Source organism: Oncorhynchus keta, unplaced genomic scaffold (assembly GCF_023373465.1).
Source record: "Oncorhynchus keta strain PuntledgeMale-10-30-2019 unplaced genomic scaffold, Oket_V2 Un_contig_1770_pilon_pilon, whole genome shotgun sequence".
Classification (NCBI taxonomy): Eukaryota; Metazoa; Chordata; class Actinopteri; order Salmoniformes; family Salmonidae; genus Oncorhynchus; species Oncorhynchus keta.
Genome location: NW_026280537.1, coordinates 639 through 144,817, shown reverse-complemented (window position 1 = coordinate 144,817; position 144,179 = coordinate 639). Strand labels below are relative to the sequence as shown.

The window sequence follows — 144,179 nt, the reverse complement described above, 5'->3', positions numbered from 1 at the left end:
CACCCTAATACAGTCCTTCACCCTAATACTGTTGTAGACAGGACTGGGTTATAGACAGGACTGGGTTGTAGACACTACTAGGTTATAGACAGGACTGGGTTATAGACAGGACTGGGTTAAATATATATAAATATATATGCCATTTAGCAGACGCTTTTATCCAAAGTGACTTACAGTCATGTGTGCATACATTCTACGTATGGGTGGTCCCGGGAATCGAACCCACTACCCTGGCGTTACAAGCGCCATGCTCTACCAACTGTGCTACAGAAGGACCAGGGTTGTAGACAGGACTGGGTTGTAGACACTACTGGGTTGTAGACACTACTGGGTTGTAGACACTACTAGGTTATAGACACTAGGTTATAGACAGGACTGGGTTATAGACAGGACTGGGTTATAGACAGGACTGGGTTGTAGACAGGACTGGGTTATAGACACTACTAGGTTATAGACAGGACTGGGTTATAGACAGGACTGGGTTATAGACACTACTAGGTTATAGACAGGACTGGGTTATACACACTACTAGGTTATAGACAGGACTGGGTTATAGACAGGACTGGGTTATAGACAGGACTGGGTTATAGACAGGACTGGGTTATAGACACTACTAGGTTATAGACAGGACTGGGTTATAGACAGGACTGGGTTATAGACAGGACTGGGTTATAGACAGGACTGGGTTATAGACAGGACTGGGTTATAGACAGGACTGGGTTATAGACACTACTAGGTTATAGACAGGACTGGGTTATAGACAGGACTAGGTTATAGACAGGACTGGGTTATAGACACTACTGATAGACACTACTAGGTTATAGACAGGACTGGGTTATAGACACTACACTACTGGGTTATAGACACTACTAGGTTATAGACAGGACTGGGTTATAGACAGGACTAGGTTATAGACACTACTGGGTTATAGACACTACTGGGTTATAGACACTACTGGGTTATAGACACTACTAGGTTATAGACAGGACTGGGTTATAGACAGGACTAGGTTATAGACACTACTGGGTTATAGACAGGACTGGGTTATAGACACTACTAGGTTATAGACAGGACTGGGTTATAGACACTACTAGGTTATAGACAGGACTGGGTTATAGACAGGACTAGGTTATAGACAGGACTGGTTATAGACAGGACTGTGTTATAGACAGGACTGGGTTATAGACAGGACTGGGTTATAGACACTACTGGTTATAGACAGGACTGGGTTATAGACACTACTAGGTTATAGACAGGACTGGGTTATAGACACTACTGGGTTATAGACAGGACTGGGTTATAGACACTACTGGGTTATAGACAGGACTGGGTTATAGACACTACTAGGTTATAGACAGGACTGGGTTATAGACACTACTGGGTTATAGACAGGACTGGGTTATAGACACTACTAGGTTATAGACAGGACTGGGTTATAGACACTACTGGGTTATAGACAGGACTGGGTTATAGACAGGACTAGGTTATAGACAGGACTGGGTTATAGACACAGTGCATTATTTCCACTCTGCACACTTCTTCATACACTAGCTTCATACTTCATACATTCCCAGTCACAGACATACTGTTCCTCACACACTTCCTAAGATATTGACTGATATTGATGTTGATATTGTACTGAGATGAATACCTGGCCAGTTTCTTTAACCTGTTTCTCAGTGATGATCTCATATCAGAGAAGCCAACCTCTGTGTCCCGTGTAGGGTTGCCCCCGACGACACCCCTGTCTCTTCCTGTCCAGATCATGTTGCTTCCTCTGAGCAAGAGGTTTCGATACCACTTCACTGGAAACCGTCAGACCAATTCACTCAACAAGGTTTGAGCAACACACACACACACACACACACACACACACACACACACACACACACACACACACAGAGAGAGACAAAAATAATCACACACACACACACACACACACACACACACACACACACACACACACACACACACAGAGAGAGCATGTCACACACACACACACACACACAGAGAGAGAGAGAGCATGTCACACACACACACACACACACACACACACACAGAGCGCGTCTCAAACACAGACAGACAATGACAATAATAATAACCTCCATCTCTGTCTCCATGCAGCCTGAGTGGTTCCTGACCCAGGTCCTGATGTGGATGGGTAACAGCTCCAACTTCATGGAGGAGAAGATCCAGCCCATTCTGGACAGAAATGGAGCTAACGTCAACGCCAAGGTTAGAGGATCAGCCGCTATATAATCATCTAGAATCCTGAGTTCATGTGCCATTGAAGTATTTGTTCACCCCCAAGATTCAAATCTGAAAGTCAAGCTGAGTCCATTGCAGTCATCTGTCAATCGTAGCAGCTCTTGATGTTCCACAGTCATATGAGAGGATATAAGCATATATATATGAATATAATAAAATATAATGGTTATAGCTATTGAAGTATCTCATGTCATCCCTCACGTCCCCACCAGGTGGAGCTGTGTCGCGGTCTACTCACCCTGGCCCAGGAGAAGCTAGCGTTGGATGCTCCACGGCTGCTCTACGACGACTCTCTCTTCTGCCACCTGGTGGATGAGATCCTGCAGTTTGAGAGGGAGCTGCGCACCACCCACTCCTACCCCAGCACCCTGCCCGGAGTGCTGCATGTACTGCTGGAGGAGGTCGTGCTGCAGAAGTGGCTCACTGTGGAGAGGAAGAGTGAGTGAGAGAGGCAGCAGTGGAGCATCTCTCATCGTTCCCTACTCTTTCCCCTTGGCCCTAACCCTCCAATTTCCGCAGATCTGAAGGGGCTGGATAGGTATAAGCAGTGTACTGGCAGAGCTTCCGCCATATCGCTTCTACCTTACAGATCTGCAAACATTGAAGGGTTTGGGTGAAGTGAAGGGGTAGGAAGCCATTTGGGACTGACTAAAGAGATTTAAGAGACTAAAGAGACTTCTCTGTTAGACTCCGTTTATGTCAGTGTATGTGATTTAGTGAATGTGTGATGTGTGCTCATCCCAACTGTGTGTCTCTCTGTAGTGGCGATAGAGAAGGTGGATGCCATGCTGTCTGCTGAGGGGGCTTGGAGCTCCCAGTACAAAGACATCAGTGACATGGACGAACTCAAGGCTCCAGACTGCGCTGAGACCTTCATGACCTTACTGCTGGTCATCACTGGTAGGATTATTAACTACTTTATCACTCTCTCTCTCTGCCTCTCAATTCAATTCAATTCAATTCAAGGGTTTATTGGCATGGGAAACATGTGTTAACATTGCCAAAGCAAGTGAGGTAGACAACATACAAAGTGAATATATAAAGTGAAAAACAACAAAAATTAACAGTAAACATTACACATACAACAGTTTCAAAACAGTAAAGACATTACAAATGTATATATATATACATATATATATATATATATATACACATACACTGTACAAATAATTAAAGGACACAAGATAAAATAAATAAGCATAAATATGGGTTGTATTTACAATGGTGTTTGTTCTTCACTGGTTGCCCTTTTCTCGTGGCAACAGGTCACAAATCTTGCTGCTGTGATGGCACCTGTGGAATTTCACCCAGTAGGTATGGGAGTTTTTCAAAATTGGATATGTTTTCGAATTCTTTGTGGATCTGTGTGATCTGGGGGAAATCTCTCTAATATGGTCACATTGGGCAGGAGGTTAGGAAGTGCAGCTATTAATTTTGTGGGCAGTACACATAGCCTTCTTCTCTTGATCTGCCTACTCTCTCTCTCACTGAGTCTCTCAAAGCTCCTTAATTTTTGGGTCAGTCACAGTGGTCAGGTATTCTGCCGCTGTCTCTCTGTGTAGGGCCAAATAGCATCTAGTTTGCTCTGTTTTTTGTTAATTCTTTCCAATGTGTTAAGTAATTATCTTTTTTGTTTTCTCTGATTTGGTTGGGTCTAATTGTGCTGTTGTCCTCTCTGTAGGGTGTGTTTGTGTTTGTGAACAGAGCCCCAGGACCAGTCTCTCTGCCTCTCTGTTTGTGATGGCTCTCTCTGCCTCTGCTCTGCTGCATTATTTGGTGTTTTACGTTGCTCTCTCTCTCTCTCTCTCTCTCTCTCTCTCTGCCTCTCTCTCTCTGCCTCTCTCTCTCTGCCTCTCTCTCTCTCTCTGCCTCTCTCTGCCTCTCTCTCTCTCTCTGCCTCTCTCTCTCTGCCTCTCTCTCTCTATCTCTATCTCTCTCTCTCTGCCTCTCTCTCTCTGCCTCTCTCTCTCTCTGCCTCTCTCTCTCTCTCTGCCTCTCTCTCTCTGCCTCTCTCTCTCTGCCTCTCTCTCTGCCTCTGCCTCTCTCTCTCTGCCTCTCTCTCTGCCTCTGTCTCACTGTCTCACTCTGTCTGTCTTGTCCCTCTGTTTGTCGTAGAGGGACAACCTGCTGTTGGGGCAGCCTCTGACTAACTGCACTCTATCTCTCTCTCCTCCACCTCCCTCTATCCTCTCTCTCCCCTCAATCTCTAATACTCCCCCTACCAGACCGCTACCGTGCCCTCCCCTGCCCTCGTGCCCAGCTGCGTTTCCTGGCGCTACAGAGAGAGTTGGTGGACGACTTCCGTATCCGCCTCACCCAGGTGATGAAGGAAGAGTCCCGTAACCGCTGGGCGCTAGATACTGTGCTATTCTGAACGCTGCCAACTACATCTCCACCGTGCTGGGGGACTGGGGAGACAACGTGGTACGTGGCCCCTCGGAGTCATCACGCTGTTGCTATACAAAACATATTGATGCAGAAGTAGCTAAGATGGGGAGAAGTCTGTCTATAATAAACAAGGCAGGTCCTACAGGCCCTCTACCTTCTTAACAACACTATCAACAAGGCAGGTCCTACAGGCCCTAGTTTCTACCTTCTTAACAACACTATCAACAAGGCAGGTCCTACAGGCCCTAGTTTCTACCTACCTATCTAGTTTCTAAACAACACTATCAACAAGGCAGGTCCTACAGGCCCTAGTTTCTACCTTCTTAACAACACTATCAACAAGGCAGGTAGTTTCTACCTTCTATCAACAAGGCAGGTCCTACAGGCCCTAGTTTTGTCATACCTTGACTACTGTTCAGTCGTGTGCTCAGGTGCCACAAAAAGGACTTAGGAAAATTGCATTTGTCTCAGAACAGGGCAACACGGCTGGACCTTGGATGTACACAGAGAGCTAACATTAATAATATGCAGGTCAATCTCTCCTGGCTGAAAGTGGAGAAGAGATTGACTTCATCACTACTTTTATTTATGAGAGTATTGACATGTTGAATGCACCGAGCTGTCTGTCTAAACTACTGGCACACAGCTCGGACACCCATACATACCCCACAAGACAAGCCACAAGAGGTCTCTTCACAGTCCCCAAGTCCAGAACAGACTATGGGAGGCACACAGTACTACATAGAGTCATGACTACATGGAACTCTATTCCACAGTACTACATAGAGTCATGACTACATGGAACTCTATTCCACAGTACTACATACAGTCATGACTACATGGAACTCTATTCCACAGTACTACATAGAGTCATGACTACATGGAACTCTATTCCACAGTACTACATACAGTCATGACTACATGGAACTCTATTCCACAGTCCACAGTACTACATACAGTCATGACGACATGGAACTCTATTCCACAGTACTACATAGAGTCATGACGACATGGAACTCTATTCCACAGTACTACATAGAGTCATGACTACATGGAACTCTATTCCACAGTACTACATACAGTCATGACTACATGGAACTCTATTCCACAGTACTACATAGAGCCATGACTACATGGAACTCTATTCCATAGTACTACATACAGCCATGACTACATGGAACTCTATTCCATAGTACTACATAGAGCCATGACTACATGGAACTCTATTCCACAGTACTACATACAGCCATGACTACATGGAACTCTATTCCATAGTACCACATACAGCCATGACTACATGGAACTCTATTCCATAGTACTACATAGAGCCATGACTACATGGAACTCTATTCCACAGTACCACATAGAGCCATGACTACATGGAACTCTATTCCACAGTACCACATACAGCCATGACTACATGGAACTCTATTCCATAGTACTACATAGAGCCATGACTACATGGAACTCTATTCCATAGTACTACATAGAGCCATGACTACATGGAACTCTATTCCACAGTACTACATAGAGCCATGACTACATGGAACTCTATTCCACAGTACCACATACAGCCATGACTACATGGAACTCTATTCCACAGTACCACATACAGCCATGACTACATGGAACTCTATTCCACAGTACTACATACAGCCATGACGACATGGAACTCTATTCCATAGTACTACATAGAGCCATGACTACATGGAACTCTATTCCACAGTACTACATAGAGCCATGACTACATGGAACTCTATTCCACAGTACTACATAGTCATGACTACATGGAACTCTATTCCACATCAAGTATCTGACGCAAGCAGTAAAATTAGGTTTAAAAATAGATAAAAAAAACACCTTATGGAACAGCGGGGACTGTGAAGCAACACAAACATTGGCACAGACACACACACACACACACACACACACACACACACACACACACACACACACACACACACACACACACACACACACACACACACACACACACACACACACACACACACACACTATATATACATATGGATTTAGTACTGTAGATATGTGGTAGTGGTGGAGTAGGGGCCTGAGGGAACACAGTGTGTTGTGAAATCTGTGAATGTATTGTAATGTATTACAGTTGTATAAACTGCCTTCATTTCACTGGACCCCAGGAAGAGTAGCTGCTGCTTTGGCACATGCTGCCCGCCTGTCTGTCAATCTGTCTGTCTGCCTGCCTGTCTGTCAATCTGTCAGTCTGCCTGACTGTCTGCCAATCTGTCAGTCTGCCTGCCTGTCTGTCAATCTGTCAGTCTGCCTGACTGTCTGCCAATCTGTCTGTCTGCCTGCCTGTCTGTCAATCTGTCAGTCTGCCTGACTGTCTGCCAATCTGTCTGTCTGCCTGCCTGTCTGTCAATCTGTCAGTCTGCCTGACTGTCTGTCTGCCTGCCTGCCTGTCTGTCAGTCTGCCTGCCTGTCTGTCAATCTGTCTGCCTGCCTGTCTGTCAATCTGTCAGTCTGCCTGACTGTGTCTGCCTGCCTGTCTGTCAGTCTGCCTGTCTGTCTGTCAGTCTGCCTGACTGTCTGCCTGCCTGTCTGTCAATCTGTCAGTCTGCCTGACTGTCTGTCTGCCTGCCTGCCTGTCTGTCAGTCTGCCTGTCTGTCAGTCTGCCTGCCTGTCTGTCAGTCTGCCTGCCTGTCTGTCAATCTGTCAGTCTGTCTGAATGTACATGTGTTGTCCGTTCAGAAGTAGTTAAGGGGACAGAAAAAGCCACATATTAACACCTTCACTCTGCTGTATGTTCCCTCCTTTTACTGCACTGCTCCAGAGGGCTTCTTCAAGGCTGTTCAATGTTCTTTTCTCTGTCCTCTGTTCTTCCTCAGTTCTTCCTGCAGCTGCAGCAGTCTGCTGTGGCCCTGGGGGAGGAGGAGCTGTTGGGGCCACTGGGGGTCACTGAGTCCGGCCGTCTGGCCTCTCTGGAGGGGTCTCTGTTTGAGGGGCTCCTGGGGCTGCTGGAGAGGCTGAGAGGAGACATGCTGGGCAGGTTACTGGAGGCTGTCATGAGGGACGTACAGAAGAAGGCTCAGCCCTACTCCAGGGACAGGTCAATGGAGACACTCTTCTCTTAGAGGAAGGGTTCTTTCTGTTCAATCTAGTTCCTCTCAAGATGTAGTCCTATCTTTGGAGTTTTAAACACTAGACACCCACTGTCACCTTGCTTTGCTTGGTGTTTAGGCCCAGGCTGATTGTAAGCACTTTGTGACAAATATCTTTGTCCTGTAACACGCCTGGACAGTAGGAATGAAATGTGATTTCTTGAGCTCAGATCATCACCTACAGCCGCCATATAACCAATTGAACAACAAAATGTTGAAAACTAGAATGACACCAACGTGTATCCTTCTCCTCCCAGGTGGTTGTCTCTGCCGTCCCAGTGTGACCAGGCCACCATGTCCCTGTCCAGTCTAGCCTGTCCTCTGATGCTCTGTCTCAGGGACCACCTGCTCCAGCTGCAGCAGATGCTGTGTCTGCCTCTCTTCCAGATGGGCTGGCAGGACCTGGCTGAGAGGCTGGACCTCTTCCTCTACCAGAATGTGAGTCACACTGCTGACCTGCTACAATGGGAATGAATCAGATAGTTGACTTCATTAAATATTTGAACTTTTAGTGATTTCTCAGATACTACTGTCTGGAGAGACTTAAAAGAAGATAATCAGATTGTCACACATCATTAGACACATCTGTTCTCAAATACATTAAAACTACATTGGCTACTGACTAATTCTAATGATAAAATACAGACGTAAGAAAATAGGATGAAGCAATAGAGAATGTTTTTTTGGGGGTAATCACATCTCTATTAACTTATGGATCTGCTACCTGTCTCCCTTAGGTGATTCTGTATAACCACTTCAACGAGGGGGTGCAGCCCAGCTCCACCCGACATGACAAGAAACCTCTTCCCTCTGTTTGGACACTACTGCAAGAGGCCTGAGAACTTCTTCAAACAGTGAGTGGGCCATTACATACAATGGCAATTCTGCTGACAATATCACCTGAAAACATTGTCCATTGGACCATAATCTTTAGAAGAGACCGACAGTTTGTAGTTCCTTAGGTTATTAAATGTCCTGCTTGAATTTCTTGTCAAATCATTTCTAGGTAAAAAATGATTGGTCATGTCTCCCTCTCTCAGTGTGAAGGAGGCCTGCGTCATCCTGTGTCTGAATGTGGGCTCGGCTCTTCTTCTACGAGACGTCCTGAGGCAGGCTGAGGAAGACGAGGAGCAACCAGGGACCCCGGACGGCAAGCCCAGCCCTACGTCAGCCCTCAACGAGCTGGGGGTCTACCGCCTGGCCCCTGCGACGTCCTCATCCTGCTCAACCTCAGGGCCTCCTGGCCGGGAAAGTGAGGGGAGATGGGAGGAAGAACAGTAGCATGGTCCCAGATGTGTTTTTGACAACTCCTATGGTCTTTGTGATGCCGATTGGCCGTAGGAGTTGAGCAAGGCAGCACTAACAGATCTGTGACCAGGCTAGGACGGGCTATAGCTGGCAAAGAGCAACCACTACCAATGAACTACACCGTATCCCAGAAACCTGGAATAGACCGCTGTCATTCCTGAATACTCCTGTCCCATCCCGTTTAATCCCAGTTTTGTTTACTTTGCCGATCCTCTGTCTACAAGCTCAGCACCTGTTCCATATCAACTCACCACTCCTGGTCTAAACGCAGGGAGAGACCTCGACTGGAGCCTGAAGGATGTGTTTAAATGAACTGCTCATGTAGAGGACATTATTTGTCTATTGACTGACAGCACAGACTTCTGTCTTCTTGTGGAGGAGATCTAGTAGTACCACATGGTGTGGATGGGTATATCAGGAGGCTCCCCTCTCACTTCCTGACAGGGACTGTTGTCTTTAACCACATGAGATATAGGAGACCTTAACACTGCTGTTTTAAGCAGTCCAGTGCATTTGATAACAACAACAGCCCTGTCTGTCACATTACCTTATTTAATGTCATATACATTTGTAATGAAGTGAGAAATAAAAACGTTTAAATCCCGAAAATGTTATTTATGTCAAGTAACTGCCGTTTTGACAACCAATCATGTACGTTCATGCTAATGTATTTCAGAGAGAAAGATTCTAATGAAGTCACTCCAGTGAGCCTCAGCAGCCTGCCTAGGTGCAGTATGGGTCTCAGCAGCCTGCCCAGGTGCAGTATGGGTCTCAGCAGCCTGCCCAGGTGCAGTATGGGTCTCAGCAGCCTGCCCAGGTGCAGTATGAGTCTCAGCAGCCTGCCCAGGTGCAGTATGGGTCTCAGCAGCCTGCCCAGGTGCAGTATGGGTCTCAGCAGCCTGCCCAGGTGCAGTATGGGTCTCAGCAGCCTGCCCAGGTGCAGTATGGGTCTCAGCAGCCTGCCCAGGTGCAGTATGGGTCTCAGCAGCCTGCCCAGGTGCAGTATGGGTCTCAGCAGCCTGCCCAGGTGCAGTATGGGTCTCAGCAGCCTGCCCAGGTGCAGTATGGGTCTCAGCAGCCTGCCCAGGTGCAGTATGGGTCTCAGCAGCCTGCCCATGTGCAGTATGGGTCTCAGCAGCCTGCCCAGGTGCAGTATGGGTCTCAGCAGCCTGCCCAGGTGCAGTATGGGTCTCAGCAGCCTGCCCAGGTGCAGTATGGGTCTCAGCAGCCTGCCCAGGTGCAGTATGGGTCTCAGCAGCCTGCCCAGGTGCAGTATGGGTCTCAGCAGCCTGCCCAGGTGCAGTATGGGACTCAGCAGCCTGCAGTCTGCCCAGGTGCAGTATGGGTCTCAGCAGCCTGCCCAGGTGCAGTATGGGTCTCAGCAGCCTGCCCAGGTGCAGTATGGGTCTCAGCAGCCTGCCCAGGTGCAGTATGGGTCTCAGCAGCCTGCCCAGGTGCAGTATGGGTCTCAGCAGCCTGCCCAGGTGCAGTATGGGTCTCAGCAGCCTGCCCAGGTGCAGTATGGGTCTCAGCAGTCCCAGGTGCAGTATGGGTCCAGGTGCCCAGGTGCAGTATGGGTCTCAGCAGCCTGCCCAGGTGCAGTATGGGTCTCAGCAGTCTGACCAGGTGCAGTATGGGTCCAGCAGTCTGACCAGGTGCAGTATGGGTCTCAGCAGCCTGCCCAGGTGCAGTATGGGTCTCAGCAGCCTGCCCAGGTGCAGTATGGGTCTCAGCAGCCTGCCCAGGTGCAGTATGGGTCTCAGCAGCCTGCCCAGGTGCAGTATGGGTCTCAGCAGCCTGCCCAGGTGCAGTATGGGTCTCAGCAGCCTGCCCAGGTGGGGGTCTCAGCAGCCTGCCCAGGTGCAGTATGGGTCTCAGCAGCCTGCCCAGGTGCAGTATGGGTCTCAGCAGCCTGACCAGGTGCAGTATGGGTCTCAGCAGCCTGCCCAGGTGCAGTATGGGTCTCAGCAGCCTGCCCAGGTGCAGTATGGGTCTCAGCAGCCCCAGGTGCAGTATGGGTCCAGGCCTGCCCAGGTGCAGTATGGGTCTCAGCAGCCTGCCCAGGTGCAGTATGGGTCTCAGCAGCCTGCCCAGGTGCAGTATGGGTCTCAGCAGCCTGCCCAGGTGCAGTATGGGTCTCAGCAGCCTGCCCAGGTGCAATATGGGTCTCAGCAGCCTGCCCAGGTGCAGTATGCCATAGAAACAGAAGCGGTGTTGGAGACACTGAGGTATAATGAGCGCTAGAGACTGCATCCATATGACCAGGTTGTATGCGGTTTATACAGACCAACATCACATGTGCACTAGTACTCAATATGCAAAAGGAGTAGCGATTACATCATCCGAAAACAGCAGACATTGGATGAATATTAACATGTTAATGGACTTGTTTGATATTGCAGGTGACTGCTGCCTGACTGATCTACAAATCACCTTGCATCATAAATAACGACTCATTATTTGTAGATCAGTCAGTCACAATTGACCAATGATACATTATGTTAATGCTCTCCAACAGGACAACTGTCTTCAACTGTGAGCACTGGGGGAAAATCATTCAAATAATGAAATGGCTGTTTTGTGCACAAAGTTTATGACTAAAGTGTCTTATTAATACATTTTCTAATCTGACTTTTTTTTCTGTGCCGGGTGTCAGTTAAACTGCAGTACCGAAACAAAACTGTAGGAGCAGTTGAAACCATGCTTCAAGACCAGAACCCTGGTCCCTTTGGCTGGAGAACATCAAATCCATGATGCATTGTGGGTAAATGGTGACTGACTGATCTACAAATAATAATCAGTAATTAATTATGATCCAAGGTCGAACAAGCCTATTATCTCTAGAAAGGGCGGTCTGGTAAACTCATGGATCGGTAGGGCGACACCACTGAGGGGTATAAAGAACGGCGCGACACTCATTTTCTGTGGATTCGGCGCCATCTTCTGGACACCAAAATCATTAGTGGGTCTGCAATCATCTAGTCTGGTCTGATGCTGTTTCCGGTTTGTGCCTGCACGCCGATTTTGTGATCTACGGTGGAGCTACGTTTGTGTTTTCCAAATAAACCCGGCGGATTTGAACGAGTTTTTTGTTGTCACCATGTCGACTGCCCTCGAGAGCTACATCAACCGTATCCTTTGAACTAAAGTCATCCTGGTACAGTCACTGAATGGGACTTTTGCTGATGAATCGCGTGATTATTGATGCGTGGGTGCTTTGGCCTGCTAGATTGAGCTTTGCTAGCAATAGCATCGCATATGGCTTTTTAGTAGAATGACATGTAACTGTGCGCTAGTTAGATAAAATATAATACAAATTATTTTGGAAGCCAAACATGGGTACATGTTCATCCAAATGTGTTATTTAAGCAATAAGGCCCGAGGTGTGGTATATGGCCAATATACCACGGCTATGGTATATTTAGCACGACTCAAAGCTGAGTGCCTGAATACAGCCCTTAGTTGTGGTATATTGGCAATATACCACAAACCCCCGAGGTGCCTTATTGCTATTATAAACTGTTTACAAATGTAATTAGAACAGTAAAAATACATGTTTTGTCATACCAGTGGTATACTCTCTGATATACAACGGCTTTCAGCCAATCAGCATTCAGGGCTTGAACCACCAAGTTTATAATAGCAAGCTAACTACGGATTTGGCTCAACAGTATTGCTGCATGTGCAGCTTCTCATGAAATAGCAGCCTGGTCTCATATGCCTCGATTGGGGCGTCAGGTAGCCTAGTGGTTAGAGCGTCAGGTAGCCTAGTGGTTAGAGCGTCAGGTAGCCTAGTGGTTAGAGCGTCAGGTAGCCTAGTGGTTAGAGCGTCAGGTAGCCTAGTGGTTAGAGCGTCAGGTAGCCTAGTGGTTAGAGCCAGGCAGCCTAGTGGTTAGAGCGTCAGGTAGCCTAGTGGTTAGTTAGAGTGTTGGACTAGAAAGGTTGCAAGATCGAATCCCCGAGCTGACAAGGTTCAAATCTGTCGTTCTGCCCCTGAACAAGGCAGTTAACCCACTGTTCCTAGGCCGTCTTTGAAAATAAGAATTTGTGCCTAACTGACTTGCCTAGTTCAATAAAGATCAAATAAAATGCTCAATGGGTGACATGCCTGAGAATGTAGGCCATTTTCAGCTTCCAGGAATTGTGTACAGGTCCTTGTGACATGGGGCCGTGCATTATCATGCTAAAACAAGATGAGTGGCACACCAATGGGCCTCAGGATTTTGTCACGGTATCTCTATGCATTCAAATTGCCATCGATAAAATGCAGTTGTGTTCGTTGGCCGTAGCTTATTCCTGCCCATACCATAACCCCACCGCCACCGTGGGGGGGGCCCTCTGTTCACAACGTTGACATCAGCAAACCACTCACCCACACAACGCCATACACATGGTCTGTGGTTAGAAGTACTGCCAAATTCTCTAAAACGACATTATGGTAGAGAAATGAACATTAAGTTCTCTGGCAACAGCCCCATTGGACATTCCTGCAGTCAGCATGCCAATTACACACTCCCTCTACTTGAGAAATCTGTGGCATTGTTCTGACAAAACTGCACATTTTTGTGACCTTTTAGGGTCACCCGTGTAATGATCGTGGTGTTTAATCAGCTTCTTGATATGCCTATCCTGTACAGTGGATGGATTGTCTTGACAAAAGAGACATTCTCACTATTTTACATTTACATTTAAGTCTTTTATTTAGCAAAACATGGGACCAACACTTTATCCAGAGCCACTGCTATTCTCACTAACGGGGATGTAAACAAACTTGTGCAAAACATTTGAGGGAAATAGGCTTTTTTTAGTGTGTATGGAACATTTCTGGGATCTTTTATTTCAGCTCGTAAAACATGGGACCAACACTTTACATGTTGCGTTTTTGTTCAGCGCATATGAACCACTGCTACGGAATGTTGCAAGGCAAGCGCAGCGTTTACTTTTAAAATGAATGCACCAAAACGCATTGACGCTGTGGGTCTGAACGAGGTGATAGACTAGACGGAATATAGTAAACGTAAATCCTGGCCACTCAAATGTTACGTTTAGTATGGTTACATAAGAGAGAACGTTACTCAATAAGTAGAAAGTAAAGTAGGGTGGTTGGGCGTCTACCCCTGAGACCAGGTTGGAAATAGTGTCCCAAATGTCTTCCTTAGCTGCTGTGTTTCAGGTACAGTGGCCATCGTTACATCTGACGGACGGATGATAGTGGTATGTCTCTAGCTACTTCACTGCCGTACTTGGCTCCAGATCTGTGCGTCTGAATGGTTTTGACTGGACCATAAACCTGATTTTGTGTGTGTGCTGGTTTGATTGGACCGTTGATCTGTGTGTACTGGTTTGATTGGACCGTTGATCTGTGTGTGCTGGTTTGATTGGACCGTTGATCTGTGTGTACTGTTTTGATTGGACCGTTGATCTGACTGCGAGTACTGTTTTGATTGGACCGTTGATCTGTGTGTACTGTTTTGATTGGACCGTTGATCTGTGTGTACTGTTTTGATTGGACCGTTGATCTGATTGTGTGTGTACTGTTTTGATTGGACCGTGTGATCTGTGTGTACTGTTTTGATTGGACCGTTGATCTGTGTGTACTGTTTTGATTGGACCGTTGATCTGTGTGTACTGTTTTGATTGGACCGTTGATCTGTGTGTACTGTTTTGATTGGACCGACTTGATCTGTGTGTGTGTGTACTGTTTTGATTGGACCGTTGATCTGACTGTGTACTGTTTTGATTGGACCGTTGATCTGTGTGTACTGTTTTGATTGGACCGTTGATCTGTGTGTACTGTTTTGATTGGACCGTTGATCTTTGTGTACTGTTTTGATTGGACCGTTGATCTGACTGTGTACTGTTTTGATTGGACCGTTGATCTGTGTGTACTGTTTTGATTGGACTGTTGATCTGATTGTGTACTGTTTTGATTGGACTGTTGATCTGTGTGTACTGTTTTGATTGGACCGTTGATCTGTGTGTACTGTTTTGATTGGACCGTTGATCTGTGTGTACTGTTTTGATTGGACCGTTGATCTGATTGTGTGTGTACTGTTTTGATTGGACCGTTGATCTGATTGTGTGTGTACTGTTTTGATTGGACCGTTGAACTGACTGTGTGTGTTCAGGGCACCCTGAAGGGCTTTGACCAGACCATCAACCTGATTCTGGATGAGAGTCATGAGCGTGTGTTCAGTTCCTCTCAGGGTGTGGAGCAGGTGGTCCTGGGACTATACATCGTCAGAGGAGACAACGTGTAAGTATCATGTCGACCTCTGGCGGAACTCTCACCTTTCACCCAAACGACCCCTTATGACCTCTCACTGCGCCCGTTCACTCCCCATCATGCACTTGGATTGGTGAAGAGACTGAGTGTCGACAACATTTCTGAAACCGTGAGGGGAATGAGCACTTTAACTGGCCACTTTGGGGGGGGGGGTCAGACTTCAACACACAGTAATACACCCAGGCCCAACTGCTCTCCTCTATTTTGCAGAGCTGTGATTGGGGAGATTGACGAGGACACAGATTCTTCGCTGGACCTGGGGAACATCCGCGCTGAACCCCTTAACTCTATAGTCCACTGACCTCTCACCCTGACCCCCCAACTCGGATGTGCTGACCCCTACACCTGAGTGATTGTGTGTGTGAGAGAGAGTGTGAAAGAGAAAGCTAGAAATAGAGTAGTGTTTCAATTTTCACCACCTACTCAGCAATAGCTGATGTCCCTGTCTGAAGAGCACAGTTTATCTCCCCATGAAGGACCCAGGGACTAATAATAGGATGTTGATGAATGTGGTGATATTTTTTAATAAAGTGTGTTTCGTTTAACATGAAGTGTGTGTTATTACTCCACAACAACAGTGTGAGTAAAGGGCTATAATAAACTGGGTGGATCGAGCCCTGAATGCTGATTGGCTGACAGCCGTGGTATATCAGACCATATACCATGGGTATGACAAAACAATACTTTTTACTACTACGTTGGTAACCAGTTTATAATAGCAATTGCGTCTTGACGGAACAGCCCGTAGCCGTGGTAACATATACCACACCCCCTCGTGCACATATACCATACCCCCTCGTGGACATATACCACACCCCCTCATGTATACCACACCCCTCGGTATATTGGTGCACATATACCACCCCCTCGTGCACATATACCATACCCCTCGTGTGGACACATATACCACACACCCCTCGTGCACATATACATATACATATACCATACCCCCTCGTGCACATATACCATACCCCTCGTGGACATATACCACACCCCCCGTGGACATGCACATATGCACATATACCACACCCATATACCACACCCCCTCGTGGACATATACCACGTGCACATATACCATACATATACCCACCCCCGTGCACATATACCACACCCCCCGTGCACATATACCACACCCCTTGTGGCACATATACCACACCCCCGTGCACATATACACACCCCCTCGTGCACATATACCACACCCCCGTGCACATATACCCGTGGACACATATACCACACCCCCCGTGCACATATACCACACCCCCTTGTGCACATATACCACACCCCCCGTACCCACACCCCCTTGTGCACATATACCACACCCCTGGACATATACACCCCCTCGTGCACCACCCCTTGTGCACATATACCACACCCACTTGTGCACATATACCACACCCCTCGTGCACCCCACCCCTTGTGCACATATACCACACCCCCTTGTGCACATATACCACACCCCTATACCACACCCCCTCGTGCACATATACCACACCCCCTTGTGGACATATTATGGACACCACCCCCCTCGTGCACATATACCACACCCCCTTGTGTGCACATATACCACACCGCCACATATACCCCCCCGTCGTGCACATATACCACACCCCTTGTGCACATATACCACACCCCCCTGGTGTGCACATATACCACACCCCCCGTGCACATATACCACACCCCCTGGTGCACATATACCACACCCCCTGTGCACATATACCACACCCAATGACCACTCTGGCAGAACTAAAGAGTTCCTTGGCTAAGCTGGGAGAACCTGCCAGAAGGACAAGTCTCTACAGGACTTCACCCATCTGTAAACCACTTTGTTTGATAAAGGTCTGATGAGACAAAAATCACCTGAATGCACATTAAAAGTAAATCTGGGACAACTCAAATTAGTATAATATGTTATGTTTGGTATGGTTAAAAAGACTTACTCAAAAACAAAAGTATGGGTGGGTGTATAACAGTCTTGAATATCACGACAATTTTAGCAATTAGCAACTTTGTAACTATTTTTAGTAGTTTTATGCTAACCCTTGCTTTAACCCCTAGAGCTTTGCGTTAGCCACCTAGCTGTTAGCAACAACAAATTGTAATTCGTGACATTTCAAAAATGTCAGAGTAGTCATGAGTAGAACAAATCTAACAATTGCTTTCAATTTGGGTCTGTCAAGGTTTTCAAAATGTCAGAGTTTCCAACCTGTACCAGAAAGCTGCTCCTGAACACTGTCATGTCTTCCAACCTTGAGGATACACACTGGTCAAATACCCCTCTCTGTCTGTCTGTATGGAAGGACTAGTGACCAATGGGTGTGAGTGGTGGAGCGGGTCAGTTAGTCATTAACTACTACAGTAGTCACAACCCATCACGAGTCAGAAAGGGAAACAGTCATTTTGACCTAAATAAATATGACCCTAAATCCCCTCATCCCAATATCACCCTTCTTCACCCCCACCCCCCTCATCCCTCCCCTTACCCTCACCCCCCACATCAAACCTATAATCCAGTGTATTAACTCTATCCATTATCATCAATCTGTACCTGTCTTCTCTACCTGAACCCTCCCTGACCCTGGTCTGTACCTGTCTTCCTCTACCTGAACCCTCCCTCCCTGACCCTGGTCTGTACCTGTCTTCCTCTACCTGAACCCTCCCTGACCCTGGTCTGTACATGTCTTCCTCTACCTGTCTGGTCTGTACCTGTCTTCCTCTACCTGAACCCTGCCTGATCTCTACATCTGACCCTGGTCTGTACCTGTTTTCCTCTACCTGAACCCTCCCTGACCCTGGTCTGTACCTGTCTTCCTCTACCTGAACCCTCCCTGACCCTGGTCTGTACCTGTCTTCCTCTACCTGAACCCTCCCTGATCTCTACATCTGACCCTGGTCTGTACCTGTCTTCCTCTACCTGAACCCTCCCTGACCCTGGTCTGTACCTGTCTTCCTCTACCTGAACCCTGCCTGATCTCTACATCTGACCCTGGTCTGTACCTGTCTTCCTCTACCTGAACCCTCCCTGACCCTGGTCTGTACCTGTCTTCCTCTACCTGAACCCTCCCTGACCCTGGTCTGTACCTGTCTTCCTCTACCTGAACCCTCCCTGAACCCTCCCTGACCCTGGTCTGACCCTACCTGTCTTCCTCTACCTGAACCCTCCCTGATCCTGATCTCCTACATCTGACCCTGGTCTGTACCTGTCTTCCTCTACCTGAACCCTCCCTGACCCTGGTCTGTACCTGTCTTCCTCTACCTGAACCCTCCCTGATCTCTACATCTGACCCTGGTACCTGTCTTCCTCTACATGTCTGTCCTCTTCCTCTACCTGAACCCTCCCTCTAAATCTGACCCTGGTCTGTCCCTGACCCTGGTCTTCTTCTCTACCTGAACCCTCCCTCCCTGACCCTGGTCTGTACCTGTCTTCCTCTACCAGAACCCTGAACCCTGCCTGTCTTCCTCTCTCCCTGATCCTTTCATCTGACCCTGGTCTGTACCTGTCTTCCTCTACCTGAACCCTCCCTGACCCTGGTCTGTACCTGTCTTCCTCTACCTGAACCCTGCCTGATCCTACATCTGACCTGGTCTGTACCTGTCTTCTCTACATCCTGAACCCTCCTCCTGAACCCTGCCTCCCCTGGTCTGTACCTGTCTTCCTCTACACCCTCCCTGACCCTGGTCTGTACCTGTCTTCCTCTACCTGAACCCTGCCTGATCTCTACTGACATCTCTGTACCTGTCTTCCTCTACCTGAACCCTCCCTGACCCTGGTCTGTACCTGTCTTCCTCTACCTGAACCCTGCCTGATCTCTGACACTGGTCTGTACCTGTCTTCCTCTACCTGAACCCTCCCTGACCCTGGTCTGTACCTGTCTTCCTCTACCTGAACCCTCCCTGACCCTGGTCTGTACCTGTCTTCCTCTACCTGAACCCTCCCTGACCCTGGTCTGTACCTGTCTTCCTCTACCAGAACCCTCCCTGACCCTGGTCTGTACCTGTCTTCCTCTACCAGAACCCTCCCTGATCCTTTCATCTGACCCTGGTCTGTACCTGTCTTCCTCTACCTGAACCCTCCCTGACCCTGGTCTGTACCTGTCTTCCTCTACCTGAACCTTTCTCTGACCCTGGTCTGTATCTCTTCCTCTACATCTGACCCATCTGACCCTGGTCTGTACATGTCTTCCTGTACCCTCCCTAGTCCATACCTAACATCTGACCTGGTCCTGTCTTCCTCCTACCTGACCCTGGTCTGTACCTGTCCCTCTTCCCCCTCCCTAGTCCGTTCCTAACATCTGACCTGTCTTCCTCTACCTGTGAACCCTCCCTAGTCCGTACCTAACATCTGACCTGTCTTCCTCTACCTGTACCCTCCCTAGTCCGTACCTAACATCTGACCTGTCTTCCTCTACCTGTACCCTCCCTAGTCTGACCCTGTCTTCCTCCTGTACCTCCATCCAACCTGTCTGACCTGTCTTCCTCTACCTGACCCTCCCTAGTCCTAACATCTGACCTGTCTTCCTCTACCTGTCCCTTCCTGTACCTGTCCCTAGTCCATACCTAACATCTGACCTGTCTACCTCTACCTGTACCCTCCCTAGTCCGTACCTAACATCTGACCTGTCTTCCTGTACCCTCCCTCCCTAGTCCAAACCTAACATCTGACCTGTCTTCCTCTACCTGTACCCTCCCTAGTCCGTACCTAACATCTGACCTGTCTTCCTCTACCTGTACCCTCCCTCCATACCTAACATCTGACCTGTCTTCGTACCCTCCCTAGTCCACCTAACATCTGACCTGTCTTCCTCTACCTGAACCTGACACTGGTCTGTACCCTCCCTAGTCCTCCCTACCTAACATCTGACCTGTCTTCCTCTACCTGTACCCTCCCTAGTCCGTCCTGTACCTAACATCTAACCTGTCTTCCTCCCTAGTCTACCTGTACCCTCCTCTACCTCCCTGTACCTAACATCTGACCTGTCTTCCTGTCTTCCTCTACCTGTACCCTCCCTAGTCCGTACCTGAACATCTGACCTGTCTTCCTCTACCTGTACCCTCCCTAGTCCGTACCTAACATCTGACCTGTCTTCCTCTACCTGTACCCTCCCTAGTCCGTACCTAACATCTGACCTGTCTTCCTCTACCTGTACCCTCCCTAGTCCGTACCTAACATCTGACCTGTCTTCCTCTACCTGTACCCTCCCTAGTCCAAACCTAACATCTGACCTGTCTTCCTCTACCTGTACCCCCTAGTCCGTACCTAACATCTGACCTGTCTTCCTGTCCGTACCCTCCTGTAGTCCATCCACCTAACATCTGACCTGTCTTCCTCCCTGTACCCTCCCTAGTCCGTACCTAACATCTGACCTGTCTTCCTCTACCTGTACCCTCCCATAGTCCGTACCTAACATCTGACCTGTCTTCCTCTACCCTTCCTGTACCCTCCCTAGTCCGTAACCTAACATCTGACCTGTCTTCCTCTACCTGTACCCTCCCTAGTCCGAACCTAACATCTGACCTGTCTTCCTCTACCTGTACCCTCCCTAGTCCGTACCTAACATCTGACCTGTCTTCCTCTACCTGTACCCTCCCTAGTCCGTACCTAACATCTGACCTGTCTTCCTCTACCTGTACCCTCCTAGTCCGAACCCTAGTCTTCGTACCCTCCCTAGTCCGTACATCTGACCTGTCTTCCTCTACCTGTACCCTCCCTATAGTCCCAACCTAACATCTGACCTGTCTTCCTCTACCTGTACCCTCCCTAGTCCGTACCTAACATCTGACCTGTCTTCCTCTACCTGTACCCTCCCTAGTCCGTACCTAACATCTGACCTGTCCTCCTCTACCTGTACCCTCCCTAGTCCGAACCCAACATCTGACCTGTCTTCCCTAATGCCTTAATAGATGTGTTTTTCCATCAAATATGAAAGACACATAATGGATCTTAATCAAAGCATTTCATAGGCCTATACCCATAACATCACTTACGCCACATCTCACAAACAGAATGCTACTCTGTATATATAAAACTTACCTGTGTCACTCAAGATAACCAGAGGAGGGTGCCATTGTGAAGAATCAAATCTAATTCAGAATGCCTAATTTACAGACAATCAATTGACTTATCACCAATGTCAGGCATCACACAATGATAGCACTATGAAACTCAATTAAATATTTAAAGGCAGGGTATCTTAAGGATCGTACCCTTTTTTTCAATTTTCACCTAAATTGACATACCCAAATCTAACTGCCTGTAGTTCAGGACCTGAAGCAAAGATCTGCATATTCATAATACCATTTGAAAGGAAACACTGGGAAATTTGTGGAAAAGTTAAATTAATGTAGGAGAATATAACACATTGGAAATGGTAAAAAATAATACAACCCCCAAAAAAGTTTTTACAGTCTAGCTGTACTTTAGATTTTGGCCACCAGATGGCAGCAGTCTGTGTGCAAATTTTCAGACTTATCCAGTGAAATATGACATTACTGCACAGTATTTTGTATCAATTCAGCAAGGTTTGTATGTGAGTAGGCCTGGTTTGGTTCAGGATAGCCATGGTTTTGATCAGGATAGTCAGGGTCATCAAGGTAGTCAGAGTTTGATTCGCAATGGTCCTCAGAGAGAATCAGTTGACTAACGTATCTCAGCTTGACTTTCTGACCAACAGTCTGGTAAAGATACACAGTCACTATAAACTGAAGGACCTGTTTAACATCAACAACAACAACAAACTAACTGAAAAACATGTCAATCAAGACAAATGTGAACAGCTGAGTAGTGTGTATGTGTGTGTGCGCGTGTGCGCAAGTGTGTGCGCGTGTGCGCAAGTGTGTGTGCATGTGCGCAAGTGTGTGTGCATGTGTCGGTGTGTTTGTGTGCGTGTCTGTGTGTGTTTCTGTGTCTGTGTGTTACCTGAATGTTAAGCAGGACATTCTAACCAAGAGAGACTTTGTAATTTCTTCAAATGATAATCTTTATTTAGTAAGAATTGCAATAATGAAGCTGGTCGACCCCACACTCTTGAGTGTAAGGCCGAGAGCTCAAAGGTACAGAAAAAACAGAGGTCCTATATAGCAGACCTAGAAATGCTTCGTCATGGCTGGTTCCACCCCTCCCATGCAGATCGGGGCATCATAAGCTACCTTGGGTTCATCTTGTGGTTATGTTCACCTGGTGTTGTTTCCTGTACCCTGGCTTCGTTTCTCAGAAGCATAGATGATTAGAAACAAATAGGGGTTTGTTCTATTTCTCATCTCGATCTCGGCTCACACCATGTCCTTGACTATACCCACAGACCAGCTGCAGGGAGCTAGAGGGGAGCCATCCCTTTACAGAAGCACAGCATTTGTAGTTATGAAAATCTCTTACTATTGTTCAGCATATAATTCAACAATCAATATTCAACAAAGCAGGTAAATACGTAATATTTCTCTTACAGTTTTCACACATCAAAGTTCCTGTAGATTGTTAAAACAGGATCTCACATACTGCAGTTGCACCCAAGCGGCTCTTATCTGTACGCCCAGACCCATGACTAAGTCACACAAGACAAGCCTATACTAAAATATAACCATGGATAATTCTCCAAGTAAAAACAGCATAGTATGTTTAATTAATTTACATAGGTAATTCAATCATTTCCTCCATAATGGTTACATAAAACAGGTTTCTTAAGGCAAAAACAATAGTAGGGTGATTAGTCGGGGTGGATGTGGGTGTATAACACAAACTTCTAGCAACCTCAAGGTTGAGTGTTTGAATCTCATCACGGAAAACTTTAGCATTTTAGCTAATTAGCAACATTGAAACAAATGTTTAGCTACGTTGGAACTACTTATCAAGTTCGCTAACCCTTCCCCTAACCCTTATAGCTAACCCTTCCCCTAACCCGTTTAGCTAACCCTTCCCCTAACCTTAACCCCTATAGCTAGTTAGCGTTAGACACCTAGCTGTTAGCAACAACAAATTGTAATTTGTGACATGTCATACATTTAACAAATTCAAAACATATTGTAGGAATTGTATTATGAATTGTAATTCATAACATATCATACAAAATGGATAATGGACATCCACAAAATAAGATACCATACGAAACGTAACATATCACAGTAAATGGAGTGTTTTGGATTATATACGCACAAAATAATACGAAATGCTCTGAGACCATGTTGAGAAAATCAGGCACAGCTCATCACCCGTCTAACACCATCCCTACAGTGAAGCGTGGTGGCAGCATCATACTATGGCGACACTTTTCAGCGGCATGGACTGGGAGACTGGCAAGGACAGAGGGAACAATGAATGGATCCAAATACAGGCAAATCCTTGATGATGACCTGCTTCAGAGCGCAAACAACTTTAGACTGAGGCAAAGACTTACGTTCCAACAGAACAATGACCCCAAACAAACGGCCAAAGCAATACTGGAATGACTTCAGAACAAGAATGTGAAAGTCCTTGAGTGGCCCAGCCAAAGCCCAGACTTGAACCCATTGAAAATCTGTGGATTGAAGGACTTGAAGATTGCTGTTTTTCGCCGCTCCCCGTCTTATTTAACAGAGCTTGAGAACAGAACAGAGCGTGAGAAAAGGAAGAATGGGAGAAAACCCCCTAATCCAGATGTACAAAGCCGATACAAACAAAACCAAGACAAAGCAAATCTGTCATCGCTGCCAAATGTTCAAATTTTGATTTCTGTATATAATTTTCAATACATTTGCAAAACATTTTTCTATTGATTGATATGTAGTCTACATTGGGCCTTTATGATGTCCTTTACAAATCAAATCAAACTACATTTTATTGGTCACGTACACATATTTATCAGATGTATGTGAGTGAGTAGTGAAATGCTTGTGTTCCAGCTCCAACAGTGCAGTAATATCTCCTTTCTTTCTGTAATGTTCCCTTTCTTTCTGTGTCACCAAACGTTTGCATAATATTAAAGTTACCAGGTTGTTAGGGCCATACTGGCCAAACATTTTGTTCTTATATTTATATTATAATAGAGATGTGTGGACGTGTGTTTTCATATTTAGAATATTTAGAAGCAACGTGGAAAGCAGTATCGTTGTTGTTTTGGAAGAATCTGTTGAGTTCATGCTGAGACAAACCAAAAAGGAAAATCCCTACATACACACGAATGAAACTGTCAGTGAAACTGATATAACACAGTCAGCTGTCGATCGGCATTTGTCTCGGCTTACTGTGTGTGTTTCTGGATAACAGTCAGGAAGTCACGCCTGACATACTTCCGACCATAACTCTACAGTGCCTTACGAAAGTATTCGTAAAGTAAAGGGGCTGAATAATTTTGCACGCCCAATTTTTCAGTTTTTGATTTGTTAAAAAAGTTTGAAATATCCAATAAATGTCGTTCCACTTCATGATTGTGTCCCACTTGTTGTTGATTCTTCACAAAAAAATACAGTTTTATATCTTTATGTTTGAAGCCTGAAATGTGGCAAAAGGTCGCAAAGTTCAATGGGGCCGAATACTTTCGCAAGGCACTGTATCTTCCTGATTCCTGCTTACAAGCAAAAATTAAAGCAGGAAGCACCAGTGACTCGGTCTATAAAAAAGTGGTCAGATGAATCAGATGCTAAACCACAAGACTGTTTTGCTATCCTCGTTGAGGATGTCATCCCCACAGAAGCCTAGGATTATAGGCAACATTCGCACTAAGCTAAAGGGTAGAGCTGCCACTTTCAAGGTGCGGGACTCTAACCCGGAAGCTTATAAGAAATCCTGCCCTGCCCTGCGATGAACCATCAAACAGGCAAAGTGTCAATACAGGGCTAAGATTGAATCATACTACACCGGCTCCGACGCTCGTCTTATGTGGCAGGGCTTGCAAACTATTACAGACTACAAAGGGAAGCACGGCCGCAAAGCTGCCCTGTGACACGAGCCTACCAGACAAGCTAAATCACTTCTATGCTCGCTTCGAGGCAAGCAACACTGAGGCATGCATGAGAGCATCAGCTGTTCCCGACGACTGTGTGATCACGCTCTCCGTAGCCTACGTGAGTAAGTCCTTTAAACACGTCAACATTCACAAGGCTGCGGGGCCAGACGGATTACCAGGACGTATGCTCCGGGCATGTGCTGACCAACTGACAGGTGTCTTCACTGACATTTGCATTGAGACTGTAATACAAACATGTTTCAAGCAGACCACCATATTTCCTGTGCCCAAGAACACAAAGGCAACCTGCCTCTCAAATTACCACAGACCTGTAGCACTCACGTCCGTAGCCATGAAGTGCTTTGAAAGGCTGGTAATGGCTCACATCAACACTATTACCCCAGAAACCCTAGACGCCCAATTTGCATACCGCCCAAACAGATCCACAGATTATGCAATCTCTATTGCACTCCATACAGCCCTTTCCCACCTGAACAAAAGGAACACCTATGTGAGAATGCTATTCATTGACTGCAGTTCAGCGTTCAACACCATAGTACCCTCAAAGCTCATCACTAAGTTAAGGATTCAGGTACTAAACACCTCTCTCTGCAACTGGATCCTGGACTTCCTGACAGGCCACCCCCAGGTGATGAGGGTAGATAGCAACACATCTGCCACACTGATCCTCAGCACTGGAGCCCCCAAGGGGTGCGTGCTCAGTCCCCTCCTGTACTCCCTGTTCACCCACGACTGCATGCCCAGGCACGACTCCAACACCATCATCTTGCCGGGTGGTGCCAGAATAACAACCTATACCTCAAAGTAACCAAGACTAAGGAGATGATTGTGGACTACAGGAAAAAGAGGACCGCGCATGCCCCCATTTTCATCCGGGGCTGTAGTGGAGTAGGCCGAGAGCTTCAACTTCCTTGGTGTCCACATCACCAACAAACTAGAACGGTCCAAACACACCAAGACAGTCGTGAAGAGGGCACGACAAAGCCTATTCCCTCTCAGGAAACTAAAAACATTTGGCATGGGTCCTGAGATCCTCAAAACGTTCTACAGCTGCAACATTGAGAGCATCCTGACCAGGCGGTGTCAGAGGATGGCCCTAAAAATGGTCAAAGACCCAGCCACACCAGTCATACGCTACTGCTACTCTCTGTTCATCATATATGCATCATCACTTTAACCATATCTAAATGTACAAACAACCTCAATCAGCCCGATTAACCGGAGTCTGTATATAGCCTCACTACTGTATATAGCCTCGCTACTGTATATAGCCTCTCTACTGTATATAGCCTCTCTACTGTATATAGCCTCTCTACTGTATATAGCCTTGCTACTGTATATAGCCTCTCTACTGTATATAGCCTCTCTACTGTATATAGCCTCACTACTGTATATAGCCTCTCTACTGTATATAGCCTCACTACTGTATATATATAGCCTCTCTACTGTATATAGCCTCACTACTGTATATAGCCTCCTCTACTGTATATAGCCTCTCGGTACTCTATAGCCTCTCTACTGTATATAGCCTCTCTGTACTGTATCACTACTGTATATAGCCTCTCTACTGTATGGTAGCCTCACTACTGTATATAGCCTCTACTGTATATAGCCTCACTACTGTATATAGCCTCTACTGTATATAGCCTCACTACTGTATATAGCCTCTCTACTGTATATAGCCTCACTACTGTATATAGCCTCACTACTGTATATAGCCTCTCTACTGTATATAGCCTCTCGACTGTATATAGCCTCTCTACTGTATATAGCCTCTCTACTGTATATAGCCTCTACTGTATATAGCCTCTACTGTATATAGCCTCTACTGTATATAGCCTCACTACTGTATATAGCCTCTCGTGTATATAGCCTCACTACTGTATATTGCCTCACTACTGTATATAGCCTCTACTGTATATAGCCTCTACTGTATATAGCCTCTCTACTGTATATAGCCTCACTACTGTATATAGCCTCTACTGTATATAGCCTGTCTACTGTATATAGCCTCACTACTGTATATAGCCTCTCGTGTATATAGCCTCACTACTGTATATAGCCTCTACTGTATATAGCCTCTACTGTATATAGCCTCTCTACTGTATATAGCCTCACTACTGTATATAGCCTCACTACTGTATATAGCCTCACTACTGTATATAGCCTCACTACTGTATATAGCCTCTCTACTGTATATAGCCTCTACTGTATATAGCCTCTACTGTATATAGCCTCTACTGTATATAGCCTCACTACTGTATATAGCCTCTCTACTGTATATAGCCTCTACTGTATATAGCCTCACTACTGTATATAGCCTGTACTGTATATATCCTCTCTACTGTATATAGCCTCTACTGTATATAGCCTCTCTACTGTATATAGCCTCACTGTATATAGCCTCTCTACTGTATATAGCCTCGCTACTGTATATAGCCTCACTACTGTATATAGCCTCTCTACTCTATATAGCCTCTCTACTGTATATAGCCTCACTACTGTATATAGCCTCTCTACTGTATATAGCCTCTCTACTGTATATAGCCTCTCTACTGTATATAGCCTCTCTACTGTTATTTTTCAGTGTCTTTTTACTGTTGTTTTTAATTCTTTACTTACCTATTGTTCACCTAATACCTTTTTTGCACTATTGCTTAGAGCCTGTAAGTAAGTATTTCACTGTAATCAACTGTTGTATTCCACGCACGTGACAAATACACTTTGATTTGATTTGAGTAGCTTAACGGTTCCCCAAGTTGGGCATGCTAGTGCCTTTGACTGTCAGCCCAGATGATGTATGGTCGTACTGGTCACACACACACACACAAAACATGAATATTTTGCCCAGAAACAGGCTCCAGACAGAACAATAGTTCAATCATTGGTGTGCAGGATAAAACCTTTACTCTGTCTCCAGTTAACTTAAGAGGAACCAGTCAGTTCCTGTCAAGTATTGGCTGAGCTCCCAGACATCCTGGGGTCATTCTACACACCCAGAACAGTTACAACATGCCTCTATTAATGTGCACACACACTTTTATATCTTATGTGAGTTTCTTGAACCATCTCAAGCCCAATGCCGAGGCTTAAAGAAGGATATGTTAGTACACAAGCATTAGTAACGTTTAACAGAAATTGCCTTCACACAGTTCCTGGAAACGGTAAACATCTATTTAGTCTCCACAGAATCTTATGACTTTATATGAGTGAATCAGAGAGGACTTTGAGAGTGAAGAGCAGGAGACAGAGGCTTTAGTTCTGAACTATACATCCTTTAAAAATGAAACACTGAGATTCCCAAAGGCAGGTCATCTCCCAATCAAGCTTTAACATAGAGTGGATTTGTGTCACTATGGCAGTATGATTTCTGCCACTAGTGGCTGTGTGTGTAGCTGGTCGACGGGCCCCAGTGTCAGCGCCCCTGTAGACTGAGTCTCTGCTCTGCACTCAGCGCCGGAGTCTCGTAGTGGACACGCAGCCATGGCTGCCCTGGGGTCAGAGGGCAAAGGTCGAGTCAGATCAGGGTGACACCGACCATACACACACACACACACACACACACACACACACACACACACACACACACACACACACACACACACACACACACACACACACACACACACACACACAGTCAGAGAGTTCTCACCTTCCTCCACCTTCTGTCCCAAAGACACCAGAAGCTCCGCCCCCACGCTGTGATTGACAGGGTCTCCGGCCTTCGAACGTCCCGCCCCCAACCTGTGCAGCACCTGAGCAATGACCATGCCGTCAATGTCCAGCACTGTTCCTGCAGACACCAAAAGACAAAGTCATGCAGTGTATACGTGTGTGTGTGTGTGTGTGTGTGTGTGTGTGTGTGTGTGTGTGTGTGTGTGTGTGTGTGTGTGTGTGTGTGTGTGTGTGTGTGTGTGTGTGTGTGTGTGTGTGTGTATGCGCATTTGTGTATCTGTACCTGTGTGTGTGTGTGTGTTTGTGTATGTGTGTGTGTGTGTGTGTGTGTGTGTGTGTGTGTGTGTGTGTGTGTGTGTGTGTGTGTGTGTGTTACCGTGGCTCTGTGTCTCCAGTTCTGTCTGGTAGTGTGCCTGTCTCAGGATGCTGTAGTAGTCTGCGTTGGTTGAACAGAGTGATGCAGCGATCTGACTGGCTACTCCCTGACCAATCATCATGTTCTGGAACTTTTCCAGGGCTGCACCATTCTGCAGGGTTGTAGAGATCACCTTTTTACCCTCCTCCAGGCTCCCTGCACGGCCAATCATCCACAACAGCAGCCCACCTACACACACGCACACACACACAGAATATTGACTTGAGTTTGAAGATAATGAACGTCCACAGCTTCTGTGTCGAGACTGTAGCTAAGCCCGAGCAGCACTGACATTCTAACTAGGTCTTGGTCTGCTTGGTTTTGGTCCAAAGGAACCAATTCACTGAGTGTGTGTGTTTGTGTGTGTGTGTATTCCTCACCCAGACTTGTGACCAGCTCCAGTATGTCGTCTGGGCCCCTCCCCTTTAGACACTCCAGGGACTCCATCACTTCCAGAGTGTTCCCCACACAGCGACCAATAGGACAGTTCATACGACTAAGCACCGCCCCCGTACGGATCCCCAAACTGTTCCCAACTGTCACCTGCAGGAGAGAATGGTAAGGGTGAGGGGTCTGGTAAGGGTCAGGGGTCATGGTAAGGGTCAGGGGTCATGGTAAGGGTCAGGGGTCATGGTAAGGGTCAGGGCTCTGGTAAGGGTCAGGGGTCATGGTAAGGGTCAGGGGTCTGGTAAGGGTCAGGGGTCATGATAAAGGGTCAGGGCTCTGGTAAGGGTCAGGGGTCTGGTAAGGGTCAGGGGTCTGGTAAGGGTCAGGGGTCATGGTAAGGGTCAGGGGTCATGGTAAGGGTCAGGGGTCATGGTAAGGGTCAGGGGTCTGCTTTGTGTTATGTCCTTTCTATTCCAGAATTGACAACCAGTTGAGTTCCTAACTAAATCAATAACCTTATTTGATCAATCAAGTACAAGGCAGGAGTTGAAAACATGGCCCTCCAGACATTCAAACAAGAATGGGGTAAAGGTCAGGTGTCAGTGTTAGGGTTACCATGGACTGGGCCAGTGACTTGGCACTGCCCAGGTCTTTGTAGAGAGCTGCATTCCCAAACTTCACATCCAGAACCAAGGCACTCAGAGATTCAGCACCCTTCTTAGAGATGATAGAGCCTGGAGAGAACACACACACTATTCACATGTTCATTTCTCTACTTTGAAAGGTAGTCCAGTTTGCTGTTGTTGTTGTTGACAGACCTGTGATGAGTGGGAGGCTGTCGACTGTAGACGTAACGTCTCTCAGAGCGTACATGACCTTGTCAGCAGGCACCAGGTTATCTGTCTGTCCTACAATGCAACAGCCAACCTCCTCCAGGATTCGATGCAGCTGATGATGGTGCCACAATATCACACGTTAATAACTTGTAAATGAGAGAGAGAGAGAGAGAGAGAGAGAGAGAGAAACAGAGAGAGAGAGAGAGAAACACAGAGAGAGAGAGAGAAACAGAGAGAGAGAGAGAGAAACAGAGAGAGAAACAGAGAGAGAGAGAGAAACAGAGAGAGAGAGAGAAACAGAGAGAGAGAGCAAGAAATCACTGCAAGAAACCTCCAGTTTGCCCTCTAGGTTACAGAGAGCTGGTGTCCCATCCACCAAACTACCAGGTGAAACAGGGAAGGGACTATGCTAATTTGGTGAGCAGACCTGCCAGGCTAGAAATTCAAAAGGAAATTATCCTAACAGAGAAAAAATGTCCTCCTGTGTGCTACCTTATCCCCACACTGAATCCCCATATTTTAATGAAGACAGCTACCTGATCAATCATTTCCAGGCCCAGGGACACAGCTTCTGATAAATGCCAGAACCGGAACAGGTACACCTATAGCATCAGTAGTACAGACTACACACACCTCAACAGAATCTCTCACACAGTCAGTCCACTATCAGACCACAGCAAATCACAGTCTACTTGATCAGAGCAATACTCAATCACATCAAAGCAAAGGAACTGAGTAACATTAAGAAATGCTATAGGTGGAAGGAATGCAGTTTGTACCAAAACAATTAGGCAACAACAAATTCAATCCCTTTAGACAATTTCCTGCCCACTGTAATAGTGAAGGTGTAAACAGGTATATTTGACCTCTCAGCTTCCCTATCAAATCTAAAAATCTCAAATAGAAAACCGCAATAATGACAAATGGTTTGATGAAGAATGCAAAATCTAAGAAAGAAATTGAGAAACCTTTCCAACCAAAACATAGAGACCCACCTGAGTCTACGCCTTCACTATGGTGAATCACTTAAAACAATACAGAAATACACCAAAAGAAGGAACAGCATGTCAGATATCAGCTCAATGTAATTGAAGAATCCATAGACCTAACCACTTCTGGGAAAATTGGAAAACACTCAAACTTATCTATCCAAAATGAGATGTATGGGTAAACCACTCAATCTCCTTAATGCTTTGTTGATTTCAAAAAAGCCTGCTAATCTGATGAGGGTCTGCCAAACTCATATGACATTATAAAATCCATGTACCAAACAACAAGTGCAAATTGGCAAAAACAGAAACATTTCTTCACACAGGGTCAGCAGGGATGCAGCTCCCCACCCTACATACAACAAATTGGCGCGGGCACAGAAAAGTCTGCACAGACACATGCACGTCGCCTGGATAAGAACGCCTGCTAAATGACTTAAATGTAAATGTAAATGTCTGCTGTTTGCTGATGATCTGGTGCTTCTGTCACAACCGAGGAGGGCACAGCAGCACCTAGATCTTATGCACAGATTCTGTCAGACCTGGACCCTGACAGTAAATCTCAGTAAGACCAAAATAATGGTGTTCCAAAAAGGTCCAGTCACCAGACCACAAATTCAAATTCCATCTAGACACTGTTGCCCTAGAGCACACAAAAACTATACATACCTTTGGCCTAAACATCAGCGCCACAGGTAACTTCCACAAAGCTGTGAACGATCTGAGAGACAAGGCAAGAAGGGCATTCTATGCCATCAAAAGAAACATAAATTCAACATACCAATTAGGGATTTGGCTAAAATACTTGAATCAGTCATAGAGCCCATTGCATGGTTTTGGCCTGAGACTTTGGGACAAACACCAAATTGAGACTCACGTCTAATATCCTCCGTGTACAACGTAATGCATGCAGAGCAGAATTAGTACCCACTAATTATCAAAATCCAGAAAAGAGCCATTAAATTCTACAACCACCTAAAAGGAAGCGATTCACAAACCTTCCATAACAAAGCCATCACCTACAGAGAGATGAACCTGGAGAAGAGTCCCCTAAGCCTTATCCTGGGGCATCAGAGCCCCAGGACAACAGCACTGACCTGAGAAAACAAAAAGATAATTACTGTTAACAAAGAAACAGAGCAAACTAGAATGCTACTGCACGAGAGTCACTGGATGGAAAGCTTTGACTGTACAGACTGTGAGCATGCCTGTTATTGAGAAAGGCCGCGTAGGCAGACATGGCTCTCAAGAGAAGACAGGCTATGTGCTCACTGCCCACAAATGAGGTGGAAACTGAGCTGCACTTCCTAACCTCCTGCCCAATGTATGACCATATGAGAGATACATATTTCCCCAGATCACACAGTCCACAAAGAATGTCCAATTTTGTGTTGTCCAATGAACTTTGTATGTTGTCTACCTCACTGCTTTGGCAATGTGTGCCAATAAAGTGTTGAATTGAATTGAATTGAATTGAATTGAATGAATTGAGAGAGAGAGAGAGAGAGAGAGAGAGAGAGAGAGAGAGAGAGAGAGAGAGAGAGAGAGAGAGAGAGAGAGTACCTGTGTACTGACTGTGTGCCAGGGATGGACTGTGTCCAGCGTGTGTGTAGACCCTGCCACTTATCATGGGTACCTATGGACACAGCTTCTGATAGTCAGATGGTCTTGTCACACACACACACACACACACACACACACACACACACCCTGTATGAAGTCTCGGCAGGCTCCCCAGCCAGCACCAGCTGTTCACCGTGTCGAGTGTTTATCCACCATTAGCCCTCCCACTCTGCCGGCCATGACATCACTTCTGGGAAATCTCCTTCGTGGCTGTGTCTCCTCTGCTACGTGGTGCGCATGGCTCATCCCACACACACACACAAGAACACTGACACACAGCGGACTGAAACACAGCACATACACACATCAGACAACTGTAGACAAGGTTTTGGGCCTGAGGAGAGGAAAATAACACATCCCAGTGACTTGTGACCTTTAAATCACTAAACTATTGTGTGTGTGTGTGTGTGTGTGTGTGTGTGGTGCGCCATCCCTGTGACACAGCGGGACTGAAACACAGCAGCATGTGTGTGTGTGTGTGTGTGTGTGTGTGTGTGTGTGTGTGTGTGTGTGTGTGTGTGTACAAGTGTGATTGTGTCACTAAACTATTGTGTGTGTGTGTGTGTGTGTGTGTGTGTGTGTGTGTGTGTGTGTGTGTGTGTGTGTGTGTGTGTGTGTGTGTGTGTGTGTGTGTGTGTGTGTGTGTGTGTTTCAACAGAATCGGCGGAATGAATACACCCCTGATCAGCGTAAATACAGTTCACTCTCATAACTGCCACGTTGCGTTCCTTCTCTCCCCTTTGCTTGTGGACTTCAATGTACAACACATGTGACCAGGCTAAGAAACATTTCAAACCTCTACAAACAATAAAAGATGATTGTGACTTTGCCATTGTAATTGTGTAAACTTGTATAGTCAAATTAATCTATGATCGTATGCTAACCATTTGTTTGTATGCTGTTCTTTGTATGACATTTTAATATTTGATTATTAACCAATGATATTAGGCCACTCTGGCCATGATTACAGACACCTGTGTCTTTTGACACTATATAAACGAGTCATCCCGCAGTGTTTGTGATTATACCCTGATGAAGGCTTGGCTGTTGAAACGTTAGTATTTACATTTTTGCATCTGAGCTCCTAGAGTGTCTCTTTATTTTCAAACCTCTACAAACAACATACATCTTTGTTACCATATTATCTCAAATAACGGCATACATTGTCAGCATAGTTAATAGAACTAACTTGTTAGTAAACCTGCTACAATCATATAGTAACGTCAGTGTAACAGTCAGTTAATAGTTACACAAGGGGGCCCCAGTGGCAATAAATGAGTAAAACCAAAATCTTACCTTGACTTGGAAGAGTTCTAGTGTTGTGTTGGAAAGTCTGTTTGAGCAGCGCGTTTCTGTTGGCTGAACTAGTCGGCTGAATTTACTAGATAAACGATAATGAAAGTGAAAAAAATGCTTAATCATCTCTCTCTCTTGCTCTATTTCTCTCTTGCTTCTACTTCATTTTGGAAGAAATGAATTTGTTCAAAACTGTTCAACTAATGTCTTTCTCTCTTATTTGATGACCAATTTACCCCTTTTACCAAAGAGCATCTTCTGTCTACCAAGTCTACTATTGTGTACCTCAGCAATGCTTCCATTCCTCCTCTTCTTTCTGTGTCTATTAAGGTTTTCAGAACTTCAGAGTTTCCTACCTGTACCGGAACGCTGCTCCTGAACACTGTCATGTCTTCCAACCTTGAGGACACACACCGATCAAATACCCCGTCTGTCTGTCTGTATGGAAGGACTAGTGACCAATGGGTGTGAGTGGTGGAGTGGGTCAGTTAATCATTAACTACTACAGTAGTCAATACCCATCACGAATCAGAAGGGGAAACAGTCATTTTGACCTAAATAAATATGACCCTACCACATCCCCTCATCCCAATACCCTCACCCTTCTTCTTACCCTCACCCTCACGCTCCCCTTACCCTCACCCCTCCCTTACCCTCACCTGTCCTCCTCTACCTGTACCCTCCCTATAGTCCCAACCTAACATCTGACCTGTCCTCCTCTACCTGTACCCTCCCTATAGTCCCAACCTAACATCTGACCTGTCTTCCCTCACGCCTCCCCTTACCCTCACCCCCCTCCCCTTACCCTCACCTGTCCTCCTACCTGTACCCTCCCTATAGTCCCAACCTAACATCTGACCTGTCTTCCCTCACGCCTCCCCTTACCCTCACCCCTCCCTTACCCTCACCTGTCCTCCTCTACCTGTACCCTCCCTATAGTCCCAACCTAACATCTGACCTGTCTTCCCTCACGCCTCCCCTTACCCTCACCCTCCCTTACCCTCACCTGTCCTCCTCTACCTGTACCCTCCCTATAGTCCCAACCTAACATCTGACCTGTGTTCCTCATGCCTCCCTTACCCTCACCCCTCCCTTACCCTCACCTGTCCTCCTCTACCTGTACCCTCCCTATAGTCCCAACCTAACATCTGACCTGTCTTCCCTCACCCTCCCTTACCCTCACCTGTCCTCCTCTACCTGTACCCTCCCTATAGTCCCAACCTAACATCTGACCTGTCTTCCCTCACCCCTCCCTTACCCTCACCTGTCCTCCTCTACCTGTACCCTCCCTATAGTCCCAACCTAACATCTGACCTGTCTTCCTCACGCCTCCCCTTACCCCTCACCCCTCCCTTACCCTCACCTGTCCTCCTCTACCTGTACCCTACCTATAGTCCCAACCTAACATCTGACCTGTGTTCCCTCATGCCTCCCCATACCCTCACCCCTCCCTTACCCTCACCTGTCCTCCTCTACCTGTACCCTCCCTATAGTCCCAACCTAACATCTGACCTGTCTTCCTCACCCCTCCCCTTACCCTCACCCCCTCCCTTACCCTCACCTGTCCTCCTCTACCTGTACCCTCCCTATAGTCCCAACCTAACATCTGACCTGTCTTCCCTCACACCTCCTCCTTACCCTCACCCTCCCTTACCCTCACCTGTCCTCCTCTACCTGTACCCTCCCTATAGTCCCAACCTAACATCTGACCTGTCTTCCCTCATGCCTCCCTCACCTTACCCTCACCCCTCCCTTACCCTCACCTGTCCTCCTCTACCTGTACCCTCCCTATAGTCCCAACCTAACATCTGACCTGTCTTCCCTCACCCCTCCCTTACCCTCACCTGTCCTCCTCTACCTGTACCCTCCCTATAGTCCCAACCCAACATCTGACCTGTCCTCCTCTACCTGTACCTCCCTATAGTCCCAACCTAACATCTGACCTGTCCTCCTCTACCTGTACCCTCCCTATAGTCCCAACCTAACATCTGACCTGTCTTCCCTCACGCCCCCCTTACCCTCACCCCTCCCTTACCCTCACCTGTCCTCCCTCTACCTGTACCCTCCCTATAGTCCCAACCTAACATCTGACCTGTCCCTCCTCTACCTATGAAAGACCATCCCTATAGTCCCAACCTAACATCTGACCTGTCTTCCCTCACGCCTGCCCCTTGTGAAGAATCCCTCACCCCTCCCTTACCCTCACCTGTCCTCCTCTACCTGTACCCTCCCTATAGTCCCAACCTAACATCTGACCTGTCTTCACTATCAGTCTAATGCCTTAATACATGGGTTTCACTCAAATATGAAAGACATCAGTCAATGGATCTTAATCAAAGCATTTCATAGGCCTATACCATAACATCACTTACGCCTCACAAACAGAATGCAATGACAGCTGTATATATAAAACTTACCTGTGAAACCAGTCAATGACAGCACTGTGAAACTCAGACATCAGTCAAGATGACAGCACTGTGAAACTTACAGACAGTCAATCATCACAAACTCAGACATCAGTCAATGACAGCAGTTTGAAACTGACATCAATGACAGCACTGTCAAACACATCAGTCACCAGCACTGTGAGGCATCAGTCAATGACAGCAGTGTGAAACTCAGACATCAGTCAATGACAGCACTGTGAAACTCAGACATCAGTCAATGACAGCACTGTGAAACTCAGACATCAGTCAGACATGACAGCACTGTGAAACTCAGACATCAGTCAATGACAGCACTGTGAAACTCAGACATCAGTCAATGACAGCACTGTGAAACTCAGACATCAGTCAATGACAGCACTGTGAAACTGAAACTCAGACATCAGACATCAGTCAATGACAGCACTGTGAAACTCAGACATCAGTCAATGACAGCACTGTGAAACTCAGACATCAGTCAATGACAGCACTGTGAAACTCAGACATCAGTCAATGACAGCACTGTGAAACTCAGGCATCAGTCAATGACAGCACTGTGAAACTCAGGCATCAGTCAGTCATGACAGCACTGTGAAACTCAGACATCAGTCAATGACAGCACTGTGAAACTCAGACATCAGTCAATGACAGCACTGACAGCACTGTGATCAGTCAATGACAGCACTCAGTCAATGACAGCACTGTGAAACTCAGACATCAGTCAATGACAGCACTGTGAAACTCAGACATCAGTCAATGACAGCACTGTGAAACTCAGACATCAGTCAATGACAGCACTGTGAAACTCAGACATCAGTCAATGACAGCACTGTGAAACTCAGTGAAACACCTCAAGGCAGCGCTCTTCACGCTGTCCGTCTGCAGACATAACAACAGTCTTGTGGAATAAAAAGGGGTTCAAAAGTTGTTTGTATTAGTCAATGGAGGAGTCGGCTTGCAGTTTCAAAATGGTGGTACCTTTCTTTCCAAGTAACTGTTCAGGCTGACCAGTACCATACACAACTATTCACACAAGGTGAGGCTGACCAGTACCCTACACAACTATTCACACAAGGTGAGGCTGACCAGTACCCTACACAACTATTCACACAAGGTGAGGCTGACCAGTACCATACACAACTATTCACACAAGGTGAGGCTGACCAGTCAGGGCTGATCGGGTCATTAAGCCATAAACAGTAAAAAACAATGGAAACTAATGAACTAAGATTATTCTCATTGTTCAGCATAAAACCCTCTTTAGTAGAAGGCCTGTGTGGCTGAAAGCACTGAACTGAGCTTTTAGAATTTGAGCAATTCCAGTGGCGGCTGGTGGGGGAGCTACAGGAGGACGGGCTCATTGTTATGGCTGGAATGGAATTGATGGAATGGTATCAAACACATGGAAAGCACGTTTGACTCCATTCAAATCATTCCATTCCAGCCATTACAATGAGCCTATCCTCCTATATGTCCTCTCACCAGCCTCCACTGAGCAATTCAATGTTAGCACCCAAAGTGTCTTCAGTCATACAGCAACACTCTGGTCCTGGTTAGCGGCGGTAGAAATGGTTTGGTCCGGAGTAGGCCGGGTGTTGGTCATCAGGGTAGGCAAGGATTTCTTCAGGGTAGGCAAGGTTTCTTCAGGGTGTGCGTAGGCCTGGTTTGGTTCAGGATAGGCATGGTTTTGGTCAGAGTAGTCAGGGTCATCAAGGTAGTCAGGGTTTGGTTCACAATGGTCCTCAGAGAGAATCAGTTGACTAACATTTCTCAGCTTGACTTTCTGACCAACAGTCTGGTACAGATACACAGCCACTATAAACTGGAGGACCTGTCACAAGAAAACAACTTGTTTAACATCATCAACAACAACAACAAACTGGAAAGCCTGTCGATTCAGACAAATATGAACAGCTGAGTAGTGGGTGTGTGTGTGTCTTTGTGTGTGTCTTTGTGTGTGTCTTTGTGTGTGTCTTTGTGTGTCTGTGTGTGTCTTTGTGTGCCTGTGTGTCTGTGTGTGTGTGTCTGTGTGTGTGTCTTTGTGCATGTGGCTGTGTCTGTGTGTGTCTGTGTGTGTGTCTTTGTGCATGTGGCTGTGTCTGTGTGTGTCTGTGTGTGTGTCTTTGTGTGTCTGTGTGTGTGTCTTTGTGTGCCTGTGTGTCTGTGTGTCTGTGTGTGTCTGTGTGTCTGTGTTTGTGCTTTGTGCATGTGTCTGTGTCTGTGTGTGTCTGTGTGTGTGTCTTTGTGTGCCTGTGTGTCTGTGTGTGTGTGTGTCTGTGTGTGTGTCTTTGTGTGCCTGTGTGTCTGTGTGTGTGTGTGTGTGCGTGTGTGTGCATGTGTCTGTGTGTCTGTGTGTCTGTGTGTGTGTCTTTGTGTGCCTGTGTGTCTGTGTGTGTGCGTGTGTGTGCATGTGTCTGCGTGTTACCTGACTGATTAGCAGGCCCACTTCCATTCCCACTATTGTCAAAGTGTTCTCCTTCAGCCAGTTGGTGATTATGTCTACACATCTCTGTAAAAAAACACACACTTGAAAATGTGCGAGAGAGAGAGTGCGAGAGAGAGTGCGAGAGTGCGAGAGAGAGAGTGCGAGAGAGAGAGAGTGCGAGAGAGAGAGTGCGAGAGAGAGTGCGAGAGAGAGAGTGCGAGAGAGAGAGAGAGAGAGAGAGATATATATATATATAGAGAGATATATATATATAGAGAGATATATATATATATAGAGAGAGAGATAGATAGATAGATAGATAGATAGATAGATAGATAGATAGATAGATAGATAGTGTGAGAGTGCAAGAGAGAGAGTGACAGAGTGAGATATATATACCTGTGGATGGATCTGTGTTTCACTTCCATTTCCAAACAGCAGTGTGCTGAATCCTGAGATGGCAGGACAGTCCGTGGTGTTGAAACAGGAACAGGGATACACCTCTATCAGACTGTTGTTCTTAATGAACATGTTGCTCTGCCAGTCATTAGGACTCTGCATACCACAGCAGTGCCCCTACACACACACACACACACACACACACACACACACACACACACACACACACACACACACACACACACACACACACACACACACACACACACACACACACACACACACACACACACACAACTGGTCAGTTTGGTCTCGCCTCATCTTCGCTTTTGATGTGGACCATATTTCACAATTGCTGTCATACATACATACATACATACATACATACATACATACATACATACATACATACATACATACATGCATATGCATACATACATACATACATAAGCTTCATACATACATGTCAGGGTACATCCATATTCATGATGATCTTATCCACTACTATTTTCATCTTAGATATCTGTCATACAAAACACATGTCTGTCTGTCTGTCTGTACATACATACATAGAAACAAACAGTTACATACATACATCTGTCATACATACATACATACATACATACATACATACGTGTCTGTCTACATACATACATACATACATACATACATACATACATACATACATGCATGCATACATACATAGCGCTGTACATTATCCAGAAGCTTCCAATGTCGTTGATTGTCAGGGTTTGTTCCATATTCAAAATGATGATCAAACAGCTGACCATCCACTTCTATTTTCATCTTAGATGTGATCTGTCAGCACAAAACACATGTCTGTCTGTCTGTCTGTCTGTCTGTCTGTCTGTCTGTCTGTCTGTCTGTCTGTCTGTCTGTCTGTCTGTCTGTCTGTCTGTCTGTCTGTCTGTCTGTCTGTCTGTCTGTCTGTCTGTCTGTCTGTCTGTCTGTCTTTCTGTCTATCTGTCTGTCTGTCTGTCTGTCTGTCTGATCCTGTCTGTCTGTCAACTATCTGTCTGTCTGTCTGTCTGTCTGTGTGTAGAAACAAAGCAGTTATCATAGTACTGTCTGTCTGTCTGTGTGTAGAAACAAAGCAGTTATCATAGTACTGTGGTGTCTGTCTGTGTGTAGAAACAAAGCAGTTATCATAGTACTGTCTGTCTGTCTGTGTGTAGAAACAAAGCAGTTATCATAGTACTGTCTGTCTGTGGTTAGAAACAAAGTAGTGGTATCAGAAACAAGAGCAGTTATCATAGTACTGTCTGTCTGTCTGTGTGTAGAAACAAAGCAGTTATCATAGTACTGTCTGTCTGTCTGTGTGTAGAAACAAAGCAGTTATCATAGTACTGTCTGTCTGTCTGTCTGTGTGTAGAAACAAAGCAGTTATCATAGTACTGTCTGTCTGTGTGTAGAAACAAAGCAGTTATCATAGTACTGTCTGTCTGTCTGTGTGTAGTGGTAGAACAAAGCAGTTATCATAGTACTGTCTGTCTGTGTGTGTAGAAACAAAGCAGTTATCATAGTACTGTCTGTCTGTCTGTGTGTAGAAACAAAGCAGTTATCATAGTACTGTCTGTCTGTCTGTGTGTAGAAACAAAGCAGTTATCATAGTACTGTCTGTCTGTCTGTCTGTGTGTAGAAACAAAGCAGTTATCATAGTACTGTCTGTCTGTCTGTGTGTAGAAACAAAGCAGTTATCATAGTACTGTCTGTCTGTCTGTGGTGAAACAAAGCAGTCTGTCTGTCTGTCTGTCTGTCTGTCTGTCTGTCTGTCTGTCTGTCTAGTCTGTCTGTCTGTCTGTCTGTGTAGAAACAAAGCAGTTATCATAGTACTGTCTGTCTGTCTGTGTGTAGAAACAAAGCAGTTATCATAGTACTATGCAACAACATGTTAATACAGCCCATTTTCTCTGAGATGCTGCTTGGTCCTGGTACAAACTGTCTTGCCCCATGATTTAACAAAATGATGAAGGTGACAAACAGCTGACCAAAGGTTTAAATATGCAGAAATAAATACAGTAGCAGGCCATATCATCTGAGTGGAGAAGACAATTGGTTGACTAAAATACTGTTAGGTCACCACAAACAGTACAATCTAGGCCTAGCTTAACTGTCTGAAATGAAAATACCTTGTCAGTTCTCTTTCTCTGTCTGTTTATGTGTGATAGAAACAAACTGTTATGATTTATAGTTTGTCTGTTTTCAACTGTGTGTTCATGTATTTAATGTAAAACAAACCAGTTACCTGTATAACCGTTATGTCAACCTACGAGTCATAGTGTGTGTGTGTGTGTGTGTGTGTGTGTGTGTGTGTGTGTGTGTGTGTGTGTGTGTGTGTGTGTGTGTGTGTGTGTGTGTGTGTGTGTGTCTGTGTGTGTGTGTGTCTGTGTGTGTTCCAACAAGCTCTCACAGCAGAATCATACGTTTGTCCATAAACATCACATTTCAAAGGTTATACTATACAGTGGGTCAAAAAAGTATTTAGTCGGCCACCAATTGTGCAAGTTCTCCCACTTAAAATGATGAGAGAGGCCTGTAATTTATCATAGGTACACTTCAACTATGACAGACAAATGAGAAGAAGAAAAAAACCATAAAATCACATTGTAGGATTTTTAATGAATTTATTTGCAAATTATGGTGGAAAATAAGTATTTGGTCAATAACAAAAGTTTATCTCAATACTTTGAGATGTCATAGTTGGGGCGGCAGGGTAGCCTAGTGGTTAGAGCCTAGAGTGGTTAGAGCCTAGTGGTTAGAGTGTAGAGCCTAGTGGTTAGAGTGTAGAGCCTAGTGGTTAGAGCCTAGTGGTTAGAGTGTAGAGCCTAGTGGTTAGAGAGCCTAGTGGTTAGAGTGTAGAGCCTAGTGGTTAGAGTGTAGAGCCTAGTGGTTAGAGTGTAGAGCCTAGTGGTGGTTAGAGCCTAGTGGTTAGAGCGTAGAGCCTAGTGGTTAGAGCCTAGTGGTTAGAGTGTAGAGCCTAGTGGTTAGAGTGTAGAGCCTAGTGGTTAGAGCCTAGTGGTTAGGCGTAGAGCCTAGTGGTTAGAGTGTAGAGCCTAGTGGTTAGAGTGTAGAGCCTAGTGGTTAGAGCGTAGAGCCTAGTGGTTAGAGTGTAGAGCCTAGTGGTTAGAGCCTAGTGGTTGAGTGTAGAGCCTAGTGGTTGTCTGCGTTAGAGTGTAGAGCCTAGTGGTTAGAGTGTAGAGCCTAGTGGTTAGAGTGTAGAGCCTAGTGGTTAGAGTGTAGAGCCTAGTGGTTAGAGTGTAGCCCTAGTGGTTAGAGTGTAGAGCCTAGCCTGGTTAGAGTGTAGAGCCTAGTGGTTAGAGTGTAGAGGTGGCAGGGTAGCCTAGTGGTTAGAGTGTAGAGCCTAGTGGTTAGAGTGTAGAGCCTAGTGGTTAGAGTAAAGCCTAGTGAGCCTGTGGTTAGAGCGTAGAGCCTAGTGGTTGTAGAGCCTGTGGTTAGAGCCTAGTGGTTAGAGTGTAGAGCCTAGTGGTTAGAGTGTAGAGCCTAGTGGTTAGAGCGTAGAGCCTAGTGGTTAGAGTGTAGAGCCTAGTGGTTAGAGTGTAGAGCCTAGTGGTTAGAGTGTAGAGCCTAGTGGTTAGAGTGTAGAGCCTAGTGGTTAGAGCGTAGAGCCTAGTGGTTAGAGTGTAGAGCCTAGTGGTTAGAGTGTAGAGCCTAGTGGTTAGAGCGTAGAGCCTAGTGGTTAGAGTGTAGAGCCTAGTGGTTAGGTGTGAGCCTAGTGGTAGAGCCTAGTGGTTAGAGAGAAGCCTAGTGGTTAGAGTGTAGAGCCTAGTGGTTAGAGCGTAGAGCCTAGTGGTTAGAGCGTAGAGCCTAGTGGTTAGAGTGTAGAGCCTAGTGGTTAGCCTAGTGGTTAGAGCCTAGTGGTTAGAGTGTAGAGCCTAGTGGTTAGAGTGTAGAGCCTAGTGGTTAGAGTGTAGAGCCTAGTGGTTAGAGTGTAGAGCCTAGTGGTTAGAGTGTAGAGGTGGCAGCCTAGTGGTTAGAGTGTAGAGCCTAGTGGTTAGAGTGTAGAGCCTAGTGGTTAGAGTGTAGAGCCTAGTGGTTAGAGTGTAGAGGTGGTTAGAGCAGGGTAGCCTAGTGGTTAGAGTGTAGAGCCTAGTGGTTAGAGTGTGGTTAGAGCCTAGTGGTTAGAGTGTAGAGCCTAGTGGTTAGAGTGTAGAGCCTAGTGGTTAGAGTGTAGAGCCTAGTGGTTAGAGTGTAGAGCCTAGTGGTTAGAGTGTAGAGCCTAGTGGTTAGAGCCTAGTGGTTAGAGTGTAGAGCCTAGTGGTTAGAGTGTAGAGCCTAGTGGTTAGAGCGTAGAGCCTAGTGGTTAGAGTGTAGAGCCTAGTGGTTAGAGTGTAGAGCCTAGTGGTTAGAGCGTTGGACTAGTAACCGGAAGGTTGCAAGTTCAAACCCCCGAGCTGACAAGGTACAAATCTGTCGTTCTGCCCCTGAACAGGCAGTTAACCTGTTCCCAGGCCGTCATTGAAAATAAGAATGTGTTCTTAACTGACTTGCCTGGTTAAATAAAGCTTAAAAAAAAAAAAATAAATAAATAAATAAATAGTTGAAGTGATGAATGAAAAGTGATGATGAAAATTACAGGCCTATCATCTTTTTAAGTGGGAGAACTTGCACAATTGGTGGCTGACTAAATACTGTTTTGCCCCACTGTATGTGATAAAGTGAAAATCTGAGGCCTACACCCGACCTTAACCTGCAAATATAGAAAATACCTTGTACAGTTCTCTTTCTTCTCTTGTACATTTATTTACTGATAGACATGAACTGCACAATAATGATACATTTATGGTTTTCTCTATTTTCAACCCACCTGCCACCAACCCGCCCTTTCATCCACACAATATTTAATGACCCTAAACCCACCCTGGATATAACCGTTATGAGTCAACCCACGAGTCACTAGTGTGTGTGTGTGTGTGTGTGTGTGTGTGTGTGTGTGTGTGTGTGTGTGTGTGTGTGTGTGTGTGTGTGTGTGTGTGTGGTGAGTGTGTGTGTGTGTGTGTGTGTTATTATGACCGTAACATGACCACTCACCAGTAGTAGGAAGCACCTGTTCTCCAGTTGGGCTCCCATACACCCCAGGATAGTGACACCAACCACCACTAGACCAATGATGAACAGTCCCCCAGCTACAGTCTTCACCTCAACTACACACACACACACACGCACGCACACATCACTGTGTGTGTGTGTGTGCACGCACGCGCACGCACACACACACACACACACACACACGCACGCACGCACGCACGCACGCCAGTTGGCACGCACATACGCACGCACGCAGTGACACAACCACACACTAGACACACACACACACACACACACACACACACACACACACACACACACACACACACACACACACACACACACACACACACACACACACACACACACACACACACACACACACACACACACACACACACAAAAAAAAACACAGGTGTGTTTTCAGAGGAACAATCACACCCTTGTCTCTCTCATAACATTTGAGTTAATATAGAAACTCTGAAATGTGACAATGGCAATTCTCTGTCCAGTTACAACTTACCAGAGCTGAGAATGGCAATGAAATTGTCCTTGTCAAACAATATCCATACCGCACATCCAAAGATACAGAGCCCCAGAATCTGTGTAGAGGATTCAGAATGCTGCATGTCACTTCATATGTAGTACATGAAACCCCCATGTCGAGAGGCGAAGCCTCATCTCTGCATCGTTTTTAGAAGATTCAGATGAGGAACGCTAGCTGGTTAAGATTAGGGAGGGTTAGGTTGAATTCTCCATCTTTTTTTTGTTCTTACCAAGAAAACAGAGTTGAAAACTGCTGCGAAGAATTTCAGAATTTGAAACTTGTCGTCCACCTTCATGATGTCTTCCTGATATTTGATCTGTGGTTTCTTCTCACTGACACGGCGACAAGGGCAACACCAATGGCAGACAAACTATTTTTCTCTCTACCTCCCTATCTGCCTGACTACTGTCTGCCTGACTACTGTCTGCCTGACTACTGTCTGCCTGACTACTGTCTGCCTGACTACTGTCTGCCTGACTACTATCTGCCTGACTACTGTCTGCCTGACTACTGTCTGCCTGACCTGACTACTGTCTGCCTGACTACTGTTAAGGTAATGCTTTATTTGGTAGGTGCCATTTCCTGGTTCCATCACCTTGGGAACAGAGTCCAGCTCCTCGTTGTTCTTAATAATTAACTACTCCCACGCATGAAGGTATCACACACACACACACACACACACACACACACACACACACACACACACACACACACACACACACACACACACACACACACACACACACACACACACACACACACACACACACACACACACACACACACACACACACACACACACACACACACCCCTACCTACCTACCCACCTACCTACCTACCTACCTACCTACCTACCTACCTACTTACCTTACTGATACTTGAAGTGCTGTGGTCAAAGCAGCCTGTGCTGCCTACAAAACCACATGGCTGTGAATAATTCAGGAGAAGGAAAACACAGGTAGTTACTGATTTACGCACACACACACACACACGCACACACACACACACTACCTATCTACCTACCTACCTAACAAACTGCAGTGTTCCTCACCGGGCTTACTGTAAAAACACATCACTTACTGCAGTGTTCCTCACCGGGCAAACTGTGTTCCTCAAAAAACATCACTGCAGTGTTCCTCACCGGGCTTACTGTAAAACATCACTGCAGTGTTCCTCAAACATCACTGCAGGTTCCTCACCGCTTACTGTAAAACATCACTGCAGTGTTCCTCACCGGGCTTACTGTAAAACATCACTGCAGTGTTCCTCACCGGGCTTACTGTAAAACATCACTGCAGTGTTCCTCACCGGGCTTACTGTAAAACATCACTGCAGTGTTCCTCACCGGGCTTACTGTAAAACATCACAGTTTACAGAGAATGGTGCGAAAAACAAAACACATTCAGTGAGCGGCATTTCTATGGGCAAGAACACCTTGTTAATGAGAGAGGTTAGAGGTGAATGTCCAGACTCTTTCAAGCTAACAGAAAGGCCACAAAACAGTTGTTTAAAACAGTGTGCAGAATGGCATCTCTTAATGTACAACACCGTGAATAATTCAGGCTGTTGTGGAAGCAAAAGGGGGTCCTACCCAGTACTCGATAGGTGTACCTAATAAAGTGGCTGGTGAGTGTACAGTAATGTCAGATCTGAAAACATGGTCTGGAAAAGTGGTACATGGGACCATAGAAACAGTGTCTGATAAATAATGATGATGAAATATTACATCCATAGATAATGTAGCACAATTAGTTCATGTTCCACGGTAATTGGTGTCAATGGATCTCATTATCCCGAAACTTTCATGATCTAAACATGGAATATTGTTTGTCAGTTTCCATAAAACTCTGCATTAAGAGTAATGCAACTGTTACTCATCATTTTGAGCAGTTGTATCAATTGATAGTTAGATCATTGTAATGAAATGAATAGACAGTCATCTCAGATGTAATGTGTGAATTGATAGTTAGATCATTGTAATGAAATGAATAGACAGTCATCTCAGATGTAATGTGTGAATTGCATTTTGAAATGGTAATACTTTGATGTCAAGTTGTCTCATTTTGAACAGGTGATTTTAGTTCAATGAACAAATGCTCTTAGCTTTATGTGTATTGTATCCAAGCAATTGGAAAAAGTGTTTTGAAAAGTTTGCATTTTGATCATTAGTTGTGTGTTTTGTGTATAGAGTTTTGAAAAATGACATCAAGGTTCCGAAATTAGTGCTAAAGTGATTGTAAAAACTGTAATCTAAATGCAGAATGGCAGTTCCACCGCCAAGCGCTAGAGGGCAGTGTCATTTGGACACTGAGCCACAACTTACGTGCCGCAGCAACTCTCTTCTCTGCCGCAGCCATACAGTAGAGGAAGACAGAAAGACTTCCGCGTACAGACGTTTAATGTATTTTCAGGTGAAATATGCCCCGTTACTGTGCTGTAAAACTTTGCAAAAATCGTGGAGGAACACCCTCTAAAGAAAACAAGAGAATAAGCTTTTACCCGTACGGTATCTATTATTTTCCCATCACGTTTCTATGTGCAGATACAGTCCTACTCCTAGCTAGCTTAACGAGCATGCTCATATTGGTTGATGGCTAGCGTTGTGTATCCAGCAGTGCCCTCAGAACAAATAGTTAGCTGTCATAGAAAAACACAAAGCCTCCTTTCTTTACCATTGTGTATAACAATTGACGAATGACTGGTGCTGCATTTGTTAATATTGTGTTTCTTGGTCTTCAGCCTAGGCTGAAACACTAGTAACGTTACAGAAGCAATGCTTTGTATGTAATCTTGAGAATTTGGATGGGGCTGACAAATTGAATTAGGGCATGTCAACAAATGTAGCTGTCTTAACAACATGTTTGTATTGTCTCCTCCCACAGGTTCCCTTTGCAAGATGAGGTCAGGCTGCAGATATGGGTAGACAACATGAAGCGAGAGGAGTGGACCCCAGCAGACACCAGTACCTGTGTAGTGAACATTTCACTGAGGACTGCTTTGACCTGCGATGGGGGATCCGGTACCTGAAACACACGGCCTTCCCTACCATCTTCCCTCACACACACGATGTAAGTAGACAGACACCCCTTCTGTGACACACAACAAAATTAGCAGAAAAGTGACAGCTATTAAGAGTTTCACATTAGTTTGATCATGCATTTTACACGGATCGTCATTGCAGTGTACAAAGCATTGTGTCGGGATATTTTCTTTGGGATTCATCGGGGCTGGGGTCAATTCAATTTGAAGGCAGTCGATTCAGGAATTTATTTTAATGAAAAATTCAAAATGGAAAAAAAAGTTTTGAAATGAATAGCTTCTACTCCTCAGTTTATTGAGAAGTCATTGAAAATAGATGCTGTTTTTTCACATTTTTAATAGTTTTTTAAGTTGACTGCCTTGATTTTGAATTGTACCATCCCTGGAATTGATTAAAGTTCAACATCAAATTGTATTGGTCGTACAACATATTTTGCAGTGAAACGCTTTAATTTCTAGATCCAACAATGCAGTAACCTAATAATACAAAATAATACACACAAATCCCCCCAAATAAAAATACATAAATTACAGCACTATACATGTCTATATTATGACAGCATGATTTCTGCTTGTGTTTAATCATCACTCTTTCCCCTCAGGATGCAGATAAAACCGTTTCCACCAGTAAGAACACCACCAAGCCCAAAACCAGGATATGCGACGCCAACATTGAACTCATCCGCTCCCCCTCCCCTCCTGGCAAGAATACACCTCTGATTCTGAAAAGGACAGTCAGAGTGGAACCAGTCGTGGTGAGTGTCACTCCTGTCCTTAACCCTGAGGATGCCAGTGAATCTACGGTCACTACACTGTTATATGAAAGAACGCTTGTTTCAGACACAGAGGCCTCTACTCCTAGTGAAATGGTCCTGGGGGAGGTGATGCTCTCAGAGACCCAGGCTGCAGTGTGTGAGGTGAACAGAGAACTATCTGGAGACAGTGGTGGGATACTGACAGCCTCATGCTTGAACCTGTCTGGTGAGACACAGACACTGCAGCAGCTGGATACACTGGACTCCACTGTGACTGTGCTCTGCTGTGAATCCCTCGTCCCTGTCGGCCATTTGTCTGAATGTGAAGCCACGGTGGACGCCCTCGGTCAGACATTTAGGATCTTCCCTCTGGAGCTGCGGAGGGAGGAGTGGGTGGAGGAGGGGGGACACATCTCTGTGTACGAGCACTCCTACTCCAAACAGGACACGGACCAGGAACAGCTGTGGAGGAAGACAGCCAGCCTCCACACCAAGATCATGGAGCTGGATAGGAGAGAGGAAAGCACCGTGGCTAAAATACGATCGCTTGAGATCGAGATGGCACATCTGAAGAAGATCAACATTGTTTTAAAAGACAAGCAGAAATTACTGGAGGACTATATTACTTCTGCGTTGCTCTGATGTCTTAACCGTAGTGCTTTGTTTCCATTAACAACAGTCTTTCTAATGAGATGTATTTTGTATAGTTATTACAGTCTCAATCACTTGTACTTATTTCTTATCTGTTTACATGTTTCACCAGAGTTATATTACTTACTAGTAGTGAGGCCCTTCTCAAAGAGCGTTGACAAGGCTAGAATCTGTTCTCCAGCTCGTTCTAGTCCTTCCGTTTGTCTCCACTAGGTGGCACTGTGTCTTTAGGACAGGCCCTGGCACGATGCACTACTGTTTCATGTTTCGACATCACTGACTGACATATTGTCAATATTAGTCGTGTAATTTGGAGCGTTTTAAGGGAAGTGATATTCCCTATTCTTGTGCTACAGATGGCTGCTTGTTTTATTCAATGGTATAGTATTCAGATATCATATCAAATCTACTGTGCTACAGTTGGCTGCTTGTTTTATTCAATGGTATAGTATTTGTATCTCATATCAAATCTACTGTGCTACAGTTGGCTGCTTGTTTTATTGAATGGTATAGTATTCAGATATCATATCAAATCTACTGTCTACAGTTGGCTGCTTGTTTTATTCAATGGTATAGTATTTGTATCTCATATCAAATCTACTGTGCTACAGTTGGCTGCTTGTTTTATTGAATGGTATAGTATTCAGATATCATATCAAATCTATATCATTGAATGGTATAGTATTCTATCTATCAAATCTACTGTGCGGTCATACGGATCCTTACTTTGCTGGTTATTAATGTATGAAAAGGCATGTGTTTTTCACTAATGTTTTATATTTATTAGGATAATAACAAGCAGCCTGCAGTAAGTATCTGAGTGACTGAGACGACTACACCGTTTTAGGTGCATCTTCTTGGTTCTAATTCAATAGTTGAATAGGAAAAGGTGCAATGCTTTGTTCACTATTCAAAAGACAAAATGTATTCAAGCAACTATTAAAAGTTTGACGTTTCGGGCCTTCATCGATTGCCTTAAATAGACAGGTTCTGATAAATGAACCGGTTCTGGTGAAGACCATTGAACGCCGAAACGTCAAGCTTTTAATGCTTTCTCAAATAAAATAATATATTTGAATGTTAACCAAGCTTTGCACCTTTTTGATGATGTAACTGGTTGCTCCTTGACTCCCATTGGTTGGACGTCCTCTACTTCTTTCCATAAAGAAATTAAATGGTCAACTGATTTCTCATCAATGAAAATGCAACACTGCGGTCCTCTTTCTTGATGGAGATGGCTTACATTACCTGCAACCCTTTTATCAAAGCACTGGCAATGACATCACACGTGTCATGATGAAACTGATGGTGCTTTCAAGACAACTGGTCAAATCATGACGTCAGTGATCTTCATGTTGGAGCTTTATGCAGCTGGGGGTTCTAGCTCCGACTCCTTCTGGAGCTCCCACCTTCCTACCTGTGGATCTGACATCATGATTTGACCTTATATTTTATGGAGTCCCCGGGGCTTCAGAGGCCTGAGTCCCCGGGCTTCCCTGGCTTCAGAGGCCTGAGTCCCCGGGCTTCAGAGGCCTGAGTCCCCGGGCTTCAGAGGCCTGAGTCCCCGGGCTTCAGAGGCCTGAGTCCCCGGGCTTCAGAGGCCTGAGTCCCCGGGCTTCAGAGGCCTGAGTCCCCGGGCTTCAGAGGCCTGAGTCCCCGGGCTTCAGAGACCTGAGTCCCCGGCTTCAGACTTCCCCGGGCTTCAGAGGCCTGAGTCCCCGACTTGGAATTCGAAACGACCGTTCAAAGCTATTTTTCCCAGAGCTCGGAGCTCGTTTTAATCTGAATTCACAGATGTTTTGAACGCACTGAAGTCTGAGATTTCCAAGTTGACAGTTGTTATGAACGTGGCGTAACCTCGAACCAGAACTGACCGTTTCATTTCACATCACTTGTAGTGAAACATAATGTGAGCAAACCACGAGCATTCCATAGGAGCAACAGTAGAGAGATATAGCAGATACATGTAGCAGAATAGAATAGAAGGGCTGCTTGTAGGAAGGGCTGCTTGTAGGCTATTGTGAGATGAAGGGAGCTCTAATCACAGTGTAGACGACACGCTGTTATTTTGACCTGAGATCTATAAGAGAAACGTCACACGCCTCACAGAGCCACTCTGAAGACACACGACATTGTCACTTCCCCAGTTTATTGATCTCGGGTAAAAAGAACAGCATGTACACTGAGATGACTGATTGATTACTAGTCTGCAATGCTACAAAGTCAACTTCACAGCAATGTTATTGATATCCGAGAAGAACTTTTGAGCAGTAATGAAGAAGCTGGGGACTTCACTGACGGTTTAAAATCATATAGGTTGACTTTGATCATGTAAAGATTGGCCTATAGGTCCTGTCCTTGGCTCTAGATGATTGGCCCACGCCCTTGTTCTGTGTCTGTCCAATAGAATGTAGCAGCAGCACAAATACAAGGACACAACAACCAATCATGTCGGTCATAGGAAAACAATATTTATTCAATTCCAGATGTTAATTGCTGTGCTTGTGTGTTTCAATGCAGTACCTTTGTGTTCGTAAACACATCTAATGAACTTTATATTACATTAGAACATGGCCCTCAAAATGGCAATCTGATTTTGCTCCTCACTCTTCTGCCTTTAGGCTCTCTCCTGGTCATCTGACTGCAGCTCTGTCTGTTGCCAAGTGATAGTCTCATCCTGTTTGTATCCTAGATCCTATGCAGAATGCAAACTGCCATCGGGCAGCTGTTATGTCTGCACTGCACCAACCCAGAGGGATATTTCAGAAAGCAGGATGATTAACTTAGACAGCTAACTTTGATTAGCAGCCACATGTAACTGTTGATGTTCTGGTTGATTAAGAAAGCTATTTTTTTATTGGTTGTTTTTATTGGAAATATTGTTTTTATTGGAAACTTCAGAACTGTGAAGTTATTTCAGGCTGTGTTGGACAGTTAGCTGCTAACTCATTGATCCAGGTTTCTGGAGCAGCAGCCGATTCACAGGGTTTGTGTGGATACAGGAAGAACTCCAGGTATGTTTGAACTGAACATCTAAGCACTGACTTTTTGCCTTAGAAAAGCACTTACTTTAATTGTAGCCACAGTCATAACAAAAGACAAGTGGTTTGTCAGGTCCATTTTTATCAATGATAATTATATGCTGATGCACTCGTCATAGCCGACCTTTCTAAAGGCTCATTAGATGCCAAATGTTCACTTAGTCTCCCGTTGACTTCGCTGCACGACTACGTCAACATTCGTTAGATTCACCCCTGCATCTTTCTGCCTCCATCCCCTGAGACAAACGCCTTCCATCCCTGCGACCCGAGTCCTGGTCTGCTTCCCTAAGGGGCTGTATAACACACTACTATGGCCCATTTGGAACACGCTCCCTGACTGCACTTGCCTGAACGACTCGTGTGAATAAATGAGGTGCATTTTTCCAACGCATTAGTCAAGACTCTAAACAAACAGACTTAATGGGGCCATTGTTTGTTCTGTACTTAGAGTCTAATTTCATTTCAGAGTGATAAGTCTCTTGATGGTATTATTATTGTTGTTTGTGAAAGGCTAATGCTAAATGAAGCATCCATCCACTGTGTTATGTCCATTCAAACATAGAGTATACTTCTAGTAGTTGAAGGCAAGCTACTAATCACCTCGAGTGTAAAGTATAAACATGCATTATGCATGGTGTTGTCAGAACAGGTCAGTCGTTTTTGATTTTCATTTGAGACAAATGACTCCAGAAAAAAATAAGTGTTTTCTGGAAGTATTTACACGATCATTATTGGTTCAATTGAGTCATGGCGCTGTTCCACGTGTTTCATGCACATACGTAACCTGACGCAGCGGGCGTTTCTCTCTGGTCCTGATGAGAAGAATGTACTGTCGGGGGAGGTTCTCTTCTGCACTGTTGAACCAATCCAATAAATGTGGAGGAGGAGTCAAGATGGAGCCTTGTTGACGTCCTAAAGCGGAAGTCCCGTCACAGACTCTTCCTATTTCCCCTGAAAACCAGATGCATCCGGTTGTTACCGACCCGCCGAGGGTGGAGGAGATGAGACACGAAGACATCCAATTTATTCACCATGGTTATGTCCCAAATGGCACCCTCTTCCCTTTATAGTGCCCTACTTATGACCAGAACCCTATGTGGGGAATAGGGAGCCATTTGGGATGCACACATGAAGACATCCAATCTATCTCTGAGACTGTGCTTTTAATGTATGTGAAGGGATTAGATGGACATACCAGGGCATTCTTTAATGATCACTCAAGCTTCATGTTAAGCCTGACTGTTGATCTCTCCTGGAGATGGAGGATGACATGTCTGATCACAGAGCTGTTGGTCTCCTGGAGATAGAGGATGACATGTCTGAACACAGAGCTGTTGGTCTCCTGGAGATGGAGGATGACATGTCTGATCACAGAGCTGCTGGTCTCTCCTGGAGATAGAGGATGACATGTCTGATCACAGAGCTGTTGGTCTCTCCTGGAGATGGAGGATGACATATCTGATCACAGAGCTGTTGGTCTCTCCTGGAGATGGAGGATGACATGTCCGATAACAGAGCTGTTGGTCTCTCCTGGAGATAGAGGATGACATGTCTGATCACAGAGCTGTTGGTCTCTCCTGGAGATGGAGGATGACATGTCTGATCACAGAGCTGTTGGTCTCTCCTGGAGATGGAGGATGACATGTCCGATAACAGAGCTGTTGGTCTCCTGGAGATAGAGGATGACATGTCTGAACACAGAGCTGTTGGTCTCCTGGAGATAGAGGATGACATGTCTGATCACAGAGCTGTTGGTCTCCTGGAGATAGAGTATGACATGTCTGATCACAGAGCTGTTGGTCACCTGGAGATAGAGGATGACATGTCTGATCACAGAGCTGTTGGTCTCTCCTGGAGATAGAGGATGACATGTCTGAACACAGAGCTGTTGGTCTCTCCTGGAGATAGAGGATGACATGTCTGAACACAGAGCTGTTGGTCTCCTGGAGATGGAGGATGACATGTCTGAACACAGAGCTGTTGGTCTCCTGGAGATAGAGGATGACATGTCTGAACACAGAGCTGTTGGTCTCCTGGAGATAGAGGATGACATGTCTGAACACAGAGCTGTTGGTCTCTCCTGGAGATAGAGGATGACATGTCTGATCACAGAGCTGTTGGTCTCTCCTGGAGATAGAGGATGACATGTCTGATCACAGAGCTGTTGGTCTCTCCTGGAGATGGAGGATGACATGTCTGATCACAGAGCTGTTGGTCTCTCCTGGAGATAGAGGATGACATGTCTGAACACAGAGCTGTTGATCTCTCCTGGAGATGGAGGATGACATGTCTGATCACAGAGCTGTTGATCTCTCCTGGAGATGGAGGATGACATGTTTGATCACAGAGCTGTTGATCTCTCCTGGAGATGGAGGATGACATGTCTGAACACAGAGCTGTTGGTCTCTCCTGGAGATGGAGGATGACATGTCTGATCACAGAGCTGTTGGTCTCCTGGAGATGGAGGATGACATGTCTGATCACAGAGCTGTTGGTCTCCTGGAGATGGAGGATGACATGTCTGATCACAGAGCTGTTGATCTCTCCTGGAGATGGAGAATGACATGTCTGAACACAGAGCTGTTGGTCTCTCCTGGAGATGGAGGATGACATGTCTGATCACAGAGCTGTTGGTCTCTCCTGGAGATGGAGGATGACATGTCTGAACACAGAGCTGTTGGTCTCTCCTGGAGATGGAGGATGACATGTCTGATCACAGAGCTGTTGGTCTCTCCTGGAGATGGAGGATGACATGTCTGAACACAGAGCTGTTGGTCTCTCCTGGAGATGGAGGATGACATGTCTGATCACAGAGCTGTTGGTCTCTCCTGGAGATGGAGGATGACATGTCTGATCACAGAGCTGTTGGTCTCTCCTGGAGATAGAGGATGACATGTCTGATCACAGAGCTGTTGGTCTCTCCTGGAGATGGAGGATGACATGTCTGATCACAGAGCTGTTGGTCTCTCCTGGAGATGGAGGATGACATGTCTGATCACAGAGCTGTTGGTCTCTCCTGGAGATGGAGGATGACATGTCTGATCACAGAGCTGTTGGTCTCTCCTGGAGATGGAGGATGACATGTCTGATCACAGAGCTGTTGGTCTCCTGGAGATGGAGGATGACATGTCTGATCACAGAGCTGTTGGTCTCCTGGAGATAGAGGATGACATGTCTGAACACAGAGCTGTTGGTCTCTCCTGGAGATGGAGGATGACATGTCTGATCACAGAGCTGTTGGTCTCTCCTGGAGATAGAGGATGACATGTCTGAACACAGAGCTGTTGGTCTCTCCTGGAGATAGAGGATGACATGTCTGAACACAGAGCTGTTGGTCTCCTGGAGATGGAGGATGACATGTCTGAACACAGAGCTGTTGGTCTCCTGGAGATAGAGGATGACATGTCTGAACACAGAGCTGTTGGTCTCCTGGAGATAGAGGATGACATGTCTGAACACAGAGCTGTTGGTCTCTCCTGGAGATAGAGGATGACATGTCTGATCACAGAGCTGTTGGTCTCTCCTGGAGATAGAGGATGACATGTCTGAACACAGAGCTGTTGGTCTCCTGGAGATGGAGGATGACATGTCTGAACACAGAGCTGTTGGTCTCCTGGAGATAGAGGATGACATGTCTGAACACAGAGCTGTTGGTCTCCTGGAGATAGAGGATGACATGTCTGAACACAGAGCTGTTGGTCTCTCCTGGAGATAGAGGATGACATGTCTGATCACAGAGCTGTTGGTCTCTCCTGGAGATAGAGGATGACATGTCTGATCACAGAGCTGTTGGTCTCTCCTGGAGATGGAGGATGACATGTCTGATCACAGAGCTGTTGGTCTCTCCTGGAGATAGAGGATGACATGTCTGAACACAGTGCTGTTGATCTCTCCTGGAGATGGAGGATGACATGTCTGATCACAGAGCTGTTGATCTCTCCTGGAGATGGAGGATGACATGTTTGATCACAGAGCTGTTGATCTCTCCTGGAGATGGAGGATGACATGTCTGAACACAGAGCTGTTGGTCTCTCCTGGAGATGGAGGATGACATGTCTGATCACAGAGCTGTTGGTCTCCTGGAGATGGAGGATGACATGTCTGATCACAGAGCTGTTGGTCTCCTGGAGATGGAGGAAGACATGTCTGATCACAGAGCTGTTGATCTCTCCTGGAGATGGAGAATGACATGTCTGAACACAGAGCTGTTGGTCTCTCCTGGAGATGGAGGATGACATGTCTGATCACAGAGCTGTTGGTCTCTCCTGGAGATGGAGGATGACATGTCTGAACACAGAGCTGTTGGTCTCTCCTGGAGATGGAGGATGACATGTCTGATCACAGAGCTGTTGGTCTCTCCTGGAGATGGAGGATGACATGTCTGAACACAGAGCTGTTGGTCTCTCCTGGAGATGGAGGATGACATGTCTGATCACAGAGCTGTTGGTCTCTCCTGGAGATGGAGGATGACATGTCTGATCACAGAGCTGTTGGTCTCTCCTGGAGATAGAGGATGACATGTCTGATCACAGAGCTGTTGGTCTCTCCTGGAGATGGAGGATGACATGTCTGATCACAGAGCTGTTGGTCTCTCCTGGAGATGGAGGATGACATGTCTGATCACAGAGCTGTTGGTCTCTCCTGGAGATGGAGGATGACATGTCTGATCACAGAGCTGTTGGTCTCTCCTGGAGATGGAGGATGACATGTCTGATCACAGAGCTGTTGGTCTCCTGGAGATGGAGGATGACATGTCTGATCACAGAGCTGTTGGTCTCCTGGAGATAGAGGATGACATGTCTGAACACAGAGCTGTTGGTCTCTCCTGGAGATGGAGGATGACATGTCTGATCACAGAGTTTTGGTCTCTCCTGGAGATAGAGGATGACATGTCTGAACACAGAGCTGTTGGTCTCCTGGAGATAGAGGATGACATGTCTGATCACAGAGCTGTTGGTCTCTCCTGGAGATGGAGGATGACATATCTGATCACAGAGCTGTTGGTCTCTCCTGGAGATGGAGGATGACATGTCCGATAACAGAGCTGTTGGTCTCTCCTGGAGATAGAGGATGACATGTCTGATCACAGAGCTGTTGGTCTCTCCTGGAGATGGAGGATGACATGTCTGATCACAGAGCTGTTGGTCTCTCCTGGAGATGGAGGATGACATGTCCGATAACAGAGCTGTTGGTCTCCTGGAGATAGAGGATGACATGTCTGAACACAGAGCTGTTGGTCTCTCCTGGAGATAGAGGATGACATGTCTGAACACAGAGCTGTTGGTCTCTCCTGGAGATAGAGGATGACATGTCTGAACACAGAGCTGTTGGTCTCCTGGAGATGGAGGATGACATGTCTGAACACAGAGCTGTTGGTCTCCTGGAGATAGAGGATGACATGTCTGAACACAGAGCTGTTGGTCTCCTGGAGATAGAGGATGACATGTCTGAACACAGAGCTGTTGGTCTCTCCTGGAGATAGAGGATGACATGTCTGATCACAGAGCTGTTGGTCTCTCCTGGAGATAGAGGATGACATGTCTGATCACAGAGCTGTTGGTCTCTCCTGGAGATGGAGGATGACATGTCTGATCACAGAGCTGTTGGTCTCTCCTGGAGATAGAGGATGACATGTCTGAACACAGTGCTGTTGATCTCTCCTGGAGATGGAGGATGACATGTCTGATCACAGAGCTGTTGATCTCTCCTGGAGATGGAGGATGACATGTTTGATCACAGAGCTGTTGATCTCTCCTGGAGATGGAGGATGACATGTCTGAACACAGAGCTGTTGGTCTCTCCTGGAGATGGAGGATGACATGTCTGATCACAGAGCTGTTGGTCTCCTGGAGATGGAGGATGACATGTCTGATCACAGAGCTGTTGGTCTCCTGGAGATGGAGGATGACATGTCTGATCACAGAGCTGTTGATCTCTCCTGGAGATGGAGAATGACATGTCTGAACACAGAGCTGTTGGTCTCTCCTGGAGATGGAGGATGACATGTCTGATCACAGAGCTGTTGGTCTCTCCTGGAGATGGAGGATGACATGTCTGAACACAGAGCTGTTGGTCTCTCCTGGAGATGGAGGATGACATGTCTGATCACAGAGCTGTTGGTCTCTCCTGGAGATGGAGGATGACATGTCTGAACACAGAGCTGTTGGTCTCTCCTGGAGATGGAGGATGACATGTCTGATCACAGAGCTGTTGGTCTCTCCTGGAGATGGAGGATGACATGTCTGATCACAGAGCTGTTGGTCTCTCCTGGAGATAGAGGATGACATGTCTGATCACAGAGCTGTTGGTCTCTCCTGGAGATGGAGGATGACATGTCTGATCACAGAGCTGTTGGTCTCTCCTGGAGATGGAGGATGACATGTCTGATCACAGAGCTGTTGGTCTCTCCTGGAGATGGAGGATGACATGTCTGATCACAGAGCTGTTGGTCTCTCCTGGAGATGGAGGATGACATGTCTGATCACAGAGCTGTTGGTCTCCTGGAGATGGAGGATGACATGTCTGATCACAGAGCTGTTGGTCTCCTGGAGATAGAGGATGACATGTCTGAACACAGAGCTGTTGGTCTCTCCTGGAGATGGAGGATGACATGTCTGATCACAGAGCTGTTGGTCTCTCCTGGAGATAGAGGATGACATGTCTGAACACAGAGCTGTTGGTCTCTCCTGGAGATAGAGGATGACATGTCTGAACACAGAGCTGTTGGTCTCCTGGAGATGGAGGATGACATGTCTGAACACAGAGCTGTTGGTCTCCTGGAGATAGAGGATGACATGTCTGAACACAGAGCTGTTGGTCTCCTGGAGATAGAGGATGACATGTCTGAACACAGAGCTGTTGGTCTCTCCTGGAGATAGAGGATGACATGTCTGATCACAGAGCTGTTGGTCTCTCCTGGAGATAGAGGATGACATGTCTGATCACAGAGCTGTTGGTCTCTCCTGGAGATGGAGGATGACATGTCTGATCACAGAGCTGTTGGTCTCTCCTGGAGATAGAGGATGACATGTCTGAACACAGTGCTGTTGATCTCTCCTGGAGATGGAGGATGACATGTCTGATCACAGAGCTGTTGATCTCTCCTGGAGATGGAGGATGACATGTTTGATCACAGAGCTGTTGATCTCTCCTGGAGATGGAGGATGACATGTCTGAACACAGAGCTGTTGGTCTCTCCTGGAGATGGAGGATGACATGTCTGATCACAGAGCTGTTGGTCTCCTGGAGATGGAGGATGACATGTCTGATCACAGAGCTGTTGGTCTCCTGGAGATGGAGGATGACATGTCTGATCACAGAGCTGTTGATCTCTCCTGGAGATGGAGAATGACATGTCTGAACACAGAGCTGTTGGTCTCTCCTGGAGATGGAGGATGACATGTCTGATCACAGAGCTGTTGGTCTCTCCTGGAGATGGAGGATGACATGTCTGAACACAGAGCTGTTGGTCTCTCCTGGAGATGGAGGATGACATGTCTGATCACAGAGCTGTTGGTCTCTCCTGGAGATGGAGGATGACATGTCTGAACACAGAGCTGTTGGTCTCTCCTGGAGATGGAGGATGACATGTCTGATCACAGAGCTGTTGGTCTCTCCTGGAGATGGAGGATGACATGTCTGATCACAGAGCTGTTGGTCTCTCCTGGAGATAGAGGATGACATGTCTGATCACAGAGCTGTTGGTCTCTCCTGGAGATGGAGGATGACATGTCTGATCACAGAGCTGTTGGTCTCTCCTGGAGATGGAGGATGACATGTCTGATCACAGAGCTGTTGGTCTCTCCTGGAGATGGAGGATGACATGTCTGATCACAGAGCTGTTGGTCTCTCCTGGAGATGGAGGATGACATGTCTGATCACAGAGCTGTTGGTCTCCTGGAGATGGAGGATGACATGTCTGATCACAGAGCTGTTGGTCTCCTGGAGATAGAGGATGACATGTCTGAACACAGAGCTGTTGGTCTCTCCTGGAGATGGAGGATGACATGTCTGATCACAGAGCTGTTGGTCTCTCCTGGAGATAGAGGATGACATGTCTGAACACAGAGCTGTTGGTCTCCTGGAGATAGAGGATGACATGTCTGATCACAGAGCTGTTGGTCTCCTGGAGATAGAGGATGACATGTCTGAACACAGAGCTGTTGGTCTCCTGGAGATGGAGGATGACATGTCTGATCACAGAGCTGCTGGTCTCTCCTGGAGATAGAGGATGACATGTCTGATCACAGAGCTGTTGGTCTCTCCTGGAGATGGAGGATGACATGTCTGATCACAGAGCTGTTGGTCTCTCCTGGAGATGGAGGATGACATGTCCGATAACAGAGCTGTTGGTCTCTCCTGGAGATAGAGGATGACATGTCTGAACACAGAGCTGTTGGTCTCTCCTGGAGATAGAGGATGACATGTCTGATCACAGAGCTGTTGGTCTCTCCTGGAGATAGAGGATGACATGTCTGATCACAGAGCTGTTGGTCTCTCCTGGAGATGGAGGATGACATGTCTGATCACAGAGCTGTTGGTCTCTCCTGGAGATAGAGGATGACATGTCTGAACACAGTGCTGTTGATCTCTCCTGGAGATGGAGGATGACATGTCTGATCACAGAGCTGTTGATCTCTCCTGGAGATGGAGGATGACATGTTTGATCACAGAGCTGTTGATCTCTCCTGGAGATGGAGGATGACATGTCTGAACACAGAGCTGTTGGTCTCTCCTGGAGATGGAGGATGACATGTCTGATCACAGAGCTGTTGGTCTCCTGGAGATGGAGGATGACATGTCTGATCACAGAGCTGTTGGTCTCCTGGAGATGGAGGATGACATGTCTGATCACAGAGCTGTTGATCTCTCCTGGAGATGGAGGATGACATGTCTGAACACAGAGCTGTTGGTCTCTCCTGGAGATGGAGGATGACATGTCTGATCACAGAGCTGTTGGTCTCTCCTGGAGATGGAGGATGACATGTCTGAACACAGAGCTGTTGGTCTCTCCTGGAGATGGAGGATGACATGTCTGATCACAGAGCTGTTGGTCTCTCCTGGAGATGGAGGATGACATGTCTGAACACAGAGCTGTTGGTCTCTCCTGGAGATGGAGGATGACATGTCTGATCACAGAGCTGTTGGTCTCTCCTGGAGATGGAGGATGACATGTCTGATCACAGAGCTGTTGGTCTCTCCTGGAGATAGAGGATGACATGTCTGATCACAGAGCTGTTGGTCTCTCCTGGAGATGGAGGATGACATGTCTGATCACAGAGCTGTTGGTCTCTCCTGGAGATGGAGGATGACATGTCTGATCACAGAGCTGTTGGTCTCTCCTGGAGATGGAGGATGACATGTCTGATCACAGAGCTGTTGGTCTCTCCTGGAGATGGAGGATGACATGTCTGATCACAGAGCTGTTGGTCTCCTGGAGATGGAGGATGACATGTCTGATCACAGAGCTGTTGGTCTCCTGGAGATAGAGGATGACATGTCTGAACACAGAGCTGTTGGTCTCTCCTGGAGATGGAGGATGACATGTCTGATCACAGAGCTGTTGGTCTCTCCTGGAGATAGAGGATGACATGTCTGAACACAGAGCTGTTGGTCTCCTGGAGATAGAGGATGACATGTCTGATCACAGAGCTGTTGGTCTCCTGGAGATAGAGGATGACATGTCTGAACACAGAGCTGTTGGTCTCCTGGAGATGGAGGATGACATGTCTGATCACAGAGCTGCTGGTCTCTCCTGGAGATAGAGGATGACATGTCTGATCACAGAGCTGTTGGTCTCTCCTGGAGATGGAGGATGACATGTCTGATCACAGAGCTGTTGGTCTCTCCTGGAGATGGAGGATGACATGTCCGATAACAGAGCTGTTGGTCTCTCCTGGAGATAGAGGATGACATGTCTGATCACAGAGCTGTTGGTCTCTCCTGGAGATGGAGGATGACATGTCTGATCACAGAGCTGTTGGTCTCTCTTGGAGATGGAGGATGACATGTCCGATAACAGAGCTGTTGGTCTCCTGGAGATAGAGGATGACATGTCTGAACACAGAGCTGTTGGTCTCCTGGAGATAGAGGATGACATGTCTGATCACAGAGCTGTTGGTCTCCTGGAGATAGAGTATGACATGTCTGATCACAGAGCTGTTGGTCTCCTGGAGATAGAGGATGACATGTCTGATCACAGAGCTGTTGGTCTCTCCTGGAGATAGAGGATGACATGTCTGAACACAGAGCTGTTGATCTCTCCTGGAGATAGAGGATGACATGTCTGAACACAGAGCTGTTGGTCTCCTGGAGATGGAGGATGACATGTCTGAACACAGAGCTGTTGGTCTCCTGGAGATAGAGGATGACATGTCTGAACACAGAGCTGTTGGTCTCCTGGAGATAGAGGATGACATGTCTGAACACAGAGCTGTTGGTCTCTCCTGGAGATAGAGGATGACATGTCTGATCACAGAGCTGTTGGTCTCTCCTGGAGATAGAGGATGACATGTCTGATCACAGAGCTGTTGGTCTCTCCTGGAGATGGAGGATGACATGTCTGATCACAGAGCTGTTGGTCTCTCCTGGAGATAGAGGATGACATGTCTGAACACAGTGCTGTTGATCTCTCCTGGAGATGGAGGATGACATGTCTGATCACAGAGCTGTTGATCTCTCCTGGAGATGGAGGATGACATGTCTGATCACAGAGCTGTTGATCTCTCCTGGAGATGGAGGATGACATGTCTGAACACAGAGCTGTTGGTCTCTCCTGGAGATGGAGGATGACATGTCTGATCACAGAGCTGTTGGTCTCCTGGAGATGGAGGATGACATGTCTGATCACAGAGCTGTTGGTCTCCTGGAGATGGAGGATGACATGTCTGATCACAGAGCTGTTGATCTCTCCTGGAGATGGAGGATGACATGTCTGAACACAGAGCTGCTGGTCTCTCCTGGAGATGGAGGATGACATGTCTGATCACAGAGCTGTTGGTCTCTCCTGGAGATGGAGGATGACATGTCTGATCACAGAGCTGTTGGTCTCTCCTGGAGATGGAGGATGACATGTCTGATCACAGAGCTGTTGGTCTCCTGGAGATGGAGGATGACATGTCTGATCACAGAGCTGTTGGTCTCCTGGAGATGGAGGATGACATGTCTGATCACAGAGCTGTTGATCTCTCCTGGAGATGGAGGATGACATGTCTGAACACAGAGCTGTTGGTCTCTCCTGGAGATGGAGGATGACATGTCTGATCACAGAGCTGTTGGTCTCTCCTGGAGATGGAGGATGACATGTCTGAACACAGAGCTGTTGGTCTCTCCTGGAGATGGAGGATGACATGTCTGATCACAGAGCTGTTGGTCTCTCCTGGAGATGGAGGATGACATGTCTGAACACAGAGCTGTTGGTCTCTCCTGGAGATGGAGGATGACATGTCTGATCACAGAGCTGTTGGTCTCCTGGAGATAGAGGATGACATGTCTGATCACAGAGCTGTTGATCTCCTGGAGATGGAGGATGACATGTCTGATCACAGAGCTGTTGGTCTCCTGGAGATAGAGGATGACATGTCTGATCACAGAGCTGTTGGTCTCCTGGAGATAGAGGATGACATGTCTGAACACAGAGGGACTAAAGAAGGGTCTGAGGACCACTACAGTCTCTCTCTCTCTCTCTCTCTCTCTCTCTCTCTCTCTCTCTCTCTCTCTCTCTCTCTCTCTCTCTCTCTCTCTCTGTCTGTCTCCCTCACTCTTGCTAACTCACAAGCACACTTAGAACCACTACAGTGTCAACAGGGAGGAGTGGCCATAACCACTCCCAAGACATACTGTGGTCCTTCTGTGGCTCAGTTGGTAGAGCATGGCGCTTGTAACGCCAGGGTAGTGGGTTCGATTCCCGGGACCACCCATACGTAGAATGTATGCACACATGACTGTAAGTCGCTTTGGATAAAAGCGTCAGCTAAATGGCATATATTATACTAATATAGCTTAGCCTAAAATTGCCATGGAGACACAAAAGCCCCACAGTAACCACTCTGAACCACAGAAGCCAACGAAGAGTCCAAATTGAATGTTTGTTTGCAGTACAAGACGAGCCAAGTAAACAAACCTGTGGTTACTGACAGGTGTTCCCATCATTGTTCATTAGAAATCATCTGTAATTGGGACTGATTGGCTGGGAGAGAAGTCTCTTAATTGATTTTGTATTGAATGCTCAGTAGGTGTCCATCAAGGCTAATTGAGGCTTGTTCATCAAGTAAATTAACAACATGGTTCTTCAGTTAATTCTATAAAGGCAGGTGAGGTAATCTAACTTCAGTTAATTCTATAAAGGCAGGTGAGGTAATCTAACTTCAGTTAATTCTATAAAGGCAGGTGAGGTAATCTAACTTCAGTTAATTCTATAAAGGCAGGTGAATGACAGGCACGGTAATCTAACTTCAGTTAATTCTATAAAGGCAGGTGAGGTAATCTAACTTCAGTTAATTCTATAAAGGCAGGTGAATGACAGGCACGGTAATCTAACTGTAACATGTAGAATAATAAACCCTACAGTACAGCACATACAGTAACATGTAGGAGTCCTGTCTTAGGAACAGTGGGTCTTTATAAACTATATTAAAGCAGCACCCCACCACTGTTTTGGTAAAAAGCTGAGGGAGAACTATATGTTTAACCATGTTTTAAGGCTATACACTGTTTACAATTGCAGAGCTGTCATCAAGGCAAAGGGTGACTACCTCATGAAGCTGGTTGAGAGAATGCCAATAGTGTGCAGAGCTGTCATCAAGACAAAGGGTGACTACCTCATGAAGCTGGTTTAGAGAATGCCAAGAGTGTGCAGAGCTGTCATCAAGACAAAGGGTGACTACCTCATCAAATCAAATCAAATCAAATCAAATTTATTTATATAGCCCTTCGTACATCAGCTGATATCTCAAAGTGCTGTACAGAAACCCAGCCTAAAACCCCAAACAGCAAACAATGCAGGTGTAAAAGCACGGTGGCTAGGAAAAACTCCCTAGAAAGGCCAAAACCTAGGAAGAAACCTAGAGAGGAACCGGGCTATGTGGGGTGGCCAGTCCTCTTCTGGCTGTGCCGGGTAGAGATTATAACAGAACATGACCAAGATGTTCAAATGTTCATAAATGACCAGCATGGTCGAATAATAATAAGGCAGAACAGTTGAAACTGGAGCAGCAGCACAGTCAGGTGGACTGGGGACAGCAAGGAGCCTTCATGTCAGGTAGTCCTGGGGCACGGTCCTAGGGCTCAGGTCAGTTGAAACTGGAGCAGGAGCATGGCCAGGTGGACTGGGGACAGCAAGGAGTCCTCATGTCAGGTAGTCCTGGGACATGGTCCTAGGGCTCAGGTCCTCCGAGAGAGAGAAAGAAAGAGAGAAGGAGAGAATTAGAGAACGCACACTTAGATTCACACAGGACACCGAATAGGACAGGAGAAGTACTCCAGATATAACAAACTGACCCTAGCCCCCCGACACATAAACTACTGCAGCATAAATACTGGAGGCTGAGACAGGAGGGGTCAGGAGACACTGTGGCCCCATCCGAGGACACCCCGGACAGGGCCAAACAGGAAGGATATAACCCCACCCACTTTGCCAAAGCACATCCCCCACACCACTAGAGGGATATCTTCAACCACCAACTTACCATCCTGAGACAAGGCCGAGTATAGCCCACAAAGATCTCCGCCACGGTACAACCCAAGGGGGGCAACCCAGACAGGCCGACCACAACAGTGAATCAACCCACCCAGGTGACGCACCCCCCCAGGGACGGCACGAGAGAGCCCCAGCAAGCCAGTGACTCAGCCCCGTAACAGGGTTAGAGGCAGAGAATCCCAGTGGAAAGAGGGGAACCGGCCAGGCAGAGACAGCAAGGGCGGTTCGTTGCTCCAGAGCCTTTCCGTTCACCTTCCCACTCCTGGGCCAGACTACACTCAATCATATGACCCACTGAAGAGATGAGTCTTCAGTAAAGACTTAAAGGTTGAGACCGAGTTTGCGTCTCTGACATGGGTAGGCAGACCGTTCCATAAAAATGGAGCTCTATAGGAGAAAGCCCTGCCTCCAGCTGTTTGCTTAGAAATTCTAGGGACAATTAGGAGGCCTGCGTCTTGTGACCGTAGCGTACGTGTAGGTATGTACGGCAGGACCAAATCAGAGAGGTAGGTAGGAGCAAGCCCATGTAATGCTTTGTAGGTTAGCAGTAAAACCTTGAAATCAGCCCTTGCTTTGACAGGAAGCCAGTGTAGAGAGGCTAGCACTGGAGTAATATGATCAAATTTTTTGGTTCTAGTCAGGATTCTAGCAGCCGTATTTAGCACTAACTGAAGTTTATTTAGTGCTTTATCCGGGTAGCCGGAAAATAGAGCATTGCAGTAGTCTAACCTAGAAGTGACAAAAGCATGGATTAATTTTTCTGCATCATTTTTGGACAGAAAGTTTCTGATTTTTGCAATGTTACGTAGATGGAAAAAAGCTGTCCTCGAAATGGTCTTGATATGTTCTTCAAAAGAGAGATCAGGGTCCAGAGTAACGCCGAGGTCCTTCACAGTTTTATTTGAGACGACTGTACAACCATTAAGATTAATTGTCAGATTCAACAGAAGATCTCTTTGTTTCTTGGGACCTAGAACAAGCATCTCTGTTTTGTCCGAGTTTAATAGTAGAAAGTTTGCAGCCATCCACTTCCTTATGTCTGAAACACATGCTTCTAGCGAGGGCAATTTTGGGGCTTCACCATGTTTCATTGAAATGTACAGCTGTGTGTCATCCGCATAGCAGTGAAAGTTTACATTATGTTTTCGAATAACATCCCCAAGAGGTAAAATATATAGTGAAAACAATAGTGGTCCTAAAACAGAACCTTGAGGAACACCGAAATGTACAGTTGATTTGTCAGAGGACAAACCATTCACAGAGACAAACTGATATCTTTCCGACAGATAAGATCTAAACCAGGCCAGAACTTGTCCGTGTAGACCAATTTGGGTTTCCAATCTCTCCAAAAGAATGTGGTGATCGATGGTATCAAAAGCAGCACTAAGGTCTAGGAGCACGAGGACAGATGCAGAGCCTCGGTCCGATGCCATTAAAATGTCATTTACCACCTTCACAAGTGCCGTCTCAGTGCTATGATGGGGTCTAAAACCAGACTGAAGCATTTCGTATACATTGTTTGTCTTCAGGAAGGCAGTGAGTTGCTGCGCAACAGCCTTCTCTAAAATCTTTGAGAGGAATGGAAGATTCGATATAGGCCGATAGTTTTTTATATTTTCTGGGTCAAGGTTTGGCTTTTTCAAGAGAGGCTTTATTACTGCCACTTTTAGTGAGTTTGGTACACATCCAGTGGATAGAGAGCCGTTTATTATGTTCAACATAGGAGGGCCAAGCACAGGAAGCAGCTCTTTCAGTAGTTTAGTTGGAATAGGGTCCAGTATACAGCTTGAAGGTTTAGAGGCCATGATTATTTTCATCATTGTGTCAAGAGATATAGTACTAAAACACTTGAGCGTCTCTCTTGATCCTAGGTCCTGGCAGAGTTGTGCAGACTCAGGACAACTGAGGTTTGGAGGAATACGCAGGTTTAAAGAGGAGTCCGTAATTTGCTTTCTAATAATCATAATCTTTTCCTCAAAGAAGTTCATGAATTTATCATGAAGGCACGGTCCTGAAGCTCATGAAGCTGGTTTAGAGAATGCCAATAGTGTGTAGAGCGGTCATCAAGACAAAGGGTGACTACCTCATGAAGCTGGTTGAGAGAATGCCAATAGTGTGCAGAGCTGTCATCAAGGCAAAGGGTGACTACCTCATGAAGCTGGTTTAGAGAATGCCAATAGTGTGTAGAGCTGTCATCAAGACAAAGGGTGACTACCTCATGAAGCTGGTTTAGAGAATGCCAATAGTGTGTAGAGCGGTCATCAAGACAAAGGGTGACTACCTCATGAAGCTGGTTGAGAGAAGGCCAAGAGTGTGTAGAGCGGTCATCAAGGCAAATGGTGACTACCTCATGAAGCTGGTTTAGAGAATGCCAATAGTGTGTAGAGCGGTCATCAAGACAAAGGGTGACTACCTCATGAAGCTGGTTTAGAGAATGCCAAGAGTGTGTAGAGCGGTCATCAAGGCAAATGGTGACTACCTCATGAAGCTGGTTGAGAGAAGGCCAATAGTGTGCAGAGCTGTCATCAAGGCAAAGGGTGACTACCTCATGAAGCTGGTTGAGAGAATGCCAATAGTGTGTAGAGCGGTCATCAGGACAAAGGGTGACTATCTCATGAAGCTTGTTGAGAGAAGGCCAAGAGTGTGTAGAGCGGTCATCAAGGCAAAGGGTGGCTACTTTGAAGAAGCTCAAGTATAAATTATATTTTGATTTGTTTTAACACTTTTCTGGTTACTACATATGTGTTATTTCATAGTTTTTATGTCTTCACTATTATTCTCCAATGTAGAAAATAGTAGAAATGAAGAAAAAACTCTTGAATGAGTAGGTGTGTCCAGACTTTAGACTGGTACTCTATGTTACTGTGTTTAGTTAGCCAAGACTCAACTTGAAGTTCAGTCTGCCTTCAAATCATAACTGTCCAATATGTTTTCACCTCCGGGACGGATGAGGGTTTTGACTTGAAAAACGTACGTCCATCCGTGAATAGAAGGTGTTGTTTGTACTCCTAATTATCCCATTATCCAAGCCACAAAACTCAGAAGATTTAAATACTGCTCGTTTTTCATTAAACTGCATTTTTGTCAGCATGATAGGCTAGGTAATGCTAAAGCAACTCATTGAGGGGCTGCAAAATAGTTTTAATAATTAGTAAATGGTTTATAAGGATTTAAATTAATCATCAACTGAGGTATTAGTAAGTAAATGTTCTCACATTTATAAATGTACTCATTAACAATGAATAAATATACCATTCATGACATACTGTATATAAATACATTTATAAATATGTAAATACATGTTGAGTCAAACCATTAATCAACCATTAACACATACATTATCAATAATCTTATGTTGACAATAATTTAGGTTGACAAATAAGTACATTAATTGTAGATTATTAATAATTTACAAATTGTTAACATACTATGGATGAAACAATTTATGAATGATCTCAAATTTTGGATTGTCCAAACTCAGTAATGTAACTTTGGATTGTCCAAACTCAGTAATGTAACTTTGGATTGCCCAAACTCAGTAATGTAATTGTGGATTGTCCAAACTCAGTAATGTAATTTTGGATTGTCCAAACTCAGTAATGTAACTGTGGATTGCCCAAACTCAGTAATGTAACTGTGGATTGTCCAAACTCAGTAATGTAATTTTGGATTGTCCAAACTCAGTAATGTAATTGTGGATTGTCCAAACTCAGTAATGTAACTTTGGATTGTCCAAACTCAGTAATGTAACTGTGGATTGCCCAAACTCAGTAATGTAATTGTGGATTGTCCAAACTCAGTAATGTAATTTTGGATTGTCCAAACTCAGTAATGTAATTGTGGATTGTCCAAACTCAGTAATGTAATTTTGGATTGCCCAAACTCAGTAATGTAACTTTGGATTGCCCAAACTCAGTAATGTAACTTTGGATTGCCCAAACTCAGTAATGTAATTTTGGATTGCCCAAACTCAGTAATGTAACTGTGGATTGTCCAAACTCAGTAATGTAATTTTGGATTGCCCAAACTCAGTAATGTAACTGTGGATTGCCCAAACTCAGTAATGTAATTTTGGATTGTCCAAACTCAGTAATGTAACTGTGGATTGCCCAAACTCAGTAATGTAATTTTGGATTGCCCAAACTCAGTAATGTAACTTTGGATTGCCCAAACTCAGTAATGTAACTTTGGATTGCCCAAACTCAGTAATGTAATTGTGGATTGCCCAAACTCAGTAATGTAATTTTGGATTGCCCAAACTCAGTAATGTAACTTTGGATTGCCCAAACTCAGTAATGTAAACTTTTGGATTGCCCAAACTCAGTAATGTAATTTTGGATTGCCCAAACTCAGTAATGTAATTTTGGATTGCCCAAACTCAGTAATGTAATTTTGGATTGCCCAAACTCAGTAATGTAACTTTGGATTGCCCAAACTCAGTAATGTAATTTTGGATTGCCCAAACTCAGTAATGTAATTTTGGATTGCCCAAACTCAGTAATGTAATTTTGGATTGCCCAAACTCAGTAATGTAATTTTGGATTGCCCAAACTCAGTAATGTAACTTTGGATTGCCCAAACTCAGTAATGTAATTTTGGATTGCCCAAACTCAGTAATGTAATTTTGGATTGCCCAAACTCAGTAATGTAATTTTGGATTGCCCAAACTCAGTAATGTAATTTTGGATTGCCCAAACTCAGTAATGTAACTTTGGATTGCTCAAACTCAGTAATGTAATTTTGGATTGCCCAAACTCAGTAATGTAATTTTGGATTGCCCAAACTCAGTAATGTAATTGTGGATTGTCCAAACTCAGTAATGTAATTTTGGATTGTCCAAAATCAGTAATGTAATTGTGGATTGCCCAAACTCAGTAATGTAATTTTGGATTGTCCAAACTCAGTAATGTAACTGTGGATTGTCCAAACTCAGTAATGTAACTTTGGATTGCCCAAACTCAGTAATGTAACTTTGGATTGCCCAAACTCAGTAATGTAATTGTGGATTGTCCAAACTCAGTAATGTAATTTTGGATTGCCCAAACTCAGTAATGTAACTGTGGATTGCCCAAACTCAGTAATGTAATTTTGGATTGTCCAAACTCAGTAATGTAACTGTGGATTGCCCAAACTCAGTAATGTAATTTTGGATTGCCCAAACTCAGTAATGTAACTTTGGATTGCCCAAACTCAGTAATGTAACTTTGGATTGCCCAAACTCAGTAATGTAATTGTGGATTGTCCAAACTCAGTAATGTAATTTTGGATTGCCCAAACTCAGTAATGTAACTTTGGATTGCCCAAACTCAGTAATGTAATTTTGGATTGCCCAAACTCAGTAATGTAATTTTGGATTGCCCAAACTCAGTAATGTAATTTTGGATTGCCCAAACTCAGTAATGTAATTTTGGATTGCCCAAACTCAGTAATGTAACTTTGGATTGCCCAAACTCAGTAATGTAATTTTGGATTGCCCAAACTCAGTAATGTAATTTTGGATTGCCCAAACTCAGTAATGTAATTTTGGATTGCCCAAACTCAGTAATGTAATTTTGGATTGCCCAAACTCAGTAATGTAACTTTGGATTGCCCAAACTCAGTAATGTAATTTTGGATTGCCCAAACTCAGTAATGTAATTTTGGATTGCCCAAACTCAGTAATGTAATTTTGGATTGCCCAAACTCAGTAATGTAATTTTGGATTGCCCAAACTCAGTAATGTAACTTTGGATTGCCCAAACTCAGTAATGTAATTTTGGATTGCCCAAACTCAGTAATGTAACTGTGGATTGCCCAAACTCAGTAATGTAACTTTGGATTGCCCAAACTCAGTAATGTAACTGTGGATTGCCCAAACTCAGTAATGTAATTTTGGATTGCCCAAACTCAGTAATGTAACTTTGGATTGCCCAAACTCAGTAATGTAACTTTGGATTGCCCAAACTCAGTAATGTAATTTTGGATTGCCCAAACTCAGTAATGTAATTTTGGATTGTCCAAACTCAGTAATGTAACTTTGGATTGTCCAAACTCAGTAATGTAATTTTGGATTGTCCAAACTCAGTAATGTAATTTTGGATTGTCCAAACTCAGTAATGTAATTTTGGATTGCCCAAACTCAGTAATGTAACTTTGGATTGTCCAAACTCAGTAATGTAACTGTGGATTGCCCAAACTCAGTAATGTAATTTTGGATTGCCCAAACTCAGTAATGTAACTTTGGATTGTCCAAACTCAGTAATGTAATTTTGGATTGTCCAAACTCAGTAATGTAACTTTGGATTGTCCAAACTCAGTAATGTAATTTTGGATTGCCCAAACTCAGTAATGTAACTTTGGATTGCCCAAACTCAGTAATGTAATTTTGGATTGCCCAAACTCAGTAATGTAATTTTGGATTGCCCAAACTCAGTAATGTAATTGGATTGCCCAAACTCAGTAATGTAACTTTGGATTGCCCAAACTCAGTAATGTAATTTTGGATTGCCCAAACTCAGTAATGTAATTTTGGATTGCCCAAACTCAGTAATGTAATTTTGGATTGCCCAAACTCAGTAATGTAACTTTGGATTGCCCAAACTCAGTAATGTAACTTTGGATTGTCCAAACTCAGTAATGTAATTTTGGATTGTCCAAACTCAGTAATGTAACTTTGGATTGCCCAAACTCAGTAATGTAATTTTGGATTGTCCAAACTCAGTAATGTAACTTTGGATTGCCCAAACTCAGTAATGTAACTTTGGATTGCCCAAACTCAGTAATGTAATTTTGGATTGTCCAAACTCAGTAATGTAACTGTGGATTGTCCAAACTCAGTAATGTAACTTTGGATTGTCCAAACTCAGTAATGTAACTTTGGATTGTCCAAACTCAGTAATGTAATTTTGGATTGTCCAAACTCAGTAATGTAATTTTGGATTGTCCAAACTCAGTAATGTAATTTTGGATTGCCCAAACTCAGTAATGTAACTTTGGATTGCCCAAACTCAGTAATGTAACTTTGGATTGTCCAAACTCAGTAATGTAACTTTGGATTGCCCAAACTCAGTAATGTAACTGTGGATTGCCCAAACTCAGTAATGTAATTTTGGATTGTCCAAACTCAGTAATGTAACTGTGGATTGTCCAAACTCAGTAATGTAAATTTGGATTGCCCAAACTGCCCAAACTCAGTAATGTAAATTTGGATTGTCCAAACTGCCCAAACTCAGTAATGTAACTTTGGATTGCCCAAACTCAGTAATGTAACTGTGGATTGCCCAAACTCAGTAATGTAACTTTGGATTGCCCAAACTCAGTAATGTAATTTTGGATTGTCCAAACTCAGTAATGTAACTTTGGATTGTCCAAACTCAGTAATGTAATTTTGGATTGCCCAAACTCAGTAATGTAACTGTGGATTGCCCAAACTCAGTAATGTAATTTTGGATTGCCCAAACTCAGTAATGTAACTGTGGATTGCCCAAACTCAGTAATGTAAATTTGGATTGCCCAAACTGCCCAAACTCAGTAATGTAAATTTGGATTGTCCAAACTGCCCAAACTCAGTAATGTAACTTTGGATTGCCCAAACTCAGTAATGTAACTGTAGATTGCCCAAACTCAGTAATGTAACTTTGGATTGCCCAAACTCAGTAATGTAATTTTGGATTGTCCAAACTCAGTAATGTAACTTTGGATTGTCCAAACTCAGTAATGTAATTTTGGATTGCCCAAACTCAGTAATGTAACTGTGGATTGCCCAAACTCAGTAATGTAACTTTGGATTGCCCAAACTCAGTAATGTAACTGTGGATTGCCCAAACTCAGTAATGTAATTTTGGATTGCCCAAACTCAGTAATGTAAATTTGGATTGCCCAAACTCAGTAATGTAATTTTGGATTGCCCAAACTCAGTAATGTAACTGTGGATTGCCCAAACTCAGTAATGTAACTGTGGATTGCCCAAACTCAGTAATGTAAATTTGGATTGTCCAAACTCAGTAATGTAATTTTGGATTGCCCAAACTCAGTAATGTAACTGTGGATTGCCCAAACTCAGTAATATAACTTTGGATTGCCCAAACTCAGTAATGTAACTGTGGATTGCCCAAACTCAGTAATGTAATTTTGGATTGCCCAAACTCAGTAATGTAACTGTGGATTGCCCAAACTCAGTAATGTAATTTTGGATTGCCCAAACTCAGTAATGTAATTTTGGATTGCCCAAACTCAGTAATGTAACTGTGGATTGCCCAAACTCAGTAATGTAAATTTGGATTGCCCAAACTGCCCAAACTCAGTAATGTAAATTTGGATTGTCCAAACTGCCCAAACTCAGTAATGTAACTTTGGATTGCCCAAACTCAGTAATGTAACTGTGGATTGCCCAAACTCAGTAATGTAACTGTGGATTGCCCAAACTCAGTAATGTAAATTTGGATTGCCCAAACTCCGTAATGTAACTTTGGATTGCCCAAACTCAGTAATGTAAATTTGGATTGTCCAAACTGCCCAAACTCAGTAATGTAACTTTGGATTGTCCAAACTGCCCAAACTCAGTAATGTAACTTTGGATTGTCCAAACTGCCCAAACTCAGTAATGTAACTTTGGATTGTCCAAACTGCCCAAACTCAGTAATGTAAATTTGGATTGTCCAAACTGCCCAAACTCAGTAATGTAAATTTGGATTGTCCAAACTGCCCAAACTCAGTAATGTAACTTTGGATTGTCCAAACTGCCCAAACTCAGTAATGTAACTTTGGATTGTCCAAACTGCCCAAACTCAGTAATGTAATTTTGGATTGCCCAAACTCAGTAATGTAACTTTGGATTGCCCAAACTCAGTAATGTAACTTTGGATTGCCCAAACTCAGTAATGTAACTTTGGATTGTCCAAACTCAGTAATGTAATTTTGGATTGCCCAAACTCAGTAATGTAACTTTGGATTGCCCAAACTCAGTAATGTAACTTTGGATTGCCCAAACTCAGTAATGTAACTGTGGATTGCCCAAACTCAGTAATGTAACTTTGGATTGCCCAAACTCAGTAATGTAACTGTGGATTGCCCAAACTCAGTAATGTAACTGTGGATTGCCCAAACTCAGTAATGTAACTGTGGATTGCCCAAACTCAGTAATGTAACTTTGGATTGCCCAAACTCAGTAATGTAATTTTGGATTGCCCAAACTCAGTAATGTAATTTTGGATTGCCCAAACTCAGTAATGTAATTTTGGATTGTCCAAACTGCCCAAACTCAGTAATGTAACTTTGGATTGCCCAAACTCAGTAATGTAACTGTGGATTGCCCAAACTCAGTAATGTAACTTTGGATTGCCCAAACTCAGTAATGTAACTGTGGATTGCCCAAACTCAGTAATGTAACTTTGGATTGCCCAAACTCAGTAATGTAATTTTGGATTGTCCAAACTCAGTAATGTAACTTTGGATTGTCCAAACTCAGTAATGTAATTTTGGATTGCCCAAACTCAGTAATGTAATTTTGGATTGCCCAAACTCAGTAATGTAACTGTGGATTGCCCAAACTCAGTAATGTAATTTTGGATTGCCCAAACTCAGTAATGTAACTGTGGATTGCCCAAACTCAGTAATGTAAATTTGGATTGCCCAAACTGCCCAAACTCAGTAATGTAAATTTGGATTGCCCAAACTCAGTAATGTAACTGTAGATTGCCCAAACTCAGTAATGTAACTTTGGATTGCCCAAACTCAGTAATGTAACTGTAGATTGCCCAAACTCAGTAATGTAACTTTGGATTGCCCAAACTCAGTAATGTAATTTTGGATTGTCCAAACTCAGTAATGTAACTTTGGATTGTCCAAACTCAGTAATGTAATTTTGGATTGCCCAAACTCAGTAATGTAACTGTGGATTGCCCAAACTCAGTAATGTAACTTTGGATTGCCCAAACTCAGTAATGTAACTGTGGATTGCCCAAACTCAGTAATGTAATTTTGGATTGCCCAAACTCAGTAATGTAAATTTGGATTGCCCAAACTCAGTAATGTAATTTTGGATTGCCCAAACTCAGTAATGTAACTGTGGATTGCCCAAACTCAGTAATGTAACTGTGGATTGCCCAAACTCAGTAATGTAAATTTGGATTGTCCAAACTCAGTAATGTAATTTTGGATTGCCCAAACTCAGTAATGTAACTGTGGATTGCCCAAACTCAGTAATATAACTTTGGATTGCCCAAACTCAGTAATGTAACTGTGGATTGCCCAAACTCAGTAATGTAATTTTGGATTGCCCAAACTCAGTAATGTAACTGTGGATTGCCCAAACTCAGTAATGTAATTTTGGATTGCCCAAACTCAGTAATGTAATTTTGGATTGCCCAAACTCAGTAATGTAACTGTGGATTGCCCAAACTCAGTAATGTAAATTTGGATTGCCCAAACTGCCCAAACTCAGTAATGTAAATTTGGATTGTCCAAACTGCCCAAACTCAGTAATGTAACTTTGGATTGCCCAAACTCAGTAATGTAACTGTGGATTGCCCAAACTCAGTAATGTAACTGTGGATTGCCCAAACTCAGTAATGTAAATTTGGATTGCCCAAACTCCGTAATGTAACTTTGGATTGCCCAAACTCAGTAATGTAAATTTGGATTGTCCAAACTGCCCAAACTCAGTAATGTAACTTTGGATTGTCCAAACTGCCCAAACTCAGTAATGTAACTTTGGATTGTCCAAACTGCCCAAACTCAGTAATGTAACTTTGGATTGTCCAAACTGCCCAAACTCAGTAATGTAAATTTGGATTGTCCAAACTGCCCAAACTCAGTAATGTAAATTTGGATTGTCCAAACTGCCCAAACTCAGTAATGTAACTTTGGATTGTCCAAACTGCCCAAACTCAGTAATGTAACTTTGGATTGTCCAAACTGCCCAAACTCAGTAATGTAATTTTGGATTGCCCAAACTCAGTAATGTAACTTTGGATTGCCCAAACTCAGTAATGTAACTTTGGATTGCCCAAACTCAGTAATGTAACTTTGGATTGTCCAAACTCAGTAATGTAATTTTGGATTGCCCAAACTCAGTAATGTAACTTTGGATTGCCCAAACTCAGTAATGTAACTTTGGATTGCCCAAACTCAGTAATGTAACTGTGGATTGCCCAAACTCAGTAATGTAACTTTGGATTGCCCAAACTCAGTAATGTAACTGTGGATTGCCCAAACTCAGTAATGTAACTGTGGATTGCCCAAACTCAGTAATGTAACTGTGGATTGCCCAAACTCAGTAATGTAACTTTGGATTGCCCAAACTCAGTAATGTAATTTTGGATTGCCCAAACTCAGTAATGTAATTTTGGATTGCCCAAACTCAGTAATGTAATTGTGGATTGTCCAAACTGCCCAAACTCAGTAATGTAATTTTGGATTGTCCAAACTCAGTAATGTAATTGTGGATTGTCCAAACTCAGTAATGTAATTTTGGATTGCCCAAACTCAGTAATGTAACTTTGGATTGCCCAAACTCAGTAATGTAACTTTGGATTGCCCAAACTCAGTAATGTAATTTTGGATTGCCCAAACTCAGTAATGTAACTGTGGATTGCCCAAACTCAGTAATGTAACTGTGGATTGCCCAAACTCAGTAATGTAAATTTGGATTGTCCAAACTCAGTAATGTAATTTTGGATTGCCCAAACTCAGTAATGTAACTGTGGATTGCCCAAACTCAGTAATATAACTTTGGATTGCCCAAACTCAGTAATGTAACTGTGGATTGCCCAAACTCAGTAATGTAATTTTGGATTGCCCAAACTCAGTAATGTAACTGTGGATTGCCCAAACTCAGTAATGTAATTTTGGATTGCCCAAACTCAGTAATGTAATTTTGGATTGCCCAAACTCAGTAATGTAACTGTGGATTGCCCAAACTCAGTAATGTAAATTTGGATTGCCCAAACTGCCCAAACTCAGTAATGTAAATTTGGATTGTCCAAACTGCCCAAACTCAGTAATGTAACTTTGGATTGCCCAAACTCAGTAATGTAACTGTGGATTGCCCAAACTCAGTAATGTAACTGTGGATTGCCCAAACTCAGTAATGTAAATTTGGATTGCCCAAACTCCGTAATGTAACTTTGGATTGCCCAAACTCAGTAATGTAAATTTGGATTGTCCAAACTGCCCAAACTCAGTAATGTAACTTTGGATTGTCCAAACTGCCCAAACTCAGTAATGTAACTTTGGATTGTCCAAACTGCCCAAACTCAGTAATGTAACTTTGGATTGTCCAAACTGCCCAAACTCAGTAATGTAAATTTGGATTGTCCAAACTGCCCAAACTCAGTAATGTAAATTTGGATTGTCCAAACTGCCCAAACTCAGTAATGTAACTTTGGATTGTCCAAACTGCCCAAACTCAGTAATGTAACTTTGGATTGTCCAAACTGCCCAAACTCAGTAATGTAATTTTGGATTGCCCAAACTCAGTAATGTAACTTTGGATTGCCCAAACTCAGTAATGTAACTTTGGATTGCCCAAACTCAGTAATGTAACTTTGGATTGTCCAAACTCAGTAATGTAATTTTGGATTGCCCAAACTCAGTAATGTAACTTTGGATTGCCCAAACTCAGTAATGTAACTTTGGATTGCCCAAACTCAGTAATGTAACTGTGGATTGCCCAAACTCAGTAATGTAACTTTGGATTGCCCAAACTCAGTAATGTAACTGTGGATTGCCCAAACTCAGTAATGTAACTGTGGATTGCCCAAACTCAGTAATGTAACTGTGGATTGCCCAAACTCAGTAATGTAACTTTGGATTGCCCAAACTCAGTAATGTAATTTTGGATTGCCCAAACTCAGTAATGTAATTTTGGATTGCCCAAACTCAGTAATGTAATTTTGGATTGTCCAAACTGCCCAAACTCAGTAATGTAACTTTGGATTGCCCAAACTCAGTAATGTAACTGTGGATTGCCCAAACTCAGTAATGTAACTTTGGATTGCCCAAACTCAGTAATGTAACTGTGGATTGCCCAAACTCAGTAATGTAACTTTGGATTGCCCAAACTCAGTAATGTAATTTTGGATTGTCCAAACTCAGTAATGTAACTTTGGATTGTCCAAACTCAGTAATGTAATTTTGGATTGCCCAAACTCAGTAATGTAATTTTGGATTGCCCAAACTCAGTAATGTAACTGTGGATTGCCCAAACTCAGTAATGTAATTTTGGATTGCCCAAACTCAGTAATGTAACTGTGGATTGCCCAAACTCAGTAATGTAAATTTGGATTGCCCAAACTGCCCAAACTCAGTAATGTAAATTTGGATTGCCCAAACTCAGTAATGTAACTGTAGATTGCCCAAACTCAGTAATGTAACTTTGGATTGCCCAAACTCAGTAATGTAACTGTAGATTGCCCAAACTCAGTAATGTAACTTTGGATTGCCCAAACTCAGTAATGTAATTTTGGATTGTCCAAACTCAGTAATGTAACTTTGGATTGTCCAAACTCAGTAATGTAATTTTGGATTGCCCAAACTCAGTAATGTAACTGTGGATTGCCCAAACTCAGTAATGTAACTTTGGATTGCCCAAACTCAGTAATGTAACTGTGGATTGCCCAAACTCAGTAATGTAATTTTGGATTGCCCAAACTCAGTAATGTAAATTTGGATTGCCCAAACTCAGTAATGTAATTTTGGATTGCCCAAACTCAGTAATGTAACTGTGGATTGCCCAAACTCAGTAATGTAACTGTGGATTGCCCAAACTCAGTAATGTAAATTTGGATTGCCCAAACTCAGTAATGTAATTTTGGATTGCCCAAACTCAGTAATGTAACTGTGGATTGCCCAAACTCAGTAATATAACTTTGGATTGCCCAAACTCAGTAATGTAACTGTGGATTGCCCAAACTCAGTAATGTAATTTTGGATTGCCCAAACTCAGTAATGTAACTGTGGATTGCCCAAACTCAGTAATGTAATTTTGGATTGCCCAAACTCAGTAATGTAATTTTGGATTGCCCAAACTCAGTAATGTAACTGTGGATTGCCCAAACTCAGTAATGTAAATTTGGATTGCCCAAACTGCCCAAACTCAGTAATGTAAATTTGGATTGTCCAAACTGCCCAAACTCAGTAATGTAACTTTGGATTGCCCAAACTCAGTAATGTAACTGTGGATTGCCCAAACTCAGTAATGTAACTGTGGATTGCCCAAACTCAGTAATGTAAATTTGGATTGCCCAAACTCCGTAATGTAACTTTGGATTGCCCAAACTCAGTAATGTAAATTTGGATTGTCCAAACTGCCCAAACTCAGTAATGTAACTTTGGATTGTCCAAACTGCCCAAACTCAGTAATGTAACTTTGGATTGTCCAAACTGCCCAAACTCAGTAATGTAACTTTGGATTGTCCAAACTGCCCAAACTCAGTAATGTAAATTTGGATTGTCCAAACTGCCCAAACTCAGTAATGTAAATTTGGATTGTCCAAACTGCCCAAACTCAGTAATGTAACTTTGGATTGTCCAAACTGCCCAAACTCAGTAATGTAACTTTGGATTGTCCAAACTGCCCAAACTCAGTAATGTAATTTTGGATTGCCCAAACTCAGTAATGTAACTTTGGATTGCCCAAACTCAGTAATGTAACTTTGGATTGCCCAAACTCAGTAATGTAACTTTGGATTGTCCAAACTCAGTAATGTAACTTTGGATTGCCCAAACTCAGTAATGTAACTTTGGATTGCCCAAACTCAGTAATGTAACTGTGGATTGCCCAAACTCAGTAATGTAACTTTGGATTGCCCAAACTCAGTAATGTAACTGTGGATTGCCCAAACTCAGTAATGTAACTGTGGATTGCCCAAACTCAGTAATGTAACTGTGGATTGCCCAAACTCAGTAATGTAACTTTGGATTGCCCAAACTCAGTAATGTAATTTTGGATTGCCCAAACTCAGTAATGTAATTTTGGATTGCCCAAACTCAGTAATGTAATTTTGGATTGTCCAAACTGCCCAAACTCAGTAATGTAATTTTGGATTGTCCAAACTCAGTAATGTAACTTTGGATTGCCCAAACTCAGTAATGTAATTTTGGATTGCCCAAACTCAGTAATGTAACTTTGGATTGCCCAAACTCAGTAATGTAACTTTGGATTGCCCAAACTCAGTAATGTAATTTTGGATTGTCCAAACTCAGTAATGTAACTTTGGATTGTCGAAACTCAGTAATGTAACTTTGGATTGTCCAAACTCAGTAATGTAACTTTGGATTGCCCAAACTCAGTAATGTAACTTTGGATTGCCCAAACTCAGTAATGTAACTTTGGATTGTCCAAACTCAGTAATGTAATTTTGGATTGCCCAAACTCAGTAATGTAACTTTGGATTGCCCAAACTCAGTAATGTAACTTTGGATTGCCCAAACTCAGTAATGTAACTGTGGATTGCCCAAACTCAGTAATGTAACTTTGGATTGCCCAAACTCAGTAATGTAACTGTGGATTGCCCAAACTCAGTAATGTAACTGTGGATTGCCCAAACTCAGTAATGTAACTGTGGATTGCCCAAACTCAGTAATGTAACTTTGGATTGCCCAAACTCAGTAATGTAATTTTGGATTGCCCAAACTCAGTAATGTAATTTTGGATTGCCCAAACTCAGTAATGTAATTTTGGATTGTCCAAACTGCCCAAACTCAGTAATGTAATTTTGGATTGTCCAAACTCAGTAATGTAACTTTGGATTGCCCAAACTCAGTAATGTAATTTTGGATTGCCCAAACTCAGTAATGTAATTTTGGATTGCCCAAACTCAGTAATGTAATTTTGGATTGCCCAAACTCAGTAATGTAATTTTGGATTGTCCAAACTGCCCAAACTCAGTAATGTAATTTTGGATTGTCCAAACTCAGTAATGTAACTTTGGATTGCCCAAACTCAGTAATGTAATTTTGGATTGCCCAAACTCCGTAATGTAACTGTGGATTGCCCAAACTCAGTAATGTAACTGTGGATTGCCCAAACTCCGTAATGTAACTGTGGATTGCCCAAACTCAGTAATGTAACTTTGGATTGCCCAAACTCAGTAATGTAACTGTGGATTGCCCAAACTCAGTAATGTAACTTTGGATTGCCCAAACTCAGTAATGTAATTTTGGATTGTCCAAACTCAGTAATGTAACTTTGGATTGTCCAAACTCAGTAATGTAACTTTGGATTGCCCAAACTCAGTAATGTAACTTTGGATTGCCCAAACTCAGTAATGTAACTTTGGATTGTCCAAACTCAGTAATGTAACTTTGGATTGTCCAAACTCAGTAATGTAACTTTGGATTGTCCAAACTCAGTAATGTAACTTTGGATTGCCCAAACTCAGTAATGTAACTTTGGATTGCCCAAACTCAGTAATGTAACTTTGGATTGTCCAAACTCAGTAATGTAATTTTGGATTGCCCAAACTCAGTAATGTAACTTTGGATTGCCCAAACTCAGTAATGTAACTTTGGATTGCCCAAACTCAGTAATGTAACTGTGGATTGCCCAAACTCAGTAATGTAACTTTGGATTGCCCAAACTCAGTAATGTAACTGTGGATTGCCCAAACTCAGTAATGTAACTGTGGATTGCCCAAACTCCGTAATGTAACTGTGGATTGCCCAAACTCAGTAATGTAACTTTGGATTGTCCAAACTCAGTAATGTAATTTTGGATTGCCCAAACTCAGTAATGTAACTTTGGATTGCCCAAACTCAGTAATGTAACTTTGGATTGCCCAAACTCAGTAATGTAACTGTGGATTGCCCAAACTCAGTAATGTAACTTTGGATTGCCCAAACTCAGTAATGTAACTGTGGATTGCCCAAACTCAGTAATGTAACTGTGGATTGCCCAAACTCAGTAATGTAATTTTGGATTGTCCAAACTGCCCAAACTCAGTAATGTAATTTTGGATTGCCCAAACTCAGTAATGTAATTTTGGATTGTCCAAACTGCCCAAACTCAGTAATGTAATTTTGGATTGTCCAAACTCAGTAATGTAACTTTGGATTGCCCAAACTCAGTAATGTAATTTTGGATTGCCCAAACTCAGTAATGTAACTTTGGATTGCCCAAACTCAGTAATGTAACTTTGGATTGCCCAAACTCAGTAATGTAACTTTGGATTGCCCAAACTCAGTAATGTAACTGTGGATTGCCCAAACTCAGTAATGTAACTTTGGATTGCCCAAACTCAGTAATGTAACTGTGGATTGCCCAAACTCAGTAATGTAACTGTGGATTGCCCAAACTCCGTAATGTAACTGTGGATTGCCCAAACTCAGTAATGTAACTTTGGATTGCCCAAACTCAGTAATGTAATTTTGGATTGCCCAAACTCAGTAAAGTAATTTTGGATTGCCCAAACTCAGTAATGTAATTTTGGATTGTCCAAACTGCCCAAACTCAGTAATGTAATTTTGGATTGTCCAAACTCAGTAATGTAACTTTGGATTGCCCAAACTCAGTAATGTAACTTTGGATTGCCCAAACTCAGTAATGTAACTGTGGATTGCCCAAACTCAGTAATGTAACTGTGGATTGCCCAAACTCAGTAATGTAACTTTGGATTGCCCAAACTCAGTAATGTAATTTTGGATTGCCCAAACTCAGTAATGTAATTTTGGATTGCCCAAACTCAGTAATGTAATTTTGGATTGTCCAAACTGCCCAAACTCAGTAATGTAATTTTGGATTGTCCAAACTCAGTAATGTAACTTTGGATTGCCCAAACTCAGTAATGTAATTTTGGATTGCCCAAACTCAGTAATGTAATTTTGGATTGCCCAAACTCAGTAATGTAATTTTGGATTGCCCAAACTCAGTAATGTAATTTTGGATTGTCCAAACTGCCCAAACTCAGTAATGTAATTTTGGATTGTCCAAACTCAGTAATGTAACTTTGGATTGCCCAAACTCAGTAATGTAATTTTGGATTGCCCAAACTCCGTAATGTAACTGTGGATTGCCCAAACTCAGTAATGTAACTGTGGATTGCCCAAACTCCGTAATGTAACTGTGGATTGCCCAAACTCAGTAATGTAACTTTGGATTGCCCAAACTCAGTAATGTAACTGTGGATTGCCCAAACTCAGTAATGTAACTTTGGATTGCCCAAACTCAGTAATGTAATTTTGGATTGTCCAAACTCAGTAATGTAACTTTGGATTGTCCAAACTCAGTAATGTAACTTTGGATTGCCCAAACTCAGTAATGTAACTTTGGATTGCCCAAACTCAGTAATGTAACTTTGGATTGTCCAAACTCAGTAATGTAACTTTGGATTGTCCAAACTCAGTAATGTAACTTTGGATTGTCCAAACTCAGTAATGTAACTTTGGATTGCCCAAACTCAGTAATGTAACTTTGGATTGCCCAAACTCAGTAATGTAACTTTGGATTGTCCAAACTCAGTAATGTAATTTTGGATTGCCCAAACTCAGTAATGTAACTTTGGATTGCCCAAACTCAGTAATGTAACTTTGGATTGCCCAAACTCAGTAATGTAACTGTGGATTGCCCAAACTCAGTAATGTAACTTTGGATTGCCCAAACTCAGTAATGTAACTGTGGATTGCCCAAACTCAGTAATGTAACTGTGGATTGCCCAAACTCCGTAATGTAACTGTGGATTGCCCAAACTCAGTAATGTAACTTTGGATTGTCCAAACTCAGTAATGTAATTTTGGATTGCCCAAACTCAGTAATGTAACTTTGGATTGCCCAAACTCAGTAATGTAACTTTGGATTGCCCAAACTCAGTAATGTAACTGTGGATTGCCCAAACTCAGTAATGTAACTTTGGATTGCCCAAACTCAGTAATGTAACTGTGGATTGCCCAAACTCAGTAATGTAACTGTGGATTGCCCAAACTCAGTAATGTAATTTTGGATTGTCCAAACTGCCCAAACTCAGTAATGTAATTTTGGATTGCCCAAACTCAGTAATGTAATTTTGGATTGTCCAAACTGCCCAAACTCAGTAATGTAATTTTGGATTGTCCAAACTCAGTAATGTAACTTTGGATTGCCCAAACTCAGTAATGTAATTTTGGATTGCCCAAACTCAGTAATGTAACTTTGGATTGCCCAAACTCAGTAATGTAACTTTGGATTGCCCAAACTCAGTAATGTAATTTTGGATTGTCCAAACTCAGTAATGTAACTTTGGATTGTCCAAACTCAGTAATGTAACTTTGGATTGTCCAAACTCAGTAATGTAACTTTGGATTGCCCAAACTCAGTAATGTAACTTTGGATTGTCCAAACTCAGTAATGTAACTTTGGATTGCCCAAACTCAGTAATGTAACTTTGGATTGTCCAAACTCAGTAATGTAATTTTGGATTGCCCAAACTCAGTAATGTAACTTTGGATTGCCCAAACTCAGTAATGTAACTTTGGATTGCCCAAACTCAGTAATGTAACTGTGGATTGCCCAAACTCAGTAATGTAACTTTGGATTGCCCAAACTCAGTAATGTAACTGTGGATTGCCCAAACTCAGCAATGTAACTGTGGATTGCCCAAACTCCGTAATGTAACTGTGGATTGCCCAAACTCAGTAATGTAACTTTGGATTGCCCAAACTCAGTAATGTAATTTTGGATTGCCCAAACTCAGTAAAGTAATTTTGGATTGCCCAAACTCAGTAATGTAATTTTGGATTGTCCAAACTGCCCAAACTCAGTAATGTAATTTTGGATTGCCCAAACTCAGTAATGTAACTTTTGGATTGGAAACTTGCCCAAACTCAGTAATGTAACTTTGGATTGCCCAAACTCAGTAATGTAATTTTGGATTGCCAAACTCAGTAATGTAACTTTGGATTGTCAAACTCAGTAATGTAACTTTGGATTGCCCAAACTCAGTAATGTAATTTTGGATTGTCCAAACTCAGTAATGTAATTTTGGATTGTCCAAACTCAAATGTAATTTTGGATTGCTCAGTAATGTAATTTTGGATTGTCCAAACTCAGTAATTGTTGCCAAACTCAGTAATGTAATTTTGGATTGCCCAAACTCAGTAATGTAACTTTGGATTGCCCTCAAACTTTGGATTGTCCAAACTCAGTAATGTAACTTTGGATTGTCCAAACTCAGTAATGTAACTTTGGATTGTCCAAACTCAGTAATGTAACTTTGGATTGTCCAAACTCAGTAATGTAATTTTGGATTGTCCAAACTCAGTAATGTAATTTTGGATTGTCCAAACTTTGGGATTGTCCAAACTCAGTAATGTAACTTTGGATTGTCCAAACTCAGTAATGTAACTTTGGATTGGTAATGTAACTTTGGATTGTCCAAACTCAGTAATGTAATTTTGGATTGTCCAAACTCAGTAATGTAATTTTGGATTGTCCAAACTCAGTAATGTAATTTTGGATTGTCCAAACTCAGTAATGTAATTTTGGATTGTCCAAACTCAGTAATGTAACTTTGGATTGCCCAAACTCAGTAATGTAATTTTGGATTGCCAAACTCAGTAATGTAATTTTGGATTGCCCAAACTCAGTAATGTAATTTTGGATTGCCCAAACTCAGTAATGTAACTTTGGATTGCCCAAACTCAGTAATGTAACTTTGGATTGCCCAAACTCAGTAATGTAATTTTGGATTGCCCAAACTCAGTAATGTAATTTTGGATTGTCCAAACTCAGTAATGTAATTTTGGATTGTCCAAACTCAGTAATGTAACTTTGGATTGTCCAAACTCAGTAATGTAATTTTGGATTGTCCAAACTCAGTAATGTAACTGTGGATTGCCCAAACTCAGTAATGTAATCTGATTATTTTCCCTTTTAAGAGGCATTAGAAGAAGACAAAATAGATCCATCAAATGTGTGTCATCATAGTAGTCTCTGATTGGTGGTCATCATTTGGTGTGTCATCATAGTGCTCTCTGATTGGTGGTCAGACTTTCCTGCAAACATCCTTTTTTAATTTAAAAGTAATGGAAGATGTAATCATCTAGTATTTCAACAGCATCTGTAATCTGATTACAATATTCTTGCCTGTAACATAACTGATGGTTATCAGATTACATGTAATCAGATACTCCCCAACCCTGCCTGCATGTGTCATAATCACTTGGCTGGAAGAAAATCAGCTCTGAGAGTCTGCTATTGGAAAAGTACTTTCAAAAGAAAACCATAGGACCATTGTTGAATGTAACAATGGTCTTAATTTCTTTGAAATGTTTACCACACGGTACCATTTTGTTTGAAGCTAGAAGGGAAAGAGCCCAAGCATATGTCAGTCATTGGAGTTGTTCCTTTGATAGTGTGCTTTCCCAGAAACCACTGAATTATTTCACTTCCCCGTGGAACTTTTTATTTCACCTTTATTTAACCAGGAAAAGCCAGTTGAGACACAGTCTCACGGGAGGCCTGGCCGAGAAGGCAGCAGCAATCAACACAACAGCAGAGTAATGTTCAACATGAAACACAGTGAATTATTCAAATCATGTACAGACGTGTTTTATTGTTGCATTACACAAAACAGAGAACATACAGATATCTATGTAAAGACATGTCAGAGCTCAAACACATCAATAGATATATGGACCAGATCGGGATAAGAATATACATTATACTCACAAAGCAACCATTCGTTGTTCACCGATGCCCATATCCTTCCTCACAATAGTTTTTCTGGTGGCCAGTCATCCCAGACAATCAGTGATTGATTAGGACAGGACCTCATCCCAGAGTGATTGATTAGGACAGGAACTCATCCCAGATAATCAGTGATTGATTAGGACAGGAGCTCATCCCAGATAATCAGTGATTGATTAGGACAGGATCTCATCCCAGATAATCAGTGATTGATTAGGACAGGAGCTCATCCCAGATAATCAGTGATTGATTAGGACAGGAAATCATCCCAGATAATCAGTGATTGATTAGGACAGGAACTCATCCCAGATAATCAGTGATTGATTAGGACAGGATCTCATCCCAGATAATCAGTGATTGATTAGGACAGAAGCTCATCCCAGATAATCAGTTATTGATTAGGACAGGAGCTCATCCCAGATAATCAGTGATTGATTAGGACAGGATCTCATCCCAGACAATCAGTGATTGATTAGGACAGGATCTCATCCCAGAGTGATTGATTAGGACAGGAACTCATCCCAGATAATCAGTGATTGATTAGGACAGGATCTCATCCCAGAGTGATTGATTAGGACAGGAACTCATCCCAGATAATCAGTGATTGATTAGGACAGGAGCTCATCCCAGATAATCAGTGATTGATTAGGACAGGATCTCATCCCAGATAATCAGTGATTGATTAGGACAGGATATCATCCCAGATAATCAGTGATTGATTAGGACAGGATCTCATCCCAGATAATCAGTGATTGATTAGGACAGGAGCTCATCCCAGATAATCAGTGATTGATTAGGACAGGATCTCATCCCAGATAATCAGTGATTGATTAGGACAGGAACTCATCCCAGATAATCAGTGATTGATTAGGACAGGAACTCATCCCAGATAATCAGTGATTGATTAAGACAGGATCTCATCCCAGATAATCAGTGATTGATTAAGACAGGATCTCATCCCAGATAATAAGTGATTGATTAGGACAGGAACTCATCCCAGATAATCAGTGATTGATTAGGACAGGAGATCATCCCAGATAATCAGTGATTGATTAGGACAGGAACTCATCCCAGATAATCAGTGATTGATTAGGACAGGAACTCATCCCAGATAATCAGTGATTGATTAGGACAGGAGCTCATCCCAGATAATCAGTGATTGATTAGGACAGGAGCTCATCCCAGATAATCAGTGATTGATTAGGACAGGATCTCATCCCAGATAATCAGTGATTGATTAGGACAGGATATCATCCCAGATAATCAGTGATTGATTAGGACAGGATCTCATCCCAGATAATCAGTGATTGATTAGGACAGGAGCTCATCCCAGATAATCAGTGATTGATTAGGACAGGATCTCATCCCAGATAATCAGTGATTGATTAGGACAGGAACTCATCCCAGATAATCAGTGATTGATTAGGACAGGAACTCATCCCAGATAATCAGTGATTGATTAAGACAGGATCTCATCCCAGATAATCAGTGATTGATTAAGACAGGATCTCATCCCAGATAATAAGTGATTGATTAGGACAGGAACTCATCCCAGATAATCAGTGATTGATTAGGACAGGAGATCATCCCAGATAATCAGTGATTGATTAGGACAGGAACTCATCCCAGATAATCAGTGATTGATTAGGACAGGAACTCATCCCAGATAATCAGTGATTGATTAGGACAGGAGTTCATCCCAGATAATCAGTGATTGATTAGGACAGGAGCTCATCCCAGATAATTAGTGATTGATTAGGACAGGATCTCATCCCAGATAATCAGTGATTGATTAGGACAGGAACTCATCCCAGATAATCAGTGATTGATTAGGACAGGATCTCATCCCAGATAATCAGTGATTGATTAGGACAGGATCTCATCCCAGATAATCAGTGATTGATTAGGACAGGAACTCATCCCAGATAATCAGTGATTGATTAGGACAGGATCTCATCCCAGATAATCAGTGATTGATTAGGACAGGAACTCATCCCAGATAAACAGTGATTGATTAGGACAGGAGCTCACTGGAACTGAGTCCCGCCACCTCAAATGTTCTACTGCTCCAGTTCCTGCCCCTCTTATAGAATATTAGCTTTTTTAAATATTTTATTTTACCTTTATTTAACCAGGCAAGTCAGTTTAGAACAAATTCTTATTTTCAATGACGGCCTAGGAACAGTGGGTTAACTGCCTGTTCAGGGGCAGAACGACAGATGTACCTTGTCAGCTCGGGGGTTTGAACTCGCAACCTTCCGGTTACTAGTCCAACGCTCTACCCTGCCGCCCCTTGACAGAATATGCATTACATTTGCTTACTGCTGAGAGCTAAAATGGTCGGCTTGACATACCAATATTGACGTTGAATCAACGAGGATATTTAAAAATATATACATGTGTCTAAACCATGCGTCTTCAATGACATCAAAGAAATGCTATATACAGTACAAGGTGAAGCAATGGAGTGGGAGGAGTTCCCATATTGCCCACATGGTCCATCAATAGCTCTGGTCCATGGTGTTATGTGTAGCTTGCTGATGCTGAGCCTTCTGTGAAGCTGAAAGTAGTGCCCTGGGCCAGAGCTAGTCCAACATAGTGTCTCCTAGCTGTAGTAAAGATAGATCCAGGGGTTGGTACAGCTGTTTAGACTGGCAAGCAGCATGATGATGACAAACAATGGACCTGAGAGAGAGAGAGAGAGAGAGAGAGAGAGACACTACAGGTTTCCACAGAAAGAATGGGAAAGGTCATGCAAATCAATGGAACTGGAGGCCAATCAGTGTGATTAAACTAGATACCTGTGGCTTCTAGATACCTGTGGCTTCTATGGCTTCTAGATACCTGTGGCTTCTAGATACCTGTGGCTTCTAGATACCTGTGCTCCTAACAATGTAGTAAAAGGACAAGCAGGTACACAAATAAAATCGAATTTACCATTTGTGGGCGCTGTACTGGGACTCCATGCAGACCACAACTGGACCACAAAGAAGGGGCTCCAGCATATCGAGTAGACCATAATGATGACGAATGTCATTTTGACCGTCTTCAACATCGCGCTCGAGACCCCTTTGGTGCCCGTGCGCCTGTCGCTCGTGGAAGCCTGGAGCGCCTTTCTCTTCATGTTAAAGTATATCCCCGTGCATATTTTAATCTGGCAGTACAGCAAGATGATAACCGGGAGAACAAACACTGATAAAGTAATCCAGCTGATGTATATCTTAGAACCCCAAGGTTCGATAAATGTCGCCCAACAATCATACAGGTTGTCCTCTAGTTCTTGGAGTGAGAAGATGAAGAGTTGCGGAGTGCTGAAAGCCAGAGAGATCAGCCACGCTGCGCCTATGGCGACGTACCTCTTAAAAGAACCCTTCAAGAACGACACCATGGGTTTGCAGACCGCATGGTACCGATCTATGGTCATGGCCACTATCATGTATGTGGAGGCGAACATCCCAACCACCTGAAGATATTTCACCGACCTACAGACGAAATCTGAGCCCCGGAACCGGTGCGTAATCTCCATGCAGAGCTGCGGTAGGACTTGGAAGAAAGCGACCACTAGGTCCGCAAAACACAGGTGCAGAAGGAACAGTTGAGTCCTTGTATTCATCTTGCGCTTCCTCCAAAGTGCATGCAGAAGGCACAAATTCCCACATGTGGCTAAGACAAAAATCAATCCCAAAACCCCAGCTTTTATAAGCGCAAAGTCGTGTTCACCTGTTTCATCAGTTCCTCCCGCGTCCTCCCGCTCCGAACTGCCATTGCCACTATAATTGAGTTGTAAACTCATTGTCAGTTACAAGATTTTTTGGTTACCATTTTTTTCCGTTGTTAATTATGTTCAGAAAATTAGGTGCAATACTTTCCTATTGGCAATTCGGCCACTATCTCTCGCCTATGATGCGCAGTAGCTCTGCGCGGCAACAACAAGTGCTTTAGCTGGTAGCAGCGTCGTATTTGCCTGACGACTCGCCCTGAAGACTGAATTTGCTGCTCCATTGATAGCTACATACCTTCAAAAAACGTCAGTTTGGCCGCCCGGCGCTATGTGGTTGGGTAACCCTGCAAGCGTCGTCTGTCTATGACATTTTGTACGGGCCATCATCGTCCAAGAAAAGATGGGCAGCAACGACAGGTGCACCAGAGCTGGAGGCCTGTTTAAATATGTCTCTGGATGCACGGGTGAAATCAGAATGTGCTGTATAGGTAGATGCGCAGTGCGCTTTCCCAGAGTGTAATGAACATCTAGGCTACATGTTCAATATGAACACCTCCCCTGGCTTCACACGTGAGTGCACATTCATTTCCTTCAATGTCCCTCATTTCCATTTTCTGTCAATATTAATTGTAGACAAAGACCAGTACTTTGTGACCATCAGCCACATGGGCCTAATGAAAAGCCTTTCTTCCACAGAATACAAAAGGAACAGACGACATCCACCCCTAAACTAGACTCTTTCCAATTGAATCCATGTTTCATATGATTGATAAAAGTCAGGTATAAGGACTTGTATCCTTTACAATGTAATGTAAAAGAACATTGGTGTTTCCCCTCAGCATCCATGTATCAACATGACCCATGTCGATTTAGAAGCATTTCCCCTCAGCATCCATGTATCAACATGACCCATGTCGATTTAGAAGCATTTCCCCTCAGCATCCATGTATCAACATGACCCATGTCGATTTAGAAGCATTTCCCCTCAGCATCCATGTATCAACATGACCCATGTCGATTTAGAAGCATTTCCCCTCAGCATCCATGTATCAACATGACCCATGTTGATTTAGAAGCATTTCCCCTCAGCATCCATGTATCAACATGACCCATGTTGATTTAGAAGCATTTCCCCTCAGCATCCATGTATCAACATGACCCATGTTGATTTAGAAGCATTTCCCCTCAGCATCCATGTATCAACATGACCCATGTTGATTTAGAAGCATTTCCCCTCAGCATCCATGTATCAACATGACCCATGTTGATTTAGAAGCATTTCCCCTCAGCATCCATGTATCAACATGACCCATGTTGATTTAGAAGCATTTCCCCTCAGCATCCATGTATCAACATGACCCATGTTGATTTAGAAGCATTTCCCCTCAGCATCCATGTATCAACATGACCCATGTTGATTTAGAAGCATTTCCCCTCAGCATCCATGTATCAACATGACCCATGTCGATTTAGAAGCATCAAGTCAACATCTGTATTGACTGGTCACCTCATATTCCTGGAGAAAATGAATTCCTAGAGATGCAGACTGTGGTAAATGTCATATTGTGAAATGATGTGTTTCTACCGTTACTCTGGGCTCTGTGAGAGCACTTCTCTCTGTCCTGTTTCACCCAGGTCCTTTGTGACAGTCGTGAAGAAAATATAATTTGTACAGTACTTATCAGCAGGGAGGCACATATCTGACAGGATGTATTGAAGCTGAGATTTGTGTCTAGAAGCTTGCAGATCCTTCGCTTCTGAGTGTTACAGTGTGCTGAGTGCTGTTATTCATTATCCACAACCTCTCCACACCATGATTGTGTCCCAAATGGCACCCAATTCCCTACATAGTGCACTACTTTAGACCCTATGGGCCCTGGTCAAAAGTAGTGCACTATATAGGGAATAGGATGCCATTTGGGACGCACACCACATCATGCTAGAATAAAAGACTGTTCTACTTCAGTGTGAGGACACACCGACACTGTTTATGGTGCTGTTAAGTACCATAAAGTCTATTATGCAGTTCATGCCACCCATCATGCCACCCATCATGCCACCTGTCCATGCTTCCTGTCCATGCCACCTGTCCATGCCACCTGTCCATGCCACCTGTCCATGCTTCCTGTCCATGCCACCTGTCCATGCCACCTGTCCATGCCACCTGTCCATGCTTCCTGTCCATGCCACCTGTCCATGCCACCTGTCCATGCCACCTGTCCATGCCACCCATCGTGCCACCTGTCCATGCTTCCTGTCCATGCCACCCATCATGCCACCTGTCCATGCTTCCTGTCCATGCCACCCATCATGCCACCTGTCCATGCCACCTGTCCATGCCACCCATCATGCCACCTGTCCATGCTTCCTGTCCATGCCACCCATCATGCCACCTGTCCATGCTTCCTGTCCATGCCACCCATCATGCCACCTGTCCATGCCACCTGTCCATGCCACCCATCATGCCACCTGTCCATGCTTCCTGTCCATGCCACCCATCATGCCACCTGTCCATACCACCCGTCCAAGCCACCCATCATGCTACCTGTCCATGCCACCCATCATGCCACTCATCCATGCCACCCATCCATGCCACCTGTCCATGCCACCTGCCATTACCCCTATCCATGCCACCTGTCCATGCCACCTGCCATGCCACCCATCCATCCATGCCACCCATCCATGCCACCTGTCCATGCCACCTGCCATGCCACACATCCATGCCACCCGTCATGCCACTGGTCATGCCACCCATCCATGCCACTGGTCATGCCACTGGTCATGCCACCCGTCCATGCCACCCGCCCATGCCACACGTCCATGCCACTGGTCATGCCACCCGTCTATGCCACCCATCCATGCCACCCATCCATGCCACACGTCCATGCCACTGGTCATGCCACTGGTCATGCCACCCGTCTATGCCACCCATCCATGCCACACGTCCATGCCACCCGTCCATGCCACTGGTCATGCCACTGGTCATGCCACCCGTCTATGCCACCCATCCATGCCACCCATCCATGCCACACGTCCATGCCACTGGTCATGCCACTGGTCATGCCACCCGTCTATGCCACCCATCCATGCCACCCATCCATGCCACACGTCCATGCCACTGGTCATGCCACCCATCCATGCCACACGTCCATGCCACTGGTCATGCCACCCATCCATGCCACCCGTCCATGCCACCCATCCATGCCACCTGTCCATGCCACCTGTCTATGCCACCCATCTATGCCACCCGTCTATGCCACCCATCTATGCCAACCGTCCATGTCACCTGTCTATGCCACCTGTCTATGCCACCTGTCTATGCCACCTGTCCATGCCACCCATCTATGCCACCCGTCCATGTCACCTGTCTATGCCAACCATCCATGCCACCCATCTATGCCACCTGTCCATGCCAACCGTCCATGCCACCTGTCTATGCCAACCGTCCATGCCACCCATCTATGCCACCTGTCTATGCCACCCGTCCATCAATCAATCAAATGTATTTATTTATAAAGCCCTTCTTCCATCAGCCGATGTCACAAAGTGCTGTCCAGAAACCCAGCCTGAAACCCCAAACCGCAAGCAATGCAGATGTAGAAGCACGGTGGCTAGGAAAAACTCCCTAAAAAGGTTGGAACCTAGGAAGAAACCTAGAGAAAAACCAGGCTCTGAGGGGTGGCCAGTCCTCTTCTGGCTGTGCCAGGTAGAGATTATAACAGTACATGACCAAGATGTTCAAAAGTTCATAGATGACCAGCAGGGTCAAATAATAATAGTCACAATGGTTGTCGAGGGTGCAACAGGTCAGCACCTCAGGAGTAAATGTCAGTTGGCTTTTCATAGCCGCCCATCATGCCACCCATCATGCCACCCATCATGCTCAGTGACAGGGAGAAATGTGATCAGGGCAACATACATACAGACGTAATGTGCATATATTAGTGATGCTCTAAAGCTCGCTGTCGTAAAGCAAGTCAGAAATAGACCCTTTTAGATGATTCATCCAGTGTTTATCATGTTTCCACTGCTGCATCTTCTGTCTTCACACATCAACTATTACACAGCATTTCCTCTATGCCGAATATATATATATATATCGTTGTTGTTCCCCAATGGCTCTGAGCTACACTGAAATACACTCTGAAATGAATCTGGAGTGGTGCAGTAAAGCTGTATCTAGCTACAGTATACAGTAGATCTGAGCTACACTGAAATACACTCTGAAATGAATCTGGAGTGGTGCAGTAAAGCTGTATCTAACTACAGTATACAGTAGATCTGAGCTACACTGAAATACACTCTGAAATGAATCTGGAGTGGTGCAGTAAAGCTGTATCTAGCTACAGTATACAGTAGATCTGAGCTACACTGAAATACACTCTGAAATGAATCTGGAGTGGTGCAGTAAAGCTGTATCTAACTACAGTATACAGTAGATCTGAGCTACACTGAAATACACTCTGAAATGAATCTGGAGTGGTGCAGTAAAGCTGTATCTAACTACAGTATACAGTAGATGTGAGCTACACTGAAATACACTCTGAAATGATTCTGGAGTGGTGCAGTAAAGCTGTATCTAGCTACAGTATACAGTAGATCTGAGCTACACTGAAATACACTCTGAAATTAATCTGGAGTGGTGCAGTAAAGCTGTATCTAACTACAGTATACAGTAGATCTGAGCTACACTGAAATACACTCTGAAATGAATCTGGAGTGGTGCAGTAAAGCTGTATCTAGCTACAGTATACAGTAGATCTGAGCTACACTGAAATACACTCTGAAATGATTCTGGAGTGGGGCAGTAAAGCTGTATCTAGCTACAGTATACAGTAGATCTGAAATACACTCTGAAATGAATCTGGAGTAAAGCTGTATCTAGCTACAGTATACAGTAGATCTGAGCTACACTGAAATACACTCTGAAATGAATCTGGAGTGAAGCTGTATCTAGCTACAGTATACAGTAGATCTGAGCTACACTGGCCACTTTGAAATGATTCTGAAGTGGCGCTGTAACACCACATAGCAATAACTGCAATTTTTATCTTCTATGATCCCCTGGGATTCCCAATATCCCCACTCAGTGTGATTCATCTTTAGGTTGTGGAGCATCGCTCACTGTGTACAATAGACTTTAGAATGAATCTGGAGTCATGCAATAAAGCCATATGAGTGTAATGGACTTCTATATGACCTCATGGGATTCTCTATATCCTCAGTCAATTCAATTCAATTCAATTCAATTCAAGGGCTTTATTGGCAGGGGAAACATGTGTTAACATTGCCAAAGCAAGTGAGGTAGACAACATACAAAGTGAATATATAAGGTGAAAAACAACAAAAATGAACAGTAAACATTACACATACAGAAGTTTCAAAACAGTAAAGACATTACAAATGTCATATTATATATATATATATATATATATATATATATATATATATACAATGTACAAATAGTTAAAGGACACAAGATAAAATAAATAAGCATAAATATGGGTTGTATTTACAATGGTGTTTGTTCTTCACTGGTTGCCCTTTTCTCGTGGCAACAGGTCACAAATCTTGCTGCTGTGATGGCACACTGTGGAATTTCACCCAGTAGATATGGGAGTTTTTCAAAATTGGATTTGTTTTCGAATTCTTTGTGGATCTGTGTGATCTGGGGGAAATATGTATCTCTAATATGGTCATACATTGGGCAGGAGGTTAGGAAGTGCACCTCAGTTTCCACCTCATTTTGTGGGCAGTGAGCACATAGCCTGTCTTCTCTTGAGAGCCATGTCTGCCTACGGCGGCCTTTCTCAATAGCAAGGCTATGCTCACTGAGTCTGTACATAGTCAAAGCTTTCCTTAATTTTGGGTCAGTCACAGTGGTCAGGTATTCTGCCGCTGTGTACTCTCTGTGTAGGGCCAAATAGCGTTCTAGTTTGCTCTGTTTCTGTTTCAGTCTCTGTGTGAATCATCTATCGGTTCCAAACATCTGACCATCTCTCTGTGTCTTGTTTACCCCTATCATCAACCTTACCTATACGGCTCCAGGGAGCACGGTGCAAGACCTGGTTGCTATGGGGACTTGTCGTTTTTAAGAGGGAAGGGGAACTTGAATTGGATTGCGCCACTAATATATGGAATTATCTGCTGCCCTTCATAGAAAGGAACAAAATTTCAACGTTTACTATTGAGTCACTTCAGAGCACTGTGACAGGAATCTGGATACAGTGTATAATCAGAGAAGGCTTTTCTTCTATAGATGACAGAACAATGATGACATATGACATAATAATGATATATGACATAATGACATATGACATAATAATGGGTTTGCTTCTGCTGTATGTTTTTGATGACCTCTATTGAAACTGTTATTACTGTTTGAATGGAACAAAGTGGGAGGGTTTTTGCTATAAAACATCCATGCATCCATATATACACAAACACAAAAATGTAATTGTGTTTAATTTTGTCAGCTAGGATCAACAGGAATATCCAGCAGCACTGTGCCTCTGTGGGTTGTTTCTGTGTTCCTCCAGCAGCACTGTGCCTCTGTGGGTTGTTTCTGTGTTCCTCCAGCAGCACCGTGCCTCTGTGGGTTGTTTCTGTGTTCCTCCAGCAGCACTGTGCCTCTGTGGGTTGTTTCTGTGTTCCTCCAGCAGCACTGTGCCTCTGTGGGTTGTTTCTGTGTTCCTCCAGCAGCACTGTGCCTCTGTGGGTTGTTTCTGTGTTCCTCCAGCAGCACTGTGCCTCTGTGGGTTGTTTCTGTGTTCCTCCAGCAGCACCGTGCCTCTGTGGGTTGTTTCTGTGTTCCTCCAGCAGCACTGTGCCTCTGTGGACTGTTTCTGTGTTCCTCCAGCAGCACTGTGCCTCTGTGGGTTGTTTATGTGTTCCTCCAGCAGCACTGTGCCTCTGTGGGTTGTTTCTGTGTTCCTCCAGCAGCACTGTGCCTCTGTGGGTTGTTTCTGTGTTCCTCCAGCAGCACCGTGCCTCTGTGGGTTGTTTCTGTGTTCCTCCAGCAGCACTGTGCCTCTGTGGGTTGTTTCTGTGTTCCTCCAGCAGCACTGTGCCTCTGTGGGTTGTTTCTGTGTTCCTCCAGCAGCACTGTGCCTCTGTGGGTTGTTTCTGTGTTCCTCCAGCAGCACTGTGCCTCTGTGGGTTGTTTCTGTGTTCCTCCAGCAGCACTGTGCCTCTGTGGGTTGTTTCTGTGTTCCTCCAGCAGCACCGTGCCTCTGTGGGTTGTTTCTGTGTTCCTCCAGCAGCACTGTGCCTCTGTGTGTTGTTTCTGTGTTCCTCCAGCAGCACTGTGCCTCTGTGGGTTGTTTCTGTGTTCCTCCAGCAGCACTGTGCCTCTGTGGGTTGTTTCTGTGTTCCTCCAGCAGCACTGTGCCTCTGTGGGTTGTTTCTGTGTTCCTCCAGCAGCACCGTGCCTCTGTGGGTTGTTTCTGTGTTCCTCCAGCAGCACTGTGCCTCTGTGGGTTGTTTCTGTGTTCCTCCAGCAGCACTGTGCCTCTGTGGGTTGTTTCTGTGTTCCTCCAGCAGCACTGTGCCTCTGTGGGTTGTTTCTGTGATCCTCCAGCAGCACCGTGCCTCTGTGGGTTGTTTCTGTGTTCCTCCAGCAGCACTGTGCATCGGTGGGCTGTTTTTGTGTTCCTCCAGCAGCACTGTGCCTCTGTGGGTTGTTTCTGTGCTCCTCCAGCAGCACTGTGCCTCTGTGGGTTGTTTCTGTGTTCCTCCAGCAGCACTGTGCCTCTGTGGACTGTTTCTGTGCTCCTCCAGCAGCACTGTGCCTCTGTGGACTGTTTCTGTGTTCCTCCAGCAGCACTGTGCCTCTGTGGGTTGTTTCTGTGTTCCTCCAGCAGCACTGTGCCTCTGTGGGTTGTTTCTGTGCTCCTCCAGCAGCACTGTGCCTCTGTGGGCTGTTTCTGTGCTCCTCCAGCAGCACTGTGCCTCTGTGGACTGTTTCTGTGCTCCTCCAGCAGCACTGTGCCTCTGTGGACTGTTTCTGTGTTCCTCCAGCAGCACTGTGCCTCTGTGGACTGTTTCTGTGTTCCTCCAGCAGCACTGTGCCTCTGTGGACTGTTTCTGTGTTCCTCCAGCAGCACTGTGCCTCTGTGGGCTGTTTCTGTGTTCCTCCAGCAGCACTGTGCCTCTGTGGGTTGTTTCTGTGTTCCTCCAGCAGCACTGTGCCTCTGTGGGTTGTTTCTGTGTTCCTCCAGCAGCACTGTGCCTCTGTGGGCTGTTTCTGTGTTCCTCCATGTTATTACACTCTGTACCAGAGAGTCATTTATTCAACTGGTCTATGCCCACTACTGGTGATGTAGCTACTGTTGTGTCATGTAATAAGGGTGGAAATCCAATAAACACATTGAGAACTCTATGGACCTTTAGAGCGGGAACAGGAACAGGAACAGGAACAGATACAGGCACAGGAACAGGCACAGGAACAGGAACAGGAACAGGCACAGGAACAGATACAGGCACAGGAACAGGCACAGGAACAAGAACAGGAACAGACACAGGCACAGGCACAGGAACAGGAACAGGCACAGGAACAGGAACAGGCACAGGAACAGGAACAGGAACAGGCACAGGCACAGGCACAGGCACAGGAACAGGAACAGGAACAGGCACAGGAACAGACACAGGAACAGGAACAAGAACAGGAACAGACACAGGCACAGACAGACACAGTAACAGACACAGTAACAGACACAGACACGGGAAAAGACACAGGAACATGCACAGACACGGGAACAGGCACAGACACAGTAACATGCACAGTAACAGACACAGGAACAGTAACAGACACAGGAACAGGCACAGGAACAGGAACAGACACAGGCACAGGCAGACACAGTAACAGACACAGGAACAGGAACAGGCAAAGTAACAGACACAGTAACAGGCACAGTAACAGACACAGGAACAGACACAGTAACAGGCAAAGTAACAGACACAGACAGAGTAACAGGCACAGTAACAGACACAGACACAGTAACAGACACAGGAACAGGCAAAGGCACAGGCACAGGCACAGTAACAGACACAGTAACAGGCACAGTAACAGGCACAGTAACAGGAACAGACACAGGCACAGTAACAGGAACAGACACAGGAACAGGCACAGACACAGGAACAGACACAGTAACAGGAACAAACACAGGAACAGGCACAGTAACAGGAACAAACACAGGCACAGACACAGGAACAGGCACAGGAACAGGTTCCATTTGGGACCCATCCAGACAGTGGTTTTACATTGAGGTTTGTGAGAATTCGTGGGCACCCCATTATGAGACCTGAATGGACCTTGGCCAATTACCTTTGTTGAAGTCAATGTTCCTCCCAACCATGCTGTATCAAGATAAGAGACAGGCAAAAACCACTGAGCTCATTTGACATTTGCACACCTTGCTGACATTTCACACTGCATGTTGTTGAACGAGACTCTGCATGGAATAATCCATAGTAGAGATAGATACATCCTCAATGGGATGATCAGTGACTGATCTCTAAATCATCCATATTTCATTTGCATCACATGTTGATATTGTATTTTATCAATTGAACAATCCTCCTCTTGTGATTGGGTTAACAACAGAAATAATAATGTTATAGATAAACCATTAGCTACTTTCGGTAGTGGGCTGTATGTGGCTATGTCGCTCTCCATGATGCTGGAATGTTGGAGATTACAATCGGATGCACACTCCATCTAGATTTGATCAAATCATTAGTTCATACTCTAATTGGTGAAATAAACATTTGTGCCAAACATAAGTAATACAAATGAGTCATGCGGAATGATTTTTCTCCTATTTAAATTAAATTAAATACTGTAGCTGTTCCACAATGAAACGTAATGATTCACACAGGGAGGATTATCTCACATAAAATGCTGCCCTCTAGTGTTACAGAGCAGTCAATGCTACCCTCTAGTGTTACAGAGCAGTCAATGCTGCCCTCTAGTGTTACAGAGCAGTCAATGCTGCCCTCTAGTGTTACAGAGCAGTCAATGCTGCCCTCTAGTGTTACAGAGCAGTCAATGCTGCCCTCTAGTGTTACAGAGCAGTCAATGCTGCCCTCTAGTGTTACAGAGCAGTCAATGCTGCCCTCTAGTGTTACAGAGCAGTCAATGCTGCCCTCTAGTGTTACAGAGCAGTCAATGCTGCCCTCTAGTGTTACAGAGCAGTCAATGCTGCCCTCTAGTGTTACAGAGCAGTCAATGCATGCCCTCTCGTGGTTAGCGGTTGACGTGCCTATGAAACAGCCAATCGAGAAGCAGAGCACCGTAACGTGATCTATTGTATATTTACACATTTCCTGTTTTCCTTAGCGAGCAGATCTGTCAATAAAACGCTGACTATTCAGGTAATTTCCTTGGGTGAAATGTTACATTTGTCTAGGTGTTTATCATAATCTACAAAACACCTTTTGAAATGGGCTGTCGTAAACTCAATGATGATTGGCGAGCTGATGCTGCTTTGCCAGTTAGCTAACCCAGCATAAAATAAATTAACGTTAGGTACTAGCTGCTGTGTTGTATCGCTAGTTAGCAAAAAAAAAAACGACCGAGTTGTTGTAAAACACATAGTTTCGCTGATATGCAGCTATGTTTTTTTTCCAACTCTTCGCAGTGAAGGCAGTGGTCCCTTTATTGATACAAGCCCATGTAAATGACTCGTGTGTTCCTCTTTGGCCTGGAAATGTCCTCGCTAGGTAACGTTAGGTGTCTCATACGAGATGAATATTCGCCACAGAAACGTTAGCTGTCCATTCCAATGTTTACATTGCTAAAAGTCGACAGTATTCTGGAGCAACGTTTTGCTCTCGATGACGTCTTTCAGCCACTTCTCCCTGAACCTCGTTTCCCTGGCCTGTGTGTCAGCCTGTTCGACTCCACTAGAAAGTACACCTCCACGGGCAAAGTCTGAGGTTTGATCTTGGAAATCACAATGACAAAGTAGACACTGGCAGTCGCCTTGGGGATCGGGGTGCGTCGGGTAGGGATGCTCCATTGTGCCCGGTAGTGGTACTGTTTGTGAAACTCATGATCCGTCTCCTCGAGGAATACTAGGCTAAAAAGCCAGCTGGTGTGCACCTCCCATGTGTGGATGTACTCCTCGATTCGCACTTTCCCCAGTTCAATTGTAAAGTCCTTGCAAGTTATCCATTCTATGTTTCTAAACTCGTATTCGGTGGAGTCTTCCACCACTTGCTGGTGGCCGAGGGCACCGCGTGCGTTCTCCAGTACATTTTTCACGATTTCAGATGCTCTCAAGCTTAGGTTTGATGAAGGCCTCTCGTCCATCGTGTTTCTCTTCGTATATCAAAACTTACGTTGATAAAGTATTTGGAAACCCGTAGATATCATTCGTTTTCTACACTGGAAAACGAATGTTGTTGTTTTGAAAGGTTTCCATGGCTACCATGGAACAGAAGGAACATCCGGGGATTTGATAGCACTGGTTGGCCATTCAAACCCTATCTATTTTTTGTGTGGGACAAATACCTTTGTTCATTCTAATGAGGGGCTCCATTGTGGTTTTACTTTAGGCTAAATGATATGTTTATTTAGCTAGACTTTGCACAAAGTCCTCTGACATCCATTGGCTTTCTTTCTCAGATATTCTAGGAGGCAGCTTCATTCCTAGATGACCTATGCTGGATCAGAGCCAAGAGGACTGACCCAGTCTCCAGAGGTTGTCCGAACTGACCCAGTCTCCAGAGGTTGTCCTAACTGACCCAGTCTCCAGAGGTTGTCCTAACTGACCCAGTCTCCAGAGGTTGTCCTAACTGACCCAGTCTCCAGAGGTTGTCCTAACTGACCCAGTCTCCAGAGGTTGTCCTAACTGACCCAGTCTCCAGAGGTTGTCCTAACTGACCCAGTCTCCAGAGGTTGTCCTAACTGACCCAGTCTCCAGAGGTTGTCCTAACTGACCCAGTCTCCAGAGGTTGTCCTAACTGACCCAGTCTCCAGAGGTTGTCCTAACTGACCCAGTCTCCAGAGGTTGTCCGAACTGACCCAGTCTCCAGAGGTTGTCCTAACTGACCCAGTCTCCAGAGGTTGTCCTAACTGACCCAGTCTCCAGAGGTTGTCCTAACTGACCCAGTCTCCAGAGGTTGTCCTAACTGACCCAGTCTCCAGAGGTTGTCCTAACTGATCCCAGTCTCCAGAGGTTGTCCTAACTGACCCAGTCTCCAGAGGTTGTCCTAACTGACCCAGTCTCCAGAGGTTGTCCTAACTGACCCAGTCTCCAGAGGTTGTCCTAACTGACCCAGTCTCCAGAGGTTGTCCTAACTGACCCAGTCTCCAGAGGTTGTCCTAACTGACCCAGTCTCCAGAGGTTGTCCTAACTGACCCAGTCTCCAGAGGTTGTCCTAACTGACCCAGTCTCCAGAGGTTGTCCTAACTGACCCAGTCTCCAGAGGTTGTCCTAACCCAGTCTCCAGAGGTTGTCCCAGTCTCCAGAGGTTGTCCTAACTGACCCAGTCTCCAGAGGTTGTCCTAACTGACCCAGTCTCCAGAGGTTGTCCTAACTGACCCAGTCTCCAGAGGTTGTCCTAACTGACCCAGTCTCCAGAGGTTGTCCTAACTGACCCAGTCTCCAGAGGTTGTCCTAACTGACCCAGTCTCCAGAGGTTGTCCTAACTGACCCAGTCTCCAGAGGTTGTCCTAACTGACCCAGTCTCCAGAGGTTGTCCTAACTGACCCAGTCTCCAGAGGTTGTCCGAACTGACCCAGTCTCCAGAGGTTGTCCGAACTGACCCAGTCTCCAGAGGTTGTCCTAACTGACCCAGTCTCCAGAGGTTGTCCTAACTGACCCAGTCTCCAGAGGTTGTCCTAACTGACCCAGTCTCCAGAGGTTGTCCTAACTGACCCAGTCTCCAGAGGTTGTCCTAACTGACCCAGTCTCCAGAGGTTGTCCTAACTGACCCAGTCTCCAGAGGTTGTCCTAACTGACCCAGTCTCCAGAGGTTGTCCTAACTGACCCAGTCTCCAGAGGTTGTCCTAACTGACCCAGTCTCCAGAGGTTGTCCTAACTGACCCAGTCTCCAGAGGTTGTCCTAACTGACCCAGTCTCCAGAGGTTGTCCTAACTGACCCAGTCTCCAGAGGTTGTCCTAACTGACCCAGTCTCCAGGGGTTGTCCTAACTGACCCAGTCTCCAGGGGTTGTCCTAACTGACCCAGTCTCCAGAGGTTGTCCTAACTGACCCAGTCTCCAGAGGTTGTCCTAACTGACCCAGTCTCCAGAGGTTGTCCTAACTGACCCAGTCTCCAGAGGTTGTCCTAACTGACCCAGTCTCCAGAGGTTGTCCTAACTGACCCAGTCTCCAGAGGTTGTCCTAACTGACCCAGTCTCCAGAGGTTGTCCTAACTGACCCAGTCTCCAGAGGTTGTCCTAACTGACCCAGTCTCCAGAGGTTGTCCTAACTGAACACAGACCACACAAGTGAAGGAGATGACCCATCAAGTCCTATTCCCGTATCATCACTGGCACAAGCAAGGCTGTAGTCCAGTCATACCATTTTAACTCTCTCCTGTCTCTGGTGTGAGCTGACGCATGTCGCGGATCAGGAACACGCTCAACACTGTAACTAAAGCAGTAAGTGGCAGCGACCTCCTCTCCAAGATCTCCCGCCTTAAGCCCAGTGCCGCAGCCGCCCATGCAGAGAAGGTACAGGCCGAAGTGGAGCCTCTGACTCCATCTCCAACCCCGGCAGCTAGTGACCCTTCAGCTGCTGCAATACACATGAAGCCACCAGAGCAGGATCAGACAGTAGGACAGGACCAGAACAATGGAGAGGAGGGGAAGGAGAATCAGCCACTTCAGGCTTTAGAGAAACCCTTCATGGCCAACGTCAAGCCCAAACAGAGCCTCGCCACATCAGTGGCTAACTCCGCCGCATCAGTGGCTATATCCACCGCTAGCCCTCGCAAGTTTAGAGAAACCCTTCATGGCCAACGTCAAGCCCAAACAGAGCCTCGCCACATCAGTGGCTAACTCCTGCCGCATCAGTGGCTAGATCCACCGCTAGCTCCTCGTCAGCCATTGCCAAGCAGACGTTACAGCTGTTCCAACCAGAGGCCCTGTCCACCAACATGGACGAGACATACAGCACCTTGTCTCAACACGTGTCGACTACTTTGGTAGTTGTACTAGTCTATCAACAGGAGATGACAAGAAGCCTCACCATCTAAATGACAATGCTCAAGCATCCATGTCCTCCAAGCCTGCTCTCAGTCTACGCTATCAGAGTACTAAGAGCGGGGACCACATCCCCGTTCAGTACCTGTGGCAGCTGAGACCAAGGCTATCCAGGGCAAGGCAGCTACCCCACAGCCGATTCCTCCCTGGAGGAGGTCTTACCGCCGTTTGAACCTCGGGTGTTCCCACCCGAGAGAGCCCTGCCACAGACAGTACTTCCTCTGACCCAGTCACCCATACCCCCACCCTAACACCCTCTAAAAAAGGGGGTTTGGGCAGTATCTGTCTGACCTCGTCCCAATGTTCAGGCATTCTTTGGCAACTACATAGCACCCTTGGTACCTAGTAAGTTCAGAGCTGACCCCAAGAGCGTCACAGCAGCAGTTGAAGAGAAGACTACTGAGGCGGCTGTGAGGAAGCCTGGAGAGAAGATGGAGACTGAGGAGGAGAAGAAGAATGCTGAAGAGGGGGCCAAGAAACTACTGCTGAGCCAGAGAGAGAAGGTACTGAAACTGATTCATATAAATGAATGATTCTTGTGAATTAATTAAAATTCACTTTTAATACCCTGTCATTTTGAAGTGTCTTACCCTGTCCGTTTGAAGTGTCTTACCCTGTCCGTTTGAAGTGTCTTACCCTGTCCGTTTGAAGTGTCTTACCCTGTCCGTTTGAAGTGTCTTACCCTGTCCGTTTGAAGTGTCTTACCCTGTCCGTTTGAAGTGTCTTACCCTGTCCGTTTGAAGTGTCTTACCCTGTCCGTTTGAAGTGTCTTACCCTGTCCGTTTGAAGTTCATGTTCAATGATCTAGGACAGAGGGAAAACATTACACACAATGATTACCTTATATCTCATTGTGATATACATTTTTTAAAAAGGATCCTGGATATGTTCTGTGCCCTCCCATCCCAGATCATAGCCCGGGTGAGTATGGACAACAGGACCAGAGCCTTGGTGCAGGGCATCCAGAAAGCCACAGACATGAACATCCACACCAGCCGTGTGGAGGAGCTTAGCCTGCATCTTCTGGAGTACCCTGAGACACGCGGCGTGGCCGTCAAGGTGTGGGGCTGTTTCTGTAGACAATGTAAACTTCAATCCTTGTAGATACACTGTGGGTATATTTACATTCATATTTTAGTCATGTAGCAGAAGCACTGATAGACCAACTTCCAATCAGTGCATTCAACTAAGATGGGTACATGTAGAAGTGTGTGAATTTCTCCCCCAGGAGAGGGTGATCCCGTGCCTGTTGCGTCTGAGGCAGACCAGAGACCCCCGGCTCCAGGCTGCAGTGAGAGAGGCCCTGGCCCTGGTGGGATACACAGACCCTGTGAAGGGCCAGGGTATACGGATCCTGGCCATCGATGGAGGGGGACCAGGGGTCTGGTAGCCCTGCAGACCCTACACAAACTGCAGACACTGACAGGCAAACCCATCTACCAGCTGTTTGACTACATCTGTGGGGTCAGCACAGGTAGGCTGTTTCACCAAGCTCCCTGTATTGTCTACAACATGATATCGCTCCACACTACTAGGGCTGGTTTCCTAGACAGATCAGGCCTAGTCCTGAGAACAATTGTCCCAGCATCGTCAGGGTTAGGGGAGGGTTTGGGCCTGGCGCAAACCCTAGCGACTCCTGTGGTGGGCCTGGCGCATGTACTCTGACACGGTCGCCAGCTGTATGGTGTTTCCTCTGACACGTTGGTTCGGCTGGCTTCCGGGTTAAGCGAGCTGTGTGTCAAGAGGCAGTATGGCTTGGCGAGGTCGTGTTTCGGAGGACGCATGGCTCTCAACCTTCGCCTCTCCCTCTGTACGGGAGTTGCAGCGATGGGACAAGACTGTAACTACCAATTGGATATCATGACATTGGGGAGGATAATACTTTGTTTAAAATCTGAAAGTCCTGTTTGGCACGTGGCATCTTAACACGATGAACCCCTGTCCCTCAGGTGCCATCCTGGCCTTCATGTTGGGGCTGTTCCAGATTCCTCTGGATGATTGTGAGGAACTCTACAGGAAGCTGGGTTCTGATGTGTTCAAACAGAACGTCATCGTGGGAACCGTCAAGATGGGCTGGAGCCACGCCTTCTACGACAGCCAGATCTGGGAGAACATCCTCAAGTGAGTACAGTACCCTGCTGCTCCGACTAGTATACTGTCATGTCAGAACCCTGCTGCTCCGTACCCTGCTGCTCCGACTAGTATACTGTCATGTCAGTACCCTGCTGCTCCGTCTAGGATACTGTCATGTCAGTACCCTGCTGCTCCGTCTAGGATACTGTCATGTCAGTACCCTGCTGCTCCGTCTAGGATACTGTCATGTCAGTACCCTGCTGCTCCGTCTAGTATACTGTCATGTCAGTACCCTGCTGCTCCGTCTAGTATACTGTCATGTCAGTACCCTGCTGCTCCGTCTAGGATACTGTCATGTCAGTACCCTGCTGCTCCGTCTAGGATACTGTCATGTCAGTACCCTGCTGCTCCGTCTAGTATACTGTCATGTCAGTACCCTGCTGCTCCGTCTAGGATACTGTCATGTCAGTACCCTGCTGCTCCGTCTAAGATACTGTCATGTCAGTACCCTGCTGCTCCGTCTAGGATACTGTCATGTCAGTACCCTGCTGCTCCGACTAGTATACTGTCATGTCAGTACCCTGCTGCTCCGTCTAGTACCCTGTCGTGTCAGTACCCTGCTGCTCCGACTAGTATACTGTCATGTCAGTACCCTGCTGCTCCGACTAGTATACTGTCATGTCAGTACCCTGCTGCTCCGTCTAGTATACTGTCATGTCAGTACCCTGCTGCTCCGACTAGTATACTGTCATGTCAGTACCCTGCTGCTCCGACTAGTATACTGTCATGTCAGTACCCTGCTGCTCCGTCTAGGATACTGTCATGTCAGAACCCTGCTGCTCCGTCTAGGATACTGTCATGTCAGAACTCTGCTGCTCCGCACCCTGCTACTCCGACTAGTATACTGTCATGTCAGTACCCTGCTGCTCCGTCTAGTACCCTGTCATGTCAGTACCCTGCTGCTCCGTCTAGTACCCTGTCATGTCAGTACCCTGCTGCTCCGTCTAGGATACTGTCATGTCAGTACCCTGCTGCTCCGTCTAGTATACTGTCATGTCAGTACCCTGCTGCTCCGTCTAGGATACTGTCATGTCAGTACCCTGCTGCTCAGTCTAGGATACTGTCATGTCAGTACCCTGCTGCTCCGTTTAGTATACTGTCATGTCAGTACCCTGCTGCTCCGTCTAGTATACTGTCATGTCAGTACCCTGCTGCCCGTCTAGTATACTGTCATGTCAGTACCCTGCTGCTCCATCTAGGATACTGTCATGTCAGTATCCTGCTGCTCCGTCTAGGATACTGTCATGTCAGTACCCTGCTGCTCCGTCCCTGCTGCTCTGTCTAGGATACTGTCATGTCAGTACACTGCTGCTCCATCTAGTATACTGTCATGTCAGTACCCTGCTGCTCCATCTAGTATACTGTCATGTCAGTACCCTGCTGCTCCGTCTAGGATACTGTCATGTCAGTACCCTGCTGCTCCGTCTAGTATACTGTCATGTCAGTACCCTGCTGCTCCGTCTAGGATACTGTTATGTCAGTACCCTGCTGCTCCGTCTAGGATACTGTCATGTCAGTACCCTGCTGCTCCGTCTAGTATACTGTCATGTCAGAACCCTGCTGCTCCGACTAGTATACTGTCATGTCAGTACCCTGCTGCTCCGTCTAGGATACTGTCATGTCAGTACCCTGCTGCTCCGTCTAGGGGTACTGTCATGTCAGTACCCTGCTGCTCCGCCTAGGATACTGTCATGTCAGTACCCTGCTGCTCCGTCTAGTATACTGTCATGTCAGAACCCTGCTGCTCCGACTAGTATACTGTCATGTCAGTACCCTGCTGCTCCGTATAGTACCCTGTCATGTAAGTACCCTGCTGCTCCGTCTAGGATACTGTCGTGTCAGTACCCTGCTGCTCCGTCTAGGATACTGTCGTGTCAGTACCCTGCTGCTCCGTCTAGTATACTGTCATGTCAGTACCCTGCTGCTCCATCTAGTATACTGTCATGTCAGAACCCTGCTGCTCCACTAGTATACTGTCATGTCAGTACCCTGCTGCTCCATCTAGTATACTGTCCTGTCAGTACCCTGCTGCTCCGTCTAGGATACTGTCGTGTCAGTACCCTGCTGCCCGTCTAGTATACTGTCATGTCAGTACCCTGCTGCTCCATCTAGTATACCTTCATGTCAGAACCCTGCTGCTCCGACTAGTATACTGTCATGTCAGTACCCTGCTGCTCCATCTAGTATACTGTCCTGTCAGTACCCTGCTGCTCCGTCTAGGATACTGTCGTGTCAGTACCCTGCTGCTCCGTCTAGTATACTGTCATGTCAGTACCCTGCTGCTCCATCTAGTATACTGTCATGTCAGAACCCTGCTGCTCCGACTAGTATACTGTCATGTCAGTACCCTGCTGCTCCATCTAGTATACTGTCATGTCAGTACCCTGCTGTTCCGTCTAGTACCCTGTCATGTCAGTACCCTGCTGCTCCGTTTAGGATACTGTCATGTCAGTACCCTGCTGCTCCGTCTAGGATACTGTCATGTCAGTACCCTGCTGCTCCGTCTAGTATACTGTCATGTCAGTACCCTGCTGTTCCGTCTAGTACCCTGTCATGTCAGTACCCTGCTGCTCCGTCTAGGATACTGTCATGTCAGTACCCTGCTGCTCCGTCTAGGATACTGTCATGTCAGTACCCTGCTGCTCCGTCTAGGATACTGTCATGTCAGTACCCTGCTGCTCCGTCTAGTATACTGTCATGTCAGTACCCTGCTGCTCCGTTTAGTATACTGTCATGTCAGTACCCTGCTGCTCAGTCTAGGATACTGTCATGTCAGTATCCTGCTGCTCCGTCTAGGATACTGTCATGTCAGTACCCTGCCGTCCGCACCCTGCTGCTCTGTCTAGGATACTGTCATGTCAGTACACTGCTGCTCCGTCTAGTATACTGTCATGTCAGAACCCTGCTGCTCCGACTAGTATACTGTCATGTCAGTACCCTGCTGCTCCGTCTAGGATACTGTCATGTCAGTATCCTGCTGCTCGATCTAGGATACTGTCATGTCAGTATCCTGCTGTTCCGTCTAGGATACTGTCATGTCAGTATCCTGCTGCTCCGCCTAGGATACTGTCATGTCAGTACCCCTGCTGCTCCGTACCCTGCTGCTCTGTCTAGATACTGTCATGTCAGTACCCTGCTGCTCCGTCTAGTATACTGTCATGTCAGAACCCTGCTGCTCCGACTAGTATACTGTCATGTCAGTACCCTGCTGCTCCGTCTAGGATACTGTCATGTCAGTACCCTGCTGCTCCGTCTAGGATACTGTCATGTCAGTACCCTGTTGCTCCGTCTAGGATACTGTCATGTCAGTACCCTGCTGCTCCGTCTAGGATACTGTCATGTCAGTACCCTGCTGCTCCGTCTAGGATACTGTCATGTCAGTACCCTGCTGCTCCGCCTAGGATACTGTCATGTCAGTACCCTGCTGCTCCGTCTAGGATACTGTCATGTCAGTACCCTGCTGTTCGTTTAGGATACTGTCATGTCAGTACCCTGTTGCTCCGTCTAGGATACTGTCATGTCAGTACCCTGCTGTTCCGTCTAGGATACTGTCATGTCAGTACCCTGCTGCTCTGTCTAGGATACTGTCATGTCAGTACCCTGCTGCTCCGTCTAGGATACTGTCATGTCAGTACCCTGTTGCTCCGTCTAGGATACTGTCATGTCAGTACCCTGCTGCTCCGTCTAGTATACTGTCATGTCAGTACCCTGCTGCTCCGTCTAGTATACTGTCATGTCAGTACCCTGCTGCTCAGTCTAGGATACTGTCATGTCAGTATCCTGCTGCTCCGTCTAGGATACTGTCATGTCAGTACCCTGCTGCTCCGCACCCTGCTGCTCTGTCTAGGATACTGTCATGTCAGTACCCTGCTGCTCCATCTAGTATACTGTCATGTCAGTACCCTGTTGCTCCGTCTAGGATACTGTCATGTCAGTACCCTGCTGCTCCGTCTAGTATACTGTCATGTCAGTACCCTGCTGCTCCGTCTAGGATACTGTCATGTCAGTACCCTGCTGCTCCGTCTAGTATACTGTCATGTCAGTACCCTGCTGCTCCGTCTAGTATACTGTCATGTCAGTACCCTGCTGCTCCGTCTAGTATACTGTCATGTCAGAACCCTGCTGCTCCGACTAGTATACTGTCATGTCAGTACCCTGCTGCTCCGTCTAGGATACTGTCATGTCAGTACCCTGCTGCTCCGTCTAGGATACTGTCATGTCAGTACCCTGCTGCTCCGTCTAGTATACTGTCATGTCAGTACCCTGCTGCTCCGTCTAGGGTACTGTCATGTCAGTACCCTGCTGCTCCGTCTAGGATACTGTCATGTCAGTACCCTGCTGCTCCGTCTAGGGTACTGTCATGTCAGTACCCTGCTGCTCCGTCTAGGATACTGTCATGTCAGTACCCTGCTGCTCCGTCTAGGATACTGTCATGTCAGTACCCTGCTGCTCCGTCTAGGATACTGTCATGTCAGTACCCTGCTGCTCCGTCTAGTATACTGTCATGTCAGAACCCTGCTGCTCCGACTAGTATACTGTCATGTCAGTACCCTGCTGCTCCGTCTAGGATACTGTCATGTCAGTACCCTGCTGTCCGTCTAGGATACTGTCATGTCAGTACCCTGCTGCTCCGTCTAGGATACTGTCATGTCAGTACCCTGCTGCTCCGTCTAGTATACTGTCATGTCAGTACCCTGCTGCTCCGTCTAGTATACTGTCATGTCAGAACCCTGCTGCTCCGACTAGTATACTGTCATGTCAGTACCCTGCTGCTCCGTCTAGGATACTGTCATGTCAGTACCCTGCTGCTCCGTCTAGGATACTGTCATGTCAGTACCCTGCTGCCCGTCTAGGATACTGTCATGTCAGTACCCTGCTGCTCCGTCTAGTATACTGTCATGTCAGAACCCTGCTGCTCCGACTAGTATACTGTCATGTCAGTACCCTGCTGCTCCGTATAGTACCCTGTCATGTCAGTACCCTGCTGCTCCGTCTAGTATACTGTCATGTCAGTACCCTGCTGCTCCGTATAGTACCCTGTCATGTCAGTACCCTGCTGCTCCGTCTAGTATACTGTCATGTCAGTACCCTGCTGCTCGTCTAGGATACTGTCATGTCAGTACCCTGCTGCCCGTCTAGGATACTGTCATGTCAGTACCCTGCTGCTCCGTCTAGGATACTGTCATGTCAGTACCCTGCTGCTCCGTCTAGTATACTGTCATGTCAGAACCCTGCTGCTCCGACTAGTATACTGTCATGTCAGTACCCTGCTGCTCCGTCTAGGATACTGTCATGTCAGTACCCTGTGCTCCGTCTAGGATACTGTCATGTCAGTACCCTGCTGCTCCGTCTAGGATACTGTCATGTCAGTACCCTGCTGCCCGTCTAGGATACTGTCATGTCAGTACCCTGCTGCTCCGTCTAGGATACTGTCATGTCAGTACCCTGCTGCTCCGTCTAGATACTGTCATGTCAGTACCCTGCTGCTCCGTCTAGGATACTGTCATGTCAGAACCCTGCTGCTCCGACTAGTATACTGTCATGTCAGTACCCTGCTGCTCCGTATAGTACCCTGTCATGTCAGTACCCTGCTGCTCCGTCTAGTATACTGTCATGTCAGTACCCTGCTGCTCCGTATAGTACCCTGTCATGTCAGTACCCTGCTGCTCCGTCTAGTATACTGTCATGTCAGTACCCTGCTGCTCCGTCTAGGATACTGTCATGTCAGTACCCTGCTGCTCCGTCTAGGATACTGTCATATCAGTACCCTGCTGCTCCGCCTTTCAGGATACTGTCATGTCAGTACCCTGCTGCTCCGTCTAGTATACTGTCATGTCAGAACCCTGCTGCTCCGACTAGTATACTGTCATGTCAGTACCCTGCTGCTCCGTCTAGGATACTGTCATGTCAGTACCCTGCTGCTCCGTCTAGGATACTGTCATGTCAGTACCCTGCTGCTCCGTCTAGGGGATACTGTCATGTCAGTACCCTGCTGCTCCGTCTAGTATACTGTCATGTCAGAACCCTGCTGCTCCGACTAGTATACTGTCATGTCAGTACCCTGCTGCTCCGTCTAGGATACTGTCGTGTCAGTACCCTGCTGCTCCGTCTAGGATACTGTCGTGTCAGTACCCTGCTGCTCCGTCTACTATACTGTCATGTCAGTACCCTGCTGTTCCGTCTAGTACCCTGTCATGTCAGTACCCTGCTGCCCGTTTAGGATACTGTCATGTCAGTACCCTGCTGCTCCGTCTAGGATACTGTCATGTCAGTACCCTGCTGCTCCGTCTAGGATACTGTCATGTCAGTACCCTGCTGCTCCGTCTAGGATACTGTCATGTCAGTACCCTGCTGCTCCGCTCTAGGATACTGTCATGTCAGTACCCTGCTGCTCCGTCTAGTATACTGTCATGTCAGTACCCTGCTGCTCCGTCTAGTATACTGTCATGTCAGAACCCTGCTGCTCCGACTAGTATACTGTCATGTCAGTACCCTGCTGCTCCGTCTAGTATACTGTCATGTCAGTACCCTGCTGCTCCGTCTAGGATACTGTCATGTCAGTACCCTGCTGCTCCGTCTAGGATACTGTCATGTCAGTACCCTGCTGCTCCGTCTAGGATACTGTCATGTCAGTACCCTGCTGCCCGTCTAGGATACTGTCATGTCAGTACCCTGCTGCTCCGCCTAGGATACTGTCATGTCAGTACCCTGCTGCTCCGTCTAGGATACTGTCATGTCAGTACCCTGCTGCTCCGTCTAGGATACTGTCATGTCAGTACCCTGCTGCTCCGTCTAGGATACTGTCATGTCAGTACCCTGCTGCCCGTTTAGGATACTGTCATGTCAGTACCCTGCTGCTCCGACTAGTATACTGTCATGTCAGTACCCTGCTGCTCCGACTAGTATACTGTCATGTCAGTACCCTGCTGCTCCGTCTAGGATACTGTCATGTCAGTACCCTGCTGCTCCGTCTAGGATACTGTCATGTCAGTACCCTGCTGCTCCGTCTAGGATACTGTCATGTCAGTACCCTGCTGCTCCGTCTAGTATACTGTCATGTCAGTACCCTGCTGCTCCGTCTAGTATACTGTCATGTCAGAACCCTGCTGCTCCGACTAGTATACTGTCATGTCAGTACCCTGCTGCTCCGTCTAGGATACTGTCATGTCAGTACCCTGCTGCTCCGTCTAGGATACTGTCATGTCAGTACCCTGCTGCTCCGTCTAGGATACTGTCATGTCAGTACCCTGCTGCTCCGTCTAGTATACTGTCATGTCAGAACCCTGCTGCTCCGACTAGTATACTGTCATGTCAGTACCCTGCTGCTCCGTATAGTACCCTGTCATGTCAGTACCCTGCTGCTCCGTCTAGGATACTGTCATGTCAGAACCCTGCTGCTCCGACTAGTATACTGTCATGTCAGTACCCTGCTGCTCCGTATAGTACCCTGTCATGTCAGTACCCTGCTGCTCCGTCTAGTATACTGTCATGTCAGTACCCTGCTGCTCCGTATAGTACCCTGTCATGTCAGTACCCTGCTGCTCCGTCTAGTATACTGTCATGTCAGTACCCTGCTGCTCCGTCTAGGATACTGTCATGTCAGTACCCTGCTGCTCCGTCTAGGATACTGTCATATCAGTACCCTGCTGCTCCGTCTAGGATACTGTCATGTCAGTACCCTGCTGCTCCGTCTAGTATACTGTCATGTCAGAACCCTGCTGCTCCGACTAGTATACTGTCATGTCAGTACCCTGCTGCTCCGTCTAGGATACTGTCATGTCAGTACCCTGCTGCTCCGTCTAGGATACTGTCATGTCAGTACCCTGCTGCTCCGTCTAGGATACTGTCATGTCAGTACCCTGCTGCTCCGTCTAGTATACTGTCATGTCAGAACCCTGCTGCTCCGACTAGTATACTGTCATGTCAGTACCCTGCTGCTCCGTCTAGGATACTGTCGTGTCAGTACCCTGCTGCTCCGTCTAGGATACTGTCGTGTCAGTACCCTGCTGCTCCGTCTAGTATACTGTCATGTCAGTACCCTGCTGTTCCGTCTAGTACCCTGTCATGTCAGTACCCTGCTGCTCCGTCTAGGATACTGTCATGTCAGTACCCTGCTGCTCCGTCTAGGATACTGTCATGTCAGTACCCTGCTGCTCCGTCTAGGATACTGTCATGTCAGTACCCTGCTGCTCCGTCTAGTATACTGTCATGTCAGTACCCTGCTGTTCCGTCTAGTACCCTGTCATGTCAGTACCCTGCTGCTCCGTCTAGGATACTGTCATGTCAGTACCCTGCTGCTCCGTCTAGGATACTGTCATGTCAGTACCCTGCTGCTCCGTCTAGTACCCTTTCATGTCAGTACCCTGCTGCTCCGTCTAGGATATTGTCATGTCAGTACCCTGCTGCTCCGTCTAGTATACTGTCATGTCAGTACCCTGCTGCTCCGTCTAGGGTACTGTCATGTCAGTACCCTGCTGCTCCGTCTAGGGTACTGTCATGTCAGTACCCTGCTGCTCCGTCTAGGGTACTGTCATGTCAGTACCCTGCTGCTCCGTCTAGGATACTGTCATGTCAGTACCCTGCTGCTCCATCTAGTATACTGTCATGTCAGTACCCTGCTGCTCCGTCTAGGATACTGTCATGTCAGTACCCTGCTGCTCCATCTAGTATACTGTCATGTCAGTACCCTGCTGCTCCGTCTAGGATACTGTCATGTCAGTACCCTGCTGCTCCATCTAGTATACTGTCATGTCAGTACCCTGCTGCTCCATCTAGTATACTGTCATGTCAGTACCCTGCTGCTCCATCTAGTATACTGTCATGTCAGTACCCTGCTGCTCCATCTAGTATAGTACCCTGCTGCTCCGTCTAGGATACTGTAATGTCAGTACCCTGCTGCTCCGACGAGTATACTGTCATGTCAGTACCCTGCTGCTCCGTCTAGGGTACTGTCATGTCAGTACCCTGCTGCTCCGACTAGTATACTGTCATGTCAGTACCCTGCTGCTCCGACTAGTATACTGTCATGTCAGTACCCTGCTGCTCCATCTAGTATACTGTCATGTCAGTACCCTGCTGCTCCGTCTAGGATACTGTCATGTCAGTACCCTGCTGCTCCGCTAGGATACTGTCATGTCAGTACCCTGCTGCCCGCCTAGGGTACTGTCATGTCAGTACCCTGCTGTCCGTCTAGGGTACTGTAATGTCAGTACCCTGCTGCTCCGTCTAGGGTACTGTAATGTCAGTACCCTGCTGCTCCGTCTAGGGTACTGTAATGTCAGTACCCTGCTGCTCCGACTAGTATACTGTCATGTCAGTACCCTGCTGCTCCGTCTAGTATACTGTCATGTCAGTACCCTGCTGCTCCGTCTAGTATACTGTCATGTCAGTACCCTGCTGCTCCGTCTAGGATACTGTCATGTCAGTACCCTGCTGCTCCGTCTAGGATACTGTCATGTCAGTACCCTGCTGCTCCGTCTAGGATACTGTCATGTCAGTACCCTGCTGCTCCGTCTAGGATACTGTCATGTCAGTACCCTGCTGCTCCGTCTAGTATACTGTCATGTCAGAACCCTGCTGCTCCGACTAGTATACTGTCATGTCAGTACCCTGCTGCTCCGTATAGTACCCTGTCATGTCAGTACCCTGCTGCTCCGTCTAGTATACTGTCATGTCAGTACCCTGCTGCTCCGTATAGTACCCTGTCATGTCAGTACCCTGCTGCTCCGTCTAGTATACTGTCATGTCAGTACCCTGCTGCTCCGTCTAGGATACTGTCATGTCAGTACCCTGCTGCTCCGTCTAGGATACTGTCATGTCAGTACCCTGCTGCTCCGTCTAGGATACTGTCATGTCAGTACCCTGCTGCTCCGTCTAGTATACTGTCATGTCAGAACCCTGCTGCTCCGACTAGTATACTGTCATGTCAGTACCCTGCTGCTCCGTCTAGGATACTGTCATGTCAGTACCCTGCTGCTCCGTCTAGGATACTGTCATGTCAGTACCCTGCTGCTCCGTCTAGGATACTGTCATGTCAGTACCCTGCTGCTCCGTCTAGGATACTGTCATGTCAGTACCCTGCTGCTCCGTCTAGGATACTGTCATGTCAGTACCCTGCTGCTCCGTCTAGGATACTGTCATGTCAGAACCCTGCTGCTCCGACTAGTATACTGTCATGTCAGTACCCTGCTGCTCCGTATAGTACCCTGTCATGTCAGTACCCTGCTGCTCCGTCTAGTATACTGTCATGTCAGTACCCTGCTGCTCCGTATAGTACCCTGTCATGTCAGTACCCTGCTGCTCCGTCTAGTATACTGTCATGTCAGTACCCTGCTGCTCCGTCTAGGATACTGTCATGTCAGTACCCTGCTGCTCCGTCTAGGATACTGTCATATCAGTACCCTGCTGCTCCGTCTAGGATACTGTCATGTCAGTACCCTGCTGCTCCGTCTAGTATACTGTCATGTCAGAACCCTGCTGCTCCGACTAGTATACTGTCATGTCAGTACCCTGCTGCTCCGTCTAGGATACTGTCGTGTCAGTACCCTGCTGCTCCGTCTAGGATACTGTCGTGTCAGTACCCTGCTGCTCCGTCTACTATACTGTCATGTCAGTACCCTGCTGTTCCGTCTAGTACCCTGTCATGTCAGTACCCTGCTGCTCCGTCTAGGATACTGTCATGTCAGTACCCTGCTGCTCCGTCTAGGATACTGTCATGTCAGTACCCTGTTGCTCCGTCTAGGATACTGTCATGTCAGTACCCTGCTGCTCCGTCTAGTATGCTGTCATGTCAGTACCCTGCTGTTCCGTCTAGTACCCTGTCATGTCAGTACCCTGCTGCTCCGTCTAGGATACTGTCATGTCAGTACCCTGCTACTCCGTCTAGGATACTGTCATGTCAGTACCCTGCTGTTCCGTCTAGTACCCTGTCATGTCAGTACCCTGCTGCTCCGTCTAGGATACTGTCATGTCAGTACCCTGCTGCTCCGACTAGTATACTGTCATGTCAGTACCCTGCTGCTCCGACTAGTATACTGTCATGTCAGTACCCTGCTGCTCCGTCTAGGGTACTGTCATGTCAGTACCCTGCTGCTCCGACTAGTATACTGTCATGTCAGTACCCTGCTGCTCCGACTAGTATACTGTCATGTCAGTACCCTGCTGCTCCATCTAGTATACTGTCATGTCAGTACCCTGCTGCTCCGTCTAGGATACTGTCATGTCAGTACCCTGCTGCTCCGTCTAGGATACTGTCATGTCAGTACCCTGCTGCTCCGTCTAGGATACTGTCATGTCAGTACCCTGCTGCTCCGTCTAGGATACTGTCATGTCAGTACCCTGCTGCTCCGTCTAGGGTACTGTAATGTCAGTACCCTGCTGTCCGTCTAGGGTACTGTAATGTCAGTACCCTGCTGCTCCGACTAGTATACTGTCATGTCAGTACCCTGCTGCTCCGTCTAGTATACTGTCATGTCAGAACCCTGCTGCTCCGACTAGTATACTGTCATGTCAGTACCCTGCTGCTCCGTCTAGGATACTGTCATGTCAGTACCCTGCTGCTCCGTCTAGGATACTGTCATGTCAGTACCCTGCTGCTCCGTCTAGGATACTGTCATGTCAGTACCCTGCTGCTCCGTCTAGGATACTGTCATGTCAGTACCCTGCTGCTCCGTCTAGTATACTGTCATGTCAGAACCCTGCTGCTCCGACTAGTATACTGTCATGTCAGTACCCTGCTGCTCCGTATAGTACCCTGTCATGTCAGTACCCTGCTGCTCCGTCTAGTATACTGTCATGTCAGTACCCTGCTGCTCCGTATAGTACCCTGTCATGTCAGTACCCTGCTGCTCCGTCTAGTATACTGTCATGTCAGTACCCTGCTGCTCCGTCTAGGATACTGTCATGTCAGTACCCTGCTGCTCCGTCTAGGATACTGTCATGTCAGTACCCTGCTGCTCCGTCTAGGATACTGTCATGTCAGTACCCTGCTGCTCCGTCTAGTATACTGTCATGTCAGAACCCTGCTGCTCCGACTAGTATACTGTCATGTCAGTACCCTGCTGCTCCGTCTAGGATACTGTCATGTCAGTACTCTGCTGCTCCGTCTAGGATACTGTCATGTCAGTACCCTGCTGCTCCGTCTAGGATACTGTCATGTCAGTACCCTGCTGCTCCGTCTAGGATACTGTCATGTCAGTACCCTGCTGCTCCGTCTAGGATACTGTCATGTCAGTACCCTGCTGCTCCGTCTAGGATACTGTCATGTCAGAACCCTGCTGCTCCGACTAGTATACTGTCATGTCAGTACCCTGCTGCTCCGTATAGTACCCTGTCATGTCAGTACCCTGCTGCTCCGTCTAGTATACTGTCATGTCAGTACCCTGCTGCTCCGTATAGTACCCTGTCATGTCAGTACCCTGCTGCTCCGTCTAGTATACTGTCATGTCAGTACCCTGCTGCTCCGTCTAGGATACTGTCATGTCAGTACCCTGCTGCTCCGTCTAGGATACTGTCATATCAGTACCCTGCTGCTCCGTCTAGGATACTGTCATGTCAGTACCCTGCTGCTCCGTCTAGTATACTGTCATGTCAGAACCCTGCTGCTCCGACTAGTATACTGTCATGTCAGTACCCTGCTGCTCCGTCTAGTATACTGTCATGTCAGTACCCTGCTGCTCCGTCTAGGATACTGTCATGTCAGTACCCTGCTGCTCCGTCTAGTATACTGTCATGTCAGAACCCTGCTGCTCCGACTAGTATACTGTCATGTCAGTACCCTGCTGCTCCGTCTAGTACCCTGTCATGTCAGTACCCTGCTGCTCCGTCTAGGATACTGTCGTGTCAGTACCCTGCTGCTCCGTCTAGGATACTGTCGTGTCAGTACCCTGCTGTTCCGTCTAGTACCCTGTCATGTCAGTACCCTGCTGCTCCGTCTAGGATACTGTCATGTCAGTACCCTGCTGCTCCGTCTAGGATACTGTCATGTCAGTACCCTGCTGCTCCGTCTAGGATACTGTCATGTCAGTACCCTGCTGCTCCGTCTAGGATACTGTCATGTCAGTACCCTGCTGCTCCGTCTAGTACACTGTCATGTCAGTACCCTGCTGTTCCGTCTAGTACCCTGTCATGTCAGTACCCTGCTGCTCCGTCTAGGATACTGTCATGTCAGTACCCTGCTGCTCCGTCTAGGATACTGTCATGTCAGTACCCTGCTGCTCCGTCTAGTACCCTTTCATGTCAGTACCCTGCTGCTCCGTCTAGGATATTGTCATGTCAGTACCCTGCTGCTCCGTCTAGTATACTGTCATGTCAGTACCCTGCTGCTCCGTCTAGGGTACTGTCATGTCAGTACCCTGCTGCTCCATCTAGTATACTGTCATGTCAGTACCCTGCTGCTCCATCTAGTATACTGTCATGTCAGTACCCTGCTGCTCCGTCTAGGATACTGTCATGTCAGTACCCTGCTGCTCCGTCTAGGATACTGTCATGTCAGTACCCTGCTGCTCCGTCTAGGATACTGTCATGTCAGTACCCTGCTGCTCCGTCTAGTATACTGTCATGTCAGTACCCTGCTGCTCCGTCTAGGATACTGTCATGTCAGTACCCTGCTGCTCCATCTAGTATACTGTCATGTCAGTACCCTGCTGCTCCATCTAGTATACTGTCATGTCAGTACCCTGCTGCTCCATCTAGTATACTGTCATGTCAGTACCCTGCTGCTCCGTCTAGGATACTGTAATGTCAGTACCCTGCTGCTCCGACTAGTATACTGTCATGTCAGTACCCTGCTGCTCCGTCTAGGGTACTGTCATGTCAGTACCCTGCTGCTCCGACTAGTATACTGTCATGTCAGTACCCTGCTGCTCCGACTAGTATACTGTCATGTCAGTACCCTGCTGCTCCATCTAGTATACTGTCATGTCAGTACCCTGCTGCTCCGTCTAGGATACTGTCATGTCAGTACCCTGCTGCTCCGTCTAGGATACTGTCATGTCAGTACCCTGCTGCTCCGTCTAGGGTACTGTCATGTCAGTACCCTGCTGCTCCGTCTAGGGTACTGTAATGTCAGTACCCTGCTGCTCCGTCTAGGGTACTGTAATGTCAGTACCCTGCTGCTCCGACTAGTGTACTGTCATGTCAGTACCCTGCTGCTCCATCTAGTATACTGTCATGTCAGTACCCTGCTGCTCCGTCTAGGGTACTGTAATGTCAGTACCCTGCTGCTCCGACTAGTATACTGTCATGTCAGTACCCTGCTGCTCCATCTAGTATACTGTCATGTCAGTACCCTGCTGCTCCGTCTAGTATACTGTCATGTCAGTACCCTGCTGCTCCGTCTAGGATACTGTCATGTCAGTACCCTGCTGCTCCGTCTAGGGTACCCTGTCATGTCAGTACCCTGCTGCTCCGTCTAGGGTACTGTCATGTCAGTACCCTGCTGCTCCGTCTAGGGTACTGTCATGTCAGTACCCTGCTGCTCCGTCTAGGATACTGTCATGTCAGTACCCTGCTGCTCCGTCTAGGGTACTGTCATGTCAGTACCCTGCTGCTCCGTCTAGGGTACTGTCATGTCAGTACCCTGCTGCTCCGTCTAGGATACTGTCATGTCAGTACCCTGCTGCTCCGTCTAGGATACTGTCATGTCAGTACCCTGCTGCTCCGTCTAGGATACTGTCATGTCAGTACCCTGCTGCTCCGTCTAGGATACTGTCATGTCAGTACCCTGCTGCTCCGTCTAGGATACTGTCATGTCAGTACCCTGCTGCTCCGTCTAGGATACTGTCATGTCAGTACCCTGCTGCTCCGTCTAGGGTACTGTCATGTCAGTACCCTGCTGCTCCGTCTAGGGTACTGTCATGTCAGTGGTCAAATATCTTGACAGTGTAGTCTGACCTATGAAAATCATGTTCTTATTTTGGAGCAGGTAAATTGCAGTATAATTTAGTCTGGTTTGATAATGAAGTGGTGAATGTTTTGTGTGTAACAGGGAGAGAATGGGAGAAGGCCTCATGGTCGAGACAGCCCGGGATCCAAAATGCCCAAAGGTAAGGTTTGATCTATACATCACTTTAACAACCATACACTTACACTGGGAACAAGGACTTAATCAAGTCCATATGGACGGGTCGGCTGACGAGTCACCAAAATGATACGCACACATCGATACGACTGGATGGCCTGCGTTGTTATGATCCTGGACGGTCACATAGCAACAATGACAAGAAGCTGCCATGTAGGGAAGACATGGGACACCATGTCTTGTTTTGAGGGGTTTTGACTCATGTCATGTCAATGCTAATTGGGCTAAAATTCGCTAGCTAGCTAATCAACAACTGTAACGATGCATTTAAGAGACAACAAGTGCTCATTGAAAACATAAATACATTTGCACAATAAACATTGGAGACTAAATATACTTTACATGTTGTTAACAATCTAAGCCAACCCGTCTGTTGTGCACGTTGGTTTTGTTGCTGAACAACCAACCCATCTCTTCTCTCATGAACATGTCTTCATTTAGTTCATGCCTCTGTTCCTCCTCTAGGTGTCAGCAGTGAGCACCATAGTGAACAGGGGTCTGCCTCTGAAGGCCTATGTGTTCAGGAACTACAGCATGCTACCAGGGGTCCGGTCCCACTACATAGGAGACTGTAAACACAAGATGTGGCAGGCCATCAGAGCCTCCTCCGCCGCCCCAGGGTACTTCCAGGAGTATACACTGGGAAAAGACCTGCACCAGGTAACCAATTCATCTATCTCTGTATGTGTAGCTTCAGTACTCTCTCTCTGTTTATCTACCTCAACCTCTCTCTGTTTATCTACCTCAACCTCTCTCTCTCTCTCTGTTTATCTAACTCAACCTCTCTCTCTCTCTATCTACCTCAACCCCTCTCTCTCTCTCTCTGTTGATCTACCTCAACCTCTCTGTTTATCTACCTCAACCTCTCTCTGTTTATCTACCTCAACCCCTCTCTCTCTCTCTCTCTCTCTGTTTATATACCTCAACCCCCCTCTCTCTCTCTCTCTGTTTATATACCTCAACCCCTCTCTCTCTCTCTCTCTCTGTTTATATACCTCAACCCCTCTCTGTTTATCTACCTCAACCCCTCTCTCTCTCTCTCTCTCTCTGTTTATATACCTCAACCCCTCTCTCTCTCTCTGTTTACATACCTCAACCCCTCTCTCTCTCTGTTTATATACCTCAACCCCTCTCTGTTTATCTACCTCAACCTCTCTCTCTCTGTTTATATACCTCAACCCCTCTCTGTTTATCTACCTCAACCTCTCTCTCTCTGTTTATATACCTCAACCCCTCTCTCTCTCTCTCTGTTTATATACCTCAACCTCTCTCTCTCTCTGTTTATATACCTCAACCCCTCTCTCTCTCTGTTTATCTACCTCAACCCCTCTCTCTCTCTCTCTGTTTATATACCTCAACCCCTCTCTCTCTCTCTCTGTTAATATACCTCAACCCCTCTCTCTCTCTCTCTGTTAATATACCTCAACCTCTCTCTCTCTCTCTCTGTTTATATACCTCAACCTCTCGCTCTCTCTCTGTTTATATACCTCAACCTCTCTCTCTCTCTCTCTGTTTATATACCTCAACCCCTCTCTCTCTCTCTCTGTTTATATACCTCAACCTCTCTCTCTCTCTCTCTCTGTTTATATACCTCAACCCTCTCTGTTTATATACCTCAACCCCTCTCTCTCTCTCTGTTTATCTACCTCAACCCCTCTCTCTCTCTCTGTTTATCTACCTCAACCTCTCTCTCTCTCTGTTTATATACCTCAACCCCCTCTCTCTCTCTCTCTCTTTATCTGTTTATCTACCTCAACCCCTCTCTCTGTTTATCTACCTCAACCCCTCTCTCTCTCTCTCTCTGTTTATATACCTCAACCCCTCTCTCTCTCTCTCTCTCTCTGTTTATCTACCTCAACCCCTCTCTCTCTCTCTCTGTTTATCTACCTCAACCCCTCTCTCTCTCTCTCTGTTTATCTACCTCAACCTCTCTCTCTCTCTCTGTTTATCTACCTCAACCTCTCTCTCTCTCTCTCTGTTTATCTACCTCAACCCCTCTCTCTCTCTGTTTATCTACCTCAACCCTCTCCCTCTCTCTCTCTCTGTTTATCTACCTCAACCCCTCTCTCTCTGTTTATCTACCTCAACCCCTCTCTCTCTCTGTTTATCTACCTCAACCTCTCTCTCTCTGTTTATCTACCTCAACCTCTCTCTCTCTTTCTCTGTTTATATACCTCAACCTCTCTCTGTTTATCTACCTCAGCCTCTCTCTTTCTCTCTGTTTATCTACCTCAACCTCTCTCTTTCTCTCTGTTTATCTACCTCAACCTCTCTCTTTCTCTCTGTTTATCTACCTCAACCTCTCTCTGTTTATCTACCTCAGCCTCTCTTTCTCTGTTTATATCTACCTCAACCTCTTACTTTCTCTATTACCCCTCTCTCTTTGTCTCTCTCCCTGACTGTCACTCATTTACCCAACACTTCTCACAAATCAATAGACTTTCAGTACACTTCCTGATAGTCCTCTCTGCGAGGCCTGAGGCCATTAACTGTAGGGCCGTAGTGTGTGTTTCTGTGTGTTGAATTAGCCCGTTCTCTCAGCTGGAGATGCAGAGAGTAAATGTAGAGCCTCTCTCTCTCTGTTCCATTTCAATTCCATTCAAATTTAAGTGGCGTCATTGTCATGGGAAACATATGTTAACATCGCCAAAGCAAGTGAAGTAGATAATAAACCAAAGTGAAATAAACAATAAAAAAATAAACAGTAAACATTACACTCACAGAAGTTACAAAATAATAAAGACATTTGTCTATATACAGTGTTGTAACGATGTGAAAATAGTTAAAGTACAAAATGGAAAATAAATAATAATAATAATCTTGCTGCTGTGATGTCACACTGTGGTATTTCACCCAGTAGACACGGGAGTTTATCAAAATTGGATTTGTTTTGGAATTCTTTGTGGATCTGTGTAATCTGAGGGAAATATGTGTCTCTAATATGGTCATGGTACATTGGACAGGATGTTAGGAATGGCAGTTCAGTTTCCACCTCATTTTTAAAATGTATTTGTAACTTTATTTTACTAGGCAAGTCAGTTAAGAACAAATTCTTATTTACAATGACGGCCTAGGTGGGTTAACTGCCTGTTCAGGGGCAGAACGACAGATTTGTACCTTGTCAGCTCGGGGATTCGAACTTGCAACCTTTCGGTCACTAGTCCAACGCTCTAACCACTAGGCTATCCTGCCGCCTAACTGTCTTCTCTTGAGAGCCATGTCTGCCTGGCGGCCTTTCTCAATAGCAAGGCTATGCTCACTGAGTCTGTACATAGTCAAAGCTTTCCTTAAGTTTGAGTCAGTCACAGTGGTCAGGTATTCTGCCACTGTGTTCTCTCGGTTTAGGGACAAATCGCATTCTAGTTTGCTCTGTTTTTTTTGTAACTTGACACATTGGAAAAAATGATATATTTGTTTTCTCATGATGTGGTTGGGTCTAATTGTGTTGCTGTCCTGGGGCTCTGTGGGGTCTGTTTGTGTTTGTGAACAGAACTCTCACTCACTCTCACTTCAAACACGCATATCAAAGACTAAGCCCCCCTGTGATGGAGAAGGGTTCCTGTAGGTGCTGCTGCCTGTAGGGGAATGGCAGGACAGTGACTCTTGATGAAAGAGAATATCTGATGTATAGCCAACCTCTGTCAGGTTGTACCTCAACAGCCTATTTGTTAGTCTATTTTCTAGGTAAACAAAATGGTATTTGACCTGTGTAATTTGGATGGCACTCCGTTGACCTGCTTTAGTTTTGTTTGGTTGTAGACTGTACACCTGCGTCATAGATCAAAAGCTATTTCCTGGATGTTGGTTTGTTTCAGGAAGTAGGAAGTCAGAGCTAAGTGCAAAGCAAGCTCTCTTCTCAGAGCCTTAGAAATCTCCATGGCAACCAGTGAATATTCTATCTACCCGACCAAGTGGGTTTGGGCCTCCCTCCATCTGGGCAGAGCCCATAGACAGCCGCTCTTTAACCTTTACCCAGAGTCTGAAAGGAGAGGTAGCTGCCTGCCTGCCCCACAGTCCCTTTGATCAGCCATTCATAAAGGAGCACAGTGCCCTGCCACACACACTCCAATAATGTATTGATATTTCAACACGTACCGCACGCACACGCCACAGGATTAGTCGGAGTGAGATCTGTGTGTGTGGAGAGAGATGGATGATTTGGTGACGTGCTTTATATACTGTGTGTCACTGTGTTCTGGCCCCGTTTCCCTTGTTTCAAAAGCTTCACAACGGACCAAAGAGGAGAGTGTAGACTAGAGATGTATTCAAAGTCCACACAGCTCTTGACTCGCCTCTTCAGAGAGCTGGGTTGTTTTTGGAGTTTTCTCTACTGATCAATGGACATTTTGGTCGTTTTAATGTGCCAGTAATCATTTGAATCCTTAGCTTGTCACGAGACTTGGCTGTTATCTTGGATGAACCTCCTTTTAATCATTGAACTTCCTGCTTCAACATTTTGATAAGGCGAAGTCCATTTCATGACACAATGCTTTCATTATCCATAATGTCCCTTTAGCTCTCTGTCCCTTCTCTGACAATGCTACATACCCAGTGGACTGACCTAACTAATATGCTATTACATAGTCAATAGACTCTTATCACTAATCCCTTTGTTCTGTTTCATGTATTGTGTGTGTGTGTGTGTGTGTGTGTGTGTGTGTGTGTGTGTGTGGATTAACATGCAAGTAGCAGCTTTAACTCTTGGCTGAGAAACCAGTTGACAGCTGAACTCCCTCTGCTCTCAGTCAGTCCGGATGGAGACGCCCGCCAGCCCACCAGCCCGTCCATAAAAAAAATCAGTGTTTTAAAGGGGAATGGAAACACTAGGCTTTAGAACACCAGCTAACTGCTCTGAGATGTACTCAGACCAGGACCTCTGCATGCATTAACCAGCTAACTGCTCTGAGATGTACTCAGACCAGGACCTCTGCATGCATTAACCAGCTAACTGCTCTGAGATGTACTCAGACCAGGACCTCTGCATGCATTAACCAGCTAACTGCTCTGAGATGTACTCAGACCAGGACCTCTGCATGCATTAACCAGCTAACTGCTCTGAGATGTACTCAGACCAGGACCTCTGCATGCATTAACCAGCTAACTGCTCTGAGATGTACTCAAGATGGAGAAAAAGTTAAAGCATATTGAGTGTTCCGTGTTCTGTAAGGATGGATCATCTGGAATCAGAATAGTGTTCCGTGTTCTGTAAGGATGGATCATCTGGAATCAGAATAGTGTTCCGTGTTCTGTAAGGATGGATCATCTGGAATCAGAATAGTGTTCCGTGTTCTGTAAGGATGGATCATCTGGAATCAGAATAGTGTTCCGTGTTCTGTAAGGATGGATCATCTGGAATCAGAATAGTGTTCCGTGTTCTGTAAGGATTGATCATCTGGAATCAGAATAGTGTTCCGTGTTCTGTAAGGATGGAGGTCTTTGAGGATCTTCTAGATGTTAGCGGGGTGAACAGGCCGTGGCTCGGGTGGCAGAGGTCCTTGATGATCTTCTAGATGTTAGCGGGGTGAACAGGCCGTGGCTCGGGTGGCAGAGGTCCTTGATGATCTTCTAGATGTTAGCGGGTGAACAGGCCGTGGCTCGGGTGGCAGAGGTCCTTGATGATCTTCTAGGTGTTAGCGGGGTGAACAGGCCGTGGCTCGGGTGGCAGAGGTCCTTGATGATCTTCTAGATGTTAGGCCGTGGCTCGGGTGGCAGAGGTCCTTGATGATCTCCTAGATGTTAGCGGGTGAACAGGCCGTGGCTCGGGTGGCAGAGGTCCTTGATGATCTAGATGTTAGCGGGTGAACAGGCCGTGGCTCGGGTGGCAGAGGTCCTTGATGATCTTCTAGATGTTAGCGGGTGAACAGGCCGTGGCTCGGGTGGCAGAGGTCCTTGATGATCTAGATGTTAGCGGGTGAACAGGCCGTGGCTCGGGTGGCAGAGGTCCTTGATGATCTTCTAGGTGTTAGCGGGTGAACAGGCCGTGGCTCGGGTGGCAGAGGTCCTTGATGATCTTCTAGGTGTTAGCGGGGTGAACAGGCCGTGGCTCGGGTGGCAGAGGTCCTTGATGATCTTCTAGATGTTAGCGGGGTGAACAGGCCGTGGCTCGGGTGGCTGAGGTCCTTGATGATCTTCTTGTCCTTCATGTGACACCGGGTGCTGTAGATGTCCTGGAGGGCAGGTAGTGTGCCCCCGGTTAATGCGTTGGGCTTACCACACCACCTGCTACGGTTGTATAGTACTGGTTCTATAGTAGAGTCATGGTGAACTAATACACAGTGATCTGGTATATTTAAACATGTAGCTAGTCTGGCTGGGTTGTATAGTACTGGTTCTATAGTAGAGTCATGGTGAACTAATACACAGTGATCTGGTATATTTAAACATGTAGCTAGTCTGGCTGGGTTGTATAGTACTGGTTCTATAGTAGAGTCATGGTGAACTAATACACAGTGATCTGGTATATTTAAACATGTAGCTAGTCTGGCTCGGCCACGTGCTGCAGTTTAGTTCACTGGTGTTTGTTTTACTGGCATGAATGTTGCTCCATCATAAATACACTGACAGAGAGGATACGTCCGAAATGCCACCCTATTCTCTATATAGTGCAGTACTTTTGACCATAACCCTATAGTAGTGCACTACATAGGGAATAGGGTGCTATTTGTGGGACACCCAGAGTCTAGAGGGGAGATGAGCAGAGCGTGGCTCCCAGTTCAACCTCCCCAGTGTTCAAGAGGAAATGGGACAGAAAATGTGATCTCTTCTGCCTCAGCTGAATGCAACATGTCCTCCCTCCCAGTCCCGTCATCTGCCCATCTGGACACAGCTAAACAATGAGACTAGAGCCAGTACATCCATTTTGTGCTAGTGTTGTGTTAGGATATCAGGCTGGATTTAAATGAGCAGGTTTGTTTGTTATAGCTAAATGACCTGCTGTTATGGGGATTTAAATGAGCAGGTTTGTTTGTTATAGCTAAATGACCTGCTGTTATGGGGATTTAAATGAGCAGGTTTGTTTGTTATAGCTAAATGACCTGCTGTTATGGGGATTTAAATGAGCAGGTTTGTTTGTTATAGCTAAATGACCTGCTGTTATGGGGATTTAAATGAGCAGGTTTGTTTGTTATAGATAAATGACCTGCTGTTATGGGGATTTAAATGAGCAGGTTTGTTTGTTATAGATAAATGACCTGCTGTTATGGGGATTTAAATGAGCAGGTTTGTTTGTTATAGATAAATGACCTGCTGTTATGGGGATTTAAATGAGCAGGTTTGTTTGTTATAGCTAAATGACCTGCTGTTATGGGGATTTAAATGAGCAGGTTTGTTTGTTATAGATAAATGACCTGCTGTTATGGGGATTTAAATGAGCAGGTTTGTTTGTTATAGCTAAATGACCTGCTGTTATGGGGATTTAAATGAGCAGGTTTGTTTGTTATAGCTAAATGACCTGCTGTTATGGGGATTTAAATGAGCAGGTTTGTTTGTTATAGCTAAAATGACCTGCTGTTATGGGGATTTAAATGAGCAGGTTTGTTTGTTATAGCTAAATGACCTGCTGTTATGGGGATTTAAATGAGCAGGTTTGTTTGTTATAGCTAAATGACCTGCTGTTATGGGGATTTAAATGAGCAGGTTTGTTTGTTATAGATAAATGACCTGATGTAATGGGGATTTAAATGAGCAGGTTTGTTTGTTATAGATAAATGACCTGCTGTTATGGGGATTTAAATGAGCAGGTTTGTTTGTTATAGCTAAATGACCTGCTGTTATGGGGATTTAAATGAGCAGGTTTGTTTGTTATAGATAAATGACCTGCTGTTATGGGGATTTAAATGAGCAGGTTTGTTTGTTATAGCTAAATGACCTGCTGTTATGGGGATTTAAATGAGCAGGTTTGTTTGTTATAGCTAAATGACCTGCTGTTATGGGGATTTAAATGAGCAGGTTTGTTTGTTATAGCTAAATGACCTGCTGTTATGGGGATTTAGATGAGCAGGTTTGTTTGTTATAGATAAATGACCTGCTGTTATGGGGATTTAAATGAGCAGGTTTGTTTGTTATAGCTAAATGACCTGCTGTTATGGGGATTTAGATGAGCAGGTTTGTTTGTTATAGCTAAATGACCTGCTGTTATGGGGATTTAGATGAGCAGGTTTGTTTGTTATAGCTAAATGACCTGCTGTAATGGGGATTTAAATGAGCAGGTTTGTTTGTTATAGATAAATGACCTGTTGTAATGGGGATTTAAATGAGCAGATTTGTTTGTTATAGCTAAATGACCTGCTGTTATGGGGATTTAAATGAGCAGGTTTGTTTGTTATAGATAATGAGCAGGTTTGTTTGTTATAGCTAGCTAAATGACCTGCTGTTATGGGGATTTAAATGAGCAGGTTTGTTTGTTATAGCTAAATGACCTGCTGTTATGGGGATTTAAATGAGCAGGTTTGTTTGTTATAGCTAGCTAAATGACCTGCTGTTATGGGGATTTAAATGAGCAGGTTTGTTTGTTATAGCTAAATGACCTGCTGTTATGGGGATTTAAATGAGCAGGTTTGTTTGTTATAGATAAATGACCTGCTGTTATGGGGATTTAAATGAGCAGGTTTGTTTGTTATAGCTAAATGACCTGCTGTTATGGGGATTTAAATGAGCAGGTTTGTTTGTTATAGCTAAATGACCTGCTGTTAATGGGGATTTAAATGAGCAGGTTTGTTTGTTATAGCTAAATGACCTGCTGTTATGGGGATTTAAATGAGCAGGTTTGTTTGTTATAGCTAAATGACCTGCTGTTATGGGGATTTAAATGAGCAGGTTTGTTTGTTATAGATAAATGACCTGCTGTTATGGGGATTTAAATGAGCAGGTTTGTTTGTTATAGCTAAATTACCTGCTGTTGTAATGGGGATTTAAATGAGCAGGTTTGTTTGTTATAGATAAATGACCTGCTGTTATGGGGATTTAAATGAGCAGGTTTGTTTGTTATAGCTAAATGACCTGCTGTTATGGGGATTTAAATGAGCAGGTTTGTTTGTTATAGCTAAATGACCTGCTGTTATGGGGATTTAAATGAGCAGGTTTGTTTGTTATAGCTAAATGACCTGCTGTTATGGGGATTTAGATGAGCAGGTTTGTTTGTTATAGCTAAATGACCTGCTGTTATGGGGATTTAAATGAGCAGGTTTGTTTGTTATAGCTAAATGACCTGCTGTTATGGGGATTTAAATGAGCAGGTTTGTTTGTTATAGATAAATGACCTGCTGTTATGGGGATTTAAATGAGCAGGTTTGTTTGTTATAGCTAAATGACCTGCTGTTATGGGGATTTAAATGAGCAGGTTTGTTTGTTATAGCTAAATGACCTGCTGTTATGGGGATTTAAATGAGCAGGTTTGTTTGTTATAGATAAATGACCTGCTGTTATGGGGATTTAAATGAGCAGGTTTGTTTGTTATAGCTAAATGACCTGCTGTTATGGGGATTTAAATGAGCAGGTTTGTTTGTTATAGCTAAATGACCTGCTGTTATGGGGATTTAAATGAGCAGGTTTGTTTGTTATAGATAAATGACCTGCTGTTATGGGGATTTAAATGAGCAGGTTTGTTTGTTATAGCTAAATGACCTGCTGTTATGGGGATTTAAATGAGCAGGTTTGTTTGTTATAGCTAAATGACCTGCTGTTATGGGGATTTAAATGAGCAGGTTTGTTTGTTATAGCTAAATGACCTGCTGTTGTAATGGGGATTTAAATGAGCAGGTTTGTTTGTTATAGCTAAATGACCTGCTGTAATGGGGATTTAAATGAGCAGGTTTGTTTGTTATAGCTAAATGACCTGCTGTTATGGGGATTTAAATGAGCAGGTTTGTTTGTTATAGCTAGCTAAATGACCTGCTGTTATGGGGATTTAAATGAGCAGGTTTGTTTGTTATAGCTAAATGACCTGCTGTTATGGGGATTTAAATGAGCAGGTTTGTTTGTTATAGATAAATGACCTGCTGTTATGGGGATTTAAATGAGCAGGTTTGTTTGTTATAGCTAAATGACCTGCTGTTATGGGGATTTAAATGAGCAGGTTTGTTTGTTATAGCTAAATGACCTGCTGTTGTAATGGTGATTTAAATGAGCAGGTTTGTTTGTTATAGCTAAATGACCTGCTGTTGTAATGGGGATTTAAATGAGCAGGTTTGTTTGTTATAGCTAAATGACCTGCTGTTATGGGGATTTAAATGAGCAGGTTTGTTTGTTATAGATAAATGACCTGCTGTTATGGGGATTTAAATGAGCAGGTTTGTTTGTTATAGCTAAATGACCTGCTGTTGTAATGGGGATTTAAATGAGCAGGTTTGTTTGTTATAGATAAATGACCTGCTGTTATGGGGATTTAGATGAGCAGGTTTGTTTGTTATAGCTAAATGACCTGCTGTTATGGGGATTTAAATGAGCAGGTTTGTTTGTTATAGCTAAATGACCTGCTGTTATGGGGATTTAAATGAGCAGGTTTGTTTGTTATAGATAAATTACCTGCTATTATGGGGATTTAGATGAGCAGGTTTGTTTGTTATAGCTAAATGACCTGCTGTTATGGGGATTTAAATGAGCAGGTTTGTTTGTTATAGCTAAATGACCTGCTGTTATGGGGATTTAAATGAGCAGGTTTGTTTGTTATAGCTAAATGACCTGCTGTTATGGGGATTTAAATGAGCAGGTTTGTTTGTTATAGCTAAATGACCTGCTGTTATGGGGATTTAAATGAGCAGGTTTGTTTGTTATAGCTAAATGACCTGCTGTTATGGGGATTTAAATGAGCAGGTTTGTTTGTTATAGCTAAATGACCTGCTGTTATGGGGGATTTAAATGAGCAGGTTTGTTTGTTATAGATAAATGACCTGCTGTTATGGGGATTTAAATGAGCAGGTTTGTTTGTTATAGCTAAATGACCTGCTGTTATGGGGGATTTAAATGAGCAGGTTTGTTTGTTATAGCTAAATGACCTGCTGTTATGGGGATTTAAATGAGCAGGTTTGTTTGTTATAGATAAATGACCTGCTGTTATGGGGATTTAAATGAGCAGGTTTGTTTGTTATAGCTAAATGACCTGCTGTTATGGGGATTTAAATGAGCAGGTTTGTTTGTTATAGCTAAATGACCTGCTGTTATGGGGATTTAAATGAGCAGGTTTGTTTGTTATAGCTAAATGACCTGCTGTTGTAATGGGGATTTAAATGAGCAGGTTTGTTTGTTATAGCTAAATGACCTGCTCTAATGGGGATTTAAATGAGCAGGTTTGTTTGTTATAGCTAGCTAAATGACCTGCTGTTATGGGAATTTAAATGAGCAGGTTTGTTTGTTATAGCTAAATGACCTGCTGTTATGGGGATTTAAATGAGCAGGTTTGTTTGTTATAGCTAAATGACCTGCTGTTATGGGGATTTAAATGAGCAGGTTTGTTTGTTATAGCTAAATGACCTGCTGTTATGGGGATTTAAATGAGCAGGTTTGTTTGTTATAGATAAATGACCTGCTGTTATGGGGATTTAAATGAGCAGGTTTGTTTGTTATAGCTAAATGACCTGCTGTTATGGGGATTTAAATGAGCAGGTTTGTTTGTTATAGCTAAATGACCTGCTGTTATGGGGATTTAAATGAGCAGGTTTGTTTGTTATAGATAAATGACCTGCTGTTATGGGGATTTAAATGAGCAGGTTTGTTTGTTATAGCTAAATGACCTGCTGTTATGGGGATTTAAATGAGCAGGTTTGTTTGTTATAGCTAAATGACCTGCTGTTATGGGGATTTAAATGAGCAGGTTTGTTTGTTATAGCTAGCTAAATGACCTGCTGTTATGGGGATTTAAATGAGCAGGTTTGTTTGTTATAGCTAAATGACCTGCTGTTATGGGGATTTAAATGAGCAGGTTTGTTTGTTATAGCTAAATGACCTGCTGTTATGGGGATTTAAATGAGCAGGTTTGTTTGTTATAGATAAATGACCTGATGTAATGGGGATTTAAATGAGCAGGTTTGTTTGTTATAGATAAATGACCTGCTGTTATGGGGATTTAAATGAGCAGGTTTGTTTGTTATAGCTAAATGACCTGCTGTTATGGGGATTTAAATGAGCAGGTTTGTTTGTTATAGATAAATGACCTGCTGTTATGGGGGATTTAAATGAGCAGGTTTGTTTGTTATAGCTAAATGACCTGCTGTTATGGGGATTTAAATGAGCAGGTTTGTTTGTTATAGCTAAATGACCTGCTGTTATGGGGATTTAAATGAGCAGGTTTGTTTGTTATAGCTAAATGACCTGCTGTTATGGGGATTTAAATGAGCAGGTTTGTTTGTTATAGATAAATGACCTGCTGTTATGGGGATTTAAATGAGCAGGTTTGTTTGTTATAGCTAAATGACCTGCTGTTATGGGGATTTAAATGAGCAGGTTTGTTTGTTATAGCTAAATGACCTGCTGTTATGGGGATTTAAATGAGCAGGTTTGTTTGTTATAGCTAAATGACCTGCTGTAATGGGGATTTAAATGAGCAGGTTTGTTTGTTATAGATAAATGACCTGTTGTAATGGGGATTTAAATGAGCAGATTTGTTTGTTATAGCTAAATGACCTGCTGTTATGGGGATTTAAATGAGCAGGTTTGTTTGTTATAGATAATGAGCAGGTTTGTTTGTTATAGCTAGCTAAATGACCTGCTGTTATGGGGATTTAAATGAGCAGGTTTGTTTGTTATAGCTAAATGACCTGCTGTTATGGGGATTTAAATGAGCAGGTTTGTTTGTTATAGCTAGCTAAATGACCTGCTGTTATGGGGATTTAAATGAGCAGGTTTGTTTGTTATAGCTAAATGACCTGCTGTTATGGGGATTTAAATGAGCAGGTTTGTTTGTTATAGCTAAATGACCTGCTGTTATGGGGATTTAAATGAGCAGGTTTGTTTGTTATAGATAAATTACCTGCTATTATGGGGATTTAAATGAGCAGGTTTGTTTGTTATAGCTAAATGACCTGCTGTTATGGGGATTTAAATGAGCAGGTTTGTTTGTTATAGATAAATTACCTGCTGTTATGGGGATTTAAATGAGCAGGATTGTTTGTTATAGCTAAATGACCTGCTGTTATGGGGATTTAAATGAGCAGGTTTGTTTGTTATAGCTAAATGACCTGCTGTTGTAATGGGATTTAAATGAGCAGGTTTGTTTGTTATAGCTAAATGACCTGCTGTTGTAATGGGGATTTAAATGAGCAGGTTTGTTTGTTATAGCTAGCTAAATGACCTGCTGTTATGGGGATTTAAATGAGCAGGTTTGTTTGTTATAGATAAATGACCTGCTGTAATGGGGATTTAAATGAGCAGGTTTGTTTGTTATAGCTAAATGACCTGCTGTTGTAATGGGGATTTAAATGAGCAGGTTTGTTTGTTATAGCTAAATGACCTGCTGTTATGGGGATTTAAATGAGCAGGTTTGTTTGTTATAGCTAAATGACCTGCTGTTATGGGGATTTAAATGAGCAGGTTTGTTTGTTATAGCTAAATGACCTGCTGTTATGGGGATTTAAATGAGCAGGTTTGTTTGTTATAGATAAATTACCTGCTATTATGGGGATTTAGATGAGCAGGTTTGTTTGTTATAGCTAAATGACCTGCTGTTATGGGGATTTAAATGAGCAGGTTTGTTTGTTATAGCTAAATGACCTGCTGTTATGGGGATTTAAATGAGCAGGTTTGTTTGTTATAGATAAATGACCTGCTGTTATGGGGATTTAAATGAGCAGGTTTGTTTGTTATAGCTAAATGACCTGCTGTTATGGGGATTTAAATGAGCAGGTTTGTTTGTTATAGCTAAATGACCTGCTGTTATGGGGATTTAAATGAGCAGGTTTGTTTGTTATAGATAAATGACCTGCTGTTATGGGGATTTAAATGAGCAGGTTTGTTTGTTATAGCTAAATGACCTGCTGTTATGGGGATTTAAATGAGCAGGTTTGTTTGTTATAGCTAAATGACCTGCTGTTATGGGGATTTAAATGAGCAGGTTTGTTTGTTATAGATAAATGACCTGCTGTTATGGGGATTTAAATGAGCAGGTTTGTTTGTTATAGCTAAATGACCTGCTGTTATGGGGATTTAAATGAGCAGGTTTGTTTGTTATAGATAAATGACCTGCTGTTATGGGGATTTAAATGAGCAGGTTTGTTTGTTATAGATAAATGACCTGCTGTTATGGGGATTTAAATGAGCAGGTTTGTTTGTTATAGCTAAATGACCTGCTGTTATGGGGATTTAAATGAGCAGGTTTGTTTGTTATAGCTAAATGACCTGCTGTTATGGGGATTTAAATGAGCAGGTTTGTTTGTTATAGCTAAATGACCTGCTGTTGTAATGGGGATTTAAATGAGCAGGTTTGTTTGTTATAGCTAAATGACCTGCTGTAATGGGGATTTAAATGAGCAGGTTTGTTTGTTATAGCTAAATGACCTGCTGTTATGGGGATTTAAATGAGCAGGTTTGTTTGTTATAGCTAGCTAAATGACCTGCTGTTATGGGGATTTAAATGAGCAGGTTTGTTTGTTATAGCTAAATGACCTGCTGTTATGGGGATTTAAATGAGCAGGTTTGTTTGTTATAGATAAATGACCTGCTGTTATGGGGATTTAAATGAGCAGGTTTGTTTGTTATAGCTAAATGACCTGCTGTTATGGGGATTTAAATGAGCAGGTTTGTTTGTTATAGCTAAATGACCTGCTGTTGTAATGGTGATTTAAATGAGCAGGTTTGTTTGTTATAGCTAAATGACCTGCTGTTATGGGGATTTAAATGAGCAGGTTTGTTTGTTATAGCTAAATGACCTGCTGTTATGGGGATTTAAATGAGCAGGTTTGTTTGTTATAGATAAATGACCTGCTGTTATGGGGATTTAAATTAGCAGGTTTGTTTGTTATAGCTAAATGACCTGCTGTTGTAATGGGGATTTAAATGAGCAGGTTTGTTTGTTATAGATAAATGACCTGCTGTTATGGGGATTTAGATGAGCAGGTTTGTTTGTTATAGCTAAATGACCTGCTGTTATGGGGATTTAAATGAGCAGGTTTGTTTGTTATAGCTAAATGACCTGCTGTTATGGGGATTTAAATGAGCAGGTTTGTTTGTTATAGCTAAATGACCTGCTGTTATGGGGATTTAAATGAGCAGGTTTGTTTGTTATAGCTAAATGACCTGCTGTTATGGGGATTTAAATGAGCAGGTTTGTTTGTTATAGATAAATGACCTGCTGTTATGGGGATTTAAATGAGCAGGTTTGTTTGTTATAGCTAAATGACCTGCTGTTATGGGGATTTAAATGAGCAGGTTTGTTTGTTATAGCTAAATGACCTGCTGTTATGGGGATTTAAATGAGCAGGTTTGTTTGTTATAGATAAATGACCTGCTGTTATGGGGATTTAAATGAGCAGGTTTGTTTGTTATAGCTAAATGACCTGCTGTTATGGGGATTTAAATGAGCAGGTTTGTTTGTTATAGCTAAATGACCTGCTGTTATGGGGATTTAAATGAGCAGGTTTGTTTGTTATAGATAAATGACCTGCTGTTATGGGGATTTAAATGAGCAGGTTTGTTTGTTATAGCTAAATGACCTGCTGTTATGGGGATTTAAATGAGCAGGTTTGTTTGTTATAGCTAAATGACCTGCTGTTATGGGGATTTAAATGAGCAGGTTTGTTTGTTATAGCTAAATGACCTGCTGTAATGGGGATTTAAATGAGCAGGTTTGTTTGTTATAGCTAGCTACATGACCTGCTGTTATGGGGATTTAAATGAGCAGGTTTGTTTGTTATAGCTAAATGACCTGCTGTTATGGGGATTTAAATGAGCAGGTTTGTTTGTTATAGCTAAATGACCTGCTGTTATGGGGATTTAAATGAGCAGGTTTGTTTGTTATAGCTAAATGACCTGCTGTTATGGGGATTTAAATGAGCAGGTTTGTTTGTTATAGCTAAATGACCTGCTAATGGAGATTTAAATGAGCAGGTTTGTTTGTTATAGCTAAATGACCTGCTGTTGTAATGGGGATTTAGATGAGCAGGTTTGTTTGTTATAGCTAAATGACCTGCTGTTGTAATGGGGATTTAAATGAGCAGGTTTGTTTGTTATAGCTAAATGACCTGCTGTTGTAATGGGGATTTAGATGAGCAGGTTTGTTTGTTATAGCTAAATGACCTGCTGTAATGGGGGATTTAAATGAGCAGGTTTGTTTGTTATAGCTAAATGACCTGCTGTTGTAATGGGGATTTAATGAGCAGGTTTGTTTGTTATAGCTAAATGACCTGCTGTTATGGGGATTTAAATGAGCAGGTTTGTTTGTTATAGCTAAATGACCTGCTGTAATGGGGATTTAAATGAGCAGGTTTGTTTGTTATAGCTAAATGACCTGCTGTTATGGGGATTTAAATGAGCAGGTTTGTTTGTTATAGCTAAATGACCTGCTGTTATGGGGATTTAAATGAGCAGGTTTGTTTGTTATAGCTAAATGACCTGCTGTAATGGGGATTTAAATGAGCAGGTTTGTTTGTTATAGATAAATTACCTGCTATTATGGGGATTTAAATGAGCAGGTTTGTTTGTTATAGCTCGATAAATGACCTGCTGTTGTAATGGGGATTTAAATGAGCAGGTTTGTTTGTTATAGCTAAATGACCTGCTGTTATGGGGATTTAAATGAGCAGGTTTGTTTGTTATAGCTAGCTAAATGACCTGCTGTAATGGGGATTTAAATGAGCAGGATTGTTTGTTATAGCTAAATGACCTGCTGTTATGGGGATTTAAATGAGCAGGTTTGTTTGTTATAGCTCGATAAATTACCTGCTATTATGGGGATTTAAATGAGCAGGTTTGTTTGTTATAGCTAAATGACCTGCTGTTATGGGGATTTAAATGAGCAGGTTTGTTTGTTAAATAAATGACCTGCTGTTAGGGGATTTGTTGTTTGTTATAGCTAAATGACCTGCTGTTATGGGGATTTAAATGAGCAGGTTTGTTTGTTATAGCTAGCTAAATGACCTGCTGTTATGGGGATTTAAATGAGCAGGATTGTTTGTTATAGCTAAATGACCTGCTGTTATGGGGATTTAAATGAGCAGGTTTGTTTGTTATAGCTCGATAAATGACCTGCTGTTATGGGGATTTAAATGAGCAGGTTTGTTTGTTATAGCTAAATGACCTGCTGTTATGGGGATTTAAATGAGCAGGTTTGTTTGTTATAGCTAAATGACCTGCTGTTATGGGGATTTAAATGAGCAGGTTTGTTTGTTATAGCTAAATTACCTGCTATTATGGGGATTTAAATGAGCAGGTTTGTTTGTTATAGCTAAATGACCTGCTGTTATGGGGATTTAAATGAGCAGGTTTGTTTGTTATAGATAAATGACCTGCTGTTATGGGGTTTAAATGAGCAGGTTTGTTTGTTATAGATAAATGACCTGCTGTTATGGGGATTTAAATGAGCAGGTTTGTTTGTTATAGCTCTAAATGACCTGCTGTTATGGGGATTTAAATGAGCAGGTTTGTTTGTTATAGCTAAAATGACCTGCTGTTATGGGGATTTAAATGAGCAGGTTTGTTTGTTATAGCTAAATGACCTGCTGTTATGGGGATTTAAATGAGCAGGTTTGTTTGTTATAGCTAAATGACCTGCTGTTGTAATGGGGATTTAAATGAGCAGGTTTGTTTGTTATAGCTAAATGACCTGCTGTTATGGGGATTTAAATGAGCAGGTTTGTTTGTTATAGCTAAATGACCTGCTGTTATGGGGGATTTAAATGAGCAGGTTTGTTTGTTATAGCTAAATGACCTGCTGTTATGGGGATTTAAATGAGCAGGTTTGTTTGTTATAGCTAAATGACCTGCTGTTATGGGGATTTAAATGAGCAGGTTTGTTTGTTATAGCTAAATGACCTGCTGTATGGGGATTTAAATGAGCAGGTTTGTTTGTTATAGCTAGCTAAATGACCTGCTGTTATGGGGATTTAAATGAGCAGGTTTGTTTGTTATAGATAAATGACCTGCTGTAATGGGGATTTAAATGAGCAGGTTTGTTTGTTATAGCTAAATGACCTGCTGTTGTAATGGGGATTTAAATGAGCAGGTTTGTTTGTTATAGCTAAATGACCTGCTGTAATGGGGATTTAAATGAGCAGGTTTGTTTGTTATAGCTAAATGACCTGCTGTAATGGGGATTTAAATGAGCAGGTTTGTTTGTTATAGATAAATGACCTGCTGTTATGGGGATTTAAATGAGCAGGTTTGTTTGTTATAGCTAAATGACCTGCTGTTATGGGGATTTAGATGAGCAGGTTTGTTTGTTATAGCTAAATGACCTGCTGTTGTAATGGGGATTTAAATGAGCAGGTTTGTTTGTTATAGCTAAATGACCTGCTGTTATGGGGATTTAGATGAGCAGGTTTGTTTGTTATAGCTAAATGACCTGCTGTTGTAATGGGGATTTAAATGAGCAGGTTTGTTTGTTATAGCTAAATGACCTGCTGTTGTAATGGGGATTTAAATGAGCAGGTTTGTTTGTTATAGCTAAATGACCTGCTGTTGTAATGGGGATTTAAATGAGCAGGTTTGTTTGTTATAGCTAAATGACCTGCTGTTGTAATGGGGATTTAAATGAGCAGGTTTGTTTGTTATAGCTAAATGACCTGCTGTTGTAATGGGGATTTAAATGAGCAGGTTTGTTTGTTATAGCTAAATGACCTGCTGTTGTAATGGGGATTTAAATGAGCAGGTTTGTTTGTTATAGCTAAATGACCTGCTGTTGTAATGGGGATTTAAATGAGCAGGTTTGTTTGTTATAGATAAATGACCTGCTGTTGTAATGGGGATTTTAATGAGCAGGTTTGTTTGTTATAGCTAAATGACCTGCTGTTATGGGGGATTTAAATGAGCAGGTTTGTTTGTTATAGCTAAATGACCTGCTGTTAAATTTAAATGAGCAGGTTTGTTTGTTATAGCTAAATGACCTGCTGTTATGGGGATTTAAATGAGCAGGTTTGTTTGTTATAGCTAAATGACCTGCTGTTATGGGGATTTAAATGAGCAGGTTTGTTTGTTATAGCTAAATGACCTGCTGTTGTAATGGGGATTTAAATGAGCAGGTTTGTTTGTTATAGCTAAATGACCTGCTGTTGTAATGGGGATTTAAATGAGCAGGTTTGTTTGTTATAGCTAAATGACCTGCTGTTATGGGGATTTAAATGAGCAGGTTTGTTTGTTATAGCTAAATGACCTGCTGTTATGGGGATTTAAATGAGCAGGTTTGTTTGTTATAGATAAATGACCTGCTGTTATGGGGATTTAAATGAGCAGGTTTGTTTGTTATAGCTAAATGACCTGCTGTAATGGGGATTTAAATGAGCAGGTTTGTTTGTTATAGATAAATGACCTGCTGTTGTAATGGGGATTTAAATGAGCAGGTTTGTTTGTTATAGCTAAATGACCTGCTGTTGTGGGGGATTTAAATGAGCAGGTTTGTTTGTTATAGCTAAATGACCTGCTGTTGTAATGGGGATTTAAATGAGCAGGTTTGTTTGTTATAGCTAAATGACCTGCTGTAATGGGGATTTAAATGAGCAGGTTTGTTTGTTATAGCTAAATGACCTGCTGTTGTAATGGGGATTTAAATGAGCAGGTTTGTTTGTTATAGCTAAATGACCTGCTGTTGTAATGGGGATTTAAATGAGCAGGTTTGTTTGTTATAGCTAAATGACCTGCTGTTGTAATGGGGATTTAAATGAGCAGGTTTGTTTGTTATAGCTAAATGACCTGTTGTAATGGGGATTTAAATGAGCAGGTTTGTTTGTTATAGCTAAATGACCTGCTGTTGTAATGGGGATTTAAATGAGCAGGTTTGTTTGTTATAGCTAAATTACCTGCTGTTGTAATGGGGATTTAAATGAGCAGGTTTGTTTGTTATAGCTAAATGACCTGCTGTTGTAATGGGGATTTAAATGAGCAGGTTTGTTTGTTATAGCTAAATGACCTGCTGTAATGGGGATTTAAATGAGCAGGTTTGTTTGTTATAGCTAAATGACCTGCTGTAATGGGGATTTAAATGAGCAGGTTTGTTTGTTATAGATAAATGACCTGCTGTAATGGGGATTTAAATGAGCAGGTTTGTTTGTTATAGATAAATGACCTGCTGTTATGGGGATTTAAATGAGCAGGTTTGTTTGTTATAGCTAAATGACCTGCTGTTGTAATGGGGATTTAAATGAGCAGGTTTGTTTGTTATAGCTAAATGACCTGCTGTTATGGGGATTTAAATGAGCAGGTTTGTTTGTTATAGCTAAATGACCTGCTGTAATGGGGATTTAAATGAGCAGGTTTGTTTGTTATAGCTAAATGACCTGCTGTAATGGGGATTTAAATGAGCAGGTTTGTTTGTTATAGATAAATGACCTGCTGTTATGGGGATTTAAATGAGCCGGTTTGTTTGTTATAGCTAAATGACCTGCTGTTGTAATGGGGATTTAAATGAGCAGGTTTGTTTGTTATAGCTAAATGACCTGCTGTTGTAATGGGGATTTAAATGAGCAGGTTTGTTTGTTATAGCTAAATGACCTGCTGTTGTAATGGGGATTTAAATGAGCAGGTTTGTTTGTTATAGCTAAATGACCTGCTGTTGTAATGGGGATTTAAATGAGCAGGTTTGTTTGTTATAGCTAAATGACCTGCTGTTGTAATGGGGATTTAAATGAGCAGGTTTGTTTGTTATAGATAAATGACCTGCTGTTATGGGGATT

At 44.7% G+C, this 144,179-nt stretch overlaps 6 protein-coding genes, 2 long non-coding RNA genes and 2 pseudogenes across 10 annotated transcripts; 5 read left to right on the top strand and 5 right to left on the bottom strand.

Moving 5' to 3' along the window:
* LOC127919857 (RAD50-interacting protein 1-like) overlaps positions 1–9,375 on the top strand; it is an 11,151-nt pseudogene extending 1,776 nt beyond the window's left edge.
* LOC127919851 (uncharacterized) lies at positions 420–1,673 on the top strand. 2 transcript variants are annotated; one of them, XR_008104270.1, is made up of 4 exons: positions 420–787; positions 908–1,111; positions 1,246–1,381; positions 1,416–1,673. It is a non-coding gene; the product is annotated as an uncharacterized LOC127919851 (long non-coding RNA). The 2 variants fall into 2 exon arrangements; XR_008104269.1 differs by lacking the exon at positions 1,416–1,673 and having other exon boundaries at positions 1,246–1,404.
* A 2,695-nt stretch (positions 9,376–12,070) lies between the features above and the next one.
* Positions 12,071–15,936, top strand: LOC127919846 (U6 snRNA-associated Sm-like protein LSm8). The gene is made up of 4 exons (XM_052503703.1): positions 12,071–12,236; positions 14,279–14,319; positions 15,234–15,361; positions 15,602–15,936. Exons 1-4 carry the CDS (start codon positions 12,206–12,208, stop codon positions 15,690–15,692), a joined length of 291 nt encoding a protein of 96 aa, XP_052359663.1. The 5' UTR covers positions 12,071–12,205; the 3' UTR covers positions 15,693–15,936.
* Positions 15,937–28,213: 12,277 nt separating this feature from the next.
* LOC118372474 (thymidine phosphorylase) lies at positions 28,214–30,946 on the bottom strand. Its single transcript, XM_052503702.1, has 6 exons — positions 30,619–30,946; positions 30,416–30,534; positions 29,794–29,956; positions 29,375–29,602; positions 28,976–29,116; positions 28,214–28,815 (listed from the first exon to the last, which is right to left on the bottom strand). The coding sequence occupies exons 1-6, from the start codon at positions 30,671–30,673 to the stop codon at positions 28,739–28,741; spliced, it is 783 nt and encodes a 260-aa protein (XP_052359662.1). The 5' UTR covers positions 30,674–30,946; the 3' UTR covers positions 28,214–28,738.
* A 13,915-nt stretch (positions 30,947–44,861) lies between these two features.
* LOC127919858 (uncharacterized) lies at positions 44,862–46,218 on the bottom strand. Its single transcript, XR_008104282.1, has 4 exons — positions 45,929–46,218; positions 45,635–45,878; positions 45,382–45,460; positions 44,862–44,974 (listed from the first exon to the last, which is right to left on the bottom strand). It is a non-coding gene; the product is annotated as an uncharacterized LOC127919858 (long non-coding RNA).
* A 1,540-nt stretch (positions 46,219–47,758) lies between these two features.
* On the top strand, positions 47,759–50,379 carry LOC127919845 (THAP domain-containing protein 5-like). 2 transcript variants are annotated; one of them, XM_052503701.1, is made up of 3 exons: positions 47,759–47,907; positions 48,289–48,474; positions 49,048–50,379. In XM_052503701.1, the coding sequence occupies exons 2-3, from the start codon at positions 48,322–48,324 to the stop codon at positions 49,840–49,842; spliced, it is 948 nt and encodes a 315-aa protein (XP_052359661.1). In that variant the 5' UTR covers positions 47,759–47,907; positions 48,289–48,321; the 3' UTR covers positions 49,843–50,379. The 2 variants fall into 2 exon arrangements, with proteins under 2 accessions (XP_052359661.1, XP_052359660.1); XM_052503700.1 differs by having other exon boundaries at positions 47,765–47,912.
* Positions 50,380–88,069: 37,690 nt separating this feature from the next.
* On the bottom strand, positions 88,070–92,402 carry LOC127919844 (arg8-vasotocin receptor-like). The gene is made up of 2 exons (XM_052503699.1): positions 91,163–92,402; positions 88,070–90,910 (listed from the first exon to the last, which is right to left on the bottom strand). Exons 1-2 carry the CDS (start codon positions 92,016–92,018, stop codon positions 90,831–90,833), a joined length of 936 nt encoding a protein of 311 aa, XP_052359659.1. The 5' UTR covers positions 92,019–92,402; the 3' UTR covers positions 88,070–90,830.
* A 5,887-nt stretch (positions 92,403–98,289) lies between these two features.
* Positions 98,290–101,622, bottom strand: LOC127919856 (uncharacterized). Its single transcript, XM_052503707.1, has 3 exons — positions 101,584–101,622; positions 101,272–101,334; positions 98,290–100,216 (listed from the first exon to the last, which is right to left on the bottom strand). The coding sequence occupies exons 1-3, from the start codon at positions 101,620–101,622 to the stop codon at positions 98,429–98,431; spliced, it is 1,890 nt and encodes a 629-aa protein (XP_052359667.1). The 3' UTR covers positions 98,290–98,428.
* A 1,052-nt stretch (positions 101,623–102,674) lies between these two features.
* Positions 102,675–103,396, bottom strand: akap14 (A-kinase anchoring protein 14). Its single transcript, XM_052503698.1, is given in 2 exon segments — positions 102,675–102,819; positions 102,822–103,396. Coding segments are annotated over 2 exon segments (516 nt in total). The 5' UTR covers positions 103,261–103,396; the 3' UTR covers positions 102,675–102,742.
* A 1,027-nt stretch (positions 103,397–104,423) lies between these two features.
* On the top strand, positions 104,424–124,105 carry LOC118382324 (calcium-independent phospholipase A2-gamma-like; annotated as a pseudogene).
* The last annotated feature ends 20,074 nt before the right edge of the window (positions 124,106–144,179 follow it).

Bases quoted from the DNA above. Each gene is read 5' to 3' on its own strand.
- LOC127919846 (XM_052503703.1), top strand. From the start codon at position 12,206: ATGTCGACTGCCCTCGAGAGCTACATCAACC. The intron at 12,237-14,278 runs GTATCCTTTGAA...GCTGTGTTTCAG, and splicing joins CCTCGAGAGCTACATCAACC to GTACAGTGGCCATCGTTACA. The intron at 14,320-15,233 runs GTATGTCTCTAG...GTGTGTGTTCAG, and splicing joins CTGACGGACGGATGATAGTG to GGCACCCTGAAGGGCTTTGA.
- LOC118372474 (XM_052503702.1), bottom strand. From the start codon at position 30,673: ATGTACGCTCTGAGAGACGTTACGTCTACAGTCGACAGCCTCCCACTC. The intron at 29,957-30,415 runs GTAACCCTAACA...TCTCTCCTGCAG, and splicing joins AGTCACTGGCCCAGTCCATG to GTGACAGTTGGGAACAGTTT. The intron at 28,816-28,975 runs GTGAGAACTCTC...CTCTGACCCCAG, and splicing joins GGGACAGAAGGTGGAGGAAG to GGCAGCCATGGCTGCGTGTC.
- LOC127919845 (XM_052503701.1), top strand. From the start codon at position 48,322: ATGGGTAGACAACATGAAGCGAGAGGAGTGGACCCCAGCAGACACCAG. The intron at 48,475-49,047 runs GTAAGTAGACAG...CTTTCCCCTCAG, and splicing joins TCTTCCCTCACACACACGAT to GATGCAGATAAAACCGTTTC.
- LOC127919844 (XM_052503699.1), bottom strand. From the start codon at position 92,018: ATGAGTTTACAACTCAATTATAGTGGCAATGGCAGTTCGGAGCGGGAG. The intron at 90,911-91,162 runs GTAAATTCGATT...TCTCTCTCTCAG, and splicing joins CAGTACAGCGCCCACAAATG to GTCCATTGTTTGTCATCATC.
- LOC127919856 (XM_052503707.1), bottom strand. From the start codon at position 101,622: ATGGAGAGCGACATAGCCACATACAGCCCACTACCGAAA. The intron at 101,335-101,583 runs GTAGCTAATGGT...AAATGAGCTCAG, and splicing joins CATACAGCCCACTACCGAAA to TGGTTTTTGCCTGTCTCTTA. The intron at 100,217-101,271 runs GTAATTGGCCAA...TCTCTGGTACAG, and splicing joins GAACATTGACTTCAACAAAG to AGTGTAATAACATGGAGGAA.